Here is a 144,179-nt window from a genome sequence, read left to right on the forward strand (position 1 = left end):
CCCGCTATCTATTAAAAAATTAATTGTCTTACCCGCTACCAGGAGAGTTACCCGCGGCTCGGCGAGGGTGATGGGGGTCCCCGAGTCTCGGCACCTTCAGTTGTCGTCATCGTCCAGATGTAGGAGCTGGAAGGAGCTCCCAGGATCCTGGGAAAGGGGGTCACGTGGAGACGCAGCACCTGTTCTCAGGGTGGGGCAATCAGACTTCCAGTGTCCTCCCTGCTGGCAAGCAGGGCAGGGGGTTGCTGGTGGACGAGGCTTAGGACATTCATTGGCCCAATGTCCTGACGCCTTGCACTTATGGCAAGGCTGCGTTGGGGCTCGGGGACCTTGCGGACACCTGTTGGCATAGTGTCCCGCCTTGCTGCACTTATAGCAGGCTCCTTTCGTAGCCTTGGAGTCTGCGGAGTATGTGCTCTCTGGTCTGGGGTTACAACTGGGCCGTAAAGCCGCTGCTAGGAGCTGGGCCTTCTGTTTGAGGTGTGCCTGTCGCACTGCCTCAGCCGTCTCCTCTCTGGAGTTATAGACCTTAAAGGCTAATTTAACCAGGTCTTGTATTGGTGCCTGAGGACCATCCTCTACCTTCTGAAGTTTCTTACGAATGTCAGGAGCTGATTGAGAAATGAAATAAGACGCCAAAATGGTGGCCCCTGTGGGGGAGGCCGGATCTAACCGGGTATATTGGGTTAGAACCTCAGTCAGCCTATTTAAGAATGCGGCTGGATTTTCTTCTGGATTTTGAATAATTTCTTTTAATTTGTTAAAATTTACAGTTTTGTTTGAGGCTGTTTGCATACCAGCCAACAAACACTGAACCATTATGTCTCGCCTACGGCGCCCAGGCTGGTTTGCTTGGTAGTTCCAGTCCGGGTCTGCCGAGGGGACTGCTTGCTCCCCTAGTGGGATGGTGGCATCAGTTAAATGTAGTTAGTTGGCGTGCTGCCTGGTGGCCGCTAGGATGCGCTCTTGCTCCTCAGGGTTTAGGGTGGAGGTTAGGATAACCTGGAGGTCATGCCAAGTTAAGTCATAGGCCTGACAAAGGTATCTAAATTCCTTTATGTAGACGGTGGGATTAGCTGAGAAATCCCCTAAACGCTTTTCAATTTTGGAAAGATCGGCCAATGAAAAAGGGACATGCACTCTGACTACCCCCTCCGCCCCAGCCACCTCTCGCAAAGGCGCTAACACTGTAGGAGGGTGTGGGGCAGGAGTGGAGGCATCAGCAGGGCACTTAGAGCGGGTGTGTGCAGAGACAGGAGACTCAAGACAGCCAGTTGGGGGCCCCGAAGGAAGCACGGGACTGAGTGGATTACCAGTAGGTAAGGAAAAGGAAGGAGGAGTCCAAGCGGAGGGAGGAGAAGTATAGGGCGGAAGTGAGGGAAACCCTAGATCCTCCGGCTGAACAGAAAGGAATGAGGACTCCTCTTTTTCAGGTTCCTGTGAGCCGGTGTCCTTGGCTAGCATAACTTGGGCCAAAGAGCATCGGCTACACAGGTCGGGACGAGAGCGTAAGGCCCAAAAGCCTTGTACGTAATTAATTTCAGACCCCTTGCCTAACCGCTGGCAGAAATTGCTGAGGTCGATCACGCCACAGTGGAAAGGAAAATTAACCGCTTCCTCCTAAGGTCTTGTTCAAGCTGTAAGGTTTTTAAATTGGCTAGGAGGCACCCTAAGGGGGTGCTCTTTGGAAATTTGGACTGGGGGTTTCCCATTTGTTTCCTCTTTACTGACGCAATGGACCCAATGGACATGGGAATGGATCCCTGCCTGGCTTCAAAGCGTCCTTTGGAACCAGCAGAGACAGACGAGAGGCTCTTGAAGCCTAAGTGGAGATTACCTTCAGGCGGACGTCTCCGTCCTGAACGGGTCTCCCGAGCCACTTGGTGGCTCCAAATGGACCCCGGATCTGCGCAGGATTTCTGGCCCAGGGAGGTAAAGAGGAGACAAGGGCACTTACCCCAGAGAGGCCGTGGGAGTGAGGGAAGCGGGTCTCAGGTCCTGGTCCGTCTGCTGCGTGGGAGCAGGAGGAGGTTCCTCAACCCTTAGAGGCCTGAGGAGGGGTCTCCTCCCGGGTCTTCGGCACCAACTGTTTTGTTTTTCTAAGACCACCAGAGCGGGTACAAAAGAACCAGCGACTAGGCAAGGGTAGGAGCAAAACTCCAAGTTTATTTTGGTCACCTAGCTTCAAGGGAAGAAGGTGGGTAGGGAGAGGTCTGTTGGCCCCCCGACAAAAGGGGCCCCCAGAGTCACCTGTACAGCTCTCGGATGGAGTTCCCACAGTCCTGACATCCCGACAGGCGTGGAGGACTGAGGAAGGCCGTGCGTGGCGTGCCTCCGGAGCGGCTTTTCTAGGAGTGGGAGGGCAATAGGCGGGGCACGGGCGTGTCAGGGGGCGTTCCACAGGTGCGACCAGGTAAATCTTGGTGTCTTCAGATTGACATCACCTGGCGCATGCCTAGTTGGTCTGCACCTTCCCGGGTCACCGGCTGGATTTTCGTGCGTGCGGGAAAAGTTGGGGGGGGATGAAGAACCCGGAAGTGCGCCATCTTGCCTCCGTTCATCCAAACAATTATAACACGAGTATCTCCATTTCAATTCTCACAACTTTCACACCCTCTTCCTCACACCACTAGTGAAGAAAGTTACTGTCTGAAGATTTTTCAGAACAGGATTAGAAACACATCCACATCCCACGTTAACCAAACAAGCTTGTCCCCTTCAGTCCCCACCGGCAACTTACATTTCCAGATGAATCTCCAGGCAACACAGTGGAGGGTCCTGAGTGACGAGGCGCGAAGAAAGTCTCACCAGCCTCTCCTGCATGACTGCAGCAGCCACAGCCTGAGACCCACCTGAGCTCCAGGAAAGGGCTTGAGGCCTGGAATTTTGACCACAGGGTAAATATCTTCCTTTTCCAGAAAGCAGGAAAAGCAAATGGAAAAATGAGAACAACAACTAAAAAAGAAAATAATTGAATTAGGAACAAAAGAAGCACCAGATCAGTGTGATGCTGATTTGCATACTTCAGTGTCAGGAGAAGGGCCAGACGTGAAACCTGTGAGGTTCTACGTGACACTGACCCTGCCCAAGCCTCTCTATTGTCTGTGACCAGCATCCGTAAAGACTATTCTAGTCAGGGAACCTCACTGAGGTCCCTGTCCTGGGTCTGATTGGAGAAGACTCACCAGGAAGCCCTGAGCTTGCTCAGGACTCTGATCCTGGTGACCATGGTTGAGGACTTTTCATCCCTGTAAGCATCAACCCACATTTGTGCAAGTGAGAATAGCTCTTCATATTAAACTAATCTCTCTCAAATACTTAGAGAAGACATTGTTAGGCACAGAATCCTAAACTTAGAGAGGTTCCCCGGGGAAACTGTAAGAAGTAGAGGAAGTCCCACATCCTGACAGGAAATCAGCCTCCGTGTGCACCGGCCTCTGGGTTGACTCTGATCAGTGGGTCCTGAGCGCCCCCTGCAGCTGATTTCCCCCCGCGTCCCTGCAGGGAGGTTTGTGTCTGGGCTCACACTGACTTCCCCTCACTGTGTCTTTCGCACAGTAATACACGGCCGTGTCTTCGGCTCTCAGGTTGTTCATTTGAAGATACAGCATGTTCTTGGAATTGTCTCTGGAGATGGTGAATCGGTCCTTCACAGAGTCTGCGTAGTATTTCTGACTTCCATCATACGATATAACTGCCACCCACTCCAGTCCCTTCCCCGGAGCCTGGCGGACCCAGTCCATGCCATAGCTACTGAAGGCGAATCCAGAGCCTGCACAGGAGAGTCTCAGGAACCCCCCAGGCTGAACCAAGCCTCCTCCAGACTCCACCAGCTGCACCTCACACTGGACACCTGCAAACACAGAGACACCCTGGTCAGAAACTGCCACACATACCCACTGTTTCTCTCACTCATGTCCACTCCCACTCAATCTCTCTAGTTCTCCATGAATCACCTCTTAAAATAGCAACAAGGAAAACCCAGCTCAGGACAAACTCCATGGTTAGTCCTCTGTGTTCAGCGCTGATCACTGAATGGAAAGTCTTGGAATCCAGGCCTAGGGCTCCTCTCCCAGAGCTACAGGGTCAGGGCTGGGCTGCTTTTCATCAGCAGGGGGAGGGCCCTATTTGCATGTCCCCCACTATATAGCAAGCTCTGGGGTGGGACATCTGAGGAGAGGCCGGGCTCAGTGCAGATGAAGTGTCCTGGCGGAGATTGGTAGTAATTCCATCAATGAGGAAAATATAATTTTATACTATGTCATTGTGCCTTGACTAACATTTAGCTCTCACAGTCTGATTTTATTCTTACATATTTACACTATATATTTAAGGCAGGTTTTAATGTTATATTTTACAGAAGATAATTTACATAGAGAACATAGCAGTTGTGCAGTGTGTCTAAGATTATACAACTAAAAATATTTAGTCCTATTTTCTGGGCCTGTGCTCTATTCACCAGAGGAGGCAGCTCCCCTAAGACAACTACCGGACAGCGTGGACCAGGCCTGGTGAAGGCTGCAGGATTCTCCATCTGTTATGACAACTTTCTGTAATTTACCTAAATATTTAGAGAGAATCATCGTTTGTGTGTGTATTTTCCGAAGTCAGTCATGTTTCTTGTGTCAATATCAATCTGTTTATGACTCCATTTCAGCAAAATGTTCATTCATTTATTTGTTATTGCTTTATTCAAGTGTAAGTGATAAATAATTAATTCAAATTTATAGTGAATTATTTGAAAAATGTAGACCTATGTTTGCAACCATTCAATCAGCACTTCAATCAAGTTTTGAATAATTGAATTAATCCCTAAATCTTCTCTTATTCCTCTGAAATTTAACTCACATCCCCATTACTCCCAGCACCACATTCTCTCTCTTTTTTTTTTTTTTTGAGGCGGAGTCTCACTCTGTTGCCCGGACTGGAGTGCAGTGGCCGGATCTCAGCTCACTGCAGGCTCCGCGTCCGGGGTTTACGCCATTCTCCTGCCTCAGCCTCCGGAGTAGCTGGGACTACAGGCGCCCGCCACCTCGCCCTGCTAGTTTTTGTATTTTTCTTTTTTAGTAGAGACGGGGTTTCACCGTGTTAGCCAGGATGGTCTCGATCTCCTGACCTCGTGATCCGCCCGTCTCGGCCTCCCAAAGTGCTGGGATTACAGGCTTGAGCCACCGCGCCCAGCCTGCACCACATTCTCAGAAAAATTTAAATCTTCTCCATGTTAATTTATAATAGTGGCACCTTCTAAAATTTCTACAAATGTGTCATATAAAATTTACTCTTAATTCCTTAGTGTTTTTTACTTAGCACAATTCTTTGATAATTTAGCTGTGGTTTTATATGAGTGAGGCATGACTTGATTTCACGCTGCATCATATTCCAGTGCCTCAATATATGTCAAACTATTTAATTGTCACCAGTGACAAATGTGATTTGTTCTTTCAGTTAACGGGTTTCATAGAGAAAAGCAGCTACTCAGCATGGCATGATCTTATTCCTACCTCTTTAACAACCGGGCTGAGCAACTACAAGTAAAGAAAAAGCGCCCAACATATCTGAGTTGATATCACAGAGAAAAACAAACCAACCAACCTGAAATCTGAGGAGAGAGGAGCCTGCAGAGAGAACCAGGACGCATATATTAGTGTACCTAGGGCAGTAACCACGGGATGGTATTTAAGATAGGAACAGGCTGACTTGAAAATATTCAGAGAGTTGTTGAGAATGCATATGCTCATTGTGTTAGACTGTGAAGCTCCTAGTGCTTGCAGGTTTTTCCTACACAATTATTATTAATTATTCTTGCAGTACTTTATGCAAATAATCAGACCATGTATAAGACTAAAGTTTATTTTGCAAACAAGTCAGTCCTACAACCAGTTTCTGACAAAAATCAGAATAGGAGAGAGAAAAAAATACGTCTCAAAATGTATCATACACTCATTTTTAAACTCTAATCTCTTCAGTTGTTTTAAGTATGTGCTTCCATTTTAGACTAACTCTGCTTATTGCTGTGAACCAACCAATGATCTCTGGCTGCAGCTCAGAAGAAACAAAGGCATATGGGTAATATAAAAATCTGGATCAATATTTTAATTCTGAGCAATTATCCTGCAAATCACTCCAGGTGATGGGATGAAACAGGGTCCCCCTACCCCGGAGGTTTCTTTGTCTGGGAAAATAAGACCAAGGGAGCTAACAAAAGCCAAGCCCCATGCCCAAATCTCAGCAGGCGCAACTACAGCCACCAGTTATCTGGGCGTGTCACAGCCTTGGAAGCTGTATTCAAACTGTCTCATCACCTTGGCTGGTTTTGATACATGTCTTCTAATAACCCGGTTTGTCTCTTCTCATCTTCAGGCCATCCAACTCCAAATGGTCATCCAAGTGAAGCCTGAGATAATGGCTCCCTTTTACTGGGGTCCCATAGGCAGGCCTCCAAGGGAGATCTTCCCGAAGCAGCATCCCGCATCAGCTGGAAGCAGTTAAAGTTGGCCTTTGTCTCTATTCTAACGGCAGTTAGATGCACTTCTTCAAAGAGGAAAATGATAGAGGTAGATGGCAGATAACTCTCCTAGGCAGACAGGGGAGAGGCCCCAAAGAATGTCCAACCCACCAAGGTCATTGTGCACAGGGGGCTTGCCTAAACATGCCTGCAGGGAAAATAGTTAATGTTGTATCTCATCACTCTCTGATAAAATGGCCACACATAACTATCTCGACGCATGAAGATAAATAACTACTTTGAAATTAGAACAATTCCCAAGTAAGGTCAAAGTTAGCATGTGGTTCATAATGTGATAGACAGGAGACACGGCTGAATACGAAGAATGTGTTCACATCTATTTTATGTCAAGATCAGGAAAATATTTTGTATATTATTTAGGTAAGAGTCCCACTCAGATCATTGATTTAAGATTATATATTGATGGATAATACCTCAATAATAAAAGTAGAGGTTATTAACCAGTAATTTGTATTACTAGTACAAACTTCCATTTAGGATATATTATTCTGGGTGTTGTGAAATCAACTCAGAAGGCAGAAAACTTTGCACTTATCACAACTTTTTAATAAATTAAAAATTAGAATTAAGTACATATGTTTCTAGATGGTGCACAACTTTGGAATATTTTTGCAAAGAGAGAGGGTTCTTACATCTTCTGGAAATCCTATCAAAATGGACAACAATGGAAAAAACTTTCAGATGAATTTCTACCTACTAGAGATCTGATTAATAGAAATTTAAAGCAAATGCTAACACACAAACAAAAAACTAACATGGAAGCTAAAAAAATTGTGATTTAATACACCAAACATTCTAGCTCAACCTAGCTTATAACATAACTTATAACGTAATCTAACCGTGGAGGGCACTGTCATTGTTCATATAAGATAGAATCAATCCCACTCACAATCTTGTGGGAATGTTTAAAAAATGGCATCTCTATATTAAAATTATCAAATCTGCAATAAAATGTAAAACTCCCTTGGCCAAGCGTTCTCCCACTAGCACTATGGAATCATGGTCCACTCCTCAGGGTGCATCAATTATTACCCTATGCCTTGGTAGCTAAAAGGCCTATGCGTTTATAGACTTTACCCCCAGAGATCATCCTTGTTGTACTGCATGCATGTGTGATGTAAACTCCAACCATGAAGAGTTTGAGGCAGCCTTTTTATTACACCTTTTCCACAGACTCTTGTGATCTTCAACAAGAAAACTGGAAGGAACATCAGCGGAAAATACTGCTCTTGAATCATATTGGAAGGAATCTTGTCAGATCCTTTTAACTAACTCACTGCAGAAAACATTCAGGCAGTTAATTACTGGGTTCATTTGCAACTAAACAATCGATTCAGGCCTGATTCAGTGGATCATCCGTATAATCACACCACTTTCAGGAGCAAAGTGAGGGAAATCCCATGAGACCAGGCAATCAAAACCAGCCTGGGCAACATAAAGAGTTCCTTTTTCTTTGAAAAAATAAAATAAAAAATAAAGAGGGGAGCGTGGCCTGCCCCTCTAGTTCTAGATATTCAGGAGGTTAAGATGGGAGGAATATGTGAGTCAGGAGTTCAAAATTACAGCGAGCTATGATCACACCGCTACACTTTAAACTGTACGACAGAGTGAGAGCCTGTCTCTAAAACAAACAAACAAAAAGAAGCAATTAAGAATTCCACACAACTGTAAAGCTACTCAAATAGGAGATGTTAAACTGAGCACCTTCATAGATCCTCTGGCATTTCTGATGTTTTTAAGCAGATGGCTGACCTAAGACCTGCAGACTAAGCTGATAGTCCTTGATTGTGAGAAACTTCTACCCAAGACATTAGACCAGGACCCTGTCTAATTCCCCATCCCCTCCTTCTTTTTCTCATTATTCTTTGCTTATATTTCTAAAGTCATCTCATTTCTGTAGACCCGGGTGTTGTCCACCCATATTGAACACTTATCTTCTTTCTTATTATTTTTATTCCTGCTACATAGAATAAGTTGTCACACTATTTTTTGGTGCATGACTGCTGATGAATTAAGTCTTACTTCTCCATCATCTCCTTTTTTGCCACACAAGGTGAATTTAGTTTGGAATCACAGGATCATCTTCATTCAATGCCAGTGGGAGTTTCAAACCCTATAAACCCCTTTCCGTGAGTGGAAATCCCATACTTCTTGGAGGCTTTGTTCATTTCTTTTTACTCTTCTGAAACTATTCCAATTAATAGAAAAAGAGGAAATCATCCCTAACTCATTTTATGAGGCCAACATCATCCTGATACCAAAGCCTGACAGAGATACAACAAAATAAGATAATTTTAGACCAATATCCCTGATGAACATCGATGCAAAAATCCTCAATAAAATACTGGCGAACCAAATCCAGCAGCACATCAAAAAGCTTATCTACCATGATCAAGTGGGCTTCATCCCTGGGATGCAAGGCTGGTTCAACATTCGCAAATCAATAAATGTAATCCAGTATATAAACTGAATCAAAGACAAAAACCACATGATTATCTCAATAGATGCAGAAAAGGCCTTCGACAAAATTCAACAGCCCTTCATGCAAAAAACTCTCAATAAATTCGGTATTGATGAAACGTATCTCAAAATAATAAGAGCTATTTATGACAAACCCACAGCCAATATCATACTGAATGGGCAAAAACTGGAAGCATTCCCTTTGAAAACTGGCACAACCAGGGATGGCCTCTCTCACCACTCCTATTCAACATAGTGTTGGAAGTTCTGGCTAGGGCAATCAGGCAAGAGAAAGAAATCAAGGGCATTCAGTTAGGAAAAGAAGAAGTCAAATTGTCCCTGTTTGCAGATGACATGATTGTATATTTAGAAAACCCCATTGTCTCTGCCCAAAATCTCCTTAAGCTGGTAAGCAACTTCAGCAAAGTCTCAGGATACAAAATCCATGTTCAAAAATCAGAAGCATTCTTATACACCAGTAACAGACAAACAGAGAGCCAAATCATGAATGAACTCCCATTCACAAGAGCTTCAAAGAGAACAAAATACCTAGGAATCCAACTTACAAGGGATATAAAGGACCTCTTCAAGGAGAACTACAAACCACTGCTCAGTGAAATAAAAGATAATACAAACAAATGGAAGAACATTCCATGCTCATGGATAGGAAGAATCAATATCTTGAAAATTGCCATACTGCCCAAGGTTATTTATAGATTCAATGCCATCCCCATTAAGCTACCACTGGCTTTCTTCACAGAATTGGAAAAGACTACTTTAAAGTTCATATGGAACCAAAAAGACCCCGCATTGCCAAGACAATCCTAAGTCAAAAGAACAAAGCTGGAGGCATCACACTACCTGACTTCAAACTATACTACAAGGCTACAGTAAACAAAACAGCAGGGTACTGGTATCAAAACAGAGATATAGACCAATGGAACAGAACAGAGCCCTCAGAAATAATATCACACATCTACAGCCATCTGATCTTTGACAAACCTGAGAAAAACAAGAAATGGGGAAAAGATTCCCTATTTAATAAATGGTGCTGGGAAAATTGGCTAGCCATAAGTAGAAAGCTGAAACTGGATCCTTTCCTTACTCCTTATACGAAAATTAATTCAAGATGGATTAGAGACTTAGATGTTAGACCTAAAACCATAAAAACCCTAGAAGAAAACCTAGGGAATACCATTCAGGACATAGGCATGAGCAAGGACTTCATGTCTAAACACCAAAAGCAATGGCAACAAACGCCAAAATTGACAAATGAGATCTAATTAAACTAAAGAGCTTCTGCACAGCAAAATAAACTACCATCAGAGTGAACAGGCAACCTACAGAAAGGAAGAAAGTTTTTGCAATCTACTTATCTGACAAAGGGCTAATATGCAGAACCTATAAAGAACTCAATCAAATTTACAAGAGAAAAACAAACTACCCCATCAAAAAGTGGGCAAAGGATATGAACAGACACTTCTCAAAAGAAGACATTAATGCAGCCAACAGACACATGAAAAAATGCTCATCATCACTCACCATCAGAGAAATGCAAATCAAAACCACAATGAGATACCATCTCACACCAGTTAGAATGACAATCATTAAAAAAATCAGGAAACAACAGGTGCTGGAGAGGATGTGGAGAAATAGGAACACTTTTACACTATTGGTGGAATTGTAAACTAGTTCATCCATTGTGGAAAACAGTGTGGCAATTCCTCAAGGATCTAGAACTAGAAATACCATTTGACGCAGCCATCCCATTACTGGGGATATACCCAAAGGATTATAAGTCATGCTGCTATAAAGACACATGCACACGTATGTTTATTGTGGCACTATTCACAATAGCAAAGACTTGGAATCAACCCAAATGTCCATCTGTGACAGACTGGATTAAGAAAATGTGGCACATATACACCATGGAATACTATGCAGCCATAAAAAAGGATGAGTTCATGTCCTTTGTAGGGACATGGATGCAGCTGGAAACCATCATTCTTAGCAAACTGTCACAAGAACAGAAAACCAAACACCTGCATGTTCTCACTCATAGGTGGGAACTGAACAATGAAATCACTTGGACACAGGAAGGGGAACATCACACACCAGGTCCTATTGTGGGGAGGGGGAGGGGACAGGATAGCATTAGGAGATATACCTAATGTAAATGAAGAGTTAATGGGTGCAGCACACCAACATGGCACATGTACACATATGTAACAAACCTGCATATTGTGCACATGTACCCTAGAACTTACAGCATAATAATAATAATCATAAAAAACAGCAACAGTGAAAACCCTGCTCAGCCCAAACTCCACGGTGAGTACTCTGTCTTTAGTCCTGATCACCAAATGGAAACCCCTGAGAATCCCAGGGCTGGGGCTTCTCTCCCAGAGCTGCAGGGTCCGGACTGGGCTGGTTTTCATCAACAGGGGGAGAAACGTATTTGCATGTCTCCTACTGTATAGCAAGCTCTGGGATGGGAATCCTGAGGAGGGACAGGGCTCAGAGCAGACAAAGTGCCCTGGGGGAGATTGGTAGTAATCTTATCGCTCAGGAAAACATAATTTTATATGATTGTGCCTTGATTATCATTTAGCAGTCATCATCTTCATTTTTACATATTTGTAGAATACATTTAATGCAAGAGACAATGTTACATTTTAAGAAAGATAAATTACATACAGAATAGAGTGTTTGTACAATGCGTTCAAGGTCACACAGCTGGACAGAGTTAGCCCCATTATCTCTGCCTGCGCCTCTGACCACTAGAGGAGACTCCTCTCCTGAGACAACTCCAGGGCAGTGTGGGACATGCCTAGTGAGGTTTGCAGGATTCTACCCCTGCCAGGACATCTCTGTTTTATTGTATTCTGCTGTTGGCCTGAAATATATAGAGAGAACCAGTGTTAAAGCACATGTACTTTCAAGAGTCTGGGATGTTTCAAGTGCTCATACTCATCTATTTTTTGTTCCTCTTCAATCAACTTATTCATTTGTTTCTTTGTTACTGTTTTATTTAAGTACAATTAATAATCAATTCAAATATACACTGCACAATTTGGAAAATGGTAATGTATGTGTGCAAACTTTAATCAGGTTGTGTACAATTAAGTCAACCCCTAAATCTTTCTGTCAATTCTCTGTAATTTCCTCTCACCACTCAATTACTTTCAGCGCCCATTTCTCACAAATTTCAAAGCTGCTGTGTTGCTTTAGAATAGTTGGACCTTCTGCAGTTTATACAATTAGAAGTTTATGAAGTGCACTCTTAATTCCTCAGCTACTTTCACTCAGCAGAGTTATTTGAGAATGTAGACAGGCTTTTATGAGAATGAGGATGCCTTGATTCTAATTCTGCATTGTACTTTGGTCCATAATCATATGTCAAATTGTTTATCGTTCTTCACCTGTAGTGGATATGGATATTTGATTTGTTCTCTTAGTTTCTGGCTTTTATATAGAAAGCGGCTACTCAGTGTGCAAATGTGAAAAATGAGAAAACTATCTCATTCTGACCTCATTAACAACAAACCTGAAAAACTGTGAATAAATGAAGAGGAAAACCTTTTAACATATCTAAGTTGCTTTCACAGAGCAAACAAGAAGAGTGAAATCTGAGGAAACAGACACTAGCCAAGAGGACTGGGGCCCACATGTTAGTGGACCCAGGGCAGGTGCCACGGGATGGCATTGAGAGAGGAACAGGCTGACCCGGAAATATCTAGTGAGGTTTTGTTTGGATGCATGTGCTAATGGTGGTAGAGTGTGAATCTACTAGTCCTTGCAGGATTTTCCCAGGAATTTGAAAAATCCACAGTCAACACCCTTATCTGCTGTCCAGTGGTGCTGACAGGAAGAGAAGAACAGCGAGGACTACTGAATGCCTGGATCCACCTCCACTATCTCCAGGGGAAATCCAATAAAACCTGTGTCCTGTGGGGTGTGGTTGAGTCAACAGAAATTAAAGAAAACAGAAAATTCCCAGAAAACTCCATCCAGAAGAAATTCTTAATCTGCAGGGTAAGTACAAAGATCAGAAGCTGAGGACACTGGTGAGAAACCATTGTGGTTGGGAAAAGACATTCTACCCCTGGGGGAAGAGGTAAAGACAGGAAAATTTGGAAGCTCATCCCCAAACTATGATTTCTACTCATGCATAAGAAGGAGGCTGATTCGGAAGGGTGGAGAACGTCCCCATTTGTTCAAGCCCCTTCTCCACATGGTCTGCAAGTCTGCAGAATAATGAAGTAGCTGCATCAGCTCCATTCTGGCCTTTGTCATGCGGCAGTTTTTGTGGATTTGCTTTCTGCTCTCTCATGATTTGTTTCCTCTCTCAAGTCCTAGCTCCATTTTCCTGTTAATTCTCAATTTATTGAAGAGATTCACATTTAGGTTAGAACATGACAATTTTTGGAAGAAATTTTCATCTTAAACACACCAAATCTAATGAGCTCTCTCCAGGGATGCCCATCTGCTTGCTTTCCTTCCTTTCCTATGGGATATGGCCCTTTTTTCTCCCCGAGTCCAGCTCTTACATTCATATGCATGAGAAGTCCAACCATCACATACCCAGGGACATCTTGGAGGAACGGACCCTACCATCGGCTCCTCACCCTTCATTTGCACAGTGGCCACTCTGTCAGCTATTGTATGTGATTTAGGGTTTTCCACTTAAAAGTGTCTTTCACTATCCCCCCAAATGAAGTTCCTGGTCCTTAATTACCTTGAAGAGCCAGGCTTCTTTTCTGTCCCTTGGTAGTTAATATTGTTTTATTCCATTAAAATTCATTGGGAACATCAGTGAAAATGGAAGTGACCAGCCATTCCATCCCATTGTCTGACTTCTGCCTGATGGACTCACCCATGAGCCTTACTCCACTGCTCTGCCGCTGATGGGGTCATCTGGGCCTTCATTAATAAGAGGTGTGTGATTGATTAGAGAACGACTGAGATCAGCAGGTGCCTGAGCTCCTCAGCACACAGTTGTGGTCCTGCAGTAGAGTGTGTGTGACTGAAATCACATGTGTGTATAGTTCGTGGCCTCAGCCTATAAGCTGATACCAGCTTCTGGCCATTCCTGGGTAGCCCGATGAGGGGTGTCCAGAGGATGGATGCAGGATGTGGATTTTAGAAAGTGATGGTGTTGGGGGCATTGACGGCCAAATTTTATTTTAAGTCTATTCTGTCCTTGGTACTGGGAAGACTGAGAAGAAAGAAACAAAACTCAGACCCCATGTAGCTCCCCATTTAGGAAGATATTCAGTGCAAATTTAGAAACTTGAAGAAATAGACCACACTGCAGGGATCATTTCTATAGTCCATTTGAGGTAGTAGAAAATAAAACCAGTGACGTTGGTGATGTTGGTGTGGTTTTCTGTGACATACTAAGGAGACAACAGAAGATGGTCCGTGGCCAATCTCCATCCAGCTGGTACCTCTTGTGTATTTGTTCTGTCCAAATAAGAGATAAAAGACAACATTTGTAACACACACACACCAGGGCTGGTTTCAGAGACCTTGCTCAAAATGGCCAGCAGGGCCATGACACATTTTTATATGAGAGCTACTTTTTTGCCTACTTCTTGTGGAAATCTGAGAGATGTGCCCAGCCTCGGGGGCTGCTTCTCCCTCCAGGAGACGGAGCTAACAGAGTTACGTGGTATTAGTCAGTTTGGGTCTTCATAAAAGATAACAGGAGTGGGTGGCTTAAACAACAAATACTGATGTTCTTACAATTCTGCAGTCTGAATGTCGAAGATCAAGGAGCTGGCAAAATTGGTTCTTAGTGTGGCTTCTTCCTGGCTTGTGGAGGGCCACCTTCTAATGCACTATGTCTCCACATGGCCTCTTCTCTGGGTGCACGTGAAAAGTGAGAGGTTACATCATTAAAATCCCAGTATAGATCCATTGGATTTAAGGTTTCAGTAAATGAATTTCAAATAGGGCACCATTTGATTGATGACACAAATCAAGAGATGGTGAGAATCCATATATATATATATTTTTACCATTATGAGTCATGCAGGATTTATGAGTCATGCATGAACTTGTAGGAAAGTTCCTAGTAATTGGTGAAACCGAAGCAGTAAGCAGAAAAATTGTCTTCCTCCTTTCTTGCCTGGCACAACGATGTTTGGAAGCAGAACCACAGATAATAAAGAAAGAGGAGCCCTGGGGATAGCTGAGGTGCTGGTGAGGAGGGAGAGCACTGAGCAGATGAGGAAGCCCCGGCCTCCCTGCACCTGCTCCTGACCCGGCCTCCTGCTCTGTGGGCCCCGCGCGCCCCCTGCTGGTCCTGAGCGGCACCTGCGCCCGCCCCCTCCGCCTCCCTGCAGGGAGGTTTGTGTCTGGGCTCACACTCACCTCCCCTCACTGTGTCTCTCGTACAGTAATACACGGCCGTGTCCGCGGCGGTCACAGAGCTCAGCTTCAGGGAGAACTGGTTCTTGGACGTGTCTATTGAAATGGTGACTCGACTCTTGAGGGACGGGTTGTAGTTGGTGCTCCCACCATTACCATTGATCTCCCCAATCCACTCCAGTCCCTTCCCTGGGGGCTGGCGGATCCAGCTCCACCAGTAACTGCTGATGGAGCCACCAGAGACAGCGCAGGTGAGGGACAGGGTCTCCGAAGGCTTCACCAGTCCTTCGCCCCACTGTTGTAGCTGCACCTGGGACAGGACCCCTGTGAACAGAGAGACCCACAGTGAGCCCTGGGATCAGAGACAGCCTCCCATATCGTCATATCTGCATCCCCAAGATACTCACATCTGGGAGCTGCCACCAGGAGGAGGAAGAACCACAGGTGCTTCATGTTCTTGCACAGGAGGTCCATGACTCTCAGAAAGCATTTCCCATGTGAGCAGGACCCGGAATTTAAGGAAATGTGTAGTCGTTTCCTGTAGGTGCCTAAGTTAGGATTTGCATGTGGGTGGTGCCTTTGTATGGAGAGGTGAAAAGGGATGAGGGAGGCCCCAGTCTTTTGGGTTCACCCTTGGAGGAGGATGTTGGCTGTGCCCTCTGAGAACTCAGTTCTCTTCCTGGGGCCTCCCCTCACCAAACCCAGATTCCTCTTCTTCCAGGTAGGAAATGTGCTGAAGGAGCTGGCCTGGGAGACGAGTGTGATCATGGATCAGGGACAGATTTTGGAATAGGGTCAACTGTTCTACCCTTAAAGATTCATATAAAACCAACCACACACCCAGGTCATCTAAATTGTCATTTACTTCTTCAGACACATTGAAACAACAGCTGAGTGTAATAATCACAGTGAATTGAGACAAACCTGGATCCACGCAATGTGTACTGTAGTTCAGAACATCCATCATGGTTAGAGGGACGCTACCTGTCCCAGGAAGTGCGTTATTTTTAAACAGCACCTGAGAACTGCCCTTCTGAGAACTTTTGAAATTTGAGATTCTGTGTGAGATCTCAGGAGAAGGTAGTGGGATATATCTCCATCCTTCTCAATGTGTGACCCTGAGAATGTGCCCTGACCTCTAAACACTTCTGTGTGAAAAGATGTACACTGGGGATAGCAGTGACAACTTCAGATAAAAACGCTATAGTACATCAGCACTGAAGGACAGTCTCATCACCAAGATTAGTGAAATTACCTTTCCTAGGAATCAGAGAGGAGCTCTGTAAGCCCTTCTCTCTGAGAGAACAAGGAACTCTGGTTCTTCCCTGACAGGTCATACCTGTGAAACATGGCTGGACAATGACACTCAAGTCCAGAATTTGTACCCACATATTTACCAATTCAGATCCATCTGTCTCTGAAAGACTTTCTCTTCCGCTGAGAAACCAAAGAACTTCTGAATTTGTAGGTATTTTTTGCCACATATGTGTCAGGTGGCTGGATCATGTTATAATGCTAGAGGAAAAACTTCCCAACATTGTCATGGAGACAAAATGCAAAAGAGTAAAGATTCAAGTGAGATTCCCTTGAAAATCACCAGTAATAAACAGGCCAAAAGAAATCAACTATTATGGAAAGAGTGGTCATTAAATGAAACAGTAAATTTCATGTTGAGTTGAGAAGTAAGTTCTGTCTGACAGCTCATTTTCACCTCTGCAAATACGTCAGAGCATAGACTAGGAGCAGAGAGTGAACTTAGGGCAAAAAGGGGCCAGATGTTTGAGGACAATGGAGAGTGAGCCGGAGTCATTGTGAGCCATTCAGAAAAGCAGACTGTTCCAGGGTGTACGGAGTCCTCCTGAGTTAAGAGGTGCTGAATATACACCAGTTTCACTGTCCTCATTGTTTTATCCTCCAGACTCTCTTGGATGTCCCGATTTGAACACGTGGAGTGTTGATGGAACTCAACATAACTAGGAACTTTTCAATGAAGATGTAGGTAACAATGTGGGTATGATTAAATTAGGTTTATGAAAATAATATCTGAAATGTCAGTCAGTATCTATTAATTTATCTTTCTTTTGTATTTTACAGACAAGACTTGTTCTGTTGCCCAGGATGGAGTGCAGAGTCACCTATTAATTTTATAGCATAAAAGCGATCAGTCCAATTTATGTAGTCATGTTATCTCCATCAAGGATTTAGGTCCATGTGGTCTGTGACATAGCTCTAGTCGCAGAGGGAAGAGAGTGGTTCATTGGGTTGATGCTGCTTCTTCAGAGGGGAATTTAAACAATCAACTTCTCACCTCATCATGTCTATTTTTATAACTGTGCATGACCCTTGGGAATGCACTCATGATTTCTTACATAATGGGAGTTGACTGTGCCGTGAAGATAACAGGAAGATGTGTAAAATTTAAAGCCTAGTTACAAAGCCTGTTGAATTTAAAATGCCTGGAGCCCATCACATTCTGGCATCTTGATTAATTAATTGTGAATGTATTTTCAGTTGGTTAGTTCAAGTTCCCATAATTCACTTTCTGCTAAAATATCACATACAATAATCTTGAGATATTAAAATAAAAAATAACTAATTTGAAAATGAGCCCAGCTTCCAGGAGAGATGAAACTTCCTTTGTGGTAAAGGGTGTGAAGGGTGGAAATATGGCTGAACATTGAGGTTGTCTTCACAATTGTTTAATTTTAATTAGGGGAACTTCTATATATCCCTTATATTTATTAGAAACTCCCATTGAGAACCTTCAATTAACGTAATTATTTGATGGATCACACGACTACGATGTTGTTAAGTAGGTTATTAAGTAGGAATTGCTATTACAACGTTAACCTTGCTTTACAGCACATTTTTCTACCTGATGTGAAATTAGTCCAGGTGCACTGATGAGAGCTTGTCAGTTAACCAAAGGCCAGGAAACGGGTGCACGTGTTTCTAGAGCAGGGCATGGCTTTGGGATGCTTTGCAAACAAAGTGGCTTCTCACGTCTTCTGGAAAACCCATCAAAATGGGCAAGTTAACGATGTCTTAGGAGCGCCCCTCTATCCCATATTCTTGGCTGATATAAAAGTGGAACTCAATGCAAAATGAGATAATATGGAAGTTAAGAAAACTGCTGTACCACTGCCTCAGCTCAGCACAGCTGCCTCCTTCCTTAGGGTTTCTGAAACTCTCGGGATGTGAGTTTTCACACTGTGTAATTCGCACCGTAATACTCGGCCAGTGTCCTCAGCCTTTAGGCTGCTGATCTGAAGATACGCCGTGCTGACAGAGGTGTCCATGGAGAAGACAAACCATCCTGTGAAGCCCTGGGCATACGTTGGGCTCCCAGTGTAGGTGATGATCCATCCCATCCACTCAAGGCCCTGTCCAGGGGCCTGTCATACCCAATTCATACCATAGGAGGTGAAGGTATAACCAGAAGCCTTGCGGGAGACCTTCACTGTGGCCCCAGGTTGCTTCACCTCAGGCCCAGATTGCACCAGCTGCACCGGGAGTGGGCACCTGTGGAGAGGAGACATGAGTGGGTGAGTCTCACACGACTGGCCTGGTTTCCTCCTCAGCCCGGGGACTGGGGAGCCCCTTACCTGTTGCTGCTGCCACCAAGAAGAGGAGCCTCCAGGTCCAGTCCATGGGGAGGAACTGTGCACTAGAAGATTCTCCCAAGGAGGGGTGTGGTTGTTGGGTGATGCTCTCAGGGCACAGAGATACTATATTCACCTCAGTTATTTGCATATTCATGAAGGATGCTATTTAATAGCCCAATTCCTGATCCAGTGTGAGAAAGAGCAAATACATGAGACATGGACGACACAATTGTAGAAGGTGAGGGTTCAAGCCGTAATCCTGTTAGAGGCCATGCATTCCCTACACATCCCTGAACCCTGTGTCGACAGAGCTTCCCCCACAGGGGAACAAGCTCCCCGACGACACGCACTTCACTTTGAACCCACATTTGAATATCTCAGGGCAACTTGAACCATTTGTAGACCTTACTGTGTGAACGAGTTATTTGGGAACGTGTGTTGCTCCAAAACTTGCACTTATTCATAAAAAAGGATCTCTTCCTGACCTCCAGCTGCTTACTGCTAAGATATCCAGCAGAGTTTGAAATCCACATTGTAAAAGTGGTTCTCAAACATCCGGTTTGATAAATGCTCACAATTGAAAATATATTTATACAAACTTCAGCAGTCTGTGCGAAATACTTATTTTAGATATTTTTAAAGGAAGTCCCAGGCCCTGGGAGGAACCTCTCCCCAGTCTCCTGCGCACCTGCTCTAGGGCGGGAGCCTGCTCTGGGTGTATCCTTAGCGCCCCCTGCAGCCCAGCCCCCACCATGCAAGGAGGTTTCTATCTGAGCTGACAGAGTATATTTCTACCAGCGTATCCAACTCAGTATAAAGTGGTTGTGCCCTGGCTCAGAATTCTCCTTTAGGGACACCACATGCTTCTCTCACCATCTTTTGAAATAGTGAATTGTCCTTAGGAAACCCAGTGAACTCTACAGAGACTCCAGGAAAAGATCCCATGCATCACCAGGGAGCCCTTTCCTGGAGCTCAAAAGGCACTGAATCATTGGACACATGGTGGATCCAAAAACTCTTCAGAGGTTTGGGGGAGAATCTTATTTCCTTTAGGGTCCTACAGTTGATTATTGCACCTGAGGATACTTGCAGGTTGCAGGTGCATGTGGATAGAAGCCCACTCCAACTCTATTCAAGACACACACACACACACACACACACACACACACACACACACACTGTGGCTAATTTTTACATTTTACATGAACGGATCCCATGTTTGCCCTTTTTTTCTGGTATCCAAATCACTTCCCACACTCTCACTAAGGCTGAGTATGTGTCTACTTTCTGCAAAGAGAAGTAAAGAAAGCAGAATACAAGTGGACAGCCGGGAAGTGCGTGCACATTGGATTCACCTGGTCTCACTTGGGAACCCCTGCAGATGCCCCATGAGAAGTAAATTTGAGCCAATGAGGGTGAAATCATTTCCTTGGTGCTCAAGTTGCTGTTGTCAGAAGCTTCAAATTGCTCTATTTTCCTTAACCTTTTTTCTCCTATATTCCTCCTCAGATAGAGTTTGTGCATTGCCACACTCTCATATTTAATCCATAAAGACTAAACTGGTGAGACGTAATGTGTGGAACTCAGAAGTATTACATGTTTTTACAGTTGAATTTTAATGCTGTGGTCTCTTCTTTCTCTGGCCTGTGCCCTATACAAGAAGTCTCCAGGTGGGAAGCTGATTTTTGCTCTTTTCTGGCTGGAACATCACAGGAAAATTTTCTTAAATATACCCCTATTGGCTACTTTTACCCATTTTCATGATAAATGTAGGTTGCTGGTATGGGCTTGTAATGGGGATAGATTTGCCTTTCGCCCGTACATAAGGATCTAAAAATGTCCTTCCCTTATTTGTATGTCGGAACAAGGTCCGGGTGTATTTATCAGAGATTTTGGTCTCTGATTATGATGGTCTCCATGATTATGGTAATAGAGCCATGCAGGGATCTAGGTGGATTCTCACCCTGAGAACCTGAAGGTTCCTGGAGGAAAGGGAGATAAGAGTACGGGGGGTGGGGCCCCCAGGATCTCTCACCCTCATGCTAGTCCACACATGCTCTTTATGTTTATTTAGTTCAGATTTTCATATAACAAATCACACAGCCAGGCTCATTTAAATTATCCATATTCAGGCCATATGGGACCAGCAGCTGAGTATAATAATCACATTGAACTCAGACAAATCTGGGCCCAATCCAATTTTTTACTGTAGCTCAGAGCATCTTTACTGACTCACAACTTGGAGATTATTTCTTCCCTGAAGGAACTGTAAGGGTTGCTGTGGAGCCTCTGTGGGATTGAAATTTTTTACATCAGCCTGTCATGCAGGGTTTTCTGAATATGTAGACCTTTATACTTAGATGGTAATTATTCCTAGTGATGTGGAAATGGCTGGGCAGCCCTCAATTCTGTTTCTTTCTTTTGCTCCCCTGAATGTCTACAAGAATCCCACGAACCTCAGAACTCTCCTTCATGGATGACTCTGAAGATTGTCAATCCACTCAGTGCTACAGACAGAGGGAGCTAAGGGAGGATTCTCAGTTCACTGATATGCTGAGCCAGCAACATAGGACGCACTCAAGAATGAACCATTTTTGTCAATGCCAATCAATATTAAATTCAAGATTTCAAGATTCATGATTTTTAGTACATTGGAGTTAAAATTTTCATGATTCTTGACAATGAGGTCTCAAACTTGATGGTTTGCAGATGAAATGAGCTCATCATGGTTAGTCAGAAGCTTCTCTTCCTAGGAAGCTAGTCTTTTAAAATAAAGCACCTGAGAGGTGGTTTCCTGAGATCTTGTGAACATGTAATCTATTGAAGCAAAAAATCAGGAAAACTAGTCTCAAATAATTGACAGAAAGCTTATAAGAAATTTTTATCAACACAGCCATGAAAATCCGGTTAGTCATTTTTTGGGGTTCATTTGTTACAACTCAAGAAGCAATTAAGAAATCCACACAATGCGCGGTGGCTCAAGCCTGTAATCCCAGCACTTTGGGAGGCCGAGACGGGCGGATCACGAGGTCAGGAGATCGAGACCATCCTGGCTAACCCAGGTGAAACCCCGTCTCTACTAAAAAATACAAAAAATTAGCCCGGCGTGGGGGCGGGCGCCTGTAGTCCAGCTACTCAGGAGGCTGAGGCAGGAGAATGGCGGGAACCCAGGAGGCGGAGCTTGCAGCGAGCTGAGATCCGGCCACTGCACTCCAGCCTGGGTGACAGAGCGAGACTCCGTCTCAAAAAAAGAAAGAAAGAAAGAAAGAGAGAGAGAGAGAGAGAGAGAGAGAGAGAGAGAGAGAGAGAGAGAGAAAGAAATCCACACAGAAGCCTACTCCAACAGAGATAATCTTTCCATACTTGAAAAACAGACCAGTACTCATAAAGAGACACTTCCCCATGAGATCCACAACTTACACAGATTTCTGTAAACTGAAGAATTTTCCCTAAGAGGATTATTCTCTAGACATCTATGTATGCAGAAATACATTGTGTATATTTGTGTGTGACTAATCTGTACAAGCCCTTGGCACATTAAACAAACTTCATGTAAACGTGATAACTTTATCACTTCCTGTGCTCTCACATTTTACTGGTTTCAAAAGTTCATCACCCTTGTGATGGAGCACTAGGTGCCTTTGAGAATATGCTGTTGTTTCAAGCGAATTCATTCTAGACCCTCACTTGATTTCATCATTTCCTATTGAGTGTAGATATGTATATGACAACCTCAGTGTTCAACCATATCTCCAATCTTCACCCCCTTCACCGCAAAGGAATTTTCATTTCTCCTGGAAGTTGGATTCATTTTCAAATTAGTAATTCCCATAATTCCAACACTTTCGCGGGCTGAAGCAGGCAGATCATTTGAGGCCAGGAGTTCGAGACCAGGCTGGCCGACATAGTAAAACCTCGCCTCTACTAAAAATACAAAAATTAACCAGGTGTGGTGTTGCATGTCTGTAATTCCAATGTAATCCCAGCTACCTGGGAGGCTGAGACAGGATAATCGCTAGAACCTGGGAGGTGGACATTGCAGTAAGCCTGGACTCTGTCTCAAAAATAAATAAATAAATAAATAATAAAAGAAAGAAAAAGGAACCAGAATTTCTTTGAGAAATGGCTAATGCTAGTGCTTCAGAAATGAATATAGGATAATAGTCTACAATTTCTTATAGGAACAGACAGTGAGAAAAGGTTCCAAAACAAAGAACTGCTCCTTTGCATTTTTCTTGTTTGCTAATAAATCTAGCTATCAGTCTAACAATTCTGTTTGTGTTTTAGTTCTGTTTTTATTTTTATAGAATCAAGGTGGACATGTGCATTTTTTTAACATGAATATATTTCATAGAGATGAGATTTGTGCTTCTGGTGCAAATATCACCCAATAGTGAACACTGGAGCCAGTAGGTAACTTTTTAATCCTCAGTTTCCTCTCACCTTGCCCTCTTTTGCAGTCCCCAGTGTCTACTGTTTTTATCTACATACATGTGTACCCATTGTTTACCTTCCAATTATAAGAGATAATTTTTTGGAGTTATTTTATTTAGGATAATGTCCTTCAGTTCTATCCATGTTGCTGTGAAAGACACAATTTCATTTTTTATGGCTGCATAGCATTCCATGATTTACATCTATCATGTTTTATCTATCTAATCTTCCACTGATTGACACTTAGAGAGATTACGTGACTTTTCTATTGAAAATAGTGTTGCAATAAAAATAGGAATGTAGGTGACTTTTTCTGATATAAAAATTTCCTTTTGGGAGGAATGTACCCACTGGGAGGGATTACAGGGTTGAATGGTAATTCTAATTTTAGTTCTTTGAGAAACTTCTGTATTGGTTTTCATAGAGGTTGTACAAATTTGTATTCTCATCAAGCACATAAAAAGCATTATTTTTCTATGATTCTCTGCAAACGCCTGCTGTTTATTATTTATAATAACAGCCATTCTGACTGGTAGAAGATGCTATATAATTTTGTTTGTAGTTTACATTTATCAGATGATTGATGATGCTGAGTATGTTTTCTTATTTGTGTTGGCCACTTCTGTGTCTTCTTTTGAGAAACATCTGTTTTTTGCTCACTCTTTAATGAAGTTGTTATTTCTAGTTGACTTATTTGAGTTACTTGTAGATTCTATATACTAGCCCTTTGATGAATAAATTGCAAACTTTTTTTTACCATTCACAGGTTGTCTGTTCACCATGTTGGTTATTTCTTTTGATGTGCAGATGATCTTTGGTTCAATTAATCCTGTTTCTCTAATTTTGTTTTCATTGCATTTGCTTTTGAAGTGTTAGTCATATTTTATTTGCTTAGGCCAATGTCCAGAGGAATTTTTTTAGATTTTCTTCAAGTATTTTTATATTTTGAGTTTATAAATTTCAACAATTAACATATTTAGTTAATTGGTGTCTATGATGATATAGAAGTCTCATGTTATTCTTCTACATAAGGTTACCTAATTCTCCCAGCACCACTTATTGAATAGAGGGTTGTTTCTCCAGTGTATATTTTGTCAGTTTTGTCAAAGAACTGTTGGTTGTAGATATTTGGCTATATGTTTGGGCTCTTGATTTTTTTCTACCACTACCATGCTGCCTTTCTTATTATATTTGTGTTGTGTAGTTCAAAGTCAAGGAATGTGATACTTCCAGCTTTGTTCTTTTTGGTTAGGATTGCTTTTGCTATTCAGACTCCTTTTTTTTTTTTGGTTCAATATGAATTTTAGGATGTTTAAAAATAAGTAATCAATTATATTAGTTACTTGATAGAAATTGCATGGACTCTGTATATTGCTTTGGGCAGTGCATTAATCTACTTTACATTGCTATAAATTAATATCTGAGGCCAAGTGCTTTACAAAGACAAGAGCCTTATTTGACTTACAGATCTGCAGGCTGTGTGAGAAGCATGGCACCAGCATCTGCTTTTTGTGAGGGCCTCAGGAAGCTTACAGTCATGCTGGAAGCAAAGGGGAAGAGGGCTATGTCATATGGTGAGGAGGGGGGATATGAGAGTGTAGGAGGGTTGCCAGACTCTTTTGAACAACCAGATCTCACAGTAGGTAATACAGCAAGAATTCACTAATTACTGTGGGATGGATGCCAAGCCAGTCCTGAAAAATCTCCCCATGACCCAAAACCTCCCAGTTGGCCCTACCTCCAACATTGTGGGTCACATTTCACCATGATATGGGGAGGGGAAAACCTCTAAATGATATAATCTCACTCTCGGACCCAAAGTTCTCATATTCTTCTTACATTGCAAAATATAATCACCTTTTATCAATAGTTCCCAAAATCTTAACTGGATCAACCTCCAACTCAAATGTCCAAAGTCTCATCTGAGTCTTTTTTTTTTTTTTAATTATACTTTAAGTTCTAGGGTACATGTGCATAACGTGCAGGTTTGTTACATATGTATACTTATGCCATGTTGGTGTGCTGCACCCATCGACTCATCAGCACCCATCAATTCATCATTTATATCATGTATAACTCCCCAGTGCAATCCCTCCCTCCTCCCCACTCCCCATAATAGGCCCCAGTGCGTGATGTTCCCCTTCATCTGAGTCTTAAGGCAATTTCCCTCCAGCTGTAATCAAATTTAAAAAATAAAAGTTGTTTACTTCCAAGGTGCAATGATGATGCAGGCATTGGGTAAATAATTCCAATTCCAAAGGGATAAATTGGACAAAGGAACAACCAACAGGCCCCACACATATAAAACCCAGCACTGCAGATATTAAATCCTAAAGCTACAAAATAATCTCTCTTGACTTTATGTACTTCAACCATGGCACACCGGAATAAGGTGTGGGCCCCCAAAACCTCAGGCATCCCATCCCTACAACTTTGCTGGGTACAGACCATGGGGCTGCCTTCAGGAGAGAGAATCAAGTGCTGGAAGCTTTTCTAGGCTGAGGGTGCAAGCTGCCCACAGCTCTACCATTCTGGGGTCTTGAGGGTTGTGGCCACATTCCCACAACTTTACTATGAAGTGCCCTAGTGGGGACTCTGAATGGGGGCTCCAACTCCATCTTTCCCCATTTTTGGCACTGCTCTAGTAGAGGCTTTCTGTGGTGGATCCACTCCTGTCAGCAGGCTTCTTCCTGGGTATGCAGGGCTCTCTACACATCTGAAATCTAGGTAGAAGCTGCACAGCCTCCTTCACTCTTGCATTCTGCATACTTGTCAGAATCCAGTTGTCCCAGCACCATTTACTGAATACAGAGATTTTCCCCCATTGCTTCTTTTTGTCAGCATTGTCAAAGATCAAATGGTTGTAGGTGTGCAACTTTATTTCTGTTTTGTATGTTGATCAATTTTCTTTTCCTGCGTGTCTGCTCTCGTACCAGTACCAAGCTGCTTTTGTTAGCAAGACGTTATGGTGTAGTTTAAGGTCAGTATTATGACACCTCTGGCATTGTTCTTTTTGCTTAGGATTGCTTCGGCTATTTAAGGTCTTTTGTGGTTCCATATAAATTTTAGAATAGATTTAGTTCTAATTCTGTGAAGAATGATGATAGTTTTATGTAAATAGCATTGAATCTGTGAATTCCTTTGGGCAGTATGACAATTTTTACAATACTGATTCTTCCAGTCCATGAGCATGAGATGTTTTCCCATTTATTTGTGTCATTTATGACTTATTTCTGCTGTGTTTTGTAGTTCTCCTTGTAGGGATCTTTCACCTTGTTTGTTATCTGTATTCCCAGGCATTTCCTTTTCTTCATGGATATTGTAAGTTGGATAGGATTGTGTTCTTGATTATACTCTCAGCTTGGATGTGGTTGGCATATAGAAAGGCTGGCAATTTTTGTCCATCGATTTTGTATCCTGACACTTTACTAAAGTAGTTTATTCTAGAATTATTTTGGCAGAGTTTTTAGGATTTTCTAGTTATAGAATTATATCATCAGTGAAGATGGATGGATTGACTTCCTTTCCTATTTTGATGCTGTATTAGTCCATTCTCACACTATAAAGAAACACCTAAGACTGGGTAATTTATAAAGACAAGTGTATGAATTGGCTCATTTAGTATGAGGTTGACTGTGGGTTTGTCATAGATGGCTATTATTATGCTGACATATGATGCATTGATGTCTAGTCTGTTGAGGGTTTTTATCATGAGTGGATGTTGGATCCCATCAAAAGCTTTCTCAGCAACCATTGACATACTAATATGGTTTTTGCTTTTATTCTGATTACATTGTGAATCACAGTTACTGTGGTATTGAATGAGCTTTGCATCCCAGGGGTAAAGCTCACTTGACCATGATGTATCACATTTTAAAGTGCTTCTGGATTCCATTTGATAGTATTTTGTTGAGGATTTTTAGGTCTATGTTCATCAAGAATATTCATCCATTTTCTTTAGTCATTATGTCTCTTCCTGATTTTGTGTGCCAAGAGCACACAGTAGAGAAAGGACGGTCTTTTCAATAATGGTGTGAAAACTGGGCATCCATATGCATAAGAAATAAAATTAGGCCTTCTCTAACTCCATATAAAAATCAACTAACAATGGACATAATACCTGAAGCCATAAACTTATAAATGACACGGAGGAAAAAAAAATTTTTCCTGCCATTAATTTGGAACTGATTTCTTTGAATTTAATAACAAAGCACAGGAAAAACTATGTGCAATTATGTATCTGACAAGAAGTTCTACCCAAATGTATAAATGACACATACAACTCAATAGGAAATAACAAATGACCTGATAAAAAAGGGCAAAAACCTGGATAATTTTTTTCAGAAGATACATGCATGGCAAATAGAAAACAAAAAGGTTCTCAACATTCCTAATTATCAGAGGAATTCAAATAAAAAGCACAATGTGATATCACCTCACACCAGTTAATATGGCTATTATCAGAAATGTAATAGACGACACATGTTGGCAAGAATGTGGGGAAAAGGGAATATGCTGTGGTAGGATTGGTTACTCGATAAGTTGAAAATAAAGCTGTCATATAATCTGGTGATCCCACTTTTTGTTATATATTCAAAGGGAATAAAATTATTTTGCCAAAGACATGTTTGTTGCAAGATTATTAGTGATAGTGTAGATTTGTAAAATAATTTAATGACTATAAATGGATGAATGTATACAAAAATGTGTACACATAAAACTGAATTTTATTTGGCTTTGAAAAGAAGGAAATTCTGACATTTGCAACAACACGGATGGGCCTGGAGGACATGATGTTAAGTGGAATAAGCCAGATGCAGAAAGACAAACACTGCATGATCTCATTTACGTGTGGGATCTAAAATATTCAAGCTCTTGAAAGCAGAGAGCAAAATAGTGGGTCCCAGACCTGGGAGGAGAGGGAAATCGGGTGATGTTGGTCAAAGGGTACACAGTTTCAGTTGTGCAGGGTGAATGAGTTCTGGAGATCTAACATACAGCAATGTTCCTGTATTTAATACTGTGCTGTAAAATAATTTTTGCTAAAAGCGTAGATCTTAGGTATTCTCATCAGACACATACACTCACACCCATAGTACATTTTAAAAAAGTAAAGCGGTACCTCTGTGACATGATGGATATACAAATTACCTTGAGTATGATGAGCATTTTACAATTACATTGGATATGGTTTGGATCTGTGTCCTGTCCCAAATCTCATGTTGTATTATAATTCTCAATTGTGAAGGTGAGATCTGGTGGGTGATCACTGGGTCACGGTGTGGGTCTTTCATGAATGGTTTAGAATCAACTCCTGGTACTGTTCTCACAACAGTGCGTGAGTTCTCACAAGATCTGGTTTTCTAACAGTGTGTAGACACCCCCTATCACTTCCTGTGGCTTCTGCTCTGGCCATGTGATGTGCCTACTACCCTTTGTCTTCTGCCATGATTCTAACTTTCCTGAGTCTCCCCAAAAGGAGAAGCCACTGCATCTCCTGTACAGCCTGTAGAACTGTGAGCCAATTAAACATTTTTGTTTTTTCAAATTACTCAGTCTCGGGCATTTCTTCATAGCAACATGAGAATGGGCTAATATAATATCAAAACATCAAGCGGTGTACCCCAAACATATACATTATTAAAATATTTCAATTACACCTCAATACAACTGAAAAAAAATAAACTTACTCTGAGAATAAAGAAACATATACTTCACATTTTCTCAATAAAAATGAAAAGAACGTAGTAAAACTTACACTAAGATATATGTAACAGCTCTGCTTATAATATTCATAAACTGGAAACAAATATCAATCAAAATATTGTCATTTATTTACTTAATGGGCTGACTCAGATGAAAAATCTCTCTCCTCTCTCTCTCTCTCTCCATATGTACATGAACATTTTGAGTTTTCATATCAGAGTCAGTCCATTAATTGAATAAGCGTCAATATGTTGATGTAATTTTATACATTAAATATCACGAATTAACCTCAAAGATAGCAAAGAAGTTCCTTACCAATAAAATGTCTATAATGTTTGATTCCATTAATATAAAGTTCAAAGCAGGGAACAATAGATCTATAGAGTCAGAAATTGAAACATTTCCCCATGCAGGATTTGACCGCAGGCACAGAGAAAGACGTGTGTTGTGGGGATGGACTTCCTCTTCAGGCTGCCTTAGGTGCTGGGGACAAGGGTATTCACATTTGCCAGAAACTCTCTTGCGACATATTTCAGATCTATGCATTTTTTCTTATGTATAAAATTTATCTCATAAAAACAACAGAAAAAGTAGAATAGTTTGAAATTCAGCAAACAATAAAATTAACACTAAAACCTCTCCAAATTATGAACATTGTTATGTGAATTAATAAAATGCATTTGAGTATACCTACTAAAATTAAATCCCAGAAATCAAAAAGATAACGGTAACATCTGAAACTTAATATATTTATAAGCATACATTTCAAAGGGAAGGAAAAAATAGTCAAAACATGAGGAACATGTATTTTTTCCAATCAAATGACACTAAATTATATACACAATATTGTAACCTGTGTCATTAGTGTAAATTACTAATATTTTGTGTTCTATTACAACAGAACAACTTTTTAAAAAGATATTTGAGATCACATGAACTAAATTGAATGTATTTTCAATATTGGCCCAATTATTACACCTCTAATAATATCCTGGTTTTGAGTGGGGCCTTGAAAAAAATAATTATTTTCAGGTAGGTGATCTGCCTGCCTCAATCTCCCAACGCACTAGGATTACAGGCATGAGCTGCACAAATATTTATTAAGTGCCTACTTTGTGCCAGGCATGTGCTAGACACCCTCATGTGTGCTGTTCCTACACCACAATCATCTGCTCAGAAATTAAAACCGAAAAAGGAACATTGTCGCAACCACACAAACTGGGGGGCAGGGGGCAGGATCGGGGATGGAGGCAATTCCCAGGCCAGAAAATGCAGCCACCAGAAACCTGTTTTCCATTTCTCAGTAAGTCTTCACTAAACAGTTGTTTTAAAGCCTCTCGATGTTGACGGAGAGGAATGTTGTTCTCTCTCTGCTCCCTCCGGGGTTGGCGCCTGGTGGACATTCAAACATTCTGAATGGTATTTGATAAAAGGACCCCAGTGGCTTGGTGAAAAGAGTATCAGTATTTGGATTAGAAAAAATTTTTGTTCAGTTCATATGGTTGCAACCTCCCTTATGAAAGATATAAACATCCCTGACCTGACTGCATAAATGTTGAAGGTAGACCTGGTTCTGGATTCCTGAGTCAGAATCTTCCAGTTGTCCACACCCTCACAAGGCCGGAGAAGTGAGAGGAGATTCCTGTTCCGGAAAGGAGTGAGTGGGCGGAACAACTGGTTTGGAGACACGACAAACTGCGCCTGCATTTACAGAAGCAACGCACACAGGGAACGTCCTAGCGCCATCTGGTCTCACACACACGCTTGGGACTCACAGGCAGGGCCCGGCCCTGGGCCAGCCCTGGTTGTCTGTGCCCAGCTGAGGAGGCCTGGGCGGAAGTCAGGCCGGTCGTGGATCTTCCGGTCCAGCACCTCCAGGAAGCTCTTCACCTCCACCTCCAGGTGGCGCTGTCGGGATTGGCTCTCCTCAGCGTCCGTTTTTAGGGAACGCGCTTTGTCTTCTAGGTTTTGATCCTCTCTCTGCCGCCTCCATCTTCTCAGAGACACAGTCGCGCTCTGACCTGAGCTGAGGGGCGAGTTCTCTTTGTGTTCGGAGATCTTCCAGCTCTGCCTCCTTTTCTCGGAGCTCGGCCTCCAGCTCCTCCATCCTCCTCCTCAGCTGCGTGTTCTTCTCCTTCTCTCTGTGGATGTCACGGCCTCTTCCTCTGCTCCGCGCTGGCCGCCGACTCCTGCAGCGCCTTATATTTACAAGGTAAGAAGTAATGTTATGATTTGTGAATACAATATGGAATAACTAAAGTTATTAAGAAATGATTAAGATAATTATCATTCGTCACCTGAAATTCTTATTTATTGTGACAACCACATTTGAAATGACCATTCGTTAACAGTAGTTAAATGAACAAATATAAATCAATTGATGTAAACAATTAAAAATAAACAAAATCAATAATGAAATACTCTAATATTTTACATTTAAGCTCATCATTAAGTTTGATTCTTTAGGACATATTTTTAGAATTATTTTATTGTAATGTTTATTATTAATTCCTACACATTATGCGTAGGTCTGTGCATTTATACATTTTTCTTTGTTTTTATTTGTTTATTTTTATTTTTTGAGATGGAATCTTGCTCTGTCGCTCAGGCTGGAGTGCAGTGGCGCCATCTTGGGTCACTGCAATCTATGCATTCCGGGTTCAAGTGATTCTCCTGCTTCAGCCTACCAAGTAGCTGGGATTAAAGCCACGTGCTAACACGCCCGGCTACTTTTTGTATTTTTAGTAGAGACAGAGTTTCACTGTGTTGCTCAGGCTGGTCTCCAACTCCTGGCCTCATGTGATCTGCCCACCTAGGCCTTCCAAGGTGCTGAAATTATATCCCTGAGCCACTGTGTCCGGCCTGTACATCTTTCTATGGTTATAAATTTGTGTCCCTATAACTTTGTAGCTGCTGATGTCAACAGATGTTAATAAAACTCTGGAAGAATCGGTGCAAAAAATTAGAAATGGTTATTTCATGAAGGTGTATACTTAAATATATATATTTTGTTTTAAAAATTACTAACATTTAAATACTAACCATAATAAATTCATAATAAATACAAGTAATAAAATGTCACAGCCTAGAATTCTCCAGAGTCCTGCAAACACAAACCTGACTTCTCCAGCTAATGAGAAAGGAAACCTCTCCCTGCACCGGCTCCTGGGACCTGTCCCGTCCTCAGTGGGTCCCGAACGCCCCTTGGGGGATCCGCGCGTCCCTGCAGGGAGGTTTGCGTCTGGGCTCACACTGACCTCCCCTCACTGTGTCTCTGGCACAGTAATACACGGCCGTGTCCTCCGTTTTCAGGCTGCTCATTTGCAGACTGGTGATGCTTTTGGAATCATCTCTTGAGATGGTGCATCTGCCTTTCACAGACGCGGCATATTCTGTTCTCCCACCATTAGCATTGTTTCTCATGAAACTTACCCATTCCAGCCCCTTTCCTGGAGCCTGGCGGACCCAGCTCAGGTAGTGGTCACTGAAGGTGAATCCAGAGGCTGCACAGGAGAGTCTTAGGGACCCCCCAGGCTGTACCAAGCCTCCCCCAGACTCCACCAGCTGCACCTCACACTGGACACCTGCAAACACAGAGACACCAAGGTCAGAAACTGCCACACATATCCACTGTTTCTCTCACTCATGTCCACTCACACTCACTATCTCTAGTTCTCCATGAATTACCTTTCAAAACAGCTACAGGGAAAACCAAGCTCAGCCAAAATTCCATGGCTGGTGGTCTGTGTTGAGTGCTGATCACCAAGTGGAAACTCCTGGGAATCCCAGGCTGGGGCTTCTCTCCCAGAGCTGCAGAATCAGGGCTGGGCTGGTTTTCATCAGCAGAGGGAGGGTGGTATTTGCATGTCTCCTACTATAAAGCAAGCACTGGGGTGGGATGCCTGAGGAGAAGATGGTTCCCAGATGAGATGACTGTCCCTTGCAGAAGTTTGGTGACAATGATGGTATTTGGAAAATATGCTGTCTCATTATAAAATTATGCTGTGATAAACACTTTGAAATGATCACCCTATTTTATTTTTACATACTTGTGTAAATTGTGTTTTATCAGAACCAGTGGTTTCTCTATGTAGAGATGCTCAGTATGTGTTTAAGAGCTGATATCTGGGATGGGTAAACCCTGGTATCTGGGCCTGTGCTCCTCATCACTGGCCCCAATTACTCCCTGAACCAGCTCCAGGACAGAGGTGGACGTGCCTAGTGTGGTTTGTGGAACCCATTTCCTGTATTGAGAACATGTGTGATTTTGCTGCATTCTAGCATTCACCTAAAAATATGGTGAGAACTAGGGTTCAGGCAAATAAATTCTTAAGTATTTCTGAAATTTAATATACATTTTTTCTGTCATTCTGTCACTCCTTCTTTGTCTGTTTCCATTTGTTCCTTGTAATGAATTTTACAAGTTTTAGTTCAGAGATAATAAACTTTCACATGTTTAAAATGTGTAGTTGATAAACATGATGTAACCATCATCGTTATCAAGGTGGACAAGAAAATTCTCAACATTTCCTTTTGTTCTTCTATATTCTTCCTCCTTTTCCCTTTCTTTCTTCTACCCATTTCCCTGACAACTACTGATCTTTACATTGCTGCAGATTCAATTTAATTCATCAGAACTTTAAAAAATGAAATATCATAGTATATATTCTTGTTTGGCTTATTTTAGTTAGCGTAAATAATTACATATTTTACCTTGTAGTTATCTATATCAGACATTTACTTATTATAAATGCTGGGTAGTATTCTAGCAAACAAATTTACCCTAACTTTTTTTTATTAAGCAGCTGAACAATATTTGAATTTTTTTTATCATTCTGGGTCTTAAAAAATCTACTACCAAGTTTGGAAATGTATATAGAAAATGAATATATTTGTCTTATGTTTAGGACTGCATCAACAATAACAGATAAACATGGAAGATGGAACTTTGCAAATTTTCTTTAATACTTTAGATAATTACAGTTTCAAAACCAACAATAAATCTCAAGTTTAGGGAGAAGTAAGTTCTCGTAGTGATTAACAAAGCCAGGGTTTGAAATTACGTATGGAAGAGTCTGGAATATGAAATATAGGCTACTCCAATAAAAAAGTACAAATATATATTGGATTACTTGAAATTGAGTGTGGTAAGTGTTCTGTAGTGTGAAATTTTAAGGAACCACGTATTAAAAGCTAACCTATCATCTGGAAACCCTTTCCCTGGAGAAGGGGACAGTCATAAAAATCCTTTCTCGAAGTGTCTGGGAGAAAAGAAGAGCCCACAATTCTAAAATGTATTCAGATCCAATTCCTTTATTTCCACTACAGAACTAAGAATTTGCTCTGCCAAGGCAAACCACTGAAACCAGAATCCTAGGGACACTGTTTCAGCCCCTCAGGAGTTGAGATGGGAACAGAGGTCCCCACCCAAGGTCCACTGAGAAGCAGCTCCTCTCTCTGTATTATGGAATGACAGCCTTAGTCTGTAGGGCAGGGAAGCAGAACTGGAAGGTGGTGGTGTCAGTGGAGAACACTGGAGCTGTGAGAGGGAGCACCTGGGGAAAGCAGGAGGACACTACCCCAGGGGAAGGGGCAAGAACACACAGACCAGCATCTCATCTGGCGGAGGGTGAGAAATACTGGCAAGGTCATGCCCAGACTCAGGGTCATGATGCCATCCTAGGAATACGGACCCAGGAATATGGACCCTATAGTCTAGTGCCCTTCACCAATTGAGAAATTGTCAGTAAATAAAACACTTGAATGAACTTGTTTCTTAATGAATAACGCTTAAATAATAAAAGTAGTGGTTATGAAATAATAATTTATATCACTAATACAAATTTTCATTTAGGATATAGTCCCCTACCTGATGTAAATCAGCTCAGAAGGCAGAAGTTATTGCACTTAGTAGAGCTTGTAAATTAACCAAAGACCAGGATTAAATACAGATGTTCTACAGTAGCGCAGAATTCTAAAATGTGCTGCAGGCAGAGGAAGTTTTTGAATCTTCTGGAAGCCCCATCAAAATAGACAACAAGAAAAGACACTTTTAAATGAATTCCTATACGTTAGAGACCTGACATATGAATTTGAAACCAAATGAAAATAAAGAGAAAAATGAAACACTGGTATGAAAACTGGAATAATGTTCGGGTGCATCATTACATCAAACACTCAATCTTAAGCTGGTGTGTAATATTATCTAAACATGGAAGGCATCACCATTGTTCATATCATACAGAATCAATCCCAATCACAATATTCTGGATATGTTGATAAATTGGCATCTTTAAATAAAAAATTATAAAACCTTAATAAAATATGTAAACTCTCCTGGCCAAGAGTTATCCCACTAGCATATGGCATCAGGGTCCCTCCCTCAGGACACATCAGTTACTGTCCTATGACCCGGGAGCTGGAAGATTCATACGTTTAGAAATTTTGCCCTCATTGCTCCCCTTTGTCCTATTGCATGCATGTGTTACACAATATTGAAAGTAATTTTTGTTTTATACTCTAATCACCAAAAGTTTAATGTTGCCTTTCATGTCATCTTTTAACAGTGTTTTGTGATCTTCAACCATGAAATTATGTCCATTAGAAGAAACATCAGGAAAAAAATCTACTGTTGAATCATATTGGAATAAATATTATCAGGCACTATTAACCAAAATACTGCAGAAAAAAATTCAGGGAGTATTCTTGGGTTGATATTTTGCAACTAAATAATCAGTTCAGACCAGATGTGGTGGATCATGCCTTTAATTCCACTACTTTGAGAAGCCAAACAGAAGAAGGAGAATCATATGAGACTAGGAGTTTGAGACCAGCCTGGGCAACATAGAGAGATCCCATTTCTATGAAAGAACTTTTTTAAAAAATCAGCTGGGTTTGGTGATGCACCCCTCTAGTCCTACATAGTCAAGAGGCTGAAACAGAAGGATTGTTTGGGCCGGAAGTTCAAGGTAACAGTGAACTGCACTCCAACCTGTGTGAAAGAGTAAGACCCTATTTCTAATTGTAATAGTAATAGGCAAGAATTGTACACTATTGTAAGGCTACTCAAATAGAAGATATTAAACTGAGAATCCTCAGAAATCCTCTGGTGCTTCTGATGTTTTGGAACAGGCATCTCATCTAAGACATTCAGAATAGGCGGATGATCTTAGAGAGTGAAAATTCTCCATAAAATTCATTGGAACACAACGCTTGTCTAATCCCCTGCCCCGTGCCTTTCACCTCTTTGTCCACATTTTCCTCCTCCTTTTCATTATTATTTCCTTATTCTTAAAATCAGTCTTCTCATTTTGTGTAGACCTGGTTGTTGTCCACCCATATTGGACTGATCTTTTTTATTCATGATTTTTATAGTTTCTACATAGAATAAGTCATCAGACTATTGTTCTGATGTCTGACTGCTCATAACTTAACGCTCATTCTTCCCTCATCTCTTTTCTTTCCCACACGAGGTAAATCTAGTGATGAATCACAGGAATTCCCTATTTGAAGCCATTTGGAGGTTCACACCCCACAAACTCCTTTCTGTGAGTGAGAACCCTCACTCTGCCTCCACCACCAAGCCACTATAGGAACCCTGAGCTAGTCTCCTTACTTGCTCGACCAAGCCATTTTGGACATTCCTGAGAGACCAGCACTACTCTTGGCAGACACTCCAAGAGGTAATTAACCTTTCCATACTCACATGGGAGAGTGTGCGGCACCCACAGATATGACATCCATACTGCATTTTAGTTGTGATCTCTTGGCCTATTTATGGTGTCAACTAGAACTGATGCTGTGAGCTTGGTGCCACTGCTCCTAACCACAGGATACACCTGTTCCCTGACCCAGCTCCAGAAGAGAGCTGGCATGCCTGGTACGGTTTGTTTACCCCTGTTATGTAATGGAATCGTGACATTATTTTGTTGTATTCTAGTGTTTCCCTAAGAATATAGGTAGACTTAGGGTTTATTCATGTGTGTATTCTGGAGTTGTTGATTTCTCTTATATATTTAATGAAATCTTTAATTCTGTGTTGAGAAATTTAAAATTTATTCAGTTTGATGAGTGAAGTTCTTATGCCATTGTTCTGTGATTTTCTTTTTTAATATCTTCTATATTTCATTCTTCTCTAACTCATTTTCTACCATATTCTAGGTGTTTAAATTTGTAATAGTTTAATGAGGTGAAAATAGCAAATAGTGGCCCTCACATAATGTGTACAATTTGAGTAATAGTGACATAACCATTACCTTTCTCAACATAGAAAAAAACTCAACTGTACTCAACATTTCCTTTTGTTTTCCTATATTTCCTGCTTCCAAACCTCCCCTTCTCACACTACGTCCAGAGTCAACTACTGGTTTTCTTTATGTAACATTAGATTGGTTTTCATATAATAGAGTTCATAAAAGTTGAATAGTATGTATGGACTTGTATGTGTTTGTCTTATTTTACTCATCATATGTACTTGTGAATTTACCCTTACTTTTGAGTGTGGTCAGCAGTACCTTATTGTAACAATAGGTGTTTTTTCCGGTGAATGAATTTACCACAGTGTGTTTATTAATTAAGCTGCTGATTGATATTTGGATTGCTTTCACTATCTGGCTATTTTTTTTTTTTTAAAGTGGTATTATCTTAGAAAAGTACATAGCTGAGAAACACAATGTTCTTATTCTTACAACAGTACGAACAGCTGGTAAGCTGGGAAACCTGCACTTTAATCTATGGTTTTCAGCATGTCAGGTAATCGAAGTTGTAGAATTCTGTGTGTGTGTGAGATTGTGACTGAGAGAGTAGGAGAGAAGAAGGGAGAAAGAAAAGAAAGAGATTGTACATAACTGACTGTAATTTATGAGGTGCTCAAATAAGTACAGGGACTCAGAGTCTTAAGGGAAAAGGTCCACATAAGATGGAGAGGACGACTTGATGCACCTACATATGGTTATATATTTATATAAATGTCACTTTCTAATAATACAAAGAATCACATACATGAGAATAAACTAGGTGTCCAGTGGTGAAATATAATGGTGATGCCAAATCCCATCTCCAGCACCTTTTCCCTACAATTGCACCTTCCTTGATGTGTGTCCTGAGTGCCTCCTAGTGTCATGAGCATCTCCTGTTGCTCCTGAGCTCCCCTGCCAGGAGGTTTGTGTCTGGGCTCACAATGATTTCCCCTCACTGTGTTTTTTTAGTAAGAATTCATGACTGTGTACTTGTTGTTCAGGTTGCTCAGCTGTAGGAAAAACTGTTTTTTTGCATGTGGATCTGGAGATGGTGTCTGGACTCCTCTTGAGGAGTGGGTTAGGTTGTGCACTCCCTCATGAGCTGTGCACCAGATCCTGTCCAGTTTCTTCCCTGGCAGCTGATGGATCCAGACCCAGCAGGAAGCACTGGTTGTGATGGAGAATACAGAGATTGCACAGATGAGGGAGAGGGTCTGTGAGGGCTTCACAAGTCCAAGAGTACACTGAGAAACACAGTTGTTGGCATGCACAGGTTCTGAACAGCACGTTGAAATTGACAAAATATGCACATTTTGATACATAAATAAAAACAGGACTGTATTGGCAATAATATATAGAAAGAGATCAGAAATAAACTGATACATCGATGGCAAACTGATTTTCAGCATGACAACCCACAATACACAATGGATAAATCATAGTCTCTCTCTAAGAGGATGTTGGAAAAACTGGATCTACACATGCAAAGAATTAAGAATTTTAGTTTAGAATAAACACAAAAATCAAGTCTAAATGGGATAGATTGTTAAATGTATGGCTTGCAATTGTAAAATTTCCCCTACCCAGAAAATAATAAGAATGATTTCCTGTATTTCAAATTAAAGTCACAGACAACAAAAGCAGAATTGAACAAGTGGAACTACATCACAACAAAAAGATGCTGCAAAGCATGGAAAAAATTCCAACCGACAGAATGGGAATATAATTGTAAGTCATGCATCTGAAAAAGTGTTAATATCCACAATATACATGCAACTTCTACAACTTATTAGCAAAATCATAATCGTCTGATTTTAAAATGGTCAGTTTTACACCTTAAAAAATTACGAACTTAGATCTCATGTCAAAGATTCTTCCCTCTGGGTAATGGAAAGTTTTATGGTACACTCGATTAGGGTAGACTTTGTGGTTATTCAATCCCAAATTAATATATGTGGTGTTATCCTGGTGCAGTTGCTGACACCTGTAATCCCAGCACTTTGAAAGGCTGAGTTGGGTGGATCATCTGAGGTCAGGAGTTTGAGACAAGCCTGACCAATATGGTGAAACCCCGTCTCCACTAAAAATACAAAAATTAGCCAGATGTGGTGGCAGGTGCCTGTAGTCCCAGCTACTCTGGAGGCTGAGGCAAGAGAGTTGCTTGAACCCGGGAGGTAGAGGTTGCAATGAGCTGAGATCGTGCAATTGAAGTCCAGGGTGGGTGACAGAGTGAGACTCCATCTCAAATATATATATATATGGTTCTGAATTTACTTAATAGATGTTATTAAAACTGTCATCAGTTGACTCTAGGTTAGGTAGATTGTCAGTGATAAAATGAGTGGGCCAGATTCCATCGGAGCAGAACTGGATAAAATTAAATTCCATGGTAATTCGGCAGCTTCACCTCTCTCTGGGACTTCCAGCCTGCACTTATTTATAGATGATCTTATGGACATTGGATATTCCTAGACATCTCCAAAATCTGTCATCCTCTACGTCTCACAGAAATGTGGCATGTCCACCTGTAGCTTGTCAACCCTGAAAAACAGACAGAGACTCTAAAATGTAATAATATTTATTCTAGGATGTGTATTGCAATGGAAATATGTATGGGTGCATTCAGGTTGGTAAAGGAAGATAAAGAATTAAGAAAAAATGAGGAGGGTTACATCAGCTGTTTTGAGACAATTATCCTGGGCTAGAAGGATCAATAACGGGTAACATCAGTGTAAGGTTGAACAAGCAGTTGCTGGGCAGATATACTTGGAGAAGTAATTCTTTTAAGGTTGCAATGGCTTTTGTGCAAGGTTGTGGCGGTGCAGAGTCTATAATAGTTCTTGTTATCAGGAACATGTGTGCTAGAACCCTCCTTCATGGCCTTCCCCAGCTTCATTCGTTAGGGTTTTAACACAAGTGGCTCCATCTTGATTCTGATGAATTTCCCAAGCTCTTTCTAACACTACTTCTGAAGCAGATGACTCTGACGGCTTGAACAGGGTTAATTCCACATCCTCATCCCATTTTGATAAAATAAGTTTATCCCCTTCACTATTATCGGCCAACTGCATTCGCAGATGAATCTACACACAACACAGTGGAGGGTCCTGAGCAGATGGGGAGGGAAGGAAGTCCCATCAGCCTCTCCCATGTGGCTGCAGGAGCCACAGCCTGAGCCCCACCTGAGCTCCAAGAAAATGCCTTGAGCCCTGGAAGGTAGACCACAGAGACCATCTGTTTCTTTTTCAGGAAGCAGGGAAAGCAAATAAAAATGAAGAACAAACCCTCTAAAGAAATAACATGGATAGGGAGCCAAAGGAGCACCAGGTCAGTGCTGAGGCTGATTGGATATAGTGTCAGGAGAAGGGTCAGGTGTGAAACCTGTGAGCTTCTACATGACACTGACCCTGGCCCAGCCTCTCTGTTGGCTGCGATCAGAATCCCTAAACACTGTTCCAGTCCAGGAATCTCCCTGAGGTTTCTGTACTGGGTCTGATTGGAGACAACTCACCAGGCACCCCTGAGCTTCCTTAGGACTCTGAACTTGGTGGCCGTAGTTGAGGCCTTTTCATCTCAGTAAACGTCAATCTGCATTTGGTGCATGTGAGAATGGGTCCTCATATTAAAATGATATTTTTAAAAATATGTAGAGATGACATTAGGAAGCACAGAATTATAAACGTAAAGAGGTTCACTAGAGAAACCGTGAGGAGAAGATAAGGTCCCACATCCTGACAGGAAATCAGCCTCTATAGCACCTGCCTCTGGGGTTGACTCTGATCAGTGCGTCCTGAGCGCCCCCTGCCGCTGATTTCCCCTGAACGTTTCTGCAGGGAGGTTTGTGTCTGGGCTCACACTGACTTCCCCTCACTGTGTGTTTCGCACAGTAATAGACAGCCGTGTCCTCAGCTCTCAGGCTGTTCATTTGCAGATACAGCGTGTTCTTGGAATTGTCTCTGGAGATGGTGAATCGGCCCTTGACAGAGTCTGGGTAGTATGTACTACCACCACTGCCACTACTAATACGTGAGACCCACTCCAGCCCCTTTCCTGGAGCCTGGCGGACCCAGTCCACGTAGTAGGCACTGAAGGTGAATCCAGAGACTGCACAGGAGAGTTACAGGGACCCCTCAGGCTGGACCAAGCCTCCCCGAGACTCCACCAGCTGCACCTCACACTGGACACCTGCAAACAAGAAGAAACCCCGGTCAGAAACTTCCACATGTATCCACTGTTTATCTCACTCTTATCCACTCACACTCAATTTCAATAGTTCTCAATGAATTACCTTTTAAAATAGCAACAAGAAAAAGCCAGCTCGGCCCAAACTCCATGGTGCGTCCTCTGTGTTCCGTCCTGATCACCAAATGAAAACAGCTGAAAATGCCAGGGCTGGGCTCCTCCCCAGAGCTGCAGGGTCAGGGCTGGGCTCCTCCCCAGAGCTGCAGGGTCGGGGCTGGCCTCCTCCCCAGAGCTGCAGGGTCGGGGCTGGGCTCCTCCCCAGAGCTGCAGGGTCGGGGCTGGGCTCCTCCCCAGAGCTGCAGGGTCGGGGCTGGGTCTCCTCCCCAGAGCTGCAGGGTCGGGGCTGGGCTGGTTTTCATCAGCAGACAGAGGACTCTATTTGCATGTCTCCCACTATACAGCAAGCTCTGGGGTGAGAAGCCTGAGGAGACAGTGGGGCTCAGAGCATGAGGAGTGTCCTGGGGGAGATTTGTGATATTGGTAGCATTTGGAAACTGTGGTTTCTTATTGAAAGTTTGTTCTGTGATAAAATATTAAAACCTATGAAACTTATAATTTTGTAATTTCTATTTTAAAACAGTTGTATTGAGATATAATCGATCTACATAAACTGTGTATATTAAGTTAGCGCCAATCATCTTTTATTTTTACATATGTAGAGGAAACATGGTATGTGGCAGCAACGTCATTTCCATGTTACAGATGAGAAATTCCCAGCAAAAGCACAGAGGGGTTGTACAATGTCCCCAGAGCTCACATTTGGTCAGAGTGAGCCTGGGTATCTGGGCCTGTGCTTCTCACTGCCGGACCTGACTGCTCCCTGAACCAAGCCCAGCACACAGGGGTCGCAGCTAGTGAGGTTTGCAGAACCTCTTCTCTGTAATGAGAACATGCTGTAACGTGTATGCACTGTTGTGATTACCTAACAATTGTAAAGAAAAGCACATTTCCTACAGTTGTATTTTCTTGGGTGTCACGCATTTTCTCCTGTTAGCGTCTATCTTTCCATCAATCTTTATTGAAAAAATTATCCACTTATTTGCAATACTCGTATTGAGGCATTATTGCTGTGTAATAAATATTGCTTAATTAAAGTGTGCATTTTAATAAACTCTGAAGCCGAGCATGGTCTTACATGCCAGTATTCCCAGCTACGTACAGCAGCGGGAGGAGGATTGCTGGAGACCCAGGGTCTGAGGCTGCAGAGAGCTATGATCTCACCACTGAGATCCAGCTCGGATGACAAAGCAAGATCATGTCTCCAAAGGAAAAAAGTGCAATTTTACATGTGCTCACCTGTGCTTCCCAAATAACAAGAAGACGATGAACCACACTTAAAAGTTTCCCTGGGTTCCTCCAATTCCTGCCTCCCAGTCATTTTTCTCTTATCACACTGAGTCAGTCTCTCATGTTTGTTACTTCAGATCTATTTTTCAAGATTTGCCTAAAGAGAAACCTTATAGTTTCCATTTGATTTGTGTGGCTTCTTGCTCAGCATAATTACTTGAGAGTCAGTAATTTAGTTGTGTATGAAGAATGTGTTCATTGTAATGAGGAACAGAATTCCAGTTAATGACTGTGCCCCTGCTATTGATAAAGCTCCTTAACATTTTTGTTATTTCCAGTTCCTAAGTGTTACAAATAAAGCTTCTACTCAGCCTGGAGATGCCGGCATCCCAGAAAAAACAAAAGTATTATTTTTACAACTAATCTTACTGAGCTGCAAATTAGCACATTTTCTTTAAAACATCAGATTATTGATGTTATAGGACAAACAAGGGACCTTACATCTTGTGAAAGTCAGTGACCTGCAGGAACAAACAGGAAAAACAGGAAGAGAATATGACCTCATCTGGGGCAGAGGCCAGCAAATGTCATGTAAGTGAATGCAGGGTTAACTTAGACATATTCTTCAGATTGTTTAGAGTTGAGTATAATAAAGAAATTATTGTTTAAATTATCAGAGGACATACAACTGAGTGATTCCTATTGCTATTGAAACCTTTTCTGCCAGGATTGAGGACACATCACAAAAATCTCCAGCCTCTCCCTCCCAAGATGTTTCTGTGTGGGAAAGCGGAACAGCAGCTGTGGCTGAAATGCATCCAGACCCACCTCCCCTGCCACCAGGACCTTACCAAATAATTAGCATACTGGGGCAAAGCCACTAACACCTCTGTGTTACAGGCACTGGAGGAACTCATAGAAACTGGGATAGAAGGAAGAAAAGTTCCAAAGCTCTGTCCATTCTCTCAGGAATAACAGCCTCATCTCCCACCTCCTCTCTCTTCCCTCTGGAAATACAGCCGCATCCTTCTGGGAAGGGCAGAAAAGAGGAAGCTGAAGACATCAGTGGGAAGACATAGTGGCTGCTGGAAGAAGACATGGGACAAAAAGAGTAGACCCTCTACCCAGGAATGGGAGGAAGATGCATGGATCAGCATCACACCTGCAGGAGGGGCAGGGATACTTGGAAGGACACACTGAGTCGGACTGTGATATCTGCCTGGAGTATGGCTCCCTCAGAAGCACAGAGAGTGCCCGTTCAGTGCAACCCCTCCCACCACATTGACAGTTGTCAGGTCCTTGTGGCTCTGGGATGACCTGGGGGATCTGAAACACAGAGTCTTTCCAGATGACACAAGACTAAGGCCCAAAACCAAGCAGGGAACAAAATTAAGTTTTCACTGAAGGAATCTGGGTGTCTGCTAGCTGCAGAGGAAACCCACTGCAATTCCAGCAGCCGCTGCAGTAAGGACTTTCAAATGTAGCCCTGAGTAGTTTCACACAGTTTTCTACAATAAAGGCATAGAAAAGATAGGGCGTGATCATCTACAAAAAAAAAAAAAATAAATAAAACAAATTGTGGTCATCTACAAAAATGCAGAATCATAAAACAAATAATTAGCTGACATAAGGAATCCGATAGCAGTATCTGTGGAACGTAAATTTTGAAGTAACTTGCATAAATACTTTGAAACATTTACACTCTATACCATAGAAGGTCTTTGTGTAACTTCATAAGAAATTGCCAACATGTGCTTATTTTAATAACTAATGTTTGTTAATATGCTTGTGGATGTAACAAAGACCACAGAGTAGGTTCTATTAGAAATATTAATAAAGGCCGGGTGCGGTAGCTCAAGCCTGTAATCCCAGCACTTTGGGAGGCTGAGACGGGTGGATCACGAGGTCAGGAGATCGAGACCATCCTGGCTAACACGGTGAAACCCGTCTCTACTAAAAAAAATACTTAAAACTAGCCGGGCGAGGTGGCGGGCGCCTGTAGTCCTAGCTCCTCGGGAGGCTGAGGCAGGAGAATGGTGTAAACCCGGGAGGTGGAGCTTGCAGTGAGCTGAGATACGGCCACTGCACTCCAGCCTGGGCGACAGAGTGAGACTCCGCCTCAAAAAAAAAAAAAAAAAAAAAAAGAAGAAGAAATATTAATAAAAAGCCAAATTTGCAAAATATTTAGAGAGATTTATTCTGAGCCAAATGTGAGGGCCATTCCCTGTGACACAGTCCCACAAGATCTTGAGAACATGTGCCCAAAGTGGCTTGATTGCAGCTTCAATTTAATAACATCAATTGATACATGTGAGATAAATGTTGACTTTGTCAATAAAGACAAAACCGCTAGAAGTGAGGCAGTGTGGGGAGGGGATTACAGCTTACAGATGGATTCAAAGATTTTCTGATTGGCAATTGATTGAAACACTTAAGTTTTTTATCTGAAGACCTGAAATCAGTATAACAAAGTGTCTGGGTTAAGATAATGGGTTTTGGAGAACAAGATTCTTATTACTGAAGAAGTCTCTTATGTGGCCACCCTTAGAGACAATAGATGGCAAATATTTTCTATTAAGACCTTTAAAAGTTGCTGGACTCTTAGCTAATCCTCTCAGGATAACAAAAGACCTGGAAAGGGAAGGAGATTCTCTGCAGAATGTAAATTTCTCTCACAAAAGATAACTGTGCAGGGCGATTTTAAAATATGTCAAAGAATTATCCGAGAGGGCAGAGCAAGATGGCCGAATAGGAACAGCTCCAGTCTCCAACTCCCAGTGTGAGCGACACAGAAGACCGGTGATTTCTGCATTTTCAACTGAGGTACTGGGGTCATCTCACTAGGGAGTGCCGGACAATTGGTGCTGGTCAGCTGCTGCAGCCTGACCAGCGAGAGCTGAAGCAGGGCGAAGCATCGCCTCACCTGGGAAGCGCAAGGGGGAAGGGAATCCCTTTTCCTAGCCAGGGGAACTGAGACACACAACACCTGGAAAATTGGATAACTCCCACCCCAATACTGCGCTTTAAGCAAATGGGCACACCAGGAGACTATATCCCACACCTGGCCGGGAAGGTCCCAAGGCCACGGAGCCTCCCTCATTGCTAGCACAGCAGTCTGCGATCTAACCGCAAGGCAGCAGCAAGGCTGGGGGAGGGGCGCCCGCCATTGCTGAGGCTTAAGTAGGTAAACAAAGCCGCTGGGAAGCTCGAACTGGGTGGAGCTCACAGCAGCTCAAGTAAACCTGCCTGTCTCTGTAGACTCCACCTCTGGGGACAGGGCACAGCTAAACAACAACAACAAACAAAGCAGCAGAAACCTTTGCAGATGCAAACGACTCTGTCTGACAGCTTTGAAGAGAGCAGTGGATCTCCCAACACGGAGGTTGAGATCTGAGAAGGGACAGACTGCCTGCTCAAGTGGGTCCCTGACCCCTGAGTAGCCTAACTGGGAGACATCCCCCACTAGGGGCAGTCTGACACCCCACAACTCACAGGGTGGAGTACACCCCTGAGAGGAAGCTTCCAAAGTAAGAATCAGACAGGTACACTCGCTGTTCAGCAATATTCTATCTTCTGCAACCTCTGCTGCTGATACCCAGGCAAACAGGGTCTGAAGTGGACCTCAAGCAGTCTCCAACAGACCTGTAGCTGAGGGTTCTGACTGTCAGAAGGAAAACTATCAAACAGGAAGGACACCTATACCAAAACCCCATCAGTACGTCACCATCATCAAAGACCAGAGGCAGATAAAACCACAAAGATGGGGAAAAAGCAGTGCAGAAAAGCTGGAAATTCAAAAAATAAGAGTGCATCTCCCCCTGCAAAGGAGCGCAGCTCATCACCAGCAACGGATCAAAGCTGGTCAGAGAATGACTTTGACGAGATGAGAGAAGAAGGCTTCAGTCCATCAAACTTCTCAGAGCTAAAGGAGGAATTACATACCCAGCGCAAAGAAACTAAAAATCTTGAAAAAAGAGTGGAAGAATTGACAGCTAGAATAATTAATGCAGAGAAGGTCATAAACGAAATGACAGAGATGAAAACCATGACACGAGAAATACGTGACAAATGCACAAGCTTCAGTAACCGACTCGATCAACTGGAAGAAAGAGTATCAGCAATTGAGGATCAAATGAATGAAATGAAGTGAGAAGAGAAACCAAAAGAAAAAAGAAGAAAAAGAAATGAACAAAGCCTGCAAGAAGTATGGGATTATGTAAAAAGACCAAATCTACGTCTGATTGGGGTGCCTGAAAGTGAGGGGGAAAATGGAACCAAGTTGGAAAACACTCTTCAGGATATCATCCAGGAGAACTTCCCCAACCTAGTAGGGCAGGCCGACATTCAAATTCAGGAAATACAGAGAACGCCACAAAGATACTCCTCCAGAAGAGCAACTCCAAGACACATAATTGCCAGATTCACCAAAGTTGAAATGAAGGAAAAAATGTTAAGGGCAGCCAGAGAGAAAGGTCGGCTTACCCACAAAGGGAAGCCCATCAGACTAACAGCAGATCTCTCGGCAGAAGCTCTACAAGCCAGAAGAGAGTGGGGGCCAATATTCAACATTCTTAAAGAAAAGAATTTTAAACCCAGAATTTCATATCCACCCAAACTAAGTTTCATAAGTGAAGGCGAAATAAAATTCTTTACAGATAAGCAAATGCTTAGAGATTTTGTCACCACCAGGCCTGCCTTACAAGAGACCCTGAAGGAAGCCCTAAACATGGAAAGGGACAACCGGTACCAGCCATTGCAAAAACATGCCAAAATGTAAAGACCATCAAGGCTAGGAAGAAACTGCATCAACTAACGAGCAAAACAACCAGTTAATATCATAATGGCAGGATCAAGTTCACACATAACAATATTAACTTTAAATGTAAATGGACTAAATGGTCCAATTAAAAGACACAGACTGCCAAACTGGATAAAGAGTCAAGATCCATCAGTCTGCTGTATTCAGGAGACCCATCTCACATGCAGAGACATACATGGCACAAAATAAAGGGATGGGGGAAGATCTACCAAGCAAATGGAGAACAAAAAAAAGCAGGGGTTGCAATACTAGTCTCTGATAAAACAGGCTTTAAACCATCAAAGATCAAAAGAGACAAAGAAGGCCATTACATAATGGTAAAGGGATCAATTCAACAGGAAGAGCTAACTATCCTAAATATATATGCACCCAATACAGGAGCACCCAGATTCATAAAGCAAGTCCTTAGAGACTTACAAAGAGACTTAGACTCCCATACAATAATAATGGGAGGCTTCAACACTCCACTGTCAACATTAGACAGATCAACGAGACAGAAAGTTAACAAGGATATCCAGGAATTGAACTCATCTCTGCACCAAGTGAACCTAATAGACATCTATAGAACTCTCCACCCCAAATCAACAGAATATACATTCTTCTCAGCACCACATCAGCACTTATTCCAAAATTGACCACATAATTGGAAGTAAAGCACTCCTCAGCAAATGTACAAGAACAGAAATTATAACAAACTGTCTCTCAGACCACAGTGCAATCAAACCAGAACTCAGGACTAAGAAACTCAATCAAAACCGCTCAACTACATGGAAACTGAACAACCTGCTCCTGAATGATTACTGGGTACATAACAAAATGAAGGCAGAAATAAAGATGCTCTTTGAAACCAATGAGAACAAAGATACAACATACCAGAATCTCTGGGACACATTTAAAGCAGTGTGTAGAGGGAAATTTATAGCACTGAATGCCCACAAGAGAAAGCTGGAAAGATCTAAAATTGACACTCTAACATCACAATTAAAAGAACTAGAGAAGCAAGAGCAAACACATTCAAAAGCTAGCAGAAGGCAAGAAATAACTAAGATCAGAGCAGAACTGAAGGAGATAGAGACACAAAAAACCCTCCAAAAAATCAATGAATTCAGGAGTTGGTTTTTTGAAAAGATCAACAAAATTGACAGACCGCTAGCAAGACTAATAAAGAAGAAAAGAGAGAGGAATCAAATAGATGCAATAAAAAATGATAAAGGGGATATCACCACCGACCCCACAGAAATACAAAGTACCATCAGAGAATACTATAAACACCTCTACGCAAGTAAACTAGAAAATCTAGAAGAAATGGATAATTTCCTGGACACTTACACTCTTCCAAGACTAAACCAGGAAGAAGTTGAATCCCTGAATAGACCAATAGCAGGCTCTGAAATTGAGGCAATAATTAATAGCCTACCCACCAAAAAAAGTCCAGGACCAGATGGATTCACAGCTGAATTCTACCAGAGGTACAAGGAGGAGCTGGTACCATTCCTTCTGAAACTATTCCAATCAATAGAAAAAGAGGGAATCCTCCCTAACTCATTTTATGAGGCCAACATCATCCTGATACCAAAGCCTGGCAGAGACACAACAAAAAAAGAGAATTTTAGACCAATATCCCTGATGAACATCAATGCAAAAATCCTCAATAAAATACTGGCAAACCGGATTCAGCAGCACATGAAAAAGCTTATCCACCATGATCAAGTGGGCTTCATCCCTGGCATGCAAGGCTGGTTCAACATTCACAAATCAATAAACGTAATCCAGCATATAAACAGAACCAAAGACAAGAACCACATGATTATCTCAATAGATGCAGAAAAGGCTTTTGACAAAATTCAACAGCCCTTCATGCTAAAAACGCTCAATAAATTCGGTATTGATGGAACGTACCTCAAAATATTAAGAGCTATTTATGACAAACCCAGAGCCAATATCATACTGAATGGGCAAAAACTGGAAAAATTCCCTTTGAGAACTGGCACAAGACAGGGATGCCCTCTCTCACCACTCCTATTCAACATAGTGTTGGAAGTTCTGGCTAGGGCAATCAGGCAAGAGAAAGAAATCAAGGGTATTCAGTTAGGAAAAGAAGAAGTCAAATTGTCCCTGTTTGCAGATGACATGATTGTATATTTAGAAAACCCCATTGTCTCAGCCCAAAATCTCCTTAAGCTGATAAGCAACTTCAGCAAAGTCTCAGGATACAAAATTAATGTGCAAAAATCACAAGCATTCTTATACACCAGTAACAGACAAACAGAGAGCCAAATCATGAATGAACTTCCATTCACAATTGCTTCAAAGAGAATAAAATACCTAGGAATCCAGCTTACAAGGGATGTAAAGGACCTCTTCAAGGAGAACTACAAACCACTGCTCAGTGAAATCAAAGAGGACACAAACAAATGGAAGAACATACCATGCTCATGGATAGGAAGAATCAATATCGTGAAAATGGCCATACTGCCCAAGGTTATTTATAGATTCAATGCCATCCCCATCAAGCTACTAATGAGTTTCTTCACAGAATTGGAAAAAACAGCTTTAAAGTTCATACGGAACCAAAAAAGAGCCCGCATTGCCAAGACAATCCTAAGTCAAAAGAACAAAGCTGGAGGCATCACACTACCTGACTTCAAACTATACTACAAGGCTACAGTAACCAAAACAGCATGGTACTGGTACCAAATCAGAGATATAGACCAATGGAACAGAACAGAGTCCTCAGAAATAATACCACACATCTACAGCCATCTGATCTTTGACAAACCTGAGAGAAACAAGAAATGGGGAAAAGATTCCCTATTTAATAAATGGTGCTGGGAAAATTGGCTAGCCATAAGTAGAAAGCTGAAACTGGATCCTTTCCTTACTCCTTATACGAAAATTAATTCAAGATGGATTAGAGACTTAAATGTTAGACCTAATACCATAAAAGCCCTAGAAGAAAACCTAGGTAGTACCATTCAGGACATAGGCATCGGCAAGGACTTCATGTCTAAAACACCAAAAGCAACGGCAACAAAAGCAAAAATTGACAAATGGGATCTAATTAAACTAAAGAGCTTCTGCACAGCAAAAGGAACTACCATCAGAGTGAACAGGCAACCTACAGAATGGGAGAAAATTTTTGCAATCTACTCATCTGACAAAGGGCTGATATCCAGAACCTACAAAGAACTCAAACAAATTTACAAGAAAAAAACAAACAACCCCATCAAAAAGTGGGCAAAGGATATGAACAGACATTTCTAAAAAGAAGACATTCATACAGCCAACAGACACATGAAAAAATGTTCATCATCACTGGCCATCAGAGAAATGCAAATCAAAACCACAATGAGATACCATCTCACACCAGTTAGAACGGCAGTCGTTCAAAAGTCAGGAAACAACAGGTGTTGGAGAGGATGTGGAGAAATAGGAACACTTTTACACTGTTGGTGGGATTGTAAACTAGTTCAACCATTATGCAAAAGAGTATGGCAATTACTCAAGGATCTAGAACTAGATGTACCATATGACCCAGCCATCCCACTACTGGGTATATACCCAAAGGATTATAAATCATGCTGCTATAAAGACACATGCACACGTATGTTTATTGCGGCACTATTCACAATAGCAAAGTCTTGGAATCAACCCAAATGTCCATCTGTGACAGACTGGATTAAGAAAATGTGGCACATATACACCATGGAATACTATGCAGCCACAGAAAAGGATGAGTTTGCATCCTTTGTAGGGACATGGATGCAGCTGGAAACCATTATTCTTAGCAAACTATCACAAGAACAGAAAACCAAACACCGCATGTTCTCACTTATAGGTGGGAACTGAACAATGAGATCACTTGGACTTGGGAAGAGGAACATCACACACCGGGGCCTATCATGGGGAGGGGGGAGGGGGAGGGATTGCATTGGGAGTTATACATGATATAAATGATGAATTGATGGGTGCTGACAAGTTGACGGGTGCAGCACACCAACATGGCGTAAGTATACATATATAACACACCTGCACGTTATGCACATGTACCCTAGAACTTAAAGTATAATAATAAAAATAAAAATAAAAATAAAAAAATAAAATAAATATCCTCCTGGAATTAAGGGGAGATATTAGAATGATTTACCAATAACAGGTCAAAATTCCACCTAGAGGGTGTTTGAGGGTAAATAAAATTGACAGAGTAAGAAACAAACAAACAAACAAAAATAAATAAATAAATAAAATATGTCAAAGAAATACATTTTAGGGTAAAAGCCTTTGATTCATTTCAAGGCCTGCTCTCTGTCATGTGATGCTATTCTTGAGTCAGGTTGGAATTTGGTATCTTACTTCTACAAAGAATTTGTTTTCTGAGCCTTGAGTTCTCTGTTTTCATGAAAATGCTGGCTAGTCGTGCTTGAATTCCAAAGGGAGGAGTGCATAATGAGGCATTTCTGATCCTCTATTTCTAACATGACCTGAGCTAGTTTTTTCAAGAGTCTCTGGAACTCCTTAGTGAAGAGAAAGGGTCCATCCAATCAGTTGGGGTGCTTAGAATTCTGCTTTTCCTTCATAGGATGTATATGAGACTTCTCCTAGTCAGGGGTATGGGAAAAAATTTACTGAGGCAATCACATTGAAGTTGAGACATGAAAGATGGTCTCAGATTCCTCCCTGCAATCCTTTTCTCCTGACAGTAGAAGAAGAAAACTTCCCAGAAACAAATGTTAGCATTTCTTTTATGTTCAAAATTGTCACCCATTAGGAAAAGAGTTAAACTTGGGGGACTTCTCTTTAGACACAAGTAGTCTAGCTGATTTGTAAAGTCATTTACAAGCACAGAGGTTCTGATTAGCTTACAGATTATGCAGAACGTCCCATCTAATGGGAACCTGCACTTAGCTGGCTCCCTATGCCTTGGTGTTTTCCTTTTTTTTAATGTTTAATTTATATAGATACGTAATAGTTCAAAACCTTTTTATGGTACATGTTATATTTTGATAAAAGAATATTATGTGCAGTGATCAAATCTGGATAACTGGGATATCCTTCATCTCAATCATTGATTATTTCTTTGTGTTAAGCACATTCTAAATCTTCTTCTAGCTATTTTGAAATATACAATGAATTATTAACTGTAGTTGTCTATGTGCCATTTCAGCATTCCCACCATCAAGTGGTGAAAGTTCCTGTTTTATAACTTACTCATCACCATTTGGTATTGTCTATATTGTGTATTTTACATATTCTATTAGGTTAGTAGGATTTTTTCAATGTTAATCCAGTGGATCACTTTTTATATTTATTTTTAGATGCAGTTTCTATTCGGGTCTTTGCCCATTTTAAATTTAAATTCTGTGGTTTTGTTGTTCAATTGTAAGGTAATTTGTATATTTATGATAAAAGTCCTTTTCCAAATATTTGATTTGCAAGCAAATTCTCCAGATCTATGTCTTATCTTTTCACTCTCAGGTAAGGGTTTATTTTCAAAGGCCTAGGTTAGTTTATCCATCTATGAAAAGAGGATAATTGGCCGGGTGCAGTGACTCAAGCCTGTAATCCCAGCATACACGGGAAGATCACTTGAGGTCAGGAGTTAGAGACCAGCCTGGCCAACATGATGAATGCCTGTCTCTACTAAAAATACAAAAATTAGCCGGGCATGGTGGTGGATATCACACCATTGCACTGCAGACTGGGCGAAAACAGTGAGACTCCATCTTGAAAAAAAAAAAGAAGGAAAAGAGGATAATTGTAATTCTAAATTCTTGGAATTATTAGAATAATAATGTAGCTTGAAATTATTCCAGTATCTTGAATATCAGTTTTGGTATAACACCAGTGAGAAAAATTAGTAGAGTGTTCTGTGTAGACCAGAAATCAGAAGGTAATAAAGGGACAATTAGATTTGAATAATCCAGAGAGATGAAGTGTCTTTGGTATTCATCTCCTTTTGTTCTCTAGGAAGAGGAAATGGATAGATGACATCTCCATGTGAAATTGGACACAACGGTTTTAAGATGCTTGTGAAAGAAAGTTGCAAATACAATCTCTCAGGTGATGATCTGACACAGGGCTGTGGAGGGGAGGGGATGGTGGCCACCGGTGGTTGCTGTCAGTCACATGGTTAATTGGTTTGGCCACTGTTTTGTCCATGAGAGATATTAGACTATGATGTACTACATGCAGGCGAGTTTCTTAATCTCAGATGAGGAGAGAAAGACAAGAAAACAGAAGACGGGAAAATTGAAGATCTCCCTACAGCAAACACATTCCATGGAGGAGCACTTGTCACTGAGAGAGCAGGGGATATGCAGGGAGTGGAGAGGAGTTTGGGGGATATTATCCATGAAAGAACTGATCCAACCTCGTCAACCTCCCCATGGAAGGAGGGGTTAAATATTTGTTCACAGATAATGGTGTGTTATGTCAGGATTCCCACAGGTTTCAGATATAGTTTCTAATAACAAGTGTCATACTTTGTTTAGAATTGATTTTTTTTTTTATAATTTATTTTCCCCCTCTAGGCAGCACCACAGAAGAATGTTCTCAGAATCCTTCCTGATCCTCTGTGAGTTCCTGGTGCAGCTCCTGGAGAGTAAGCTTGCGTGGGGAGGGAGCCCTCCTTATGTGCAGCCCTGAGGCTGTCCCGTCACCTCACCCACCACTGTCCTTCGGTCACTTCCTGAACAATTATGAGTTAACCTTCCTGAAACATGAGGTATTTGGCAGTGTCTTTCCCAGGTAAGAAAATACTTCCGTTCTGTTTATTCCTGCAGGCCCCTGTCCCTTTCTGGAGCACGGGTTGCAGTTGAGTGTGTGGTGGTGGATAATTAATGGGGGGAGGTTTGTGAGCATCTCGTCACCTTCCCGAGTGCGCCCCTCATGGGGCTGACACTGACAAGCACGCAGATGGGCTTGCTCAGCTGGAGGATGACAGGTATTTTTGTAACCTGTGACCCCTGTGAGGCTCTCCCACTACACGACCAATCAGACTCAGGCCTCTGGCTAAAGTGCAGCCAGCAAAGGATACAGTGCCCAACCCTGAGAGCTCGTTCCAGGTGCCAAACCACTTTGTAAAGGAATCTTTTGTTCCTGCCTGGATCCCATGCATGTGTTTGCATTTTCTGCACAAAGTGCTTTAACCAGAAACACTCCCCAAGAGCTTGTAGTGTTTTGAATCCAACTGAAGGGCATTATTTACGAAGTCCCTCATGACGAGTCTCCACTGCTCGTTAAATGACATTAATTACAGGATTCACCAGAAGCTGCTGGCCTTTTAGTTGCACAGACCTGCCTCTACTCCAGCAGTCCCAATCTTTTTGGCACCAGGGAATGATTTTGTGGATGACAATTTTTCCATGGATAATGGAGGCTGGTGGTTACGGAATGAACCTGTTCCACCTGCAATCATCAGACATTGGATTCCCATAGACAGCGTGCAACCTAGATCCCTCACATGCACAGTTCACACTGGAATTCGGCTCCTGGGATAATCTAATGCACAGCTGATCTGACAGGAGGCGGAGCTCAGGCAGTGATGCTCACCCACCGCTCACCTCCTGCTGTGCGACCTGCCTTCTATCAGGCTGCTGACCAGTACTGGTTCACTGCCTAGGGGCTGGGGACCCCTGCTGTTAATGCCTGGAGGCCTTATCCTCTTGGTAGGGACGTAGAAAACCAGGAGTCAGATAAGCTGTAAATCAATCTACATTTTATGGATTCTTGAGGAAACAGTGAAAGGAGGAACGTCCCCACTCACTTTCCCTCTACCTGGCGTCGTTTCATGTAATCCACTAGAAGAACCCGGGGTGCTTCAAGATAGCTTAGGCCTGTTACACCAGGGACCACCAGAAAAGGAAACAATTAATGTGTCCATGTGGGTTCACCTGTTGCAAGTTATTTATTACTTCAGTGCAGGGTGTTGATCACAGAGAAGGCTGTGCGTGTCTTGGGTGGGAGTATATGGGAACTCTCTTTATTCTACTCAAATTTGCTGTAATCCTAAAAATGTTTTAAAATAAATTTAATGTAAATGGGACTGGCAAAGACATTTTGGTAGAAATGTTGGCCACCTTTTAGAAATTATGTTTAGCCTTACCATGTGATCAAGCAATCCTGCTCCAAATGATTTATCCATTCGATTTTAAAATGTATGTCCTCACAAAGGAATGTTTGCATCAGCTTAATTGATGGCTGTCTTTCCCACTCTGTGAATGTTACTTATAGGGTGAAAGTTGACAAGATGATTTCCTATATGATTGGAATGTATGTATCTTTCTACTTTTACTCGGTGACTTTTAACCCATCTTCTAAATAATTTAGACCTCATAAATCCTGTCATCTTCACAGCCCCAGCACAGCTGCCTCCTCCCTCAGGGTTTCTGACACTCTCAGGATGTGGTTTTCACACTGTGTGTCTTGCACAGTAATACACAGCCGTGTCCTCAGATCTCAGGCTGCTCAGCTCCATGTAGGCTGTGTCTGTGGACGTGTCCGCGGTCATGGTGACTCTGCCCTGGAACTTCTGTGCGTAGTTTGCTTCACCATCTTCAGGATCAACAAGTCCCATCCACTCAAGCCCTTTTCCAGGAGCCTGTCGCACCCAGTGCAGGTAGTAGCCGGTGAAGGTGTATCCAGAAGCCTTGCAGGAGATTTTCACGGTGGCCCCAGGCTTCCTCACCTCAGCGCCAGACTGCACCAGCTGGACCTCGGAGTGAGCGCCTGTGGAGAGGACAGAGGAGAGAATGAGACACCACTTCACTGGACCCAGTCCCTTCATCAGCCCTGGAACTGAGGATTCTCCTGCCTGTAGCTGCTGCCACCAAGAGAAGGAGCCTCCAGGTCCAGTCCATGGTGAGGTGCTGTGCTCTGGGGGCTTCTGTAGGGGAGGGATGTGGTTGCTGTGTGATGCTCTCTCGGCAAGGACAGGTCTGTATTTACCTTGGTAGACGCCAGTGCATTTGCATATTCATGAGGCAGGTATTTCATAGCTCAAGCCAGCCCACCCTGGGGAAGAAGATAGGTGACACACGGCCCACTCCACAGTGGGATGCTGAGCTCCATGACCTGAACTTGTTTAATGATATTTGTCATCTGACATGCTTAGAAGTCCATGAAGACAGAACTCCTCTTACAGAAAACCAGAATCTCACAGGACATTGTCCTCAATGTGATTCCTTTTTCACATGGCACACTGACAGCCTGAACTTTCCTGGGCCTTGCCCTCTGCACATCTTAACTTCTGGGATGAGTGTGTCTCCCGATAGTAACACCCATTGAATTAATAAAACAACCCCTCAATTCCTAACGATAAATACATTTGAAAGGCCTAGACATTTCTTCTTTTAAATATGGTTTGCATTAGGTAAAGGCTGTGTATGCAAGAGAATACTAAAGATACATCAGTACTTGCTAAATTCTTATTTCAATTTTATGTCATTATTGCTTTGAAGTAAGGAATCTTCAATCCCTGAGAGAAAACCCCTCCACAGCCTCCTGTGCACCTGCCCCAGAGCTGGATCCTGTGCTGGATGCATCCTGAGCACCCTCTGCAGCTCAGCTAATACCCTGCAGGGAAGTTCTTTTCTGGGCTCACAGAGCATTTTTCTCCCAGTGTCTCAAGCTCAATGTGATGTGACTGTGCCCTGGCTCAGAATGCTCCTTCAGTGACAGCAGCTACTTCTCACACCACTTCCTACAATAGAAAATAGACCTTAGGAAACCTAACAAAGCCTACAGGGAGACCTCGGCACAGCAAGCAAGGAATGACTAAAGCCACCAGGGAACCCCTTCCCTGGAGCTCCAGATGCACTGATATGGTCCAGACACATGTCGAGTCCAGGAACTGATGGGGACTTTGGGGCAGACTTTTTTTTTTGGATTCTGTGGTCGAAGTTCACATCAGATTATAATTTTACGCACAAACCCTAGGTCTCAAGGTCCACCCCCCAACACACACACACTCACAGTGGCATATTTGCACAGTAACAAGCCTCAGATTTGCCCTCCTTCCTAGTGTCTTGTCAATGAAAAGTGCTTCCAGCACTGGCCCGCAGTCCTGGTTATGTTTGTGGTTGTTGTTTTTGTTGTTTTGTTTTTCCAAACAGAACTAAAGTAAGCTCAGTAATGCTGGAGATCCAGAAGGTGCCTTCAGGTTGTCTTGGCTAGTTCTCATCTGAGAACCCTGCAGATGCCCCGTGAGAGGTATATCTAAGGTCACTGAGGGAGGGGTACTGACCTTGTTCCCGAAGGTGTTGGTGTCAGAGGCTTTAAATAACTTTACTGTCCTTGACTTTTTCTCTCCCGCTGCCTTTGTTTTCCCTTAGTTCTAGTCCTTAGACAGAGTCTGTGTGTTGCCACACTTTTCTCTTTAATCTGGATTAATCCTATTGGTGAGGAGGTGATGTGGTGGGCAGGGGAGCAGTATATGTTCTTGAAATTGAATTCCTACATTTGATTAGTATAGAGGCCAGCTGGATTATTTTGGGGACCATCACAGTCTGTGACACTGGGCATGTGCCTTGGCCCTATCCTGGACGTGTCAGGCACCAGCACAGCTCATTGGTGACTCTGAGAAAGTGACGCTGATGTCCCACGTGAGTGTCCAGCAGGTCCCTCTGAGATCTACTGGGCGCTCCTGAGACAGTGTCTCCAGCACCTGTCTGATGTCCTGATCCCCCAGGGTCTTCAATAGAAAAACTTGTTTTATGGATTTGCCCTGTGATGCATAATTAGAGCTGATTTTGTCGTCTCAGGAACGATGGGAATCAGAAGATGTAACCGGAGTTTGGAGTTCTTTATGAACTCTCTAATCCCAAAATAATTGTCAATGAATTTGTGTTTTGAATAATTTCGGGTTACTTTTCAAGCTCCCTTTATTAGACTTTTGTAAAGTATTTCCATACTTCCAGTTCATATCCATGGATCCCTATCTTTACATGTTGATTTTTGACTCACTAGGTTGTGAACCTACCACACCCTCAGATCCATCACTGCCCTGTCACTCACACAATGTAGGCAACATTACTTAACAATGCAATCTGAATTTCTTTTTCGTAGGAATATAGTTTCTTCAACTAATTGGTACCCATTGAATAGTAAAAACATACCCATCCTTCATATTCTCACTATTAAGATATTATAGTCCTATAAATCCACTTGAAAAAATAGTTCTTATTGCCTTAAGTTATATGAATGGTTTGGATGTACTAGGATATTTAAAGGCACATCAGCGACTTCTTGAACAGTTATTTTAGGTTTTTTTTTCCTGACAAAGGAAGACCCAGGCCCTGAGAGAAAACCTCCTCCCCAGCCTCCTGTGCACCTGCTCTAGGGCTGGCCTTGTGCCTGGTGGCTCCCGAGTGCCCCCCTCCAGCCAAGCCCTTGCCTTGCAATGAGGTTTCTGTTGTAGTCCACAGGCATTTCCCCTCACGGTCTCTAGCTCAGCATGAAGTAGCTGTGTCCTGGTTTAGAACACTCCTTCAGTGACACAAGGTACTGCTGACACCACGTCTTTTAAGAATTAAAGAGCCTTGTTAAACCAATTTGACTCTACAGGGAGACGCAAAGCAAAGATTCTATGACACAGAAGGGAGCCCCTTCTCTGAAGCTTCACATTTCCTGAATCAGTGGACATGCGATGAATACAAAAACTTTTAGGATTTTCGGAGTGCCTTGTTTCTTCCTTGAGCTCTTGCAGTTGAATGTTACATCTAAGAATACCTGCAGGTTCAAATACACTCAGAATAAAACCAACTTTGTATCTACTATTCCAGTGACACACATTTTTCTTTGTTCCTAGTTTCTAGCCTATAAAAAGTGCCTCCTACACTGACAGTAGGCTTAGGCTTACTTTTTTTTTTTTTGTCTTAGAGATCTACGGCAAACAATACAAGTGGACACTTGGGAAGTGCATGCATTTTTGTTGTTGTTTGTTTTTCGTTTTGTTTCGTTTTTTGTGTTGTTTGTTTTTTGTTTTTGAGACGGAGTCTTGCTCTGTCGCCCAGGCTGGAATGCAGTGGCCCAATCTCTGCTCACTGCAAGCTTTGCCTCCCGGGTTCGCGCCATTCTCCTACCTCAGCCTCCTGAGTAGCTGGGACTACAGGCGCCGGCCACCACGCCCGGCTAATTGTGTGTGTGTGTGTGTTTTTAGTAGAGATGGGGTTTTACCGTGTTAGCAAGGAAGGTCTCAATCTCCTGACCTCGTGATCCACCTGCCTCGGCCTCCTAAAATCCTGGGATAACAGGTGTGAGCCACCGTGCCTGGCCAAGTGCATGCATTTTTTTCTCTGCTAGGAACCCTGAAAATTCCCTATGATAAAATAATCTGAGGTCAATGGATTTGCCAAGACCTTATCTTCAAAAAATTTATGTCAGAGGCTTCAGATTTCCCTACTGTCCTTGTCATAGTCTCTGCCATTGACTTTCAGTTTCCCTATATTCTCCTCCCCAGATAGAGTCTGTGCATTGTCACACTTTCACCTTTAACCCAGATTAACTATCCTGGTGAGAAAACAAAGTGTGCATCCTGGAAGTATATATGTTCATACAATTGAATCTTAATAATTCTGTCGTCTTTTTTTCTCTGGGCTGTGACCTATACACAGAGTGTCCAGAAATGGAACTGATGCTTTCCCTTTTCTGGCTACAACATTATAGGATTATTTCTCTATTGGCTAATTTTATCCGATTTCATGATAAAGGAAGGGTGCTGGGAGGGGTTTGCAATGGAGATGGACTACCTTACCCCACATAGATAATGTTCTAGATATGTCTTTCCCCTGGATTGTCTATCTGGAATAATTTCTATGTATTTCTCAAAGACTAGGAATTTTGATGACTTATCCAGGAAATGATCTATGTCAATTTTCACCCAAAAAACCTGGAGGTTCCTGGAGGATATAAAAACAAGAGTGTGGGGTGTGGGGTCTATGAGATTTCTCACCCTCACACTAGTTCAGACATGCCCTTTCTCTTTGTTTAGTTCAGATTCACATATAACCAACCACAAAGCCAGGCTCATCTAAATTGCCACATGCCTGTTTGAAAATATTGGAGCAGCAGTAGCCCTCATATTGATCTCAGAGAATCTTGGGTCCAGTCCACAGTTTACTTTAGCTGAGAGCAGCATCAGGGACACACTGGAGTGGACATTTCTTCCCTGAAAAAGCCTCACTACCAAGTATACTAAAGAGTTGTCATGGAGCCATTGTGAGGTTGAATTTCTTCCTGTCAGCCTGTTGTGGAGGGTATTTTGAGTGATGTAGACTTTACACTTAGATGGTAATGACTCCCATTGTTGTTGAAATGACTGGCAGCCCGTAATCCTGTTTCTCCTTTCAACTCACCAGAATGTCTCCAAGAACCCCATAAACCTCAGGACTTTCCATGGATGACTCTGAGGATTGTCAATCTGCTCAGTGCTACACACAGAGGCAGCTAATAGAGGATTCTCAGTCCACTGACATGTTGGGCTCATAACATAGGACACATATCCAAGAGTGGCCAATTCATGTCAATGTCAATGGATATTTAATCGAAGGGGCATTATGTTTAGTGCATTGGAGTGTAAAAGCTTCATGATTCGTGGCAATAGAGCCACAGACTGAATGCTTTGCAGAAGTGAGTTCATTGTTAGAAGAGAGACCTGCCCCCAAGAAGTCAGTCTCTTTAACTAAAGCACCTGAAACATGGTGTCCCGATAACTCATGAAAATTCATTTCCTGGAGTAAAGACACAGGAAAACTATTCTTAAATCATTGGAAGAAACCATATCAAAAATTTTATCAACACAGCAGTCAAATTCCAGTAAGTCAACCCTTGGGTTTATGTTTCACAACTCAGAAATCTACATAATTGGACAGCTACTCCAAAGAGGGCATTTTGACCTAGTTAATTAATAGGCCAGTGTTCACTCAAAGACACACTCCTGTGAGATCTCCAACTTAAACCCATCTCTGTAACCTGAAGAAGTTTCCTCAAAAGATTCTTTTTCTCTAGACACTCACAGATGCAAAAACACATTTTGTGTATTTGTGCGTGAGTGATCTATAGAAGCCCTTGTCTTGTCAATGAAATTTCATGGAAATACAATAATTGCATCACTTACTAGTGAATTCACACTTCACTTGTTTCAAAAATTTCTCACCCATGTGATGGGGCGATGGGTGCCTCTAAGAATATGCTGATTTTTGGACTAAACCTGTTCTCTTCGCTTGACTTACAGACCCATGTTTGAGTCACTCACCCTGCGGAGCTGTCTCCAGACACAGGAGAAGACACAAAAATGTAATCTTCTTCTTGCACACAAGCCTGCATTCCCCACATACCTCAGCCAGGCCTGAGGGGACAGCTGTTAGTTTCACTGTTCAAGAGCATTTTATACCCTGGAGCCTGAAAAATAATTTGGATGTGACACCAACTTGTACTTATAATAGAGAGGGCAGAGGTCAGCCTCCCCCTGGATCTGAAGATGTTTTATTGTTATGTTTATTTTCTTGCTGACATGAATAACTTGCTTGACAAAAACCACAGCCATGACAGTTCATAAAATTTGCTTTATTTGATTTTTCTACCTGTGGCATTTGAATTTCAATATTAAGTGAGCGATGTGCATACCTCACAGGAGCAATTACAAAATAACTTGTTTAGTTCCTTAGTGTTACTCAAATGTTGCACTGTTCTGACTGCCAAAAATCTTCTGGAAAGTTTTAAGTAAAACTGAATCATATGTTGCATCCTTAAGTAAAAAGTCACACAACATTCAAAAACACATGAACTTTATTTGCCAAATGTACAACTGCTAAAACTTACAACACAGAGTCTGCTTTCTTAAGGACACAAACATTATCACCGTATGACTTGATTCATCAAAAGCTGACATATTTTCAATTACATCTTCATTATTACACTCTGATTCATTAAATGCAGATAGAGCAAAGTATTTTAGGGGATTGATGTGCTATGCAGAAGCATTCAACAGGATGTTAAGGATGCCTTCCCACCAGATCTTCCTAATTATCTTTTTATTGTCATCAACTTGGAAATTCTTTATTTTAGAAGAGACATCAGAGAAAAGCAGCTGCAAACATTGTTAAAAGACCTTATTAGTTAGCGTTATCAACAAACGCAGCAGTAACTCTGGGATGTCAATTCATAGGTTTATGAAGTGAAAATGAGGTGGGTTACAAAAGTTGTTTTGAGAGAATGATACTGTAGTTGTAGAATCAGTTTCAAGGGTGGTGGCATCAGTGTAATTTTGAACAGGCAGTTTCTGGGATGATGTCCTTGCAAAAGTAATTTTTTGTAAGATTGTGGTGTCTTCTTCCCAAGATTGTGGTTAAGCAGAGTCTATTTATGATAGTTCTTGTTATCAGGAATATGGGCTTAAGAACCCTCCTTCATTGTCATTCCTAGTTCCATTTGTCAGGGTTTTAATAAAAGTGGCTCCACTTTGATTCTGACAACTTTCCCACTCTCTTTCTAACACTACTGGTGAGGAAGGTGAGTCTGTGGTAGTTCGCGCAGCACAGGATAAATTCCACATCCACATTCCATTTTGGCCACACAGGCTCATCCTCTTCACAACTATTGGCCACTTGCATTCTCAGGTGAGTCTCCACACAATGCAGTGGAGGGTTCTGAGCAATGGGAGAGAAGAAAAGTCCCATCAGCTTCTCCCATGTGACTGCAGGAGCCACAGCCTGAGCCCCACCTGAGCTGCAGGGAAAGGGCTTGAGCACTGGACATTTTATAGCAAGAACCACATCTCCACTTTACAGGGATCAGGAACAGTAAAAGGAAAATCAACAACTAAAACAACTAACAAGAAATAAAATGTGCTAGGAGCAAAAGGGGCCCCAGATCAGTGCTGATACTGATTTGCATGCTTTTGTGTCAGGAGAAGGGTCGGACATAAAACCTGTAAGGTTCTACCTGGCACTGACCCTGACCCAGCCTCTCTCTTGGCTGAGGTTAGAATTCCTAAACACTGTTTTCTTCAGGGAAACCCACTAAGGTCCCTGTCCTAAGTGTGACTGGACAAGACTCACCAGGTTCCCCTCAGCTTCCACAGGGCTGTGACCTTGGCGACCACTGACAGAGAGATTGTTCTGCATTTAGCACCTGTGAGAAGGTTTCCTCCTAGTGCAACAAAACTGTGGCATTTCAGAGACTTAGAGCTAGGTGGAGCATCATGAAATAAGAGAGGGTCCCTGGAGGAAACATGTAGATAGGTGAGGCAGCCCTAGACGCTGGCAGTAAACCAGCCTCTCATCTCCATCCACACCTGCTCTGGGGCTGGCCCTGTGCTTCCTGCAACCTGCTCTTCCCCTGGTGATCCTGAGTCCCTGTGGTGGTCCTGAGTCTTGCTGGTGGTCCTCAGTGCCCTGACAGCAAGGTTTGTGTCTGGGCTCACAAGGACACCTCCTCACTGAGTCTTTCACAGTGATACTTAGCCATGTCCTAGGCAGCCACAGAACTGAGCTTCACAGAGAACTGGCTCTTGGTTGAGTCATTGTTGATGGAGATGCAGACCTGGGTAGAGGGTTCATGATATATATTCCTTGGTGATCCATCCTGGTAACTGTGCCCCAGGCATTCTAATCTGTTGCCCAGAGGATGGTGGATTCAGCTCAAATAATGTCCACTGGTAAAAAATAAAATAAAGTGAAATAAAATAAGAGATAATCCAGACACAGCACAGATGGAGGGCAGTGTCTGAGGGCCTCATGGGTCCTGGACCTGACTCCTGCAGCTGCACCTAGGACAGGATATCTGGGATAAGAGGGAACATCGTGGTAAGTCAAACACAGAGCTCACTTGTCCCCATCACCCCATTTCTTATTTCTAGATTCTCACACTGAAAAACTGTCATCCATCAAAGACTTGTAAAAGGTTGATCTAATGGAGAGAAAGATAATAGTTTTCATGAGGAAATTGTGCTCAGGCTGATGACAGAGCGGTATCTGGGGAGGAGAGAGGCTGACAACACTCAGCATTGTTGCTGGGGTATAAACAGAGTTTGAGAAGAAGTGTGCATGTGCCAGGAGCCCCACACATATAAGGGGTAGGAACGACGGCGACGCTCTGTCTCGGAGCCTCTTCCCGGGGGTGAGTGTCCTGCTCAGGCGTCAGATGACACAAATTCATTCCTGCTCTGAAAGAGCATCCCTCTGCTGAGTATCAAGGCATCCATTCTCAACCCTAGGGTGTCGGGTGACAGAAACAAGCAGTTTTGCTGGACAGAGAGGGCAGAATAGGAGTAGGAACCGGGGAAACATCTTGTGCCCAGGACATGTGGCCTGAAGTCCACCTCCTTTTTTGGGTTCCCAGCTGGAGATGCTCCATTGTGAACTTTACTGGCAGTCATGCTTCTGGAGGGAGGATTGGGAGAAATGCTGATTATGTTCTCTTCTTTGGTGAGCACAGATTTTTCACCCTCTGTGGTATGTGGTTTTATCCCTCCCTGGTTGAGTTACCCCTGCTCATCCCTCTCTGTTGCCCCCCATGTTTTGCTTCTTTGCTCATAGCCTTATCCTTTTCTAGATTTTTTTTCCTGGAGCCCCCCTAGTAGCCTCGAGTGACAACATCACTCAAGTCCACAACATCTTATAAACTGTGATTAATTTCCTTTTGATTACCTATGAACACTTCATAAGAAAATAGATGATCTGGAAAAACATTGCTTTCCTGTTATACATAGAGCCCTGCTGTGTTCTCAACATGCCTGAGGACACACACACACACACACACGCACACACACACACACAGTGATTCCCACATCCCCTTTCAATTTCCAACAGGAAAAATCACAACTGTGTTGGAAGAATTGTTTGTATGGGACATGGCAGCCACGATGAGTCATCACCCCTCTCTGAGGATACAGGATCTCCGTGTTCAAAGAGGAGAGAGACTCCAGGTGTGCAGAAGCACAGTGTTTCAGGACCTGGGAACGGAATCACAGGAGACCAAGTACAGCAGGACTGGTCAAGAGGACTGAAGCACTGATAGGAGACTTTGGGTGAGGAGAACAAGGTAAGGCCGATCTTATGTCTTCTGCCCTTCATTCTGTTGATATGATGTGTCACATTGATTCATTTGCATAGGTTGAAACATCCTTGCATCCCTGGGATAAACTGCACTTGGTCATGTTGAATGCTTCTTTTTTTGTTGTTGTTACGATATTGAATTTGATTTGCTAAGATTTCCTTGAGGAGTTTGTGTCCACATTTAGCAATGATACTGACCTGTAGTTTTCTTATTTTTAGGTGTATCTTTGTCTGGCTTCTGTATAAGGGTAACACTGGCCTCGTACAGGAGGTTTGGAAGAATTCCTCCCCTCTTTATCTAGTTTTGGAATATTTTGAGTGGGATTAGATATTATCTCTTCTTTAAATGTTTGTCATAATTGAGCGATGACATCATCAAGCCCTGAGTTTTTTATTTGCTGGGAGACCTTTTATTACGGCGTCACTCTCACTACTTGTTACTGATCTGTTCAGGTTTTCAGTTTCTTCCTGGTTTGGTCAAGGTTGTATGTGTCTCTAAATTTATCTATTTCTTCCAGATATTTTGATTTATTGGCATTAATTGTTCCTAGTAGCTTCTAATGATCCTTTGATTTTCTGCACTATTGGTTGTAATATTTCCATTTTTTCTCTCTGATTTTATTTACTTTTGTCTTCTTTCTTTTTTTCTTAGTCTGGTTAAAGGTTTGTAGATGTCTTTTATCTTTTTAAAAAACAACTTTTCATTTAATCCTCTTTTCTATTGTTTTCTTTATTTCAATTTTATGTATTAACATTTTGATCTTTACTTTTTTATTTTACTATGTTTGGGTTTGATTTGATCTTGCTTCTCTGTTTTTTAAGAGACATTCCTGGGATATTTATTTTACGGTGTCTGCATTTTCAACATAAGTGCTTATAACTATAAACTTTCCTCTTAGTACTACTTTCACTGTATTTCATAGGTTTTTATATGCTTTGTTTTCTTTCAATAAATTTAAAAAATTTTTAATGTCTTTATTAACCCATGTTTGAGCATATTCTTCAATTTGGGAGCAAATTGTTTAATTAGGGAGCATGTTGTTTAATTTCCATGTGTCTGCATAGTTTTCAAAATTCCTCTTATTTTAGTTTTCTTCCATTTTGATCAGAGAAGGTACTTGATATCTTTTCAATTAAAAAATGACTAATTTTCTGGTCTAGTGTATGGTCTATCCTTGAGACTGATCCATATGCTTAGGAAAAGACTGTGTACTCTACAGCCATTGGATGAAGTGTTCTGTCAATATCCATTAAGTCCATTTGGTCTGTCATATAGATTTAGTCCAAGATTTCACTGTTTATTTTTTGTCTGAAAGATCTGTCCATTGCTGAGGGTGGGGTGTTAAAGTCTCCAGCTATTACTGTATTGGGTCTATCTCTCTGTTTAACTCTAATAATATTTGCTTGATATATCTGGGTGCTCCAGTGTTGGGTGCATATATATGTATGTTTATAACCCTACATCAACAAAGGGTGCAGCCACGTTGTCCCTGTCACTGTCTCAGATCAGCACAGCTGCCTCCTCCCTCAGGGTTTCTGACACTCTCAGGATGTGGGTTTCCACACTGTGTCTCTCGCACAGTAATACACGGCAGTGTCCTCAGCCTTTAGGCTGCTGATCTGCAGATATGCCGTGCTGATAGAGGTGTCCATGGAGAAGGCAAATCGTTCTTTGAAGCCCTGGGCATACGTTGGGTTCCCAGTGTTGGTGTTGATCCATCCGATCCACTCAAGCCGTTGTCCATGGGCCTGTCGCACCCAATTCATAGCATAGCTAGTGAAGGTGTATCCAGAAGCCTTGCAGGAGACCTTCACTGAGGCCCCCGGCTGCTTCACCTCAGCCCCAGACTGCACCAGCTGCACCTGGGAGTGGGCACCTGTGGAGAGGAGATGGGAGTGTGTGAAGCCTCAGTTGACTGTCCTGGTTTCTCCCTCAGCCCGGGGACTGGGGAGTCCCTTACCTGTTGCTGCTGCCACCAAGAAGAGGATCCTCCAGGTCCAGTCCATGGCGAGGAGCTGTGGTCTAGGGGCTTCTGTGGAGGGGTGTGGTTGTTGGGTGATGCTCTCAGGGCACAAAGATAGCTATATTTGCCTCAGTTATTTGCATATTCATGAGTGATCTTATTTCATACCTGATAATGCATGAGAAAGAGCAGAGAGGTAACACACAGAGGTTGCTAAGGGTTCAAGCTGTAATCCCCTTAGAGGCCATGTGAGCCCTGCCATATCCCTAAACTCTATGTTGACAGAGCTTCTCCCACTGGAGAACAATTTTCCCTAGAATAGGACCTCACTGGGAACCCACACTTGAATGGCTCCAAGGTAATATAAACATTTCTAGGCTTTCATATATGAATGTATTAACCGGGGGATGAGTGTGTTTCTCCAAAAGTTGCACTTATTTATATAAAAGAAAATTTTCCTTAACCTCCAGCTGCATACTACTGAGATATCCAGAATGGTTAGAAATCTCCAGTGTAAAAATGGTTTTCATTACAACATCGAATTTGATAAATGCTTGCAATTGAACAGGGTATTTACAGAATGTTCAGCAGTCTTTGTCAAATACTTATTTTAGATTTTTAAAATAAGGACACAGATCTTGAGAGAAATCCCTCCCCAGCCTCCTGTGCACCTGCTCTGGGGCTGGAGCCTGTACTGGGTGAGCTTTGAGCATCCCCTGCAGCCTAGCCCTTGCACTGCAGAGAGGCTCCTGTCTGAACTAGAGCTTTTCCCCCCCAGTAGGAAGAGGGTGTGCTCTGGCTCAGAATGCTCCTTTAGTGACACGTGACACCATGTACGGCAGACACCATCTCTTACAATAGTAAATTGGCAGTAGGAAAGTCAGTGAACTCTGCAGAAAGACCCCAAGCAAGGATTCTATGAAACTTCTATGAAACCACCAGGGAGCCCCTTCTCTGGAGTCACTGAATCAGTCCACACTCACAGTGAGTCCAGGAGCTCCCAGGGGCTTTGGGAGAACACCTCATCTCTTTTCAGTTCATTTGGATGAACACCTCATCACATAATTTCTAAACCTACAAAATCCTGGGGCTCAGAGCCCACTCCACAACTCCTAATCTACACACACGCACGCACACACACGCACGCGCGCACACACATGCACGCGCACACACACATACAAACACACATACACGCACGCGCACACACACACACAAACACACACACACACACACAAACACACACAGAGTGACTAGAGTCCCACAGTAATGGGAGGGAAACCTGACTTTCTCCCTGTGTCTAGCACATTGGTTGTGCGCCCACAGTGCCCCTAGGCCTGGGGATATGCCCTTGTCAAGCAGAGCAACAGCAAACACCTTACACCTGGAGATGGGGCCCGGCACACACCGTGGCTTCCCTGTCCTCCAGGACCTGGGATCCTGCAAATGCCTCTGAGAAGCATCCAGGCTTCCTCTGGGAGGGCCAGACACAGCCCAGCCCCGCCAAGTCGGGGCAGCCCACACTGAGCCGCTGACCTGTGGGGAGAGTCACAGCAGACCCACAGCCCAGCCAGCCCCACTCCCAGAGGCACATCAAGGAAGGGGGCAGAACCCTGGGGACTGTTGATGGGGACCTTCTCAGGAGCAGATAGGGCACTGATCAGGAACAGGGGACGTGGGAAGGTGAGTAGGTGCTCAGGGTTTCTGAGGACCAGGGTCAGTGATGGGACCTGCCTGTCCCTTCTCATATGGGGTGTCTCTTCTGGGTATCCTGTCCTGTCTTATTTGTGCAGGTCCACTCTGTGGGGTTTGTCTTTATAAATCTCAAATCTCAGGAGCAGGAGAGCTGTGCTTCAAAAGCCCCCATAGAGAAGATACATTCTCGTCCTGGTGTGACTGAAACAGCTCCATCCTGGCCGTGGGGAGGGCTCATGTGTCCCCCCACTGGGATGAGCACCGGCAGCTGCACGTGAGCTGAGGAGGACTCAAGGCTGCTTCCCAGCACTTCCCCCAAGAAGGAAATTTGTGTGATTCCCCCATATCCAGGTTGGCCCCGTGACTTGCTTCTTTCAAATTTGTTGGCCTGGAAAGTGCAGGCACTTGCTGTCACTGTCACCACTGTGGTGACACTGTACACACCACCAGGACAGGAGCCTGGGGATGGGGCTGAGCACAGACACTAGCTAGGTGAACCCACTGAAAATTTGGGGACCTGCTGGGGTTCACACTCCTGGAAGCACAGATCCTAGAGGGTTTGGTGGAGGAGGAAGTCACTGTCAGTGGCTCAGGAGCTGCTGCTCTGCAGGTCACCTCATTGGCAGGTAGCAGTGGGCAGGTGAGTGTGGTTCATCCTTAGAGGGACACCAGGCTTCCACATGCCCCTGCTCGCCAGGAAGGAAACTGGCTTTGTTCATCCTGGTTTCCCCAGCCGTCTGGCCATCCTCTCTTCCTGACCTCCTGCCCACGGCCCTCAGGCCTGTGAAACATGGACAAAGGCGCTTTCTACTCCAACCGCTGATTCCCCAAGCCAGCTCCCTCTAGAAAATCCATGATGTCTTCCCGGTTCTGTGTCCCTGGCTGAACCAAAATGGACACATATGGATATACCAAAGTGTCCAAGTGGAGGAGATGAGCCTTGGCAAATATAACTCGGGAAAGAGTAATAAATTAGCTTGTGTGTAATGAGAGGGTGTGGAGTACGTCTAGAGGATGCAGGAGCCAGGGGCTTCAAACTATTTTAGTCACCTCGGTGGATCACCTAAGGTCAGGAGTCCAAGACCAGCCTGGGCAACATGGTGAAAGCATGTCTCTACTAAAAATAGGGGAAAAAATTAGCTGGGTGCGGTTGCACATGCCTGTAATCCAAGCTATTTGGGAGGCTGAGGCAGGAGAATCACTTGAGCCTGGGAGGCAGAGGTTGCAGTGAGCTGAGATTGTGCAACTGCACTCCAGCCTGGGTGACAGAGTGAGATTCCATCTCAAACAACAACAACAGCAAAAAGACGGTAGGGATACATCTGAGCAATGTGTCCTTAGGCAACGTTGTCAGTGTGCAACGATCATGGAGCATGCTTACACAAACCCACATGAAATCCCTGCTACGCCCAGGCTGTGTGGGAAAGCATAGTGCTCCTAGATAACACATCTGTATGGCATGTTACTGTACTGAACACTGTGGGCAGCTGAATCACCATGGTAGGTATTTATACACATGAACATATCTATACATGGAATAAATGCAGGGAAAATACAGTATTATAATCTAATGAGAACTTTGTCATGTGAAGTCTGTTGTTCACTGAAATTTCATGATGTGCACGATTCTATTCAAGTTGCTGAAAATAAAAGCAAAGCCAAAACACTGCCAACTAAACATGTTACATGGATTAAACTTTTCTTCAGTAATGCAGGATGTTTGAGAAGTTTCCCCCAAAGCAAAAAGTGGAGAAGTTCATCACCAGTAGACCTGCCTTAGAGGAATGCCAAGTGTCGCTGGTAGGTTCCCGGAGTAATGAAGTCGCTGCATCTGCTCCACTCTGGCATCTGTCTTTTGATAGATTTGTGTAGATTTATTTTCATTTATCCTATGTTATTTCCTTCTGTAAATTCCATCACCCTTCCCTTCATAATTCTGTCTACTAAAGCAACTCATATTTAGCTGAACATGCTGGGGTCATTGGAATAAATTTCTTTCTTTCCTCCACTAAATCTAATGAGCTGTCTCCAGGGGTGCCCATCTCTGGTTTTATTTTCTTCCATTCCTATGGGATAATTTCCTTGTTCCTACATGAGTCCAACCCTCATTTTCATGTACACGGACCATCCAATCTTGACGCACCCAGGAACAGCTTCAGGAAATGTAAGCTGACAGCTGCCCCATCAGCCTCCACCTGCACAGTGATCATTCCTTCAGCTTTCACTCACGCTGGAGGATTTTCCACCCAGAAGGGCCTCTCACACCCACTCCCAGTACAGTTCTGGGACCCTGTATACCTCCCAGATACAGGCACTTATTCTTCCCCTTTGTTGTTAATTTTGTTTCATTTATTTAAGATTCACTTGGACATCATCAATGATGGGAGGGACCAGCCTGTCCATCCCATTTTCTGTCCACTGACTGAGAAGGCCACCTGTGAGGCTGATCACCCTAGTGCACTGCACTGAGGGGCCATCTGAACATACGCTAACACCAGGTGTGAGAGTTATTAGAGAAAACTCAGGGTCAGCAGGTGTCTGTGCCCCACAGGACACAAGTTTGTCCTGCAGTAGAGCCTGCATGACCTGGAATCCTAAGTGTGCATGACCCATGGTCTCAGAAGATCAGCTGAGGTCAGATTGAGGCAATTCCTGTGTAACCTGCCCTGGGTGCCCACAGAGGGCAGATGCATGACAAGGATGTAAGGGAATGATGTGGTTAGGGGAATTGGTGCTCCATCTTTATTGAGGCTCTACTCTGCACCTGGACCTTGTGGAAGACTAAGAAGAAGAGAACAAGAGTCCAGCCCCAAATATCTCCTGGTTTAGGTTCAGCTTTAGTGGAATTTTAGAGAGTAGAATACGCAAGGGTGATGCTGGAGTGTTTTTCTGTGGGATACGTGGGGGGAAGCAGAAGGTGGGCAGAGATCAGGACTCCATCTGGCTGGTTCTCATTATCTACATGGATTCTCATAGTGGAAAGTGAGAGACATAACCTAGAACACAGGCCCCAGGGCTGACCTCAGAGACGCCTGCTAAGTAAATGACTCAGCAGACAATGATGTGGTGGGATTGTCATCTTGGATCTATTTTACTTTATAAAAATAATTTGAGAGATGTATCCAGCCTTGGTGGGCTGCTTGTCCCTCCAGGAGATGGAGCTAACACAATTGTATCTGAATCTGCTTGACTTTTCATCAGAAGATAGCAAAGACTAGGTTGTTTCAAATAACAAATATTAATTTTCTTATTGTTCTGGAGCCTTGATGTCCAAGATCTGGGTGCAGAAAGGGTTAGTTTTTTGAGAGGCCTCTTCCAGGCTTGCAAACGGCCACCTTCTTATGCAATGCGTCCTCACATGGCCTCTTCTCTGTGTGCATGTGGAGAGAGAGGGTTCTGTCTTCCACCTCTCATACGGACAAGAGTCCTACTGGATTACGGTCCCACATTTATGACCTCAGTTAACTTATTTTCCCTCTTAAAATCCCTCTCTCCAAATACAGAGCCACTGGGATTGGGGTTTCAGCATATGAATTTAAGAGCAGGACACGATGAATTCGATGACGCCAATCAAGGGATGGTGAGTAGCCTTGGAATATTTTGCTTGTCGAGAAAGTAAAATGGGTCTTGTGGGAATTTGTTGAAAAAACAGGTGCCAGTGACTGTTAAAACCTCAATGATAAAAAAATTTCTCCTTCCTTTCTTGCCAGCAGTGAGGATGTGAGGAAGGAGAACCACAGATAGTAAAGAAAGAGGAGCCCTGGGGACAGCTGAGGTGCTGGTGAGGAGGGAGAGCACTGAGCAGATGAGGAAGCCCCGCCCTCCCTGCACCTGCTCCTGACCCGGCCTCCTGCTCTGTGGGCCCCGCGCACCCCCTGCTGGTCCTGAGCGGCACCTGCGCCCGCCCCCTCCGCCTCCCTGCAGGGAGGTTTGTGTCTGGGCTCACACTCACCTCCCCTCACTGTGTCTCTCGCACAGTAATACACGGCCGTGTCTCCGGCGGTCACAGAGCTCAGCTTCAGGGAGAACTGGTTCTTGGACGTGTCTACTGACAGGGTGACTCAACTCTTCAGGGACAGGTTGTAGTTGGTGGTCCCATAGTTGTACCCATCTAAAAGCAAAGGGGAAGAGACAGACCCAACACCCAGAAGCAGGCAAGCTCCTCACCAGCTGGTGTCTGGGTCTTTTGTTTGAACAGATGCAAAAGAACCTGCCTTCACTTTCAGGGAAATGATGAACTTGGTATGAAATTGAGATCAATTTTCATTTACAGAGAAGAAAATATCATATTACAGATATATGTGTGTGTGTGTGTGTATGTGTGTGTGGGTTTCTAGGATGTGTTCATACACAGAAGGGAAGCAATTATATCTGCTGGAAATAAAACCGAAAAGCTTCTGAATTTCTAGGTATTGTTGACCGCACATGTGTCAGGTCACTAGATCATGTTATAATGATGGTGGTAAAACCTCCCAGCATTGTCGTGGAGAGAAAATGCAAAGAAATAAAGATTCAAATGAAATGCCTTTGAAAATCATCCATGATGAATAGGTCAAGAGAAATCAACCACCATGGAAAGAGTGGCAGTTAATGTATGTATGTATGTATGTATGTATCTATCTATCTATCTATCTATCTATCTATCTATCTATCTATCTATCTCTCTATCTCTCTATCTATCTATCTGTCATCTATCTACTTATCTGCAGTAGTGGATCATTATACAAAGCAAGCAGCCTTAAAATTGTTTATAATACTATCTTAAAATGGAAGGAATTACAATTACTCATATAACACAGAATCAATACTGTCTATAACTTTCTGGAAACGTTGAAGAAAATTGTAACCCTTAAATTAAAATTTTCAAAACTAAGAAAATCTCAGCTGGGTGTGGTGGCTCACACCTGTAATAGCAGCACTTTGGGAGGCCAAGGCGGGAAGATCACTTGAGGTCAGGAGTGTGAGACAATCCTGGCCAACATGGCAAAACCCCGTCTCTACTAAAAATACAAAAAATGAACTGGGTGTGGTGGCACACGCCTGTAATATCAGCTTCTCAGGAGGCCAAGGCAGGAATCACTTGAATCAGGGAGATGGAGGTCAAAGTGAGTTGAGATTGCACCACCACACTCCAGCCTGGGCAACAGAGTGAGACTCTGTCTCAAACAACAACAACAAAAAAAAAAAAAAAAAAAAAAGAAAGAAAGAAAAAGAAAAGAAAATCTTGGACGTCCTTGGCCAAAGGTTCTCCCCCTAGTGTTATTGCATTATAGACAACTCCTCCAGAAAATGTCTGTTACTACCCTATTATTTGGTAGCTGAAACATCATATCTTTAGAGACTTTACACTCCGTGCTCACCGCTGTTTTATTCCATGTTTGCATGTGTTACAAAACATTGAAAGTGATTTCTGTATCACACCAACTCCATTCACCAACAGATGACAGCTGCTTTGGTACTACATCTTTTCAACAGTCTCTCCTGTGTCTATTGCAAATAAAGTCAGGAGAAAATACTGCTCCTGAACCTCATTGCAAGGACTCTCGCCAGGTACTTTTAGCCAAAACAAAGGAGTGACTTTTGGAATGTCAATACTTAGGTTCATATTTATAAACTTTAAAAGTAAAATTGTAGTCACCCCACGAGATTGAATGGTCCCCCTCTTGGCCAAGGGGGCATCAAAAACACCTAAAAATTGAGTTCCCAGCTGGGCAGAACAAGAGATCAGACACACCTCATTATACCCGCTCCCCTTTGCGGTTCAGAGACAACACGGACCAACACTAACGTTAAAATGGAGATCATAAGACTGACGGAACAAACTCTCTGGGGCAATAAGATGGCAAGTTGTAAACAAGATCTAAGGCCGTGCCAGGCGGGGGTTACATCCCTCACCCCAACTCTTAAAGAATAAACTGTGCTCTAACTGCCGGTTATGTTCTAATTGACGATAGATTATTTTTTCTCTAGCAGCGAAATAAGCACTGACCCTGAGACAAGTGTGATTTAACCAATTGCAGCTCATCCCCTGACTAACTGACCCCTGTTCCACAGCCGTAACCCCAGCTTTGATTGGACACCAGACAGATTTCAGGAACTTTCTCCTGATCAGAGACCACTGACCATGGCCTGGTTCTGGCCATTCATGGAGGCTGCGCTCTGAGGGCCTTTGTGCCCCTGCTCCAGCTTTTGGCACATAGGGCCTAACGGCAACACATTTAAATGCTAAGTCCTCACTGGTAGGTGAACAGGGGTCACATGTTACACGTATGTTTGCTTCCATATTCATGCGTCATGATCACCTTTATGAACATGCATAGCCCCTCCTGTAACCTGGTGATCATGTCTGTTTAGCCGACACGTTCAGTATAAAGTTTCTGCCCCACCGCTCCCCCTTGGGAGTGCCTATCTCTCGTCTTTACCGAGGGCTGTGCTTTGCAGCCTGTGAAATGGCTGTAAACTTTTATAAAAAGTAAAGGCTTATTTTTTCAAATTTGCAGATTGTGTGATTTTTCATGTACTGCAACTGAGGAATAAGTTCACAAACCCGCCCAGTTGTCAGGCTGCTCCAGGAAAGGATGCCAGGCTGAGCATCCCCATATATCCTGTAAGGCCTGAGATCTATTGAAGAAGGACCTGACTTGGGACCCTCAGAGCAAACTGATGAGCTCACGAGTGAAGAGCTTCCGCCCAGGACATTGGGCCAAGATCCCTGTTCAATTTGTTCTTCTTCTTCTTTTTCTTATGTGCTAATACCAAAAAAAAGTATTTTCTGTAGACCTATTTGCTGTCCACCCAGAGTGAACATTTACCTCATTTTTCACTCATTTTCTGAAGTTGCTAAGTAGAATAAGGTCATCAGACTCTATTTTGATGCCTCACTACTGATGACAGGATTTATCCTCTTCCTTCACCTTTGTCCCCCGCACATGGGAAATCTAGTAGAAAATCATGGAAGTGCCCTCATTGGATGCCAGTATTAGGTTCAAATTACACAAGCTCCTTCCCCTTAGTAGGAAGCCCCACCATTCCTTCAACACCAAACCATTATAAAAACCCTGAGACAGCCTTCTTTCCTGGTCTATTGAGCCAGTTTGAACTTTCTTGAGAGGCCTGTGCTGCCCTCAGCAGACACCTCAATAATGCAGTTGGTAAATCTTTTCATATTCACGTGGTGTGTGAGTGTGGCACCATCAGACTTGACATCCACACTAAACATTGGTGAGGGTATCTCTTCATTTGCGCGGGGTCACCTACAATTGGAGCTGTGAGCTTGGGTCCTGACAGTGACCACCACGGGCACTTTCTTCTCTTGCACTGGATGCTAACTCCCTCTGCCCCAATGTCCAGCATGCACCGTATCCTGCCTGCTGCTTGCTGGCCCTGTCAATGCTGTCGTGCTCGGCTGCAGGGTTGAGTTAAACAAAGTGTGTTTTATAGATTTAGCTGATTTACTTCAGAAGCATTGATAACTAATTGACATTTAAAGACAAGATTAAGTGACCATAGGAGACTGTCTTTTGCACATGTGGGAAGGTTTTTCTCTTATTAAAACAAACATTTTCATTTCAGAGACTTTGGAGATAAGCAAAGAATCATAAGTCCAGATAAATTCTTCAAGGGAAGATGTTTTACAGAGAAGAAGCCACAGTGCTGACCGGAAGCCAGACCTTAGCCTCCATCTGCACCTGCCCCTGAGGCTGGCTCTTGTGATCAGTGTGTCCTGAGCACCCCTGCGGTTAGAATCCTGTGTCCACTTCAGTGAGGTTTGTGTCTGGACTCAAACTCACTGTTCCTCTATTTTTTTTCCTCAAAATTAGAGAAACTGTAAGTCAGGGATCAGTGCATGTCAGAGAACAGCAAATAGCAGGATAAGTCCTTGACACACACACACAGGACACACATATACACGCACACACACAATTACTCTTAGGTCAATCATATTCAAATTACTAAAACACACAGACAAATGGAAATACATGCCAACAAGTGGACGCGAGTAGAGGGCACACCTTGCAATAGAACAGACATGAATAATATCAGCGTTGCTTTGGTTATAACCATATAAGCAATAGGACAATTGATGGTGTCTATAAAGTGTTGGAAAAAAAGTCAACCCATTACTTTATAACCAGTGAAGGGAACAGTTCCACATCTCACATGACAGTATAAGGAGCTCGACATATCCATGCCTCCGTGAAACTGGTGAGACTTATTTTGAAAAATTAATGGGTTTGGAAAGGCCCTATCAGCATACAGAAAGTGAAGGAACATATATTTGAGATAATCTACAAAAACTCAGTAAGGTCAGCCATGCTATTGATATTTGATCAAAGATTCTCTTCCTTCCTCCTATGCCCCAGCTCAGCATGATGTAAACTCCACCGCAGATGGCTGCAGCCAAGTAGACAGGACTCCTTCTGCCCAGCTCCCACCAGAGCACACTCTTCCCCCGGGGCCAGGACATTGGCCGTCTGACCTTGCCTACAGGTCATGTTGCTGAGGCTCAGTCCTTGACAAGACTTACTGAGAACCAGAGACTCACTTCTTCCACACAGCCCCACTCATGGATGCAGGCTCTGTCCTGGGTGCAGCACCAAGGAGGACATGGGCTGCCTGGTTCCCAGCCCTACTCCTATGGCAGAGGGTCCACCCAAGCAGGATCTGCATGCTGATAAAGTGCAAAGCTTCTCCCCATCCCTCCACTGAGTACTCAGCTCCCACATTAAGGAAGAAAAATGCTCCTAATCTCCACCTGTAGAACCTTATTCAAGAGCTCTGTCTGTCTCAGGAGCAGCGGGTGGGGTTGCTAAAATTTAGTCATAAAATAGAGTCCTAAATGTGGTCTTGAAGGATCTGATTTCGTTTACAACAGCGTGGAGAATTACAAAGCCCGCGAGTGCTCTCAAAAACAGTGGAGGCTGTGGTAAAATGCACTTGGAAGGAGATGGATGGATGCAGGAGAGATCCAGGCTAAACTGCAGGGCTGCTGGGTTGCAGGAGAGAACCAAGAAGAAAGAGAGTGGGGAAGAGCTCTCCTGGGGTCAGTACAAATGTCAGGCACTGTTTGTTCAAAGGTGCCAATGTTTGTTTGGTTGAGTCTGTAGAGCAATTTAGACCTCAGTCCATTGTCGAAAATATAAATTTGCAACTGCACGTCGTGGAACTCAACATCTGGTCCTGGTCAGGGAAGAGATAGAGAGAGCGCAGCCCAAACCAGTGACATGCGAGGGTGACAGTGATATCCGTGACTGTGTCTCCGGGGATCTTTCAGGCAGGGCTTCCCTCACTCAGGAGAAAGTCTGGAGGTCACCTGTAATGCTTTGTGTCAAATATTGAAAGACATTCATGTTGTTTTTAGTTTCTAACACACACACACACACAATGTTAAATATGTGAATACACGTGTGTGAACATATGATTTTAATCCTTTGTAACACATACTCAGGAGTGAGATTTCTAGGTCATGGATTAAGGACATGTTTAATTTGGTAAGAAACTGTGAATGGTTTTCCCAGAAACTGTTTCATTTTGCACTAGCAATATATTAGTCTCTAGGGGCCTGGCATGCTCACTGACACTGGTATTGCCAGCATTTCTTCTTTATTTTTTGTCATTCTAAAGCCTAGAGTCGTGTCTCCTTTTGATCTTTATTTGCATTTCTCTACTGGAAAATCACATTCATATGCTGATGTGTCATCTGTACATCTTCTTTGATAAAAGGTTTGCACAAACCTTTGCCTATTTTTAAACAGATTGCTTCTTTTTACTGCTGAGTTTTGCAGGTTCCTATTATAATTACATTGGTAGATCCATGATTTGCAAATATTTTCTCCTCTGAAGCTTGTCCTTCATTTTCTTGATAGTCACTTGATTAGGCAATGTCTTAAAATTCGATGAAGTTCAACTAATATTATTTTCACTTATTGATCATAAATTTTAATTTTCAGGATTACTGATCAACTGTTAATAATTTCATTTTAATTGTATTTGTTTTTATTTTGTATGTATAAATTTATGGGGAGTGACTGCAATTTTGTTACATATATATATTGCAAAGTAGTATTGGCTTTAATGTATCCATGATCCAAATAATGTACATCGTACCCCTTAAGTAATTTCCCACCATTCTCCCACCTTCTGCTCTCCTATCTTTCTGAGACTCAGTGTCCATCATTCCTTTCTCTGTGTCCCTGTGCACATATTACTTAGCTCAGATTTGTAAGTGAGAACATGTAGTGTGTACTCTTCTGTTTCTCAGTTATTACACTTAAAATAATGACCTCGAGTTCAATCCATGTAGCTGCAAAACACATGATTCCATTCCTTAATATGGCTGGATAGTATTTAATTGTATATATGTAACATTTTCTTTATAAAATTATCTTTTGTTAGACACAGGTTAATTCCTTAGATTGATGTCTGTGCTACTGTGAATAGTTCTGCAGGAAAACCAAAGTCTGACTATCATTCTGATATAATGATTTAGTTTTCCTTTGGGTGGTTACCCAGGGGTGGGGTTATTGAACCAAAGGTAGTCCTACTTTTATTTCTTTGAAAAATCTCCATACTGTTTTCCACAGAGGCTGTGCTCACCTACATCCTCACCAACAGTGACTGACAGTTCCCTTTGCCTTCAATCCTCACCGGTGTCTCTTATTTTTGGCTCTTTAATAAGAGCCAGTCTGACTGGAGTAAGATATCTCTTTGCGGTTTCAACTGCATCTCCCTGATAATTAGTGGTGTTTAGCATTGTTTACATATCTATGGTCCAGTTTTATGTGTTGTTTAAAAAAATTCCTACTCGTGTCCTTTGCCAGTTTTGAATGAGGTTGTTTTTCGTAGCTGTTGTTGTGGTGAAGTTGTTTCAGTTCCGTGTAAATTCTGCCTATCAGTCCCTTGCCAGATGCAATGTGTGCCAATATTTTTTATCATTCTGCAATTTGTCTGTTCACTCTGTGTGGAAGCTCCTTAGTTTAACAAAGTTCCATTAGTCTGTTTTTTTATGTTATTGCTTGTGCTTTCGAGGTTTTACTCGTAAATTATTTACTAAGCTCAATGTCCAGAGGAGTTCTCCTGGGATTTTCTTCGAGTACGTTTATAGTCTGAGGTCCTACAATCAAGCCTTCCGTCCATTTTCTGTTGGTTATGTATATGTTGAGATGTTGGGGTCCAGTTTCATTCTTCCGCATATGGCAGCCCAGTTGTCCCAGCAACATGGCATGAAGAGCGTGTCCTCCTCCCCGTGCATATTTTTGTTGTCTTTGTCAAAGATCACTTGGCCATAGATTGTGTGGCTAGTTTAGTAGCTTTTGAGTGCAGTTATGCATTGCCATGGGATAATTTTCCTAAAATTGTGGACAGTTGTGTTTCATGTTCAAACATGAGCTAGGATTTTCATAAGAAAGATATTGTTGGATTTCCCATTTCTTTTCCACATTGCTCCTCAGACTTACTGAGGTGGGTTTCTGAAGTCAAGTTGAGGCACTTCCCTTTCTAAGAGTTGGATTTTTACTTACCTGGGTATTTATGGGCTCCTGGTGTGGAAATAAGGGTCACGTATCACGCCTACCCTATGATATTTTTAGAAATTTATTTGTGCACTGACACTGTGAGACACTCCATAATGAGGACATATTCCATCTATTTTATTGTTTTATAAAATTACTTTATGATTGCAACTTTCTCTCTACAAGAAAAGCTATTATCTGGACTTCCTCAATTCCTCCTGCTTTCTTATCCCTACATTTTTCTCCAATGTCATTTCCCACAGTTTAATAAAGGCATATGTTCTGCTGATTTGTATTCTGCCCCTTGGGGTGGTATGAGCCCAAGAAACTGGTGGCCACATACCAGTGATGCATCTGGCTCAGGTAATAAGGACATTTCATGCTGAATCTTTGTCAAACAGGATACAGCTTATGCTTGCATGAACCATTAACAGGAGACAGGCCAGTTATTAGTAAAGAAGAAGAAAGAAGACAGGGCTCTGAGTCTAGTAGTGATGGGAAACCCAGGCCCTAGCAGGAAATGGCATCTCAGTCACACTTTCCTGTTCTGCTTTGGTAGGGAGGGAGCACCAATAAGAAGCAGCCTGGGTTATTGTACAGGAGGCACCCTGGGCTGTGTCTCTGTGCTCTCTGTGCACAGTAATATGTGGCTGTGTCCACAGGGTCCATGTTTGTCATTGTAAGGACCACCTGGTTTTTGGAGGTGTCCTTGGAGATGGTGAGCCTGCTCTTCAGCGATGGGCTGTAGCGCTTATCATCATCCCAATAAATGAGTGCAAGCCACTCCAGGGCCTTCCCTGGGGGCTGACGGATCCAGCTTACACGCATTCCAGAAGTGCTGAGTGAGAACCCAGAGAAGGTGCAGGTCAGCGTGAGGGTCTGTGTGGGTTTCACCAGCGCAGGACCAGACTCCTTCAAGGTGACCTGGGAGAAGACCCCTGTGGAGAAAGCAGAAGATGAAGCCCACAGAGGACAGAACAGATGTTTTATCCCTGAGGGAGTCCCTGGTCACAGCACTCACATGAAGGGACGGTCAGCAGCAGGAGTGTGGAGCAAAGCGTGTCCATGGTGAGGCACAGGAGTCACTGAGTCAGGCCCTGTGCTCGGCTTTTCAACCCAGAGGAGGGTGGAGCTGGTGGAGATTTGCATCCCCTCATCTGTGCCCTACTGTATAGGATGGAGTCAGGTTTCAGGACTCAGTAGGGTAGTGCATCTGTGGTGAGGAGCAGTGACAGTAACATGATCAGTGTAATTCAGATGGCATTAATCTAAGGCCGGACAAGTAGTTTCTGAGATGTCTTGGCAAAAGTCATGATTAGGAGACTGTGTTGGCCTTTGTGCAATAATTGTTTTATGATATTTCTTGTTATCAGGGATATGTGTGTGAGAATTCTCCCTACACTTCCCTGACTCCATTTGTCAGGATTTTGACACATGTGACTCTGTTTTGATTCTTACAAATTTCACAATCTTGTCGTAAAAGCACTGGTGGAGAAGGACAGTTTATGTAGTAGCCAATTAATTCTACATCCACCTTCCATTTTAACCAGACAAGCTCATTTCTTTCACTGCAAATGGCTACTGCATTTCCAGGGAAGCCTACACACAATACAGTGGATGGTCCTGAGCAAGGGGAGGGAAGAAAGTACCTTCAGCCTCTTCCACATGGCTGGAGCAGCCACACCTGAGCCCAAACTGATTACAGGGAAGGGGCTTCAGCCCTTGAATTGAGATCACAGCAACTACATTTACCTTTTTCAGGGAGCAGGAAAATCCAAGGAATAGTGAGAATGACAACTAAAAAGAAAGAAAATGAATTAGAATCAAAAGAAGCACCAGATCAGTGTTGATATTAATTTGCATACTTTAGTGTCAAGGGAAGGGTCAGACATAAAGACTGTGAGGGTCCCCATATTCTATATGACGCTGACCATGGTCCACCATCTTCAGGCTGGTATCACCCTCCCTAAAGACTCTTCAAGTCAGGGAGACCCAGTAAGGTCTCTGCTGTGAGTGTGATTGGAGAAGATTCAACAGGTCCCACCGAGCTTCTACACGTCTCCAATTCTGGCGACCATGGTTGAGTGGTTTTCATCTCTGTAAGTGTCAGTTTGCATTTTGTCCATGGGAGAATATGTCCTCATAACACAATATTTAAATAAATATTTAGAGATGGCATTGGTAGGCAGAGAATTTTGAAATTAGAGAAGTTCCCTGGAGAAACTCTCAGATGAAGAAAGTTTTTTTGTTTGTGTTTGTTTGTTTTCATCTTTGCAGGAAAGCAGTCCTAACTTTTCTGTGCACTTCCTTCTGGGATTGACTCTGATCAGTGAGTCCCGAGCACCCCCTGCAGCTAATTTGCCCATGTGTCCCTGGAGGTTTGCGTCTGTGCTCACACTGGCCTTTCCTCATGCACTTCTGTTGCGCAGTAATATAGTGACGTGTTCCTGGTTTGCAGGTTGACCATTTGCACATACAGCATCTTCTTAACATTGTCTGCGGAGATGATAAATCAAAGAAAAATAAATACTTTTTAGGACAAATAAATCCTGAAAAAATCTATTCCCAGCACAATAATCTTTCCATAGACATTTTAGCAGAGTTTCTAGATGAGTAGCCATATGATATACATCCATTACCTGAATTCTATTCAAAAAAATAAAGATTGTCAACAATGGAAAATGAGGTTTCAATTTTGTTTTTGCATTTGTATTTCTTTTATTATATAAATGTGTAAAGCAATTATAAAATTCCAATATTACGTTTTTATAGCATACATAACTACCAACTGAGAAAATTTAAAAAGTGATAGAAAAGAGAAAATAGACATATACAGTTATAATATCTCTCTTCTATATATAAAGGGGTATAACACTTTTGAATTAGAATTCAATTGTAGGGGGCGGAGCAAGATGGCCGAATAGGAACAACTCCAGTCTCCAACTCCCAGCGCGAGCGACACAGAAGACCGGTGATTTCTGCATTTTCAACTGAGGTACTGGGGTCATCTCACTAGGGAGTGCCGGACAATTGGTGCTGGTCAGCTGCTGCAGCCTGACCAGCGAGAGCTGAAGCAGGGCGAGGCATCGCCTCACCTGGAAGCGCAAGGGGGAAGGGGATCCGTTTTCCTAGCCAGGGGAACTGAGACACACAACACCTGGAAAATCGGGTAACTCCCACCCCAATACTGCGCTGTAAGCATACAGGCATTCCAGGAGAATATATCCCACACCTGGCCGGGAGGGTCCCACGCCCACGAAGCCTCCCTCACTGCTAACACAGCAGTCTGCCGCGATCTATCCGCAAGGCAGCAGCGAGGCTGGGGGAGGGGCGCCCGCCATTGCTGAGGCTTAAGTAGGTAAACAAAGCCGCTGGGAAGCTCGAACTGGGTGGAGCTCACAGCAGCTCAAGGAAGCCTGCCTGTCTCTGTAGTCTCCACCTCTGGGGACAGCGCACAGCTGAAGACCAACAGGGGAAGTAGCGGGAGCCGGTGCAGACGCGAACGACTCTGTCTGACAGCTTTGGGGAGAGCCGCGGATCTCCCAACGCGGAGGTTGAGATCTGAGAACGGACAGACTGCCTGCTCAGGTGTGTCCCTGACCCCTGAGTAGCCTAGCTGGGAGAAATCCCCCACTAGGGGCAGTCTGACACCCCACACCTCACAGGGTGGAGTACATCCCTGAGAGGACACTTCCAAAGGAAGAATCAGACAGGTACACTCGCTGTTCAGCAATATTCTATCTTCGGCAACCTCTGCTGCTGATACCCAGGCAAACAGGGTCTGCAGTGGACCTCAAGCAATCTCCAACAGACCAACAGAGAGTCCTTCTGACTGTCAGAAGGAAAACTATCAAACAGGAAGGACACCTATACCAAAACCCCATCAGTTCGTCACCACCATCAAAGACCAGAGACAGATAAAACCACAAAGATGGGGAAGAAGCAGGGCAGAAAAGCTGGAAATTCAAAAAATAAGAGCGCATCTCCCCCTGCAAAGGAGCGCAGCCCATCACCAGCAACGGATCAAAGCTGGTCAGAGAATGACTTGGACGAGAGGAGAGAAGAAGGCTTCAGTCCATCAAACTTATCAGAGCTAAAGGAGGAATTACGTACCCAGCGCAAAGAAACTAAAAATCTTGAAAAAAGAGTGGAAGAATTGACAGCTAGACTCATTAATGCAGAGAAGATCATAAACGAAATGACAGAGATGAAAACCATGACACGAGAAATACGTGACAAATGCACAAGCTTCAGTAACCGACTCGATCAACTGGAAGAAAGAGTATCAGCGATTGAAGATCAAATGAATGAAATGAAGCGAGAAGAGAAACCAAAAGAAAAAAGAAGAAAAAGAAATGAGCAAAGCCTGCAAGAAGTATGGGATTACGTAAAAAGACCAAATCTACGTCTGATTGGGGTGCCTGAAAGTGAGGGGGAAAATGGAACCAAGTTGGAAAACACTCTTCAGGATATCATCCAGGAGAACTTCCCCAACCTAGTAGGGCAGGCCAACATTCAAATTCAGGAAATACAGAGAACGCCACAAAGATACTCCTCCAGAAGAGCAACTCCAAGACACGTAATTGCCAGATTCACCAAAGTTGAAATGAAGGAAAAAATCTTAAGGGCAGCCAGAGAGAAAGGTCGGGTCACCCACAAAGGGAAGCCCATCAGACTAACAGCAGATCTCTCGGCAGAAACTCTACAAGCCAGAAGAGAGTGGGGGCCAATATTCAACGTTCTTAAAGAAAAGAATTTTAAACCCAGAATTTCATATCCAGCCAAACTAAGTTTCATAAGTGAAGGAGAAATAAAATCCTTTACAGATAAGCAAATGCTTAGAGATTTTGTCACCACCAGGCCTGCCTTACAAGAGACCCTGAAGGAAGCCCTAAACATGGAAAGGAACAACCGGTACCAGCCATCGCAAAAACTTGGCAAAATGTAAAGACCATCGAGGCTGGGAAGAAACTGCATCAACTAACGAGCAAAATAACCAGTTAATATCATAATGGCAGGATCAAGTTCACACATAACAATATTAACCTTAAATGTTAATGGACTAAATGCTCCAATTAAAAGACACAGACTGGCAAACTGGATAAAGAGTCAAGACCCATCAGTCTGCTGTATTCAGGAGACCCATCTCACATGCAGAGACATACATAGGCTCAAAATAAAGGGATGGAGGAAGATCTACCAAGCAAATGGAGAACAAAAAAAAGCAGGGGTTGCAATCCTAGTCTCTGATAAAACAGACTTTAAACCATCAAAGATCAAAAGAGACAAAGAAGGCCATTACATAATGGTAAAGGGATCAATTCAACAGGAAGAGCTAACTCTCCTAAATATATATGCACCCAATACAGGAGCACCCAGATTCATAAAGCAAGTCCTTAGAGACTTACAAAGAGACTTAGACTCCCATACAATAATAATGGGGGACTTCAACACTCCGCTGTCAACATTAGACAGATCAACAAGACAGAAAGTTAACAAGGATATCCAGGAATTGAACTCATCTCTGCACCAAGCGGACCTAATAGACATCTATAGAACTCTCCACCCCAAATCAACAGAATATACATTCTTCTCAGCACCACATCGCACTTATTCCAAAATTGACCACATAATTGGAAGTAAAGTACTCCTCAGCAAATGTAAAAGAACAGAAATTATAACAAACTGTCTCTCAGACCACAGTGCAATCAAACTAGAACTCAGGACTAAGAAACTCAATCAAAACCGCTCAACTACATGGAAACTGAACAACCTGCTCCTGAATGACTACTGGGTACATAACGAAATGAAAGCGGAAATAAAGATGTTCTTTGAAACCAATGAGAACAAAGATACAACATACCAGAATCTCTGGGACACATTTAAAGCAGTGTGTAGAGGGAAATTTATAGCACTAAATGCCCACAAGAGAAAGCAGGAAAGATCTAAAATTGACACTCTAACATCACAATTAAAAGAACTAGAGAGGCAAGAGCAATCACATTCAAAAGCTAGCAGAAGGCAAGAAATAACTAAGATCAGAGCAGAACTGAAGGAGATAGAGACACAAAAAACCCTCCAAAAAATCAATGAATCCAGGAGTTGGTTTTTTGAAAAGATCAACAAAATTGACAGACCGCTAGCAAGGCTAATAAAGAAAAAAAGAGAGAGGAATCAAATAGATGCAATAAAAAATGATAAAGGGGATATCACCACTGACCCCACAGAAATACAAACTACCATCAGAGAATACTATAAACGCCTCTACGCAAATCAACTAGAAAATCTAGAAGAAATGGATAATTTCCTGGACACTTACACTCTCCCAAGGCTAAACCAGGAAGAAGTTGAATCCCTGAATAGACCAATAGCAGGCTCTGAAATTGAGGCAACAATTAATAGCCTACCCACCAAAAAAAGTCCAGGACCAGATGGATTCACAGCTGAATTCTACCAGAGGTACAAGGAGGAGCTGGTACCATTCCTTCTGAAATTATTCCAATCAATAGAAAAAGAGGGAATCCTCCCTAACTCATTTTATGAGGCCAACATCATCCTGATACCAAAGCCTGGCAGAGACACAACAAAAAAAGAGAATTTTAGACCAATATCCCTGATGAACATTGATGCAAAAATCCTCAATAAAATACTGGCAAACCGGATTCAGCAGCACATCAAAAAGCTTATCCACCATGATCAAGTGGGCTTCATCCCTGGGATGCAAGGCTGGTTCAACATTCGCAAATCAATAAACGTAATCCAGCATATAAACAGAACCAAAGACAAGAACCACATGATTGTCTCAATAGATGCAGAAAAGGCTTTTGACAAAATTCAACAGCCCTTCATGCTAAAACGCTCAATAAATTCGGTATTGATGGAACGTACCTCAAAATAATAAGAGCTATTTATGACAAACCCACAGCTAATATCATACTGAATGGGCAAAAACTGGAAAAATTCCCTTTGAAAACTGGCACAAGACAGGGATGCCCTCTCTCACCACTCCTATTCAACATAGTGTTGGAAGTTCTGGCTAGGGCAATCAGGCAAGAGAAAGAAATCAAGGGTATCCAGTTAGGAAAAGAAGAAGTCAAATTGTCCCTGTTTGCAGATGACATGATTGTATATTTAGAAAACCCCATTGTCTCAGCCCAAAATCTCCTTAAGCTGATAAGCAACTTCAGCAAAGTCTCAGGATACAAAATTAATGTGCAAAAATCACAAGCATTCTTATACACCAGCAACAGACAAGCAGAGAGCCAAATCAGGAATGAACTTCCATTCACAATTGCTTCAAAGAGAATAAAATACCTAGGAATCCAGCTTACAAGGGATGTAAAGGACCTCTTCAAGGAGAACTACAAACCACTGCTCAGTGAAATCAAAGAGGACACAAACAAATGGAAGAACATACCATGCTCATGGATAGGAAGAATCAATATCGTGAAAATGGCCATACTCCCCAAGGTTATTTATAGATTCAATGCCATCCCCATCAAGCTACCAATGACTTTCTTCACAGAATTGGATAAAACTGCTTTAAAGTTCATATGGAACCAAAAAAGAGCCCGCATTGCCAAGACAATCCTAAGTCAAAAGGACAAAGCTGGAGGCGTCACGCTACCTGACTTCAAACTATACTACAAGGCTACAGTAACCAAAACAGCATGGTACTGGTACCAAAACAGAGATATAGACCAATGGAACAGAACAGAGTCCTCAGAAATAATACCGCACATCTACAGCCATCTGATCTTTGACAAACCTGAGAGAAACAAGAAATGGGGAAAGGATTCCCTATTTAATAAATGGTGCTGGGAAAATTGGCTAGCCATAAGTAGAAAGCTGAAACTGGATCCTTTCCTTACCCCTTATACGAAGATTAATTCAAGATGGATTAGAGACTTAAATGTTAGACCTAATACCATAAAAACCCTAGAAGAAAATCTAGGTAGTACCATTCAGGACATAGGCATGGGCAAGGACTTCATGTCTAAAACACCAAAAGCAACGGCAGCAAAAGCCAAAATTGACAAATGGGATCTAATTAAACTAAAGAGCTTTTGCACAGCAAAAGAAACTACCATCAGAGTGAACAGGCAACCTACAGAATGGGAGAAAATTTTTGCAACCTACTCATCTGACAAAGGCCTAATATCCAGAATCTACAAAGAACTCAAACAAATATACGAGAAAAAAACAAACAACCCCATCAAAAAGTGGGGAAAGGATATGAACAGACATTTCTCAAAAGAAGATATTCATACAGCCAACAGACACATGAAAAAATGCTCATCATCACTGGCCATCAGAGAAATGCAAATCAAAACCACAATGAGATACCATCTCACACCAGTTAGAATGGCAATCATTAAGAAGTCAGGAAACAACAGGTGTTGGAGAGGATGTGGAGAAATAGGAACACTTTTACACTGTTGGTGGGATTGTAAACTAGTTCAACCATTATGGAAAACAGTATGGCAATTCCTCAAGGATCTAGAACTAGATGTACCATATGACCCAGCCATCCCACTACTGGGTATATACCCAAAGGATTATAAATTAGTCTACTACAAAGACACATGTACACGTATGTTTATTGCGGCACTATTCACAATAGCAAAGACTTGGAATCAACCCAAATGTCCATCTGTGACAGACTGGATTAAGAAAATGTGGCACATATACACCATGGAATACTATGCAGCCATAAAAAAGGATGAGTTTGCGTCCTTTGTAGGGACATGGATGCAGCTGGAAACCATCATTCTTAGCAAACTATCACAAGAAGAGAAAACCAAACACCGCATGTTCTCACTCATAGGTGGGAACTGAACAATGAGATCACTTGGACTCGGGAAGGGGAACATCACACACTGGGGTCTATCATGGGGAGGGGGGAGGGGGGAGGAGGGAGGGATTGCATTGGGGAGTTATACATGATATAAATGATGAATTGATGGGTGCTGACGAGTTGATGGGTGCAGCACACCAACATGGCATAAGTATACATATGTAACAAACCTGCACGTTATGCACATGTACCCTAGAACTTAAAGTATAATAAAAAAAAAAAAAAAAAAAAAAAAGAAAAAGGACATTTATGGGATAATTGATGAAATTTAAATGTCTATAGTTTAATACATTTTCAACTTTCCAGTTATGATGATTACCCTGTTGTTATTGTAAGTATTAATTTGGGCTAAGCTAAATCATGGCTGTGTTGGAATTCTTTGTGCTATTATTGCAAATACAAAATCATTTCAAAATAAAGAGGTTAAAAATTAAAATTTAATATAAAGTATCTTAATTTAAAAACACTTTATCAATTAAAATGAAACTTCCTTTCTGTCCATTAAGACTTAAAATGTGTAAATCTTTCATTCTATCTTCACACATTCAAATTTTTGTATGATTTTAGGAGCTCATTTTGTGATTCTTTGAGAGAATCTCTAGAGTAATAAAACCATTAAAAGTGAAAAAAAAAAAAAAACAAAAAAAAAAAAAAAAAGAAGAAGAAGAAGATATCTGCTAAAAGAGACAAACTATGAAATATTTAAAATCATTCATTTTGAGATATATTTGATTGGCCAAGGCCCATGACAGCACTCCAGGAGTTCCTGAGAATATGTGTCCAAAGTGGTTTGGTTACAGCTTGATTTTATATATTTTAGTGGGTCAGAAGTTACAGGCAGATGTTAATCAACACATGTAAGCTATACCATTTTTGCAGTCCAGAAAGGCAGGAAAAGTTTATGCCCGGGCTTCCAGGACATAGGTGAATTCAAAGATTTTCTGATTGGCAATTGGTTGAAATGTAAGGCAATACACTTCTTACAAATGAGTGTCTAGATTAAGATAAGGGGTTGTGGAGATCATAGTTCTTATTATGCAGATGAAGCCTCATAGAGAATAGATCATTAGGTCTTCCTGTTTGTCATGTGATGTGATGCTAGAATCAGGTTGTAATTTGGTGTCTTTTTTCTATAAAGAGTGTTTATAGCAAAAATATAGTTTTGTCAGTCTTAAAATCTTTGTTTTATTGCTAATGCTGACCACTGGCGCCTTAATTCCAATGACAGGAGAATTAATGAGGCATGTCTGACCTCTCACTTTCCCATCATTGCTGGAACAAGTTTTAGAATTTACTTTGAAATCTCCTTGGCTGAGGGTTGGGTTCATTCAGTTGGTTGAGGAAGCTTAGAATTTTATTTTTGGTTTACAAAATAAATTATTGGAAAAATGCTACATAAGGTCTGGTATGGAATAATTTTAAATTTATCAATGTAAATGTGTTAACACCATGTCTTATCATGATGGAGGATATTCATCTTAGGAGATACATGGAGGTGGGAACACACGGTATTAACTTTATAATTATTTTATCTATTATTATTCTGAATCAAAGGTACATTAATGTAAAAAGACGATCATAAGAATACAAGTCACAACTGATAAAATAAGTTTCTGGAAATTCTATAATTCCAATTATAATTATGAACATATATTCTAGAAGAAAATATTGAAATTACAATAAAAAATGAGAAATGTTTATTTGTATCAAAAAACATGGGAAGCACCTAATGCTAAAATCAAGCAAAGAGAGTGCTATTCATATAGTTATTTTATTTTCTATAATATGATAAATAAAAAGTATTATTATAGGCATTTTATAGACCAATAGTGAGCACACTTATGTTAAGTTTTTCTTAACTTTGTGCCAATATCTTGTTAATTGCATATATGTATTTGTTACTGTGTGTGTCATTTCCAAAGTACTAAGCTATTATTTTTCATATTAATATGACTCCTCTGTAGACCTTAGGTATTGCAAATGCTTTCTATAACTCTTTTGCTTTTGTATTTTCTACTGTCTCTTCACATGAAACTCTTCAATTTGCATAACTATATAGATGAATAAAATATTTTATAAGTTTATAATCACACATACACATACACATATGTACATATGCTCAGTACTGAAACATACATGTGAAAATACAAAAATGGGTTGGGTGTGGTGGCTCACGCCTGTAATCCCAGCACTTTGGGAGGCCAGGTGGGTGGATCACCTGAGGTCAGGAGTTTGAGACGAGCCTGGCCCACATGGTGAAACCCCATCTATACTAAAGATACAAAGAAGCAAATACAAAAATGAACACATATCCAAATACCAAAACAGAACACGACTTTATTTAATATTATTTTAATTATTTAATTGAATTGAATTTACTCTGTTTTATAGCATAATGTAGTATTCCAAAATGTTGTTGTTCTGTGTGATTGCTTCTGTATCCTAATGCCAGTAAACAAACATATTTATAGGCAAGTTTTGGTAGAACTTAAAGTAAATGCCATTCTTGCCAAATTAAATAATGTACAGTGGTATTCATGTATAGCCTCTGTGTTGGTTTATTTGTCATTTATGCTATTAGTATACTTTAAATATCTGTCAATTATTAATAAATTTAATAAAATATAAGAAACATCACTTAAAAATTTTATTACATTATTGGTTAAATTCACATTATATTTTTATAAAAGTCAGGATAAAATGTTCTTATTTAGAAATTAGGATTGTTTTCTACCATTGATATTGCATAAAGTTTCAATACAAATTCTAGATGTTTATTTGCCAATACTCCTGGATGCTAGAGAACATCCAGCAATATGGAACTGAAATCAGCCCAGGATTCCCAGAATTCACTCACAATGGCAGCTTGCTAAAGGGTGGTCTGAGAGTTTGCAAACACTTCAGGGGTTTGAACTTCATCATCAAAGCGCTTGTGAGCCTCAGTGCTGAGCACACAGAGAGCAGCAGGAGCAGCAGAACCCACCCTGCGGTACTTAGGAAAAAGACTTGGATGTCGTGGGGTGATGTCTGCAGGACCCTAGAAAAGGGTGAGGAGGTCAGAGAGTCTGCAGGTGATTGAGTATATTTCCTCTCCCCTCCCCTCCCCTCCCCTCCCCTCCCTCCCCTCCCCTCTCCTCTCTCCTCTCCTCTCCTCTCCCCTCTCTCCCTCTCCCTCTCTTTCTTCTTTCCGTCTGTCTCTCAGTCTTTCTTTTCAGAGTTTCTTTCTGTCACCCAGGCTGGAGTGAAGTGGAATGATCTCAACTCACCGCAACCTCCTCCCCTGTGGTTCAAGCCATTCTCCTGCCTCAGCCTCTCAAGTAGCTGGGATTACAGGTGCCTGCCACCATGCCTGACTAATTTTGTATTCTTACTAGAGACAGGTTTTTGCCATGTTGGCCAGGCTGGTCTCGAACTCCCAACTTCAGTTATCCTCCCGCCTCAGCCTCCCAAAATGCTGGGATTACAGGCGTGAGACACCACGCCCGGCCTAGATGAGCACATTCTAAGGAGAACTCTTACCTTCCTAAACTTGGTTGGCTTCAATTATCACCAAGAGAAGCAAACCGATTCACCAGACATGGAGAAAACAAAATAAAGGGACTTGTTTCCTTACTGGAAGACTGAGGAAGTCAAAAGGATTTGATGGAAGAAGGGAAGGTGGAGAAACAGTGTGAAGAGTAGAACCCCAGAACTCAACAAAGGTGGAGAAACTGACCCCTGAAAGTGGTTTTTCACCTTCACAAAAGGCAGACGAAAGGAATAGAAACTTAACACCATGAAACTGCTGAGTTATTGTTAGAAAAGGATTTCCAATTGTGTGACTGACACAGCACAAAAAACAAAAACCCATACATGGAACCAAAGTTTGAATTAGGCATATACACCGTTTCTTATTATCAAAACACATTGAATTACTATTGCTAGTATTATTCTAAAAATATGCAGGGTTAAAAGTTGAATTGAATTCCTGTTCTAAGTTAATGATTTGTATGCGAAAGAAACCATAGGTTACAAGGAAGAAATGGCGAGAGATCCTGGGAAGACTTTTGCTTGACCAGCTCAGGAATCAGCAATGTCTAAAAGCAAACCTCACCCTTCCCAGGCACCCAAAGTGGATCTGCCTCCTAAGTGAACCGTGGTGTCCTGAACAATTGATTCCCTGGTGGTTGCAGAGAGCCCCATGGCGGCCCGAGCACTCCTTGTTGGTCCGGAACCCCTGATGTCCTCAATGTTCTTCAGTGGTCATGTGTCTCCTGGTGGTCTTCTGTGCCATTAGGTTGTGCTGTTAGCACTGGTGGATTCTGAGAACCTCTTGGTGATCCTGAGAGTTTCCTGGTGGTCTGGAATGCACCCTCATGATTCTGTGCCCCCTGCTTGTGCTGAGCGCCCCCTGGCGTCCTGAGCACCCCCTGGCGTCCTGAGCACCCCCTGGTGTCCTGAGTGTCCCGTTGTCCTGAGCCCCTCCTGCTGGTCTTGAGCGCCCCCTAGTGTTCTGAGCGCCCCATGGTGTCCTGAGCACACCCTACCATCCCGAGCGCCTCCTGGTGGTCTTGAGCGCCCCCTAGTGTTCTGAGCGCCCCATGGCGTCCTGAGCACCCCCTGGTGTCCTGAGCACCCCCTGGTGTCCTGAGTGTCCCGTTGTCCTGAGCCCCTCCTGCTGGTCTTGAGCGCCCCCTAGTGTTCTGAGCGCCCCATGGTGTCCTGAGCACACCCTACCATCCCGAGCGCCTCCTGGTGGTTCTGAGCCCATTCACCACAAAGTCCCCTCTTGTCTTCCTGCAGGGAGGTTTGCCTCTAGACTCACATAGATGTCCCTCTCTGTGTCTCTCACAGTAACACACTGCCTACTCCTCAGCTCTCACGTAGATCGTTTTAAAGGAGATTGTGATATTAAGTGTTATCCCTGGGAATTGTAAATTTTCCTTGTGCTGGTGCAGAGCTGCTACCACCCACTCCAGCCCCTCTCCTCCAGCCATCTGGGCCCAATTCATGCTGTAGTCAGTGAAGGTGAATCTTGATGCTTTGCAAAAAAAAGGCTAAGAGAACAGCCAGGCTATTTTGCCAAAGACTAAAATATAGATCCAGTAAACTTTTGAGGTTTTCCAGGAATTTGGAGAGAAGGTGTGTGGATTAGGTGAAACACACACTTTTTAATCACAATGAAACTATTTTCACGATGTCCAATGATAAACACATGGCATAAATAATTTGTGAAAGCTCATAATTTTTTGAGACAAAGTGTTAAATGCATACAACTTCAGAAGTATTTACCTGGTCATGAAACAGAATAAAATGAAATCTGTATGCAATATCTGACAATGATAAAATGGTTTGAACTAATTTCACTGCAGAAGGTGGGGGCATGAATAAAAGAATCAAGTATCTTTGGTAAGAATTTGATGTTGTGATAGTAAAATATAAATAAGCTACACATAAGCACTGGACAGTAGTTGATACACATATTTTCAACAAGGGTCAGTTTAACAGTTCTAACACATTTTGTGTATTTTGAAATTGTGCACTAAGTAAATTAATTTCGTATGGTAGAGGAGGTTTCCTCAATTTAGAGTGTGGGATTATGGACAGGCAAAGAAAGAAGGCTATGAATGTCTATGTGGATCTCAGTAGCATGAAGAAACCAATATGTTCTTCGGTCTAAGGTAATATAGAAACAGAAGAATAGATTCACAAACACTTTGATTTTGAATGTTTGTGGGTAAATAATACATGTGTATGTTTATGGAGTACCTGACTTTGATACAGCATGAAATGCATAATAATCACATTATGATGAATGGTTTATACATCCTCTCAAGTATTAGTTATTTGATTTACCTACATTCCATTTGTACACTTTTAGTTATTTTGCAATCTATAATTACGTTATTAAGGACTATACTTAGTCTGTTGTGTTATCAAATATTCTGTATTATTTATTATTTCTAACCACTTTTTCTACCCATTGAGCATCCCCAGTAATCCCCATCCACCATAGACCTTCCCTACCTCTGGTGACCATCCTTTCACTCTGTCTCCATGAGTTCAATTGTCTTAATTTTTAACTTTCACAACTAAATGAGAATATGGGAAGTTTGTGTTTTGGTTCTGGGCTTATTTCAATTAATATAATGAACTCCAGTTTCATCCATGCTGTTGCAAATGACAAAATCTCATTCTTTTCACGGCATAATATTAATCCATATCCTATATGCACCAGTTTGATTTATCCATTCATCTGTTAATGGGCACTTAGGTTACTTTCAAATTTTGGCTGTGATGAACAGTGCTGTAACAAACACGGTAGTGCAAAAAACATTTGTTTTTGTGGGCGGGGGGTACTTGCCAGCAGCAAAATTGCTGGATTATATAACGCTATTATTAGGTTTTGAGGAATCTCTAAACTGTTCTCCATAGTGGTTGTATTAATTTAAATGCCCACTAACAGTTTATGAGTGTTCCCATTTCTCCAGATCCTTACCAGCATTTCTTTTTGTCTGGCTTTTGGTTAAAATAATTTTAAAATCAGATGAGATGATATTTCACTGTAGTTTTGTTTTACATGTTTCTGATGATCAATGTTGTACAACACATTTTTATATGACTGTTGAAATTTGGAAGTCTTATTTTTAGAAATAATTATTGCCTGCTTTTTATTCGGATTACTAGATGATTTTCCTCTAGAGTTGTCTGAGATCCTGGTATATTCTGGTGATTAATCCTTTGTCAGATGGGTAGTAATGTCTCTTTATCTCACACTATGAAGGACATGATGTCATCACTCACAGGTGCATTCCTGGATATACACACAGCATCAATGGAAAAGCAGTCGTTTGGCACTGTTGCCTTTGACAGTCTCTACTTCATGTCTCTGTTTGGGAGTCTATATCTCTTAAAATAACAACTGGATGCTATTCTGTACTCACTGCTGGCATGGTGTCACTGTTTTGTGTCAAAAATCAATCCACAATCTAATGCAACTAAATTCGTTCCTATTTGGAGGATCAGTTTTTAAGGCTTGTCATGACCCAGAATGTTATTTTATTTTTCAGTAAAATGGGTCTGGCAATATTTTGCAGGCTGGCCTTGAAATCCTGGGCTCAGGTGGTCTTCCCACAATGGCATCCTGACTAGTTGAAAATACAGGCACATGGCACAGTGTCCATCTGATTATTCTTAAATTATACTATTTCTCATTTTCTCTGCTAAACCAAGTGTATTATTGCTCTCATGGAGCTGTCAGCTTTTCATTAATTACTTACAACAAAAATATATTGTGTGTTTTAGGATAACTTTAGTGCAGAAATTATTCACATTGCACTGCAAGTATAGTCACACAATTTAGAGCGTGCTGTATCTCTGTTTTTATGCTCTGCATCTTTACCTATAAAAATATAACAGCCTTTACCTTGGTGCACATGAAATTACTCATACATCTTAGAGTGACATTCCTGCTTTAAGAGCAGAAAACTGTAGGGGAGTCATGGACTCACATAGTCTCATTGTACCTCTCCCAGGAAACTTCCCAGAACCTCTGCCATATAAGTGAGCAGGGGTGAGAATAATTGGGGTCCCTCTGTTCTTGGTCTATAGTGTATGGCAAGAAAACTCTGTCTCATAAGTGAGGCTGGGAGGAGACAGGCATCCATCACATCACAGACTGAAATTTAGTCTCCACCGTAGAGATCTGACACCATGGCTTCAATTGAGATCTGAGGGAGAGGAAGCACCATCTTCCTTTCAGATCAGCTCAAGGTCAAGTTTCTGTCATCCTGAGCTGCAAATGAGAGTAATGCTCGTCTCTCAAGTACGGTGGAACCTCACTGCCTTTAATGACACTTGGCAAATGTTTTAGTCTGTTTCAGCTGCTATAACAGAACTCCATAAAATGGGTGGCTGAGAAATGTCATAAACATATTTTTCTGAATTCTCAAGGCTAGGAAGTTGAAGATCTAGATGCTTTTGAGATTGGTGAGGACCAGCAATTTCTGGTGAGGACCAGCAATTATGTTCATAGGGGTGTAACAGATATATCCACACAAAAAAATTGTGCTTGGATGTTCACTTACATTTCCCCAAAAATGGACACATTTTGTGTTATTTTTGGTGAGTTGAGCAATTCTAAGGCTTGAATAAGGAACTGAAGCCTGCAGGTTCAGCACATGTATCCCAGAACTTAAAATGAAATAAAATTCTATAAACAAACTTACAAATAAATGAGGTAAGAAAATTGTGTCAGAAAAATTAATATTGAGCTCTTGCCTGAAGTCTGCTGGTGGTAAGTTACATTATGGGGCTGCGGTGAGATAGGCTAGCAGGTGCTGTAATTCTGAACCCCTCAATGACACCCAACCAGCAGTCTTTGGCTGTGGGTACGTTAGGGGTCCCCAGACATGGGAAAACTCCATTACTCCATAAAACTGGGCTGGGGGCCTCTGAATACTCTAAGTTTGGCAGGAGTAGCCCCTACCCCAAATTCTGCAGTCAGTCAATCTCTGCTCTTTCCCTGGGGTCATGAGAGATGATGTGAAGAAGGCTCAGTGATATGGTTTGTCTGTGTCCCCATGCAAATCTCATCTTAGTTGTAACTCCCACAGTCCCCACATGTCGTGGGAGGAACCTGGTGGAAGGTGATTGAAATTGGGGGCAGGTCTCTCCTGTGCTGTTCTCATGATAGTGAATGAGTCTCATGAGATCTGATGGTTTTAAAAGGGGAGTTTTCCTGCACGATCTCTCTTCTCCTGTCTGCCACCATGTCAGATGTGCTTTTCACCTTCTGCCATGATTGTGAGGCCTCCCGAGCCAGGTGGAACTGTAAATCCAATAAACCTCTTTTGTAAATTGTTCAGTCTGGGGACAAGCATAACAGACTAATACAGTAATTGGTACCAGTAGAGTGAGACATTGCTGAAAAGATAACCAAAAATGTGGAAGCGACTTTGGAACTGGGTAATGGGCAGATTGGAACAGTCTGCAGGGCTCAGAAGAAGACAGGAAAATGTGGGATAGTTTGGAACTTCCTAGAGACTTGTTGAATGGCTTTGACAAAAATGCTGATATTTATATGAACAATGATGTCCAGGCTGAGGTGGCCTCAGATGGAGATGAGGAACTCATTGGGAACTGGAGCAAAAGTGATTCTTGTTTGGTTTTAGCAGAGACTGGCAGCATTTTGTCCCTGTCCTAGAGAATTGTGGAACTTTAAACTTGAGAGGGATGATTTAACATATCTGGCAGAAGAAATTTCTAAGCAGCAAAGAATTCAAGAAGTGACTTGAATGCTGTTAACGGCATTCAGTTTTAAAAGGGAAACAACATAAAAGTTTGGAAAATTTGCAACCTGGCGATGCAGTAGAAAAGAAAATCTTATTTTCTGAGGTAAATTCAAGCCAGCTGCAGAAATTTGCATAAGTAATAAGGATCCGAATGTTAATCCTCAAGACAATGGGGAAAATGTCTCCAGGGCATGTTAGAGGTCTTCATGGCAGCCCCTCCCATCACAGGCTCGGAGGCCTAAGAGAAAAAAGTTTTTTTTTGGGCCAGGCCCAGGGTGCCCGTGCTGTGTGCAGCCTAGGCTCTTGGTGCCCTGCCTCCAGCCACTCCAGCCGTGGCTGGAAGAGGCCAATGTAGAACTCAGGCCATGGCTTCAGATGGTGCAAAACCCAAGCCTTGGCAACTTCCACGTGATATAGAGACTGTGAGTGCACAGAAGTCAAGAATCAGTGATCGAGAACCTCTGCTGAGATATCAGAAGATGTATAAAAACAGCTGGGTGTCCTGGCAGAAGTTTGCTGCAGTGATGGAGCACTCATGGAGAACCTCTGCTAGGGCAGTGAGGAAGGGAAATATGGGGTCAGAGCTCCCACACAGAGTCCTTACTGGGGCACTGCCTACTGGACCTGTGAGAAGAGGGCTGCTGTCCTCCAGACCCCACAATGGTAGATCCACTGACAGCTTGCACTGTGTACCTGGAAAAGACATAGACCCTCAACACCAGCCTGTGAAAGCAGCCAGGAGGGAGACTGTACCCTGCAAAGCCACAGGGATGGAGCTGCACAAGACCATGGGAAATCACCTGTTGCATCAGCATGACCCAGTTGTGAGAAATGGGGTCATAGGTGATAATTTTGGAGCTTTAATATTTGACTGCTCTGCTGGATTTTGGACTTGCATGGAGCCCCTTTGTTTTGGACAATTTCTGTCATTTGGAATAGGTGTGTTTACCCAGTGCCTGTATCCCCATTTTTTCTAGGAATTAACTTGCTTTTTATTTGACAGGCTCTTAGGTGGAAGGGACTTGCCTTGTCTCCAATGAGATGTTGGACTGTGGACTCTTGAGTTAATGCTAAAATGAGTTAAGACTTTGGGGTCTGTAAGAAAAGCATGACTGTTTTTGAAATGTGAGGACATGAGATTTGGGAGGGATCATGGGGTAAAATGATACGGTTTGGCTGTGTCCCCACCCAAATCTCATCTTGAATTGCAATCCCATATTCCTAATGTCATGGGAGGGACCCCACGGGAGGTGATTGAATTATGGCAGAGGGTCTCTCCTGTGCTGTTTGTGTAATAGTGCATGACTCATGCAAGGTATGATGGTTGTAAAAAAGGAGATCTCTGCACAAGTTCTCTTCTCTTGTCTGCCACCATGTCAAATGTGCTTTTCACCTTCCACCATGATTGTGAGGCCTTTCCAGTCATGTGGAACTGTAAGTTCAATAAAACGCTTTCTATGGTAAATTTCCCAGTCTCTGGTATGTCTTTATCTGCAGCATGTAAACAGACAAATAGTTAGACATGCTCTACTCAAGGTCTCTGCACATAGAGAAAAACCAGTGAAAGTGGAAAATGCATTTTCTTGATTTGTTGAACATACCTATAGAACACACAACTCTGTACCAGGACATCATGCAGAATTAAGAAATTATGTAATTGGAATACATGTGAAAATTACAATCATTTGCAGGCACACATTTGCTCATATATCTTCCAATGAAATAAAGTAAATGCCACTGTTCTGTGTGAAAATCAACAAGGAGTGTGTCAACCCTGAGAATACACCTCTCTCCGTCCCTCTAAAGGCAGGAAAATGCACATGGATCAGGTGTCAAGCTGCTGCTTTCTGATGTCTGCGGTATGGCTTGTGCTGAAGCCCAGATCCTGTGGTCCACTCTAGTGAAAGAAATGACTCTTCAGTGATTCTGAGGCAGAACCATTGCTGGAGTCATGGGGATCCCCCATCGTGTAATGTTGACTTGCGGAAGACTCAGATATGTTTCACACCTTCCTTGCACAGCACAGAAACCTAAGAAACTGTCACCCAATCTTCCCTCCAACCCTCCTTCACTCAGGGACCGATTTCCACCCTATGCCATCAGCTTACCCGGCCTCATGTCACCCCCTGTGCATTTCCTCTCAAAAGAGTGAATGTACTTCTTATGAAAAATGCATGACAACCTAATCCAGTCTTGGAGTTTTCTTCTCGTAAGACCAATAACACAAATATTTCAGCAAAATCATTTATCGTATGAGTATGACTATAGTTGGCAATCGTATCTGGAAAAAAAAACTCTGATGTTGGATAATGAAGTTGGAACAAGGGCAAAGACTGTCCTCATTTTTATTGATGACTTGGGGTATAGTAGAGGTAGGTGTTGACCTCAAGGTAAGAGGCTTGGAATCTCATTTCAACTGTCTGAGCATACTCATGCAGGCCTCCCTGGGGTTCCAAGGCTTGCATGGCAAAGCTGTTAGTGTTGTCATCTATAATTCTAGCACCACATTTAAGGGAACAGCATACTGTAAACAAATAATGAGAACTAGGGTAGGGAGAGCAATTCGCACTTTTAAAAGCAAAGATTTGAAAGCATTAGTTTATGACTTTGTGGCCCACAAATAATTTAGAATTTACTCCAAACTGCCAAAATAATCCCAAGAACAGCAAACTACAGGTGTATTATATTTTTAAAGCTTTTTTTTCTGTTGTCCCCATTTTTATTAAAAACAAATCAAGATAGGGCTCATTTATTTACAAAATAAACTTTAGTCTTATTATCCATGACCTTATTATTTGCAAAGCACAGATAATTATTTTCTACATAGGGTTTTTTAATTGGCTTTGGTGGAACTCTGTTCCATAAGGAATCTCAGATAAGACTTTTTAAATGCCAAGCCCAGCCATGGATTTTTACCCTCAAATACCCGTGAGTTTGGTAAATTACTTCTCCTTTGGGGTCCAGTGATAACTTGGGTTTCTTGGGCCTGTTAGAAAGTGACATTCTTTACTTACCCCTGGCCAGGAACCCTGTACAAAGACTGTGTGGACAAAGTATGAGGCCGGTTTTTCCAAGGGGCTCTTATTGGCTGTATAAGTCAAGTTTGATTGCTTAAGGGCAAGCACACCGTTATAGTCAAAGACTTGGTAAAATAACCAGTTTCTCCAACTGTGTCCTGTTGCAAAAAAAAATTCTGATTGCACTTATGCAAAAATTATATTGCCATAAATTATGAATATTCGCAAATAATTTCCAAATTCTAGAGAAAGTGAGCAGAGAGAAACAAATATGCTCCAAATTATATATACAGGACTATACTCAACTGTTAAAGGTATAAATAGCCCAAAAGAAAAGTTTTCTTGGGCAACGTTTTAACTGAAAAGTCAAAAAAACTTACTTTAGTCTTCTATTTGATAGTTTTATCTCTCTTCTATTGTAACTGTCTTCAGAGTTGTTAATCAAAAACCTGCATGTAAGAGCATCTGTTAAGAGTTTCATAGATGATTATAAAACCATCACTTAAAGAGAATCAAAACAAGATGATACGGTGTTATAAAACTAAAAGGGAGGAATTGAAACCACCACTGCAAAGTTGTAACTGAAACAGTGAAAGAGCTATGACCTAACCTGCTCCATCTTTCTTCAAACCTGCAAGTTGGCTTTGTTCATTCCTGAGTGTAGGCTTAACTAACTTTGGGAGGAACTTAGTTTAGTTTATAGTTTAAAACAAAGATGATAACAGCCTTTCCCCAAAACAAATCCCCTTAGTCCTGAGGGCTAGACTGACTTTGGGGGACCAACGATTTATTCAAAATATTAGAAATTACGTTTTAAGAGTCATTCAGCTGGTGGCTACAAATTCTAATCTTTCCCAATTTGCTCCTGGGGATAAAATCAGTATTATAAAGCCTAAGATCAATGTTTAGATATTTTGTGGACCCTGCACATGATGGATCAGCTGGCATCACCCAGATCAATAAAATGGCTCATCCGATCTTGTGGCCCGCTCCTAGAAACTGACTCAGCACAAGACACCTTTGATTCCTTACGATTTCATCTCTGACCCGACCCGTCAGCACTCCTGACTCACTGGCTACCCCCAACCCACCAAGCTATCCTTAAAAAATCCTGTTCCTGAATGCTCAGGGAGACTGATTTCAGTAACAATAAAACTCTGGTTTCCAATAAATAAATATCATGGCAACAATCGATTTTATGTGTCCCCTTGACTCATAGCGTCATTTATTCAATTACACACTAACCTAGGTGTTGCACTGATGGTATAATACAAGTGTTAGTAAAGCCTGCCATCGTTTTTTCCTAAGTCAGGAAGACTGTCCTAGATAACCTAGGTGGGGCTGATTCTGTAAGAGCCTAAGAGAAGACAATGGGACTCAATGGAGTATGACAGGTGCTGATATTCCCAGGAATTCCAACTCCATTGACCTGAAACCCTGTAGGATTTGCCAAACCAAACCCTACAACTGCTGTCACCCAGAGCTCACAGCACAATAGAGTGTCCATCCTCAGCTCTCCCCAAAGTAACAGATGAAGGAGGAAGTTCTGTGACAGTGTGAGAAACGGAAGATCAGCTCTACATCAATATCTCATTTGACAAAACTAACATTATCCCCTTGGTGACTAGAGTCCACTTCATTTCCAAATGCCTCCGTGCACAGAAGGCAGCAGGCGGGTCCAGGCAATGGTGAGTGGGAAAGTTCCCTCAACCTACCCAGCTCTCGCAGGAGCCATAGCCTGGGCCACACCTGAGTTCCAGGTAACAGACCTGAGCCCTGAGATTTAGACCACAGAAAACACACCCTCTATTTTCAGGGAAGAGAAGAAAAGGGAACTGGGAGAATGACATGTAGACAGAAGAAAAACTGATTAGCAAAGTAGGGCCAGCTGGATCAGTTCTGAGTCAGATGTGCACAGTTTTATGAGAGGAGGGAGAACAGCTGTAAAAACTGTCGGGATTTAAGGACCCTGGCCGTGGACGAGCCTCCCTCTTGGCCCCATTCCGAATCCCAGAGCCTATTCTAATCAGAGATTTCCACAGAGGTCTCTACCGTGAGCCTGATTGGAAAACGCTTTCCAGGTTTCATTGGGCTTCCTCGGGACACTGATCAATGTGACCAAGGCATGGTCATTTCTGCCCCCAAAGTGACCCTCGGGCTTCTGTGGAGGTGAGGATGTGTCCTCCTGTTACAGACAAAACAAAACAAACAAAAACCAAGGTGTTGAGGGGGAAGTTTTGCAGTCAGAGACAGCAAATGTTACTACAGAATTGCAAATCTAGAGAAATTCCCTGGGGTAACTTGGTAACAAGGCAGCTCCAGACCATGACAGGAAACCAGCCCTTGCACCACCTGCACTTGCCCCTGGGGACAGCCCCGTGCAGTGTCCCAGGCTTTCTCTGGTTGTCCCAGGTACCCTGCCAGGAGTTTGTGTCTTTGCTCATACTGACTTCCCCTCACTGTGTCTCTCGCACAGTAATACACAGCCGTGTCCTCGGCTCTCAGGCTGCTCATTTGCAGATACAGTGAGTTCTTGGCGTTGTCTCTGGAGATTGTGAATCGGCCCTTCACAGAGTCTGCGTAGTATATGGTACCACCACTTGTACTAATAACTGAGATCCACTGCAAACCCTTCCCTGGAGCCTGGCGGATCGAGTGCATGTCATAGCTACTGAAAGTGAATCCAGAGGCTGCACAGGAGAGTCTTAGGGACCCCCAGGCTGTACCAGGCCTCCCCCAGACTCCACCAGCTGCACCTCACACTGGACACCTGCAAAAATAGAGACATCCGGATCAGAAACTGTCACACATGGCCCCTGTTTCTTTCACTTATGTCCACTCACACTCAATATCTCTAGTTCTCCATAAATCACCTTTTAAAATAGCAACAAGGAAAACCCAGCTCAGCCCCAACTCCATGGTGCGTCTCCTGTGTTCAGTGTTGATGACCAAGAAGAAACTCTTGGGAATCCCGGGCTGGGGCTCCTCTCTCAGAGCTGCAGGGTCAGGGTTTGGCTGGTTTTCATCAGCCGTAGGAGGGCCCTATTTGCATGTCTCCTACTACATAGAGAGCTCAGGGTGGGAACCCTGAGGAGATGGCAGTCCCCAGATAAAATGACAGGGCCCGGCAGGATTTGGTGACAATTATGGTATTTAGAAAATACACTGTCTTATTAGGAAATTCTGTTGTGATAAATGTTTTGCACTATTAAATTTTTACATATCTGTGTAAATTGTGTTTTGTAGAAGTCAATGGTTTCTCCATTTACAGACGTGACTGAAAGCCCACACATGGAGGAGGGGCTAAGTGTGTGTCTAGGAGCTCATATCTGAGGTGAGTGATCCCCAGTGCCTGGGCCTGGGCTCCTCATCACTGATCCCAGTTACTTCCTGAAACAACTCTGGGTAAGAAATGGACATACGTAGTGTGCTTTGTGGAACCCACTTCCTGTATTGAGAACACGCGTGATTTTGTGACACTATCATTCACCTAAAAATAAGGAAAGAACTAGGGTTTGGGAGGTAAATTCTTAGATATTTCTGACATTTAATGGATATTTTCTATCTTTATACCGCAACTTTCGGTCTAATTTTGCGTGTGTTTGAGTGCAATAAATTTTGTGAATGTTAATTGGCAGATAATACACTTCACATATTTAAAATGTAGAATTGATAAACATAATGTAAGCATCATCATTACCAAGGTGGACAAGTGAGTTCCCCTCAACATCTTCTTTTGTTCTTCTGTATGTCTCCTCCTTTTCCCTTCCTTTCTTATACCCTTTTCCCAGGTAACTTCTCATCTTTTGTATATTACTTTAGATTCTTTTTCATTTAAATGAAATTATGTAAATGGAGTAATATGGTACATATTCCTATTTGTCTGGCTTATTTAACTCAGCATAAATACTTAGATATTTTCCCTTGTTGTTCTGTGTACCAGAAATGTATTTATTACAAATGTTGGGTAGTATTCCAGTGAACAAATTTACCATAGTTTGTTTTTCTATTAGGCAGCTGAAAAAGGTTTGGATTCTTTTATTATTCTGGGTCTTACTAAAAAATACACTGCTCAGCTTAAAAATGCACATAGATGAGAAATATATATATATACATGTATTTATTTTTTACAACAATAACATCAACAATAACAGATTAACAGAAAAGATGGATGCTTGCAGATTTTATTTAATACTTCAGGTAAATGCTGGTTTAAAACAAACAAAACATTGGAAATTTAGGGAGTGGCAAGTTCTTATAGAGAGTAATGAAGCCAGGGTATGAAATTACCTGAGGCAGAGTTTGTCATATACAATGTAGGCCATTACAGGATGATGAAGAAGTATATACTGGATTGCTTGAAGTCGAGTGTGTTAAGCATACTGTAGTGAGAAATTCTAAGGGGCCACATACTGAAGAGTTGTCCTATACCCTTGAATCCTTTACCATTGCAAAAAATTGTCCTTTGCTGAAGTGTCTGTCTTGGAGAGAATAAGCCCACATTTCTGAAATGCATCCAGACCCAGCTCTCTGATCTCGACAACAAAACTAAGATATTACCCTGCAGGAGCAAGCCATGAAAATCAGTATCCTAGGGCACTGGTGCAACCCCTCACGAATTGATATGGGAACAAAGGTCCCCATCAAAGATCTATTGAGAAGCAGTTCCCCTCTCTTTCTTATGGAATCAGATTCTTAATCTGCAGGTCATGGCAGTAGATCTGGAAGATGGTGACAGCAACAGAGATTATTAGAGCTGTGGGAGAAGACAACACGGAAAACAAGAGGCCTCTACCCCAGGGGAAGGAACAAGAACACACAGACAAGCATCTTGTCTGGATGAGGGTCAGGAACACTTGGAATTTCTCACTCAGACTCAGGATCACAATGATTTTCTGGAAAGATGGCTCCATGAGAGGTCAGAGACCATTCCTTTAATCTAACGTCCTCCACCAATTTCACAACTGGCAGTTAAATCTAACACTTTAATCCAACTTAGGAATCTGAAAGAGATTCCCTGTGGAATGGAATGATTGCATATGAATGACTCCATGAAACTGTCTTCATGGTGACTAGATTTGCCTGTTGATTTTAACATGATGACCATGATGTTGATGATGAAGATGACATTCTCAGAAAAATAATCCTGGTTCAAAGAGCTAACTGCCGAGTCATATTTATGTCTGTTTTGCTTTGGGACATGAAGGGCACGAGGTCTAACGAACATGATGAATGGTCTCCTGAGGGTTAGATGCTGTTAAGCAAAATAAGACAATGTTAGGTGGTGGTCAGAAGCTCCCTGGCTGGTTCCTCGCTGCATCGGCTCCTCACTGAGGCTCAGTTTTGGCTGAGTTCTGAGCATCTCCTGCTGGTCCTTTGCTGCCCATGCAGCCCGGATAAAGGAGGGCTGGGGGATCTGCTTCTGAGATGCCCAGTCCTATGTCTGGCTCCAGTTCAGGAGCTCAGCCTGTCCTGGGGGCTGAACTTTCTAGCTCTCCTGTGCGACCTCGCCTGTACACCGAGCTTCCTCACAGCTAGGTGACAAGGTCAGCTTCATAGACATCACTGCAGGCAATTTTCAGCAAATCTCATTGTAGTTTGACTGTATAATTAAGCAATTATGTTCATTGGGGTATAATTGACTGACATACACACAGACACACACAGACACACACACACGCACACACACACAAACTACATGGACATTCATTTACATTTCCCCCGAACTGGATACATTTGGTATGATTCCTGATAAGTTCAAAAAACTCTGAGGTTTTAATCATAAACTAAAAGATAACATTTTGTATAACCAAACTTACAAATAAATAAGATGAGAAAATCAGGTCAGAAGAATCAAGATTGAGTTATTACATGCAGTCTAATGGTGATAAGTTACTTAACGGAGCTGTGATGAGATAGGCTCCCAGGTGCTCTAATCCCGAACCCCTCAATTACAGCTGGCCAGCAGTCTCTGGCAGTGGGGAAGCTAGAGGTTCCCCACATGGGATAGCCCTCTGACTCCATAAAACTTCACTGGGCTTCTCTGCAGGCTCTGAGGTGTGCAGACTCCTACCCCAGATTCTGCAGTCAGGCAATTCTCTGCTCTTTCTGGGGGACACAAAAGGTAGTGTGGATAAGGGCCAGATGTGTTCTACTCAAGGTGTCTGCACATCGAGAAAAACCAGTGAAAGTGGAAAATGCATGTTTTCGATCTTTTGAACAATCCCCATGTAAAACTCAACTCTGTGCCAAAACGTCATGCAGAATTAATAAATAATGCAAGGGAAATAAATGTGTAAAGTACAGTTGTTCACAGGTGCACACTTGTTCATATATTTTCCAATAAAATACAGTAAAAGCAGGTGTTTTCTATAAAAATCCACAAACAGTGTGTTGATCCTGAGAATGCACCTCCCTCCCTCCTCATACAGGTAGCAAAATGCAGGTGGATCAGGTTCCCAGCAGCTGCTTTCTGACATCTGTGGCATGGCGTGTGCTGAGGCCCATGTCCTGTGGTCTACTCTAATGAAAGAACTGACTCCACAGTGATTCCTAAGCAGAGCCATTATTTCTGGGAGTCATGAGGATCCCCTGAGAGGCCGCACTGACTTGCACAAGACCCAATTATATTTTGCACCTTCCTTGCACAGCACAGAAATATAGGAACTTTCTACCCAATCCAGCCTCCCTCTCTCCTTCACTCATGGACAGGCTTCAATCATGTGCCATCAGCTTCCCAACCTCATTCCATCCCCTGTGCATTTTCTCTCAAAGGGGTGGATCTACTTGCAAAAATGCAGGGAAACTTAATTTAGTCTTGAAGTTTTCTGATTAGAAAACCAACAATAACACAAATGTTACTGGAATGTGGTCCCAATTCAGGGCAAATCGGCAAAGAACAATGAAAGCAAGTTTATTAGGAAAGTAAAAGAATAAAGAATGGCGACTCCACAGGCAGAGCAGTGGCATGGGCTGCTTGTTGTCCATTTTTATGGTTATTTCTCAATTATATTTAAACAAGGGATAGATTATTCATGTGTCCCCCAGGCAATTCTGTAGGCTGATGGTTCCTCCACTCCTTTTTAGACCATCTAGGGAAACTTCCTGATGTTGCCATGGCATTTGTAAACTGTCATGGCTCTGTGGGGAGTGTTGTTTAGCATGTTAATGCATTATAATTAGCATATAATGAGCAGTGAGGACGAACAGAGGTCACTTGCGTCGCCATCTTGGTTTTGGTAGACTTTGGCCAGCTTCTTTACTGTAACCTTTATCAGCAAGGTCTTCATAACCTGTATCTTGTGCAGACCTCCTATCTCATCCTGTGACTAAGAATGCCTTAGCCTACTGGGAATGTAGCCCAGCAGGTCTCAGTCTTACTTTTCCTAACCCCTATTCAAGATGGAGTTGTTCCAGTTCCAAAACCTCTGACACAATGTAGCAAAAATATTTACAATATGAACATGATTTTACTGCCAAATATAAAATAAAATATCATAATGGCAACAATCAATTTGACATGTCACCTTGACTAGAACACAGTCTCATCTACTCAATCACACACTAACCTAGCTGTTGCTTCCATGGCATAATACAGGTGTTAGGACAGCCTGTCATTATTTTTTCCTAAGTCATAAAGACTGTTCTAGATAATCTAGGTGGGGCTGATTCAGTCAGAGCATAACAGAAGACGATGGGACTCTGTGGTGGATGGCAGATGCAGGTCTTCCCAGGAATTCCAGCTTGTCTTTCCCAATGGGCAGCAGTATTGATCTCAGTCTGCCTAGCCAGACCCTACAATTACTATTATCCAGAACCCACAGCACCATGGAGTGTCCATCCTCAGCTCTCCTCAAAGTCACAGGTGAGAGTCCAAACTCTGTGACAGTGTGAGAAGCACAATATCAGCTCTACATCAGTAGCCCATTGGAGAAAACTAGTATTATTCCTTTCATGACTAACGTCCACTTCATTTTCCAAACGTCTCCATGCACAGAAGACAGTAGGAGAGTCCAGGCAAGGGTGAGTGAGAAAGTCCACTCAGCCTACCCAGGTCCTGCAGACCTGAGCCCTGACATTTAGACTACAGAAAACACATTTTCTGTTTCCAGGGAAGAGAAGAAGAAAAGGAATTTCAAAAATCAAGTCTACAGGGAAGGAAGATGGATTAGCAGAAAGAAGGTCCACTGAATCAGTCTGAGTCAGATGTGCACAGTTTTACAAGATGAGGGGAGATAGCTGTGAAAACCATCAGGTTTTAAGGACCTTGGTCCTGGGTGAGCCTCTCCCTTGGCTCCCAACAGAACTCAAAACCTGTTCTAATCGGAGATTCCCATGGAGGTCTCTGCCCTGGGTCTAACTGGAAAAAACTCTCCAGATCTCCCTGGGATTCCTCAGGACTCTCATCCTGTTGACCACGAAAGGCTTATTTCTGCCCTCAAAGTAAGTAACACTGTGGCTTCTGTGGAGGTGAGGATGTGTCCTGGAAAAAAAAAAACAAAAAAACAGAAACAAAAAGGAAAAAAAAAGTTTTGCATTTAGAGTCATGAACTGTTAGTACAGAATTGTAAATCTGGAGAAGTTCCCTGGGGAAATTTGACAATGAGGCAGCCACAGACCATGACAGGAAGTCAGCCCTTAGCAGCACCTGCCCCTGCCCTGGAGACAGCCCGAGCTCAGTGTCCCGGGCGCCCCCTGGTGGTCGTGGGGACCCCTGCAGGGAGGTTTGTGTCTGGGCTCACACTGACCTCCCCGCACCGTGTCTCTCTCTCGCACAGTAATACACGGCCGTGTCCTCGGCTCTCAGGCTGTCCATTTGCAGAGACAGCGAGTTCTTGGCGTCGTCTCTGGAGACGGTGAATCGGCCCTTCACGGAATCTGCGTAGTATATGGTACTACCAGAAATGTCTGAAACCCACTCCGGCCCCTTTCCCGGAGCCTGGCGGACCCAGCTCATCCAGTAGCTGCTGAAGGTGAATCCAGAGGCTGCACAGGAGAGTCTCAGGGACCCTCCAGGCTGGACCAAGCCTCCCCCAGACTCCACCAACTGCACCTCACACTGGACACCTGCAAACAAAGAGACATCCTGGTCAGAAACTGCCACACAAATCCACTGTTTCTCACACTCATGTGCACATTCACTTAATCTCTCTAGTTTTCCATGAATCACCTCCTAAAACAGCAACAAGGAAAACCCAGCTCAGCCCCAACTCCATGGTGAGTCCTCTGCGTTCAGGGCTGGTCACCCCGAGGAAATGCCTTGGAATCCCAAGGCCAAGGTTCCTCTCTCAGAGCTGCAGGGTCAGGGTTCGGCTGGTTTTCATCTGTAGAGGGAGGGCCCTATTTGCATGTCTCCTACTATATAACCAGCCCTCGGTTGGGACTCTTGAGGAGGAGGCTGTACCCAGATCAGAAGACAGTGCCCTGAGAAGTTTGCGGACAATGATGGTATTTGGAAAATATGCTGCCTTGCTATGAAATTGTGCTGTGATAAACACTTTGCCTTGATCACCCTATTTCATGTTTAAATATTTGTGTAAATTATGTTCTGTAGGAGTCAATATTTTCTCCATTTACAAATGTGGAAGTGAACCCACACATGGAGGGGGCTCTGTATGCATCTCGAAGCTCATGTCTGGGATGAGTAAACCCCAGTATCTGACCCTGTGCTCCTTATCACTGGCTCTGACTGCTAAACCAACTTCAGTACAAAGCTGGATGTGCCCGGTGTGGTTTGAGAACCCACTTTCTGTAATAAGAGCATGTGTGATGTTGCTGTACTCCAGCACTCACCTGAAAATATGGGGAGAATTAGGATCCAGGCATATTAATTTTCAGGTACTTCTGATATTTAACATATTTTTCTGTCTTTCTATTACTTCTTCCTTAAGTTTCAATGTGTTGGCTTGTAATACATTTTATGAGCCTTAATATAAAGATAATAAACTTCACATATGTAAAACGTCCAATTAATAAACATGATATAAGTAATCATTATCAAGGAAGTTGATGAATGAATTCTTCTCAACATTTCCCCTCTTGTTCTGTTATATTCCTCCTCCTCTCCCCTTCCCTTCTTCTAGCATTTTCCCTGGCAACTACTGATCTTCATTATACTACTTTAGATAAATTTTTATTTATCAGAATTTGTAAAAAGGGAGTAACATGGTATATTTTCTTATTTGTTTGGATTATTTTACTCAACATAAATACTTAGATGTTTTACGTGGTTGTTCTGTGTCTCAGGCATTAACTCATTGTAAATGATGGGTAGTATTCCAGTGAACACATTTATCATAATTTGTTTCTCTAGTAAGCAGTGTAACAATATTTGCATTCTTTTATTACTCTGGATCTTACTAAAAATTCTGCTGCACAACTTGGAAATGTACATAGATGACTAATATATTTACTTATTTTTTTTACAACGACATCAACAATAACAGATAAATAGAGAAGTGGGAATTTTGCAATTTTTTTTTTCTTTTTTTCTTTGAGATGGAGTCTCAGTCTGTCGCCCAGGCTGGAGTGCAATGGCATGAACTGCAAACTCTGCCTCCTGGGTTCAAGTGATTCTCCTGATTCAGCCTCCCGAGTAGCTGGGATTACAGGTGCCTGCCACCATGTCAGGCTAATTTTTAAAATATATTTTTAGTAGAGGGTTTCACCATGTTGGCCAGGCTGGTCTCAAACTCCTGACCTCAGGTGATCTACCTGCCTCAACCTCCCAAAGTGCTGGGATTACAGGCATAAGCCACTGCAAGGGACCAATTTTTTCAAAAAAAAAACTTGAGATACTTGAAGTTTTAAGGTAAACATCAAATTGGAATCAAGAGAGAGGAAAGTTTTTGCAGAGGGTGAGAAATGTATGAGCTGAACTGAAGCAGAGTATGGCGTTCAAAATGTCGTCTCTTACAAGATATAAACACACATGTACAATGGATTGCTTGAAGTCAAGGGTGGAAAATGTGTTGTAGTGTGAATTTCTAAGGGACCACAGACTGAAGAGTTTTCCTATCCTCTTGACTTCCTTTTTCCAAAAATGTAGACAGTCACAAAAATCTTTCTGTCCCAACATGTGTGTCTGGGAGAGAAAAAGAGCCCACACTTCTGAAAAGCATTCAGACCCACCTCCAGCATCCCCATGGCAGAACTAAGAAATTACTCTGCAGGGCAAGCCACCAAAACCAGTGTCTTAAGGGCACTGTTGCAACCCCTCAGGAACTGAGATGGGAAATGAGTTCTTCACCTAAATTCTACTGAGAACTACCTCCCCTCTCTTTCTTATTTATCAGAGCCTTAATCTGCAGGTCAGGTCAGCAAATCCCGAATGTGATAACACCACAACAGAACACTGGAGCTGTGGGAGGCAACAACTGGGGAAAACAAGAGGACTCTACCTGAGGAAAAAGAGCAAGAACACACAGACCAACATCTCATCTGGAGGAAATTCAGAAACACTGGAAAGCTCAAACCCAGACTCAGGATCACAATATGAACCCATGAAATGTCAGAAAATCTCCCTTTATTCTATTGCTTTCCACCAATTTCACAATTGTCAGTTAAATAACATTTTAATCCTCCCTCGGGAGCTGAACATGATTCTCTGGAGGAAGAAACGAGGTGAAGAGGCAAAGCCAAGCAGGAAAGAAAAACAACATGATCACTGGAGGATCTGAAGTCTCTGGTGGACACAGAAGAAAATACTTTAACTCTGACGTCCACTGCAAAATTTCAAATGTAACTCTGATAAGTTTCACAGACTCGTCCACAATAAAGGCCCGGCAAAGATAAAGTGTGGTCAAATACAGGCAGAAAATGCATAAAATCAAATAGCAAGCCAATATCAACTGTCCAGCCCAACATGTGTGGCTGTCAACAATTATTACATATATTAATGAGAAATGCCAAAGTTGTGATAAACGAATGATCAGCATGAGATTTGTAAATGATACAGATATTATAACTATTTAATTAAATAAGATATGTAAAGGAACTATAATTATATGTAAGAATCTCTTAAAGAAACTGTGGACATAATGCAGGACTAGACAGGGAACTGAGAGATGAAAATGCTAAGAAGGAATCAAAGGGAAATGCAAACGAAATCAGAAGCAATGCAGTATAAACATTCAGCAAGCTTTGGGCACCCTCCTCAGCAGAGCTGGCTCAGCTTTTAAATGAAACCACGCACTTAAAATGTCACTAGATATTTCACAAAGTAAATTGCAAAGGAAAACAGAGTGAGGAAAGAAACTAAACATTAATACTTTAAATCTGAAAAGGAGAATTTATAGATACAGAGAAAGTACTTGAAAAAAAAAAAAGGCTAAGAATGGTCCAAATTTTGTGAAAGACACTGAACTACAGATCTGAGAATCACGGAGAACCCAAAGCAGAGTAAACAGAAACAGACACAGACACACCTGCCACACACCCACCGTGGACAGAGTGGTGCACAAGAAGAAGCTCACACATCACACACCACGCTCACATTTGTCAACTTCATTATTTTTTTACTTAGTTGTTTTAAAATTATTTGCATTTACAGTATTAAGTAGAAGTCTGAAATTAAAATATATTACTCTATGAGTAAGTCTGTCTATGCACACCATGATCAAATAAACATTTTGGTGCAAATGAATGTAACTACGCTGTTAGGAAATTTACTATTTCAGATAAAAATAGTATTTTTTCCTGCCTCTGTGTTGAATCATTTGTAATACGTGCTAATAAAATCCTTTTTAATTAAAGGAATTTTTTTAAGTTGGCACATAATAGCTATTTATATTTACGGAGTACAGTGTGATAGTTCAATACGTGTGTGCCATGTGGTATGAACAAGTCTGAACAATGAGCAAATTCATGAATTCAGACACTAACATTTCTTTGTGTTGGTAGCATACAAAATCCTCTTTTCTGGCTGCTTGTAAACATAAAATGTACGATATATTGTTAACTGTAGTCACCCTACTGCACTGAAGAACACTAGAGTGCATCCCTCCTGTCTACCTGTAATTGTGCATTTGTTAACAAACCACTTCTTATTTCTCAGTCTCCTCCCATTCCCGGCATCTCATAACCGCTACTCTCCTATTTACTTCTAGAATATCAACTTTTTAAAATTTCCACATAACACTGAGAAGGGCAGTATTTATTTTTCTGTGTCTGGCTTGTTTCACTCAACATAATGGTGTCCAGTTCCATCCATGTTTCTTCAAATAGCAGAATTTCATTTTTAAGACTGAATAATATTCCGTTGTGTAAATATATCACATTTTATTTATCTGTTCATTGTTGATGGGTGCATATGTTGATTTCATATCTAAGCTATTTTGATTAGTGCTGCAATAAACATGGGTGTACATGTGTCTCTTCAATATTAGTTTTTTCTTTTAATTATTTAAATAGATATATACTCAGCAGTTGGAATGCTGAATTCTATGGTGGTTCTATTTTTTCCCATGATGGCTGGACTAATTTATATTTCCACCAGTGGCCTATAACAGTTTCCCTTTCTATGCATCCTGGCCAGCTTCTGTTACTTACTTACTTGCTTACTTATTTATTTATTTAGTTAGTTTTGCATTTCTAACTTTCTAGCAAAGATAAGGATGAAAAGACACCTTATTGTGAATTTGCATTTTCCTGAATATTAGTGATTTCTAGCAATAGATATATGTATATATACTAACACATCTATCTATCTATGTATCTATCTACCCTTTGCATGTCTTCTTTTGAGAGATGTTTATTCATGTTATTCACCCATTACTAATCACATTATTATTTGCAGTTGAGTTGAGTTTATTTTATATGCTTGATAGTAATCCCTTGTCATATGAATAGTTTTCAAATATTGTCTATCATCTGTAGGCTCTCTCTACACTCAATTGTTTCCTTTACTGTTCAGGTAAAACTTTCTTGATAGAACCTGGACAGGTGGCTGAGGTGCTGTGGGACACTGGAGGGGAACAGATGCACCCGATGTCCAGAACCAGGTGAGCTTTACTCACCATGTGGTTCTGAGTTTATGGTTGAACAGATGCAAAAGAGTTTGTCCAGGTCTTCTGGGAGTAAAGAATTTGAAGGGAGGATGATATAACTTATTACTCAAGTAAATGAAAATGTCAGTAATTGTCCATATGTTCTTGTAAGTGGAGTAGTTCAGCAGTGTGTGTTCATCCCCAGAAAAGAGAAAATTATGTCTGCTGTGAAAAGAATGTATAGATTTTGATATATATGGTTATTACTAATGACAACTGAGCCTGGGTACTAGGTCATGTCATAATGCTAGTGGGAAGACTCAGTAGAAGAGAAAGTGTCAACACAACAAAAAAAATGAAACATCAAAGATTTAAATGAAATGGCTTTGAATATTACTAGCAATGAACAGTCCAAGAAAATGCAGTTACCATGACCAAAAGAATAATTAATGACAGGCTATGGGATTCATGTTGAGAAGATATAAAATGTCCACTTAATGGCTCATCACCACCCTCATATAACGGTTCAGAGAACAAGCTAAGAACAGAGTGTAACCTGAGAGCCAGTGGAGGCCAACATTTGAGAAGAGGGATCGTCTGTGTTGGAACTGTGAGAAGTAGAAACCTGAACTCTGCAGAGAAGCAGCAGTCATCAAAGGCAGTGCTGAGTTTACTTGAATTTAGTGGTGAATACAGTAAAGACAGGTTTCTCTGCCCTCATTCAGTTTCTGCTTTCAATATGCTCTTGGAAGCTCGGTTGTGAACATTGGGAATCTTCCTAAAACTCAATCACAGCAAGCAATTTTTCAAGGAAGAAAGAGGTAACAGTGTGGGCATAATTAAATTTAGGTTATAAAAATTAGTTATTGAAACCTTAATGTCAGTCTCTAGTAACTTATATCTTAAAAAGCTCAGCCTTATCAATGGAGTCATCTTATCCTATCAGGGATGAGTGTCCATGTGGCACGTGGTGCAGTCATGGAGACTGGGGAGATGGTCTGTGCAGGGTTTCATGGTCCTTCAGAGGAGAATTGCAGAATCATCTCCTCCCCTATTCCCACCAATTTTCACATCTGTGTGTGACCTTTACATCTGTGTGATCTGTGTGTGACACGTGCTGGCTGTATCGGTGTAAAGGAGGGCAAAGAAACTACCTGCATACATGAACTGCTGCATTTTCCAGGCCTGGAGCCTCTCACGTCTAGGATTTGCATTTTATTAGGGATTTTCTGTGTTGTTTAGTCAGTTCAAATGCTCTTTTTATTTTTCTACTGAAATAGCCTCACATAATAATCTAGAGGCATAAAGATTAAAAAATAAAGTATTTGAAAATTAACCCTAGTTCCAGGTGAGGTCATAGTTAGTTTGTGGGGATAGGCAGACAGGGAGAAGCATGGCTGGAAACTATGGCTGTGCTCACAGATGCTTCATGTTAATAGGGAAGACCCTGGACACCCAAGACATTTAGACACTTCCACTGAGAACCTCGAGCTAATATTATTTGTTATGAGTTGTGCCTCAAAAGTAAAACTCTAGGTTAATGACTGTAAAATTGCTGTAAGCTTTCATTTAGAATATAGTCCTCTATATGATGTAAAATCAGCCCAGGTGGCAGAAGTGATTGTATTTATTAGAATTTCCAATTTGTCAACGTAGGAACTACACAGGTTTTAGGGCAGTGCATAACTTCGGATGCTTTGTAAACAAAAGAGCGTCTCACATATTCTGGAACACTCACCAAAATGGGCAAGTTAGGGAACCCTTAGAAGCACTCTTATATCCCAGATTCCTGGCAAATATAAAGGTGGAAGTCAATGCAAAAAGAGGTAACATTGAACCTAAGAAAACTGCCACACCAGATCATATCCTCAGAAGAGAAAACTGTGGAGAGAGTCACAGATGTTATCAAAAATTTCAGTGCTTAGCCCCTGATTTTAAACAAAAATGAATGAAAACATCCAGTTATTGACTTTGCTTAATTTGTGCCGGATTATTGTGAATGAATGTTTGTGGTATTTTGGCCTACATTTTGTAGACAAATTGGTTATCAGATTAAATACAGACTTTGGGGAAACTTAGAAAAGACAGCCAAGGTTAATTATTGATGAGGTGTGACCAGCTCCCCAGAAAATCCTGGAAGAACCCTAACATTGGGACCTAGACAGACACCAAGCCGCAGGGCCCTGTGAACAGACTTAGGTAAGCTTTCCTCAGTTTCCGCCCCTAAGGGGGTGTAAATGTATTTTATTTGTCATCTATCTGTGTTCTCCATGTCTTCCAATATTCCTTGATAAAAGCCTACGGCCCTTTCCGTTGATTAAAAACTTCTATATTGTGTGATTTTAGCCTGTGACCTTCCAGGCTTTGCATGAACTGAGTGAAGCACACCCATGAAAGGAACTATCATAAAATGATTCTGTGAGGCAGGGCTGATACTAAAGTTCAACATTGTTATAACCTCCCACAATCTTCCACATAACTTTAAAATAATGACATTCTTACATTAAAATTATCACAATTTTAAGAAACCCTTGAACTCCCTTGGAGGCGTGTAATACTACTAGGACTGTGGCATTACGGTCATCCTCTGCCTCAAGAACGTATCTGTTATTGCCCAAAGACTTGGTAGATGGAAAAAAATGCATTTAGAGATTTCACCTCCGATACTAGCTTTTGCCATATTGTATTTGGATGAGGCAGAACACTCAAAGAGATTCGTGTATTATGCTCACTCCTGTCACCAACAGATTAAAGCTGCCATTCCAGTATGTCTTTTTAACAGACCTTTTATTATCGTTAGCCAGAAAAAAAAGTATATATTGGAAAAAATAGAAAATAACTTCCCTTGAAACAGTGGAAGGAAGCTTATTGAATATTTTTATCAACACAGCAGTAAAACTCTGTGGAGTCAGTTCTTGGGATTATGTTTTACAACGAAATAAGGAATTAAAAATTCCACACAACTGGAATGCTACTCCCACAGAGGGAATTTTGACTTACTTAATTTATATACAAGCTTCACGAAGAGGCACTCTCCTTTGGGATCCCAAACTTAAACAGATCTCTGTAACCTGCTGAAGTCTCAATGCACTTTGTCTCTAGACAGCCACAAACGCAAAAGCAAATTTTCTGTATTTGTGCATGAGTGATCTGGACACACCTGTGGCATTTTAACTGAATTTCACAGAAACATGATTACTTACTGGGAAATTGTATTTAATGACATTCAAAAATTCATCACCCTTGTGATTTGGTGACAACAGGTACCTTAGAGAAATACGCTGATGCTTCACTTGAGCAAGTTCTAAACTCCTCCCTTGACTTCATGGTTTCTCACTCAGTACAGATGTGTCTATGACCCCAAACCCAACACTGATATCCAGCAGTTTCTCCTCTTGTGAAAATTATTTATTCTCTTTGTTAGCCTGACATTTGCACTTCCATGTTCTTTGCAGCACTACTCACAATAGCCCAGCTATGAAAGCAACCTCAGTGTCTGCAAGTGGACAAATGGATACAGAAAATGTAATCTGTGTATGCAATAGAATATTATTCAGCCATAAGACACAACATCCTGTGATTTACAACAATGTGAATGGAACTGGACGTCATTATATTAAGTTAAATAAGCCAAAGAAAGAAAGATAAATATTCAATCTTCTTACTTTGATGTTAAAACTTCAAAACTTAGAAAACTGGATCTCCTGAAGTTACAGAGCAGATTGTTGGTTACCGGAAGCCTGGGTGGATACAAGACAGAAGGGGATAAAGAGAGGTTGATTACTGAATACAGATATACAGTTATATAGAAGAAATAAAACCTAAATGTTTGATAGATCAGTAAGGTGACTATAGTTAACAGTAATCTAATGTACACATTAAAATATCTAGAAAAGAGTCATTCAAACTTGCCTCACATTAAAAGATACAAGTTTAATGTGATAGATATACCAAACCTGATCTGAACTTACAGATTTATAAATATATCAATATATTACATGTTCCCATAAAATATGTTTATCTATTATGTACTAAGAAAATGAATAAATAATCTCCATGGCATTTTTTTAAAATGCTCCAATTGATACAAAAATAAAAAGTCTTTAAATAACCAAAGTAATTTTGGGCAAAAATAAGAAAGCTGAATATATTATATTCTATAGTTTCAAAATCAAATATATATAAATCATAAAATATGGTGCTGACATTTAAACCGACATATAAACCAATGGAACATTATAGACAACCTGGAAATCAACCCATTTCTTTCCAATAATCTGGTCTTTGTCGTGTTGCAAAGAACACACACTAGAGAAAGGACCGTTTCTTCAACAAGTGGTGTGAAAACCGGGCATCCATATGCAGAAGAAGAAAATGGACCTCGCTTCACACAATACATAGAAATCAGCTAAAAATGTATTTAAGACTTAAACATAGACCTGAAAATGTGGTACAGAGTGATTTGTGCATGGTTTGGAAGAAAATGTAAATTAGTACAGCCATTATAAAAAACAACATGAAGACTACTCAATGAATTGAACATAGAGTATATCCACTTCTGAGTATACATCTAGAGAAAATAAAGTGAGTGTGTCAAATATATGTTCATTGTGAGACTACTCATAATAGTCTTGATAGGGAAAATAAGTCAATGTCCGTCTATAAATGAACAGATAAAATGTGGCTTATACGTACATAAAATTGAGTATTAGTCACCCTTTAAAAACAAGGAATTTATTACATTAGCAACAACGTAGAGAACATTATGCTAGGTAGAGTAAGCCAGACGCAGAAAGACAAATATTGCATGACCTTATTTATACGTAGAATCCAAAATATTCCAGCTTTAGGAAGCAGAGTAGAATAGTAGTTCCCAGGGGCTGGGAGGAGGAACAGATTGAGTGATTTTGGTCAATGGGTAAAAGCTTTCAGTTATGCAGGTTGAAATGGTTTGGCTCCGTGTTCCCACTCAAATCTCATGTCAAATTATAATCTCTACATGTTGAAGGAAGGACCTAATATAATGTAATTGGGTCATGGATTGGTCTTCCTCTTTGCTATTCTCACGATAAAATTTTCAAGAGATCTGATGGCTTAAAAGTGTGACACCTCCCAGCTCATATGCTCTCTCTCTCCTGCCACCGTGTGAAGAAGGTTCTTCCTTCCCCTTCACCTTCTGCCATCACTGTGTTTCCTGATGCCTCCCACTAATGCTTCCTGTTTAGCCTGCAGAACTGTGAGTCAACTAAGTCTCTTCATAAATTACCCAGTCTCAGGTAGTTCTTTACAGCAGTGTGAAAATGGACTAATACAGAAAATTTGCACCAGGAGTGGGGTACTGCTATTAAGATACCTGAAAATGTGAAAGTGAATTTGTAACTGGGTAATGGGTAGACGTTGGAAAGCTTGGAGGACTCACCAGAAGACAGGAAGATGTGGAAAAGTTTGAAACTTTGAAGAAGCTTGTTGAATGGTTTTGCCCAAAATGCTGATAGTGATATGGACAATAAAATCCAGACTGAGATGGTCTCAGATGAAGATGAAGGACTTCTTGTGAACTGGAGTAAAGGTCACACTTCCTACACATTAGCAAAAAGACTAGTGGCATTTTGCCTCTACCCTAGGTATACTGAAATGTTGAACTAGAGAGAGTTGATTTAATGTATCTGGCAGAAGAAATTTCTAAGCAGCAAAGCATTCAAGATTTGACTTGGCTGTTTCTGAAAACATAAGTCATATGCATTCACAAAAGATGATCTGAAATTAGAACTTATGTTTAAAATGGAAGCAGAGCATAAAAGGTTGAAAAAAAATTGCAGACTGACCATGTGGTAGACAAGAAAAACTCAGTTTCTGGGGAGAAATTCAGGCTGGATGCAGAAATTTGCAAAGTAATGACAAAACCAGTGGGGAAAATGTGTCCGGGAGATTCCAGAGATCTTTGTGGCAGCCCCTCCCACCACAGGTCTAGAAGCCCAGGAGAGAAAAATGGTTTCATTGTCCAGGCCCAGGAACCCACTGCTCTGTGCAGCCTCAGGACATGGCACCTTGCATCCCTGTCTCTCCTGGGCCACCCATAGCTAAAAGGGGCCAAGTTAAAGCTCAGGCCATTGCTTCAGAGGGTGCAAGCCCTAAGCTTTGGTTGCTTCCATGTGGTGTTGAGCCTACTGGTGCACATAAGGCAATAGCTGAGCTGTGGGGACCTCCTCCTAGGTTTCCGATCATGTATGAAAAATGTCTGGATATTTATGCAGAAGTCTTATGCAGGGGCTGAGACTTAATGGAGTACCTCTAACAGGCCAGTGTAGAAGGAAAATATGGTATCGGATCCCCTACACAGAGTCCCCACTGGGGCACTGCCTAATGGATGTGTGAGAAAAGGACCACCAAAAACTTACACAGTGTGCCTGGAAAAGCCATAGGAACTCAATGCCAGACTATGAATGCAGCAGCCATGGGGACTCTACCCTGCAGGGCCACAAGGGTGGAGCTTCCCAGGCCTTGGGAGCCCACCTCTTGCATCAGTGTGTAGTGAAAGTGAGACGTGGACTAGAAGGAAATTATCTTGGTGCTTTATGATTTGATGACTGCCCTGCTGGGGTTTGGACTTGCATGGGGACATGTAGCCCCGTTATTGTGGCCAGTTTCTCCCATTTGGAATGGAAACATTTATGCAGTGCCCCATTTTATCTTGGAAGTGACCAACTTGTTTGTGATTTTACAGGTTTATGGGTGGAAGAAACTTACCTTGTCTAAGAGGAGACTTCAGACTGTAGATTTTTGTGTAAATGCTGAAATGAGTTAAGACTGGGAGACTGTTGAGAAGGTATAATTTTATTTTGCAATGTGAGAAGGACATGAGATGTGTGAGGGGCCCGGGGTAGAATGATATGGTTTGGCTCTGGGCTTCCACTCAGATCTCATGTCAAATTTTAATCCTCGAGTATTGTAGGAGGGGCCTGAGGGGGAGCGATTGGATCATGAGGGCAAACTTCCCCTTTGCTGTCCTTGTAATACAGTTTTCACAAGATCTCATGGTTTAAAAGTGTGGCACATCATCCCTTGCTCTTTCTCTCTCTCTCCCCTTCCAGCATGTGAAGAGGATCTTTGCTTCCCCTTCAGTTTCTATGATGACTGTACGTTTCCTGATGCCTCCCAGTAATGCTTCCTGTTAAGCCAGTGGAACTCTGAGTCAACTAAACTGCTTTTTCTTCATAGGTTTCCCAGTCTCAGGTAGTTCTTTACAGGAGTGTGAGAACGGCCTGATACATAGGCCGAGGAGTTCTCCAAATGAAACCTACAGCAATGCTACTATGAAAATGAATATTGTATTATGAACATATCTTTCACCAGGAGAGTAGATTTTAGGTGTTCTTATCACACACACAGTAAAAAAGGCATAAAATGATAACTCTCTGAGATGATAGGCATGCCAATTACCTTGATCATGATGTGCATTTCCCCAAGGATATCAATACATCAAGTGATGTACCTTAAATACATACAATTTTGTCAGTTACAGCTCCATAAAGCTGAGAAGTTATAATGCAGATTTATATTTCTACATATTTTATCAATAAAAATGTGAGAATATAAGCAGAAGAACTTGCACAAATATATTTATAACAGATTTGTTCATATTTATATTGGAAACAAACTTGAATTCCATCGACAGGAAAATAGAGACACCCATTGTCACTTATTCACTTAATGAACTGACTTATTTACTTACTAAACTCATTTATTAATGTGAATGATAAATATGAAATATCTAGATGTGTATGAGTACCTATGTGTGTATGACAAAACCTTGATAGAGGAAATTACATGAATGAACCTCACGAATAACAAAAGTAGCCCCTTCCAAAAAATGATCTATAATATTAGATTCCATCTATATGAAGTTCAAAACAAGAAAAATGGACTTATAGTGACAGAAATCAGAACATTTTTCTGTTTGCATTTCTCTGATGATTAGTGATGCTAATCATTTTAAAAATATATTTGCTGGCCACTTGTATGTATTCTTTTGAGAAGTGTCTGTTTGTGTCATTTGCTCATGTATTAGTCCATTTTCAAACACCTGATAAAGACATATCTGAAACTGGGAAGAAAAAGAGTTTTAATTTGACTTAGTTTCACATGGCTGGGGCAGCCTCAGAATCATGGTGGGAGGTGAAAAGCACTCCTTGCCTGGCGGTGGCAAGAGAAAATGAGGAAGAAGCAGACACGGGATCCACTGATAAACCCATCAGCTCTCATGAGAATTATTCACTATCGTGAGAATAGCACGGAAAAGACGGGCTCGCATGATTCAATTACCACCCCCTGGTCCCTCCTAAAACATCTGGGAGATAAAATTCAAGTTGAGATTTGGGCGGGGACACAGACAAGCCATATCAGCCCATTTTTAATGGGGTTTTTTGTTTTTGCTTCTTGATTTGTTTTAATTTCCTATAGAGTCTGGATATTAGGACTTGGTTGGATGCAACCTTTGTGAATATCTTCTCACATTCTGTAGGTTGTCTGATTACTCTGCTGATAATTTTGTTTGATTGCTTTTTTGTTTGTTTTGATGAACAGAAACTCCTTAGTTAATTAGGTCCCATTTGTCTATTTTTGTTTTTGTTGCAATTGCTTTTGGATACTTAGCCAAAAATTCTTTGTCAAAGCTGGTATCGAGAAGAGTATTTCTTGGGTTGTCTTCAAAGATTTTTATGGTTTGAGGTCTTACGTTTAAATCATTCGTCAATTTTGAGTTAATTTTACATATGTTGAAAGTAGATGTCCAGCTTCAATCTCCATCATATAGCTAGCCAGTTGTCCCAGCACCATTTATTGAACAGGGAGTCCTTTCCTCATTCCTGTTTTCATCAGCTTTATCAAAGATGAGATGAGTGTAGCTGTGCAGCCACACACCACTCAGAATGGCTGTCACTACAAAGTCAAAAACAGCAGATGCTGGTGGGGCTGTGGAGAAAAGAGAACACATACTGTTGATGGGAATGTGCATTAGTCTTTCCACTTTGGAATGCAGACTGGAGATTTCTCAAAAACTTAAAACAGAGATATCGTTTTACCCAGCAATCCCACTACTGGGTATACACTAAAAAGTAAGCAAATAATTCTTTATTTGTGCACACATTTGTCAGAAACCCTCAAATTGTACATTGAAGATCTATGCATTTTTAAGTTAACGTTAACAAAAATAGGAAAGAGACAATTGTAGGAAAATATTTTATAATGAAATTGAAATATCCATAAAATGTATATGAAAATTCAAATATAAAATGTAAATGTGATTATGACAATAATTATTAAAATGCATTCAGTTATACAAAATTATTGGAAATATTAAAGATAAAGGTGACATATTAAAATGATAAATGTATAAAGACAAAATTTGCAGATAATTAAAACATGCCTAAAATATATGAAACATTTTGTATTATTAGTTATACCAAGTTAATAAACAATTGATGTAATATTTCAACCTGTTTTATCAGAATAAATTGCTGATATGCAGTGTAAAATCATAACAGGGGACAGCTGACAGGAAAATAACAATATTTGGCAAGCACATGTTTTAAGTGTTAATATATTCTCAATGTTGGCCCAGCTGTTACATCTGAAATGTGTAATTATATCATAGATTAGTTTGAGTCCTTAGAAAAAATAATTTTAAGAGATGACTTAGAGAGTTAATTTTTTAATATGGAGATATTAGTATCTCATCTATAAAGAAATTGAAAATATATAATTCATTTTGTATTTGTTTGATTCCATTTACATGAAATTCAAAACAAGAAAAATGGACTTACAGTGACAGAAATCAGAACATTTTTCTGTTTGCATTTCTCTGATGATTACTGATGCTAAACATTTTAAAACTATATTTGCTGGCCACTTGTATGTGTTCTTTTGAGAAGTATCTGTTTGTATCATTTGCTCATGTATTAGTCTGTTTTCAAACTCCTGATAAAGACATATCTGAAACTGGGAAGAAAAAGAGTTTTAATTTAAAGTCCTGATAAGAAACTCTGTCCCATGGAATAGGACTCATCCTATTTGGTTGTGGTGCACTTACTATTAACATTATCACCTTCATCTTGTTTTAGAAAAGTAAAGTAAGGCGTGATGAATTGAAGTGTGACGCAACTTCTTTCTTACAGCACTGGGTGAAGATAATGAAAAGCCCTGTGATCCCAAGGAATTGGCCTAATCCAAGGAGAAGGAGGCTCCAGGTCATGTGGACTCACATGAGGCATCTGCTTCTGCCCATCCAGCAGCCACTCCCAGAAGCCTTCAGAAGGCAAGGGTGCAGGTGGGCTGTGGAGAAAATCCAATGAGACCTGGAAGTGAAGAAAAAGATAATGATCTAGGATAAATTTTAAAAATTAAAATAAAAAATTTATTGTAAATTCACAAATTATGATTGTTTACATTTACAAGGTAAGAAGCAATGTTATGATTTGTGAATACAATATGGAATAACTAAGATCATTAAGAAATAATTAAGATAATTATCATTAATCACTTCAAATACTTATCATTTATTGTGACAACAATATTTGAAATTTACTCTTAGCTCTTTTGAAATGACCGATATGCCACTTTTAAATAAACAAACAGAAATCAATTCATGTAAACAATTAAAAACAACTGAAATAAATTATGAATTACTCTAATAATTTACAGTTTTTTATCCTTAAGCTTGATTCTTTAGGACATATTTTCAGAATTATTTTATTGTAATATTTAATATGAATGCCTACACACACATGCATAGGTCTACGTTTTCTTTTCTTCTCTTCTTTTCTTTCTTTTCTTCCTTTTCTTTTCTTTTTCTGAGATGGAGTCTCACTCTGCCGCCCAGGCTGGAGTGCAGTGGCACAATCACAGCTCACTGCAAACTCCTCCCGGGTTCAAGCAATTCTCCTGCCTCAGTTTCCCAAGTAGCTGAGACTACAAGCGTGAGCCACCACGCCGGCCTATACATCTTTCTATGGGTATAAATTTATATCCCTATAGTTATGTGGTTGCTGATGACAGCAAATGTTAATAAAACTCTGGAAGAATCGGTGCAAATAACTACAACTGTTTATTTCTTGAAAGTATATATTTAAAATGATATAACTTTAATAAATACTAAAATTTAAATAGTAACGATTATATATTCACTATAAATACAAGTAACAAAATATCACAGCCAAGAATGCTGGTGTTTTGCAAATACAAACCTGACTTTCCAGCTGAGGACAAAGGAAACCTCCCGCTGCACCTGCTCCTGGGACCTGCACGTCCTCAGTGGGTCCCGAGCGCCCCCTGGTGGCCCCGCGCGCCCCTGCAGGGAGGTTTGCGTCTGGGCTCGCACTGACCTCCCCTCACTGTGTTCCTCGCACAGTAATACACGGCCGTGTCCTCCGTTTTCAGGCTGTTCATTTGCAGGTACAGTGTGTTCTTTGAATCGTCTCTTGAGATGGTGAATCTGCCTTTCACAGACGCGGCGTATTCTGCTGTCCCACCATCAGCTTTGTTTTTAATACGGCCAACCCACTCCAGCCCCTTCCCTGGAGCCTGGCGGACCCAGCTCATGTAGTAGTCACTGAAGGTGAATCCAGAGGCTGCACAGGAGAGTCTCAGGGACCCGCCAGGCTGGACCAAGCCTCCCCCAGACTCCACCAGCTGCACCTCACACTGGACACCTGCAAACACAGAGACACCACCCTGGTCAGAAACTGCCACACAAATCCACTGTTTCTCTCACTCATGTCCCCTCACACTCAACATCTCTAGTTATTGAGATAACTTTGAATTACCTTTTAAAATAGCAACAAGAAGGAAAACCCAGCTCAGCCCCAACTCCATGGCTGGTGGTCTGTGTTCAGTGCTGGTCACCAAGTGGAAACTCCTGGGAATTCCAGGCTGGGGCTCCTCTCCCAGAGCTGCAGAGTCAGGGCTGGGCTGGTTTTCATCAGCAGAGGGAGGACCCTATTTGCATGTTTTCTACTATATAGTAAGCTCTGGGGTGGGACACCTGAGGAGAAGACGGGTCCAGAAAAGGTGACTGTGCCTTGCAGGAGTTTAGTGACAATGATGGTATTTGGAAAAGATGTTGTCTTATTATAAAAAATTTGCTGTGATAAACACTTTGAACTGATCACTCTAACTTCTTTTTACGTACTTGTGTAAATTATATTTTGTCAGAGTCAATGGTTTCTCCATGTACAGATGTGGAAGTAAACCACACATGGAAAAGGAGCTAAATATGTGCCTAAGAGCTCCTGTCTGGGATGAGTAAGCCCAGGTATCTGAGGCTGTGCTCCTCATCACTGGCGACGATTACCCCCTGAACCAACTCCAGGACAGAGCTGTGGGTGCCTAGTGCAGTTTGTAGAACCCACTTTCTGTTGTGAGAGCATGTGTGATTTTGCTGCATTCTGGCATTCACCCACAAATATGGTGAGAACTAGGGTTCAGGCAGATAAGTTCTTAAGTATGTCTGAAATTTGATATACATTTTTTCTGTCTTTCTATCACTCCTTCCTTGTCTTAATTTCCATTTGTTTGCTTGTAAAAATTTTATTAGTTTTAGTTTACAGATAATAAACTTTCACATATTTAAGGTGTACAATTGATGAACATGATGCAGCTGTCACCGTTGTCAAGGCGGACAAGAAAATTCTCAACATTTCTTTTTGTTCTTCTATATTCTTCCTCCTTTTCCCTTTTTTTTCTTCTACCATTTCCCTGGAAAATTGCTGCAGATTCATTTTGTTTATCAGAATTTATAAACATGAAATAACAGTATGTATTCTAATTTGTTTGATTTATTTTACATAACACAAATAATTAGACCTTTTGCCTTATATTTGGGTATATCAGATATTTATTTGTTATAAATGCTGGGTAGTATTCTAGCAAACAAATTTACCATAATTTGTTTTTCTATGAGGGATTTAATTTTTTTACTGTTTTTTTGAACAACTTAAAAAATTTTTTTTGAACAATGTTTTTATTGAACAACATTTAATTTTTATTGTTCTGGGTCTTACTAAAAAATCTGCTATTATGCTTGGAAATGTAAATAGAAAAGAAATATATTTTTCTTATTTTTTTGCAATTGAATCAACAATAACAGATAACCATAGAAGCTGGAATTAAAATTTCACAAGAAAAAACAAATCGGAAGTTTATGGTGAAGCAAGTTCTTGTACAGCTTGTAAGCCAGCAAGGTAGAGTCTGGAATATAAAATATAGACTACTCCAAGAAAAAAAAATACAAATATATATTGGATTACTTGAAACTGAGTGTGGTAAGTATGCTGCAGTATGAAATGTTAAGGGACCACATACTGAAGAGCTATCCTATCCTCTTGAATCCCTTCCCCCAAGAAAGAGGACAGTGACAAAAATCTTCCTTTCCTGAAGTGTCTGTCTGGGAGAGAACAAGAGCCCACACTTCTAAAATGTATTCAGACCCAACTCCTTTATTGCCACTACCAAACTAATTATTTACTCTGCAGAGGCAAGCCACTGAAACCAGAATCATGAGGGCACTGGTTCAACCCCTCAGGAATTGAGATGGGAACAGAGGTCCTCACCAAACATCTATTGAGAAGCAGCTCCCCTGTCATTCTTATGGAATCAGAGCCTTAAACTGCAAGGCAGGGCAGCAGATGTGGACGGTGATGATACCAATGGAGAACGCTGGAGCTGTGGGAGGGAGCACCCGGGGAAAACGGGAGGACTCTATCCCAGGGGAAGGGGCGAGAACACACAGACCAGCATCTCATCTGGAGGAGGGTCAGAACACTTGCAAGGTCACGCCCAGGCTCAGGGTCACAACGCCTTCCTAGTAATATGGACCAAAAAATATGGACCTAGGGATATGGACTCTTTAGTCTAATGCCCTTCACCAATTGAGAAATTGTCAGTTAAATAAAACGTTTGAATGTACTTGTTTCTTAATGAATAGCACTTAAATAATAAAAGTGTTGGTTATGAAATAATAATTTATATTACTAGTACAAATTTTCATTTAGGATATATTCCTCTACCTGTTGCAAAATCAGCCGAGAAGGCAGAAGTTATTGCACTTATTGGAAATTGTAAATTAGCCAAAGACCAGAATTAAATACAGATATTCTACAGTAGCACAGAATTCTAAAATGTGCTGCAGGCAGAGGAAGTTTTTGAATCTTCTGGAAGCCCCATCAAAACAGACCACAAGAAAAGTCACTTTTTGGCCGGGCGCGGTGGCTCAAGCCTGTAATCCCAGCACTTTGGGAGGCCGAGACGGGCGGATCACGAGGTCAGGAGATCGAGACCTTCCTGGCTAACACAGTGAAACCCCGTCTCTACTAAAAAGTACAAAAAACTAGCCGGGCGAGGTGGCGGGCGCCTGTAGTCCCAGCTACTCGGGAGGCTGAGGCAGGAGAATGGCGTGAACCCGGGAGGCGGAGGTTGCAGTGAGCTGCGATCCGGCCACTGCACTCCAGCCTGGGCAACAGAGCGAGACTCCGTCTCACTTTTTAAGGAATTCCTACATGCTAGAGACCTGACATATAAATTTGAAACCAAATGAAAACAAAGAGAAATAAAAAAAATAGTATGGAACCTGGAACAATGTTATGGTGCATCATTTCACCAAACACTCAGTCTTAACCTGATGTGTAACATTATCTAAACATGGAAGGCACTGGCGTTTTTCATATCACACGGAATCAATCCCACTCACAATATTCTGGATATGTTGAAAAAAATGGCATCTTTAAATTAAAAGATCATAAAACTTTAATAAAATATGGAAACTCTGTTGGCCAAAAGTTATCCCACTAGCACTATGGCATTATGGTCCCTCCCTCAGGACACATCAGTTACTGCCCTATGACCTGGGAGCTGGAAGGTTCATACATTTAGAAATTTTACTCTCATTGCTCACCTTTGTCCTGTTGCATGCATGTGTTACACAATATTGAAAGTAATTTTTGTCTTATACTGACTCCAATCATCAAAAGTTTAAGATTACCTTTTTATGTCATCTTTTAACTGTATTTTGTGATTTTCAACCATTAAATTACATCTACTGGAAGAAACATCAGGAAAACTTTCTGCTGTTGAAACATATTGGAATAAATCTTGTCAGGCACGGTTAACTGAAATACTGCAGAAAACATTCAGGGAGTCAATTCTTAGGTTGATAATTTGCAACTAAACAATCTGTTCAGACCAGATGTGGTGGCTCATGCCTGTAATTCCACTACCTTGAGACGTAAAACCAGGGGAATCACATGAGACTAAGAGTTCGAGACCATCCTGGGCAACATAGAGAGACCCCATTTCTATGAAAGAACTTTTTAAAAAAAATCAGCTGGGTTTGGTGGTGCACCCCTCTAGTCCTAGATACTCAGGAGGCTGAGAGAGAAGGATTGTGTGAGCCAGAAGATCAAGGTTACAGTGAGCTGATTGTGCCACTGCACTCCAACCTGTGTGACAGAGTGAGAGCCTATCTCTAATAATAATAATAATAACCGAGAATTTTACACAATTGTAAGGCTACTCAAATAGCAGATATTAAACTGAGTATTCTCAGGAATCCTCTGACCCTTGCGATGTTCTGGAGCAGAGAGTTCATCTAAGACATTCAGAATAGGTGGATGATTTTAGGTAGTGAAAAGTCACCACAAAAGACATTGGAACAGGACTCCTGCATAATCCACTGCCCCGTGCCTTTCACCTCGTTCTCCTCATTTTCCAACAGGACTCCTGCATAATCCACTGCCCCGTGCCTTTCACCTCGTTCTGCTCATTTTCCAACAGGACTCCTGCATAATCCACTGCCCCGTGCCTTTCACCTCGTTCTCCTCATTTTCCAACAGGACTCCTGCATAATCCACTGCCCCGTGCCTTTCACCTCGTTCTGCTCATTTTCCAACAGGACTCCTGCATAATCCACTGCCCCGTGCCTTTCACCTCGTTCTCCTCATTTTCCAACAGGACTCCTGCATAATCCACTGCCCCGTGCCTTTCACCTCGTTCTGCTCATTTTCCAACAGGACTCCTGCATAATCCACTGCCCCGTGCCTTTCACCTCGTTCTCCTCATTTTCCAACAGGACTCCTGCATAATCCACTGCCCCGTGCCTTTCACCTCGTTCTCCTCATTTTCCTCCTCATTTTATTAGGTTTTACTTATTCTTATAACCAGTCTTCTCGTTTTTTTGCAGACCTGATTGTTGTCCACCCATATTGGACCCTGATCTTTTTTATAAATCATGACTTTTATAGGTGCTACATAGAACAAGTTATCAGACTGTTGTTCTGATGTCTAACTGCTGATAATGTAATGCTCATTGATCCATCATCTCTTTTCTTTCCCACACAAGGTGAATCTAGGTATGAATCACAGGAACTCCCTCATTTGATGCCATTTGGAGGTTCATACGCCCTAAATTCCTTTCTGTGAGAGAGAACCCTCACTCTGCCTCCACCACCAAACCACTAGAGCAACCCTGAGCCAGTCTCCTTTCTTGCTCGATTAAGCCATTTTGGACATTCCTGAGACACCAGTTCTACTCTCAGCAGACACCCCAATTGTTAATTAACCTTTCCATATTCATACTGGGGACTGTGCTGCACCCACAGATGTGATATCCACACTACATTTTAGTTGTGATCTCTTGGCCTTTGTATGGTGTCAACTAGAACAAATGTTGTGAGCTTGGTGTCACGGCTCTTAACTACAGGATACACCTGCTCCCTGAATCAACTCCAGGACACAGCTGGACATGCCTGGTGTGGTTTGATTAATTCCCATTGTGTAATGAAATCATGACATTATTTATTGTATTCTAGTGTTTCCCCCAGAATATAGGTAGACAGGGTTTATTCATACCTATATTTGATTTCTCATCTATATTTAATGAAATATTTAATTCTGTGTTGATAAATTTAAAATTTCTTAAATTTGAAGAGTGAAGTTTTATTATTTATTTATTTATTTATTTATTTTGGCAGAGTCTCGCTCTGTCACCCAGGCTGGAGTGCAGTTGCATGATCTTGGCTCACTGTAAGCTCTGCCTCCCAGGTTCACGCCATTCTCCTGCCTCAGCTTCCTGAGTAACTGGGACTACAGGCCCCCGCCACCTCGCCTGGTTCTTTTTTTTTTTTTTTTTTTTTTTTTTTTTTTAGTAGAGATGGGGTTTCACCATGTTACCCAGGATGGTCTAGATCTCCTCACCTTGTAATCCACCCATCTCGGCCTCCCAAAGTGCAGGAATTACCAGGTGTGAACCACCGTGCTCGGCCTGATGAGTGAGGTTCTTATGCCATTGTTCTGTGATTTTTTTTTCATTTCTCCGATATTTTATTCGTCTGTCTAACTAATTTTCTACCATATTCTATGTGTTTAAATTTGTAATAGTTTAATGAGGTGAAATTAGCAAATAGTGGCCCTCCCATGATGTGTACAATTTGACAAATAGTGACATAACCATCACCTTTCTCAACATAGAAAAAAACTCAACTACGCTCAATGTTTCCTTTTGTTTTCCTATAATTCCTGCTTCCCAACCTCCACTTCTCACACCACGTCCAGAGTCAACTACTGGTTTTCTTTATGTAAGATTAGACTACTTTTCATTTCATAGAATTTATAGAAGTGTAATAATGTGTATGTACTTGTATTTGTTTGTCTTATTTCATTCACCACACGTACTTGTGAATTTACCCTTGCTGTTGAGTGTAGTCAGCGGTACCTGATTGTAACAGTGACTGTTTTTCCAGAGGATGAATTTACTACAATGTGTTTACTAATTAAGTGTTTACTAATTAAGCTGCTGATTGATATTTGGATTGCTTTCAGTATGTGGCTATTACGTAAAAAAGTGTTATTATCTTAGGAAAGTACACATTGAGAAACATAACGTTCTTATTCTTACAACAATATGAATAGCAGGTAAGCTGGAAAAACGGCACTTTAATCAATTGATTTCAACACATCAGGTAACTGAAGTTGCAGAATTCTGTGTGTGTGTGAGTTTGTGAGTGAGAGAGAAAGAGAGGAGAAGGGAGAATGAACAGATAGAGACCCTACATAACTGACCGTAATTTATGAGGTGCTCAAATAAATACAGGGACTCAGGGTCTTAATGGAAAAGGTCCACGTAAGGTGGAGAGGACGACTTGATGCACCTACATGTGGTTATAGATTTCTATAAATGCCATTTCTAATGCTACAAAGAATCACGTACATGAGAATAAACACAGTGGCGGGTGCCCAGCGGTGAAATATGGTGGTGAAGCCAGACCCCACCCGCAGCACCTTTTCCCCCAATTGCACCTGCCTTGATGTGTGTCCTGAGCGCCGCCTGGTGTCTCGAGTGTCTCCTGCTCTTCCTGAGCTCCCTGCAGGGAGGTTTATGTCGGCTCACAAAGACGTCCCCTCGCTGTGTCTTCAAGGCTGGTTCAACATATGCAAACCAATAAACGTAATCCAGCATATACACAGAACCAAAGACCAAAACCACATGATTATTTCAATAGATGCAGAAAAGGCCTTTGACAAAATTCAACAGCCCTTCATGCTAAAAACTCTCAATAAATTCGGTATTGATGGAACGTATCTCAAAATAATAAGAGTTATTTATGACAAACCCACAGTCAATATCATACCGAATGGGCAAAAACTGGAAGCATTCCCTTTGAAAACTGGCACAAGACAGGGATACCCTCTCTCACCACTCCTATTCAACACAGTGTTGGAAGTTCTGGCCAGGGCAATCAGGCAGAAGAAATAAATAAAGGGTATTCAATTAGGAAAAGAGGAAGTCAAATTGTCCCTGTTTGCAGATGACATGATTGTATATTTAGAAAACCCCATCATCTCAGCCCAGAATCTCCTTATGCTGATAAGCAACTTCAGCAAATTCTCAGGATACAAAATCAATGTTCAAAAATCATAAACATTCTTATGTACACCAGTAACAGACAAACAGAGAGCCAAATCATGAATGAACTCCCATTCACAACTGCTTCAAAGAGAATAAAATACCTCAGAATCCAACTTACAAGGGATGTGAAGGACCACTTCAAGGAGAACTACAAACCACTGCTCAATGAAATAAAAGAGGACACAAACAAATGGAAGACCATCCATTAAGACTCTTCTAGTCAGGGAATCTCCCTGAGGTTTCTGTCCTGGGTCTGATTGGAGGAGACTCACCAGGCACCGCTGCGTTTCCTCAGGACTCTGATCCTGGTGGCCATAACTGAGGCCTTTTCATCTCTGTAAATGTCAGTCTGCATTTGGTGCATGTGAGAATAGGTCCTCATATTAAATGATATTTTTAAAAATATGTAGAGATGACATTAGGAAGCACAGACTTCTAAACTTAGAGAGGTTCACTGGAGAAACTGTGAGAAGAAGACGAGGTCCCACATCCTGACAGGAAATCAACCTCCATTGCACCTGCCTCTGGGTTGACTCTGATCAGTGGGTCCTGAGCGCCCCCTGCCGCTGATTTCCCCTGAACGTTTCTGCAGGGAGGTTTGTGTCTGGGCTCACACTGACTTCTCCTCAATGTGTCTCTCGCACAGTAATACACAGCCGTGTCCTCAGCTCTCAGGCTGTTCATTTGCAGATACAGCGTGTTCTGGGCGTTGTCTCTGGAGATGGTGAATCGGCCCTTCACAGAGTCTGGGTACCATGTGCTACCACCGCTACCACTACTAATACGTGAGACCCACTCCAGCCCCTTCCCTGGAGCCTGGCGGACCCAGTGCATGTAGTAGTCACTGAAGGTGAATCCAGAGACTGCACAGGAGAGTTTCAGGGACCCCTCAGGCTGTACCAAGCCTCCCCCAGACTCCACCAGCTGCACCTCACACTGGACACCTGCAAACAAGAAGAAACCCCGGTCAGAAACTTCCACATGTATCCACTGTTTATCTCACTCTTATCCACTCACACTCAATTTCAATAGTTCTGAATGAATTACCTTTTAAAAGAGCAACAAGAAAAACCCAGCTTAGCCCAAACTCCATGGTGCGTCCTCTGTGTTCCGTCCTGATCACCAAATGAAAACACCTGAAAATCTCAGGTCTGGGTCTCCTCCCCAGAGCTGCAGGGTCAGGGCTGGGCTGGTTTTCATCAGCAGAGGGAGGGCTCTATTTGCATGTCTCCCACTATATAGCAAGCTCTGGGGTGAGAAGCCTGAGGAGACAGTGGGGCTCAGAGCATGAGGAGTGTCCTGGGGCAGATTTGTGATATCGGTAGCATTTGGAAATTGTGGTTTCTTATTGAAAGTTTGTTCTGTGATAAAATATTAAAACTTATAAAACTTATAATTTTGTAATTTCTATTTTAAAACAGTGGTATTGTTTTAAACACTAAACTGTGTTTATTTAAAGTTAGCGCCAATCATCTTTCATTTTTACATATGCAGAGGAAACATGGTATGTGGTAGCAACGTCATTTCCATGTTACAGATGAAAAATTAACAGCAAAAGCACAGATGGGTTGTACAATGTCCCCAGAGCTCACATTTGGTCAGAGTGAGCCTGAGTATCTGAGCCTGTGCTTCTCACCGCTGGACCTGACTGCTCCCTGAACCAAGCCTAGCACACAGGGGTCGCAGCTAGTGAGGTTTGTAGAACCTCTTCTCTGTAATGAGAACACGGTGTGATGTGTATGCACTGTTGTGATTACCTAACAATTGTAAAGAAAAGCACATTTCCTACAGTTTTATTTTCTTGGGTGTCATGCATTTTCTCCTGTTAGCGTCTATCTTTCCATCAATCTTTATTGAATAAATTATCTATCCACTTATTTGCAATATTCTTATTAAGGCATTTTTGCTATGCAATAAATATTGCTTAATTAAAGTGTGCATTTTAATAAGCACTGAAGTCAAGCATGGTCTTACATACCAGTATTCCCAGCTATGTACGACAGCAGGAGGAGGATTGGTGGAGACACAGGGTCTGAGGCTGCAGAGACCTATGATCTCACCACTGAGCTCCAGCCTGGATGACAAAGCAACACCATGTCTCCAAAGGAAAAAAATGTAATTTCACATGTACTCACCTATGCATCCCAAATAACAATCAAGGTAACGATGAATTACACTTAAAACTTTCCCTGGCTTCCTCCAATTCCTGCCTCCCAGTCATTTGTCTCTCACTGTACTGAGTCAATCTCTCATGTTTGTTACTTCAGATCTATTCTTCAAGATTTGGTTAAAGTGAAATTTTACAGTTTCCATTCCATTTGTGTGGTTTCTTGTTCAGCATAATTACTTGTGAGTCAGTAATTTGGTTGTGTGTGAAGAATGTGTTCATTGTAATGAGGAACAGAATTCCAGTTAATGACTGTGCCCCTAGTGTTTATAAAGCTCCTTAATATTTTTGTTACTTCCAGTTTCTGAGTGTTACAAATAAAGCTTCTACTCAGCCTGGAGATGCAGGCATCCCAGAAAACATTGTATTATTTTTACAACGAACCTTACTGAACTGGAAATTAGCACATTTTCTTTAAAACATCAGATTATTGATGTTGTAGGACAAACAAGGGACCTTACATCTTGTGAATCTCAGTGACCTGCAGGAACAAACAGGAAGAGAATATGACCTTATCTGGGGCAGAGGCCAGCAAATGTCATGTAAGTGAATGCAGGGTTAACTTAGACATATTCTTCAGATTGTTTAGAGTTGAGTATAGTAAAGAAGTTATTGTTTAAATTTTCAGAGGACATACAACTGAGGATTCCTATTGCTATTGAAACCTTTTCTGCCAGGACTGAGGAGACATCACAAAAATCTCCATCCTCTCCCTCCCAGGATGTTTCTGTGTGCGAAAGCGGAACAGCAGCTGTGGCTGAAATGCGTCCAGACCACCTCCCCTGCCACCAGGACCTTACCAAATAATTAACATACAGGGGCAAAGCCACTAACACCTCTGTGTTACAGGCACTGGAGGAACTCATAGAAACTGGGATGGAAGAAACAAAAGCCCCAAAGCTCTGTCCATTTTCTCAGGAATAACAGCCTCATCTCCTGCCTTTTCTCTCTTCCCTCAGAAAAAACAACCTCATCCTGCTGGGAAGGGCAGAAAAAAGGAAGCTGAAGACATCAGTGGGAAGACATAGTGGCTGCTGGAAGAAGATCTTGGAACAAACAGGGAGACCCTCTACCCAGGAATGGGAGGAAGATGCATGGATCAGCATCACACGTGCAGGAGGGGCAGGGATACTTGGAAGGACACACCCTGAGTCAGGACTGTGATACCTGCCTAGAGTATGGCTCCCTCAGAAGCACAGAGAGTGCCCGTTCAGTGCAACCCCTCCCACTACATTGACAATTGTCAGGTCCTTGTGGCTCTGGGATGACCTGGGGATCTGAAAGACAGAGTCTTTCAGGATGGCACAAGATTAAGGCCCAAAGCCAAGCAGGAAACAAAATTAAGATTTCACTGAAGGAATCTGGGTGTCTGCTAGCTGCAGAGGAAACCCACTGCAATTCTGGCACCCACTGCAGTAAGGACTTTCAAATGTAGCCCTGAGTAGTTTCACACAGTTTTCTACAATAAAGGCACAGAAGAGATAGGGCATGATCATCTACCAAAAAAAAAAAATCATAAAACAAATTGTGATCATCTACAAAAATGCAAAAATCATAAGGCAAATAATTAGCTGACATAAGGAATCCGATAGCAGTATCTGTGGAACGTAAATTTTGAAATAGCTGCAGAAATACTTTGAAACATTTACACTTGATCCCACAGAAGGTCTCTGTGGAACTTCATAAGAAATTGCCAACATGTGCTTATTTTAATAACTAAAGTTTATTAATATCATGCTTGTGGATGTAACAAAGACCACAGAGTAGGTTCTATTAGAACTATTAATAAAAAGCCAAGTTTGCAAAATATTTAGAGAGATGTATTCTGAGCCAAATATGAGGCCCATGCCCTGTGACACAGCCCCACAAGATCTTGAGAACATGTGCCCAAAGTGGCTTGATTTCAGGTTAAATTAAATAACATCAATCGATACATGTGAGATAAATGTTGACTTGGTCCATAAAGACAAAACCACTAGAAGTGAGGCAGTGTGGGGAGGAGATTACAGCTTACAGGTGAATTAAATGATTTTCTGATTGGCAATTGATTGAAAGACTTAAATTTTATCAAAAGACCTGAAAGCAGAACAAAAAAAAAATTGTCTGGGTTAAGATAACGGGTTTTTGAGAACAAAATTCTTTTTAGGTAGATGAAGTCTCTTATGTGACCAACCTTAGAGGCAATAGACAGCAAATATTTTCTATTAAGAAATTTAAAAGATACTAGACTCTCAGCGAATCTCCTCAGTATAACGCAAACACCTTGAAAGGGAAGCAGATTATCTACAGAATGTAAATTTCTCTTGCAAAATTATAACTGTGCAGGGTGATTTTAAAATATGTCAAAGAAATATGTTTTAGGGTAAAAGACTTTGATTCCTTTCAAGGCCTGCTCTCTGTCATGTGATGCTATTCTTGAGTCAGTTTAGAATTTGGTATTTTACTGCTGCACGGAATCTGTTTTCTGAGCCTTAAGATCTGTTTTAATGAAAGTGTTGGTTACTTGTGCTTAAATTCCAAAGGGAGGAATGTATAATGAGGCATTTCTGATCTTCTATTTCTAACACGGCTAAACTAGGTTTTCAAGTGTCCATGGAACTCCTTGTTGAAGAGGAAGGTTCCATTGAGTCAGCTGGGCGCTTAGAATTCTGCTTTTAATTCATAGGAGATATATGAGACTTCTCCTGCTCAGGGGTATCAGAAAACATTTACTGAGATAATCACATTGAAGTTGAGACTTAAAAGATTGTCCCAGATTCCTCCCTGCAAACCTTTTCTCCCGAGACTAGAAGAAAACTTACCAGAAACAACTGTTAACATTTCTTCTATGTTCAAAATCGCCACCCACTAGGAAATTAATTAAAGTTGGGAGACTTTAGAAACAAGTAGTCTAGTTGATTTCTAAAGTCCTTTACAAACCCACAGGTTCTGATTAGTTTACAGATTATGCAGAACATCCCATCTAATGGGAATCTGCAATTAGCTGGATACATACCCCTGCACTGTTTTTTAAAAATGTTTAATTTATATAGATACATAATGGTTCAAAACCTTTAAGGGATATGCATGATATTTTGATAAAAGTATATTATTTGCAGTGATCAAATCCGGATACCTGGTATATCCTTCACCTCAATCACTGATTATTTCTTTGTATTAACAACATTCTAAATCTTATCTTCTAGTTATTCTGAAATATACAATAAATTATTTTTTTTTTATTTTATTTTTTTATTTTATTTTACTTTTTTTATCAATTCATCATTTATATCATGTATAACTCCCCAATGCAATCCCTCCCTCCTCCCCCCTCCCCCCTCCCCATGATAGGCCCCAGTGCGTGACGTTCCCCTTCCCGAGTCCAAGTGATCTCATTGTTCAGTTCCCACCTATGAGTGAGAACATGCGGTGTTTGGTTTTCTGTTCTTGTGATAGTTTGCTAAGAATGATTGTTTCCAGCTGCATCCATGTCCCTACAAAGGACGCAAACTCATCCTTTTTTATGGCTGCATAGTATTCCATGGTGTATATGTGCCACATTTTCTTAATCCAGTCTGTCACAGATGGACATTTGGGTTGATTCCAAGTCTTTGCTATTGTGAATAGTGCCGCAATAAACATACGTGTGCATGTGTCTTTGTAGTAGAATAATTTATAATCCTTTGGGTATATACCCAGTAGTGGGATGGCTGGGTCATATGGTACATCTAGTTCTAGATCCTTGAGGAATTGCCATACTGTTTTCCATAATGGTTGAACTAGTTTACAATCCCACCAACAGTGTAAAAGTGTTCCTATTTCTCCACATCCTCTCCAACACCTGTTGTTTCCTGACTTCTTAATGATTGCCATTCTAACTGGTGTGAGATGGTATCTCATTGTGGTTTTGATTTGCATTTCTCTGATGGCGAGTGACGATGAGCATTTTTTCATGTGTCTGTTGGCTGTATGAATATCTTCTTTTGAGAAATGTCTGTTCATATCCTTTCCCCACTTTTTGATGGGGTTGTTTGTTTTTTTCTCGTATATTTGTTTGAGTTCTTTGTAGATTCTGGATATTAGCCCTTTGTCAGATGAGTAGGTTGCAAAAATTTTCTCCCATTCTGTAGGTTGCCTGTTCACTCTGATGGTAGTTTCTTTTGCTGTGCAAAAGCTCTTTAGTTTAATTAGATCCCATTTGTCAATTTTTGCTTTTGCTGCCGTTGCTTTTGGCGTTTTAGACATGAAGTCCTTGCCCATGCCTATGTCCTGAATGGTACTACCTAGATTTTCTTCTAGGGTTTTTATGGTATTAGGTCTAACATTTAAGTCTCTAATCCATCTTGAATTAATCTTCGTATAAGGGGTAAGGAAAGGATCCAGTTTCAGCTTTCTACTTATGGCTAGCCAATTTTCCCAGCACCATTTATTAAATAGGGAATCATTTCCCCATTTCTTGTTTCTCTCAGGTTTGTCAAAGATCAGATGGCTGTAGATGTGTGGTATTATTTCTGAGGACTCTGTTCTGTTCCATTGGTCTATATCTCTGTTTTGGTACCAGTACCATGCTGTTTTGGTTACTGTAGCCTTGTAGTATAGTTTGAAGTCAGGTAGCGTGACGCCTCCAGCTTTGTCCTTTTGACTTAGGATTGTCTTGGCAATGCGGGCTCTTTTTTGGTTCCATATGAACTTTAAAGCAGTTTTTTCCAATTCTGTGAAGAAACTCATTGGTAGCTTGATGGGGATGGCATTGAATCTATAAATAACCTTGGGCAGTATGGCCATTTTCACGATATTGATTCTTCCTATCCATGAGCATGGTATGTTCTTCCATTTGTTTGTGTCCTCTTTTATTTCACTGAGCAGTGGTTTGTAGTTCTCCTTGAAGAGGTCCTTTACATCCCTTGTAAGCTGGATTCCTAGGTATTTGATTCTCTTTGAAGCAATTGTGAATGGAAGTTCATTCCTGATTTGGCTCTCTGCTTGTCTGTTACTGGTGTATAAGAATGCTTGTGATTTTTGCACATTAATTTTGTATCCTGAGACTTTGCTGAAGTTGCTTATCAGCTTCAGGAGATTTTGGGCTGAGACGATGGGGTTTTCTAAATATACAATCATGTCATCTGCAAACAGGGACAATTTGACTTCTTCTTTTCCTAACTGGATACCCTTGATTTCTTTCTCTTGCCTGATTGCCCTAGCCAGAACTTCCAACACTATGTTGAATAGGAGTGGTGAGAGAGGGCATCCCTGTCTTGTGCCAGTTTTCAAAGGGAATTTTTCCAGTTTTTGCCCATTCAGTATGATATTAGCTGTGGGTTTGTCATAAATGGCTCTTATTATTTTGAGATACGTTCCATCAATACCGAATTTATTGAGCGTTTTTAGCATGAAGGGCTGTTGAATTTTGTCAAAAGCCTTTTCTGCATCTATTGAGACAATCATGTGGTTCTTGTCTTTGGTTCTGTTTATATGCTGGATTACGTTTATTGATTTGCGAATGTTGAACCAGCCTTGCATCCCAGGGATGAAGCCCACTTGATCATGGTGGATAAGCTTTTTGATGTGCTGCTGAATCCGGTTTGCCAGTATTTTATTGAGAATTTTTGCATCAATGTTCATCAGGGATATTGGTCTAAAATTCTCTTTTTTTGTTGTGTCTCTGCCAGGCTTTGGTATCAGGATGATGTTGGCCTCATAAAATGAGTTAGGGAGGATTCCCTCTTTTTCTATTGATTGGAATAGTTTCAGAAGGAATGGTACCAGCTCCTCCTTGTACCTCTGGTAGAATTCAGCTGTGAATCCATCTGGTCCTGGACTTTTTTTGGTGGGTAGGCTATTAATTGTTGCCTCAATTTCAGAGCCTGCTATTGGTCTATTCAGGGATTCAACTTCTTCCTGGTTTAGCCTTGGGAGAGTGTAAGTGTCCAGGAAATTATCCATTTCTTCTAGATTTTCTAGTTGATTTGCGTAGAGGCGTTTATAGTATTCTCTGATGGTAGTTTGTATTTCTGTGGGGTCAGTGGTGATATCCCCTTTATCATTTTTTATTGCATCTATTTGATTCCTCTCTCTTTTCTTCTTTATTAGCCTTGCTAGCGGTCTGTCAATTTTGTTGATCTTTTCAAAAAACCAACTCCTGGATTCATTGATTTTTTGGAGGGTTTTTTGTGTCTCTATCTCCTTCAGTTCGGCTCTGATCTTAGTTATTTCTTGCCTCCTGCTAGCTTTTGAATGTGTTTGCTCTTGCCTCTCTAGTTCTTTTAATTGTGATGTTAGAGTGTCAATTTTAGATCTTTCCTGCTTTCTCTTGTGGGCATTTAGTGCTATAAATTTCCCTCTACACACTGCTTTAAATGTGTCCCAGAGATTCTGGTATGTTGTATCTTTGTTCTCATTGGTTTCAAAGAACATCTTTATTTCCGCTTTCATTTCGTTATGTACCCAGTAGTCATTCAGGAGCAGGTTGTTCAGTTTCCATGTAGTTGAGCGGTTTTGATTGAGTTTCTTAGTCCTGAGTTCTAGTTTGATTGCACTGTGGTCTGAGAGACAGTTTGTTATAATTTCTGTTCTTTTACATTTGCTGAGGAGTGCTTTACTTCCAATTATGTGGTCAATTTTCGAATAAGTGCGATGTGGTGCTGAGAAGAATGTATATTCTGTTGATTTGGGGTGGAGAGTTCTATAGATGTCTATTAGGTCCGCTTGGTGCAGAGATGAGTTCAATTCCTGGATATCCTTGTTAACTTTCTGTCTCGTTGATCTGTCTAATGTTGACAGCGGCGTGTTGAAGTCTCCCATTATTATTGTATGGGAGTCTAAGTCTCTTTGTAAGTCCCTAAGGACTTGCTTTATGAATCTGGGTGCTCCTGTATTGGGTGCATATATATTTAGGAGAGTTAGCTCTTTCTGTTGAATTGATCCCTTTACCATTATGTAATGGCCTTCTTTGTCTCTTTTGATCTTTGATGGTTTAAAGTCTGTTTTATCAGAGACAAGGATTGCAACCCCTGCTTTTTTTTGTTCTCCATTTGCTTGGT

The 144,179-nt window shown here is 41.7% G+C and overlaps 1 long non-coding RNA gene, 3 pseudogenes and 8 gene segments (V, D, J or C); 1 reads left to right on the forward strand and 11 right to left on the reverse strand.

Moving 5' to 3' along the window:
• Positions 1-3,404: 3,404 nt before the first annotated feature.
• Positions 3,405-4,074, reverse strand: LOC104677073. The segment is given in 2 exon segments: positions 3,405-3,853; positions 3,957-4,074. Coding segments are annotated over 2 exon segments (447 nt in total).
• Positions 4,075-15,062: 10,988 nt separating this feature from the next.
• On the reverse strand, positions 15,063-15,870 carry LOC104677076. The segment is given in 2 exon segments: positions 15,063-15,685; positions 15,769-15,870. Coding segments are annotated over 2 exon segments (690 nt in total).
• Positions 15,871-18,454: 2,584 nt separating this feature from the next.
• On the reverse strand, positions 18,455-19,012 carry LOC104677077 (annotated as a pseudogene).
• An 11,865-nt stretch (positions 19,013-30,877) lies between these two features.
• LOC115897447 lies at positions 30,878-31,644 on the reverse strand (annotated as a pseudogene).
• Positions 31,645-32,289: 645 nt separating this feature from the next.
• On the reverse strand, positions 32,290-41,901 carry LOC104668604. The segment is given in 2 exon segments: positions 32,290-32,690; positions 41,632-41,901. Coding segments are annotated over 2 exon segments (447 nt in total).
• Positions 41,902-56,002: 14,101 nt separating this feature from the next.
• On the reverse strand, positions 56,003-56,615 carry LOC104653881. The segment is given in 2 exon segments: positions 56,003-56,418; positions 56,504-56,615. Coding segments are annotated over 2 exon segments (363 nt in total).
• On the forward strand, positions 56,416-79,766 carry LOC115897488. 4 transcript variants are annotated; one of them, XR_004057272.1, is made up of 8 exons: positions 56,416-56,550; positions 64,547-64,806; positions 65,029-65,114; positions 65,499-65,730; positions 71,108-71,200; positions 72,904-72,980; positions 76,973-77,166; positions 77,764-79,766. It is a non-coding gene; the product is annotated as an uncharacterized LOC115897488 (long non-coding RNA). The 4 variants fall into 4 exon arrangements; XR_004057269.1 differs by having other exon boundaries at positions 64,547-65,114; XR_004057270.1 differs by lacking the exon at positions 65,029-65,114.
• On the reverse strand, positions 67,290-67,821 carry LOC104671283. The segment is given in 2 exon segments: positions 67,290-67,621; positions 67,706-67,821. Coding segments are annotated over 2 exon segments (378 nt in total).
• Positions 79,767-81,438: 1,672 nt separating the features above from the next.
• LOC104671286 lies at positions 81,439-104,975 on the reverse strand. The segment is given in 3 exon segments: positions 81,439-81,834; positions 104,517-104,826; positions 104,930-104,975. Coding segments are annotated over 3 exon segments (752 nt in total).
• A 5,818-nt stretch (positions 104,976-110,793) lies between these two features.
• LOC104671285 lies at positions 110,794-111,335 on the reverse strand. The segment is given in 2 exon segments: positions 110,794-111,122; positions 111,226-111,335. Coding segments are annotated over 2 exon segments (375 nt in total).
• Positions 111,336-127,345: 16,010 nt separating this feature from the next.
• On the reverse strand, positions 127,346-127,980 carry LOC104671284. The segment is given in 2 exon segments: positions 127,346-127,746; positions 127,861-127,980. Coding segments are annotated over 2 exon segments (450 nt in total).
• Positions 127,981-135,495: 7,515 nt separating this feature from the next.
• Positions 135,496-136,152, reverse strand: LOC115897448 (annotated as a pseudogene). The gene is made up of 2 exons (XR_004057226.1): positions 136,041-136,152; positions 135,496-135,937 (listed from the first exon to the last, which is right to left on the reverse strand). The product of XR_004057226.1 is annotated as an immunoglobulin heavy variable 3-23-like (transcript).
• Positions 136,153-144,179: the final 8,027 nt, after the last annotated feature.

This window comes from Rhinopithecus roxellana, chromosome 5 (genome assembly GCF_007565055.1).
Source record: "Rhinopithecus roxellana isolate Shanxi Qingling chromosome 5, ASM756505v1, whole genome shotgun sequence".
Lineage (NCBI taxonomy): Eukaryota > Metazoa > Chordata > Mammalia > Primates > Cercopithecidae > Rhinopithecus > Rhinopithecus roxellana.